The sequence below is a fragment of the Chamaea fasciata genome, unplaced genomic scaffold, assembly GCF_029207755.1.
Source record: "Chamaea fasciata isolate MVZ Bird 193981 ecotype frontalis unplaced genomic scaffold, bChaFas1.0.hap1 SCAF_9, whole genome shotgun sequence".
In the NCBI taxonomy this organism is placed as follows: Eukaryota; Metazoa; Chordata; class Aves; order Passeriformes; family Sylviidae; genus Chamaea; species Chamaea fasciata.
In genome coordinates, this window is record NW_027094094.1 from 34,705,056 (window position 1) to 34,843,511 (window position 138,456).

The window sequence follows — 138,456 nt, forward strand, 5'->3', positions numbered from 1 at the left end:
GAGCCTGTCAGCCCCTGGAATGAAGCGGGGCAGGCTGCGTAGCAACTGCATAGAGAGGTGGTAACAATTCCCAAGTGGGGCAGTAACAAAATCGATTTTTCTCCCCTTCAGCTTGGCAGCTCTCCAGGTGCCTGTTCTGGCACAATGAAGTGTGTGCTGGGGAGGGAGGGACTTTGGGTTGATGGGGGGGGGGGGGTTGATACAAAGAGGCTGAAATTTAATCACTGGATGGATTTATTTCTGGACTCAATTTCCCAGGAACTTCACTATTCCACACTGGGGAAAATGCCTCTGCTGAAGTTTCTCTAGCTCCAGCTTCGTGAATAAAGATCTGTCGCTTTGGAGTACTCACAGCAGCTTTGTCACTACTGACTCATCCATCTGCTTCAAGAAAATGTTTGCTGTCCACTTGTTAGCTTTCCATTTCACAAAGCTAAAAGAGGATCAAATAAAAAAGGTAAGATGCAGCGTTAGCTGATGGCTATTTTAAGAACCGTGTTACCCAGATACAGAGGGGTCTGCAGTACTTAATGCAGACCATATGATGGCATTATCCATGAAAACCATTCAGCCAAATGGAGTAGGAGGTGTTTGGACCTTAAACCACCTGAGGAGTATGAAAATAGGTCTGGTTAGTGGTTTTCCCTTCACAATTGGAAGTGCTCTCCTAGTAATGGAGCAAATTCTCCTCAGTAAGGCAAAGTGCTTAAGCTTTATCTGGCATGGTAGAGCCCAGAGGACAGAAAGGACGACTCTTGCTGAGTTGCTTTGCAAGTGTAGCGTGAATGATGGGATTTTTCAATCTGAGTAGGAATCAGGAGTCAGTCACATAGCAGGGACAGGGAAAACCCCTGTGGTCTTTGGTCTGGGTCTGCTGAGATTCGGGAGGTATTTCCAACTAGTATTGGAGTTCTTGTGCCTCCTCTCTGGTCATCCAAAGCTGGCTAATCACTCTGATGTTTATAGGTGTGACCTTTAATTACAGTTGAAAAAGCTCAAGATAGCTCAGACCTGAACTATCAGTACTGGGAGTGAGCTGCCTATATGGTTGCTCTTCCCTAATCTACTTTCATGCCCATGCTGAAATGGGTTTTTGGACTTATATCCATTATAAGACCATGTGAGAGCTGTAAGCTTCATTGGTCAGAGGTCCTCTGGTTTGTGGACGTGTCCCCTGCGGGCCCCCCTGCATTCCTGGTGTCTTCACTGAGTGCTGTCAGGTGGCCATTGCTGCCGGGCTCTGTCTTCGGGTTTTCCAGCCAGCAGGAGGTGGGGCTGTCTGCAGATGCATGGTGGGAGATCCAGGGTTCTGGTGCACAGATCTGCTTGCTTCACCGAGCTCATCAGCAAAGTGAGCCACTCTGGATTCTCCTGTGTGTGCCCAAAACATGGAGTGGCTTGTTCCAAGGAGGAGTTCTTCCATTCATTCTGTTTTGGAGAGAGGCATTCCAACAGAGGTACTGGTGTCTCAACAATCAGATGTCGCTGACTCAGTCGTAGCCCTTTCATCCCTAGGATTTAATGTGAGCAGAAAAAGGCATTGCTGCCCCTCCCCTCTGTGAGGAGCTGATCTCTTACCTAGACAGTACTATTTCTTCTTTATTTTTACTAAGAAAAAGACCTTGTGGAGCAGTGTTTGGGTGTAGTGGGCTTTGCAGAGGAAGAGCCAGCTTGTAGTTGAGTGAGGACAGTGAAGATGAGGGAGCAGAGGAATTCTGGCAAATCCACTTTCTGCAAGGTGTAAATCAGCCCTTCCTGAAGGCAAGAAACCACGTGCTCCTCAGACTTCTCTTTTAAGTAGCCTAGGGTAGGCTTTACAGAACAGAATTGATTTCTCCCTTATTAGAAAGAAGGAATGTCTTCCCACCGCTCCCTCCTCTGGTTTATTTACTCTGGTGGCAAAATCAAGAGCCTGCCTGCCATGAAAACAGTGCTACCATAAAAGGAGAAAAGGCACTGTTCCTGTGCCATGGGAGGGGGGCAACCAGTTTGGTTTAGCACAGCCCGGCCATTCCTGTGTTTATGAGTAAATGGTTATGAGAGCAGGGCCTTGCTCTGGTTGTAAATCAGGCTGGAGAAGGCAGCAGTCTTTCCTGGGCTCTGCCTTATCTAATTCCTTGGGGAGGACTGTCTGTTCCTATGGTTGTAGGTAAACAGGGTGGGGAATGCAATATCTGTGGGCAGCAGGGAGCCTAGTGCATGTTCTTTGCAAACAGACATGGTAATTTTTATTACTCTTGAGGGTTTTCCTTCCCCCACAGGGATTTCTGTCATGGGGCTATTTGGGTCTGTGTCAGAGTGCAGTGAGTGCTGGATATCTCCAGTCACTGTATTTGCTCCAAAAAATCAGTACGGGTGTGTGGGCTAAGATGATGGATCCTACACAGTGGCGGGGCCTCAAAACACCCTTGGAGGGAATCAAGAGAATCAAACAAGGGCTACAAAGACGAATCTGAATAATGGCCTTTTCAAGGCACAGCTGTATCCAAAGGCAGCTGCTGCTCTACGACAATTGTATGTTGTAGTTTAACACTTTCTCCTGTGTGTGCATTAAGTCCTGGAGTGACTTTCAGGATCCTGGCTCTTTCAGGTGGGTCATTGCTGACCATCAGTTCAAAATGGGACTGTGAATAGGTAATTAGTTTGTGCCTCATTAAAATAGGTGGCCAGTCCAAATTGCAGCAGAGACCAATTTACCTACAGCCTGCACTGCCCTCTGTATAAACAATACAACCTTTTAAATCCTGCCATATTGCTAGTGGGACTTGGTTTGTGTCCTTCCAAGCCTCCAGACCTCCCTATGTAAATGGGACTGATGAAATGCTCTGAACAGATAAAGCACCATAACATCATAGCCCATGGTGCAAGAGCTGAGTGTCTGTGGAAGCAAAGCACTGGCAACTGTCCCACCTCTCTCCCCTGCCCACCTCCTCTGGCCCTGAGTCTCATGTGGTGGGGAGTGGGATGCAAACAAAAATTACCGTTCAGGGGACATCTAGCTCTTGGGAGCACACAATTACTGTGCCTGCATCATGTTCATACAGCACCAAAATCTGGCTCCCCAGTGGAAAAGCTTCTGGGCGTTGACAGATGCTTTTCTTTCCCCTCCTGTGTTAATCCTTTGTTGTATCCAGCTATGTAGTTTCTAGGCCACACTACTTATAGCCCTGCAGGTATGTGTCAGTCCCAGCAGTGCGTGGTCCTTAAGGAAAAAACCTTTCTCTTTGCCCTGACGAAGCTGTTCATAAACACTGATTAGCTTCTCTGCCAGTTTATCTGAATGAGCTGCTTCATAGAAACTTCTGAATTCTTTTATATTCAACTGACATCTATTTTGATGTATTCTGTGAGTTACAGACCTTTAACAAAGGGTATTGATTGCACTCAAAAATGTGTTTTAGATGTAATCCTAGAATCACAAGAGAATGGAGAGCAGAGCTGGAGTGAGAAAAGGGCTTTGAGTTCCATCCTGGCATGCCAACAAAGTTAATTGTCTGTGGAGTGAAGCAGTAGCTGAATAGATGTTTTTGGGTTGTGGCTGCCACGCTTGGGTACTGATGGCATTTTCTGGACCTGCCTCAGTGAGGTCAAATTCTCACCAGATTGAAATACTTTGCAGTTCTAGTTCACTGCATCTATAGCAGGAGAGGATGGTGTGAAAACAGCTTGTCAGGGTTTCAAGCAAATCTCATGGACTTATGCAGATTGTCATGTTACTGAGCCATCAGAAAAGATGGCCAGCTTTTGGGCACTAGATCACCAAGGCGGCATTAAACATATTCAAAACGAAGTATTTTTAGAAGACTGAATGTCCTGATGATGACCTGGAGCTTACTTGCACTGACAGTCACGAGAACTTCGGTGCTGAGGTCGAAAACGCAATGAACCGTCAGCAGCTGCCGAGCACCAAGGAGCATGCATGCCTCTGGGTAACACCTTCCATCTTGCAGGTTGACAGGTACCTGTACCACCTGCGCCTCTCCGACGATGTCCTGCTGGATGTGATGGCTCGGTTCCAGGCCGAGATGGTGAAGGGCCTGGGCAGAGACACCAACCCCACAGCGACAGTGAAAATGCTGCCGTCGTTTGTGCGCTCGCTGCCCGACGGCTCCGGTGAGTGCCCCTGCTCCATCACACCAAAATGAGCCAGTACTGCCGGTACTCCAGCACAGCACAGCAGAGACACAGGGCAGCCAGTCCCTCTGGGGTACTGCCTGTCTCACTGAGAAATCACCTTGTGTGTGTATTGAGCCTGTGGGGAAGCTGGCAGTGTGGGGTTTTTTTCCTTGCACCAGGTGGATTTTGACCTAGTGCTGCTCGTTTGAGGAAAGGACCTATTAAGTGCTCAGGAACAGCCTGTCCCATCTGTTCCTAGTGCAGGCCTTGCTGTAGGAGCTGTGGCTGGACATGGCAAGGGCAGCCTCTACAGCTCAGAGCCTGCAGTGCAGTGTGTGGTGGCTGTGCGATGTGTGGCCTGGCCTTCTTGGCCAGGGAGGGCAGGATGCTGCAGTGGAACCCCTCAAATTGCCAAGTGAGAGCAACACGGCCCCCTCAGAGCTGTGATCCCCGAATTCTGCTCTGCTTTTCCTAATTCCCCAAAATATGATCCCTTCTGCCGTTCCTTGCCTTCTGCATTGGGAAAATCTGCCTCTGGCTGGGGTCTATGAGGAAACTGCTCTGCTTCTTCAGCTGAGACTTGAAGAGAGAGAGAGACAAAGTGCAGTAGTGTCCTCTGGGAGGATGTGACATGAGATAGGAACTAAAAGCCCATCTTGTTTGGAGAAGTATGCACATCCAAAATAACTCCTCAGCTGGCTCCCAGCAGTGCAGCCTGACAGAAAATTGCACTTTTCCCAGGTTTAACCAAGTCAATTTGTGCAGGACTCTGTCTCGCCTAGGTCAGGACTCGGTGTAAACTAGCTGTGCAGAAAACTGAAATGTTAGCTTTTTACCTTATTTCCACGTGACTTTATTCCTTCTGAAGGTGTTTTCCCTGCAGTTAAATGAGGAATAACAGCTTTAATGGCATCAAGAAGACATTTGAAGGCAAGTCTCTTGAAATGAGGCGTCTGACAGGAATTATACACAAGCTGCCTGGATGGAAGGGGGAACTTTTCTTTTGCTGCTAGCTTCGTGGAAGAGAAAGAAGTACTTTCTTAACCCTTGCAGTCTCAGTGTCAGTCACTGGTCCTGAGGTCTCATGGGTCTCTGATGCTGTCCTTGAACACCAGGGGAGCCCCTGAGGCCAGGAGACTTGGAAGATCACATGTAGTGTCATCAGTGTTGCAAGAGTTGTTGTTCCTCAAGGTCAAGGCTGCACAGTGCTCTCCTGGCCCTGTGTGGCCTTTCCTATGTGTTAAGGACATGCTGATGCATCAAGCTGGGCTATATCTTACTGACACGCTGCCTACTCCAAGTATCACGTTGGTTTTTCTGGTTTTGCTATCTTGAAAAACCCTTGTTGGTTACTTTGCTTCCAGACAGGTTAAAACTTCCAGCAGGTTTAAACAGCTCCGATTTGGATGATTATTCCCCATTTGCAATAGCAATTAACTTTGAGAATTTTTTTTTTTTTTTTGTGCCCTCAGTGTTGCTGCCAGAAGTGACTCACATAGAGCATCTTCAGTTTTTCATTGTTTAGGGATTAATGGTCTGACTAATGTCACAGTGTACTGAGTAGCCCAATTTGCCACTTCACCTTTGATTGCTGGCCATGGTAGAATTTCCTGCTTCCTTCCCTGTCAGGACCAGATTTAATAAAATTTAATCACATGTTTGGACTGTGGAGCAAAGATCACGCAAGGCTAGGCACATACCACTGTGTTTTCCTTTTGGGAAAGTCATTTTCCTGTGTGTGGGATAAACACTTGTTTTATTGTAGCAGTGAGGCCAAACTGTCCTTTCATCTGAGGTTTGCTACTGGAGATGTATGTGTCTGCGCAAGCCTGTGGAACAAAATGGTACTTTCACAGAAACACCAAAAGATATTTGAAAAGGACTGTGTTGGTTGACTTTGGGTAGAAAATTAGCTTTGCCCCACTTGGAATTTGACTTCTGCACTGGAGCTGAGTCTTAACATATGCCTCCAAATCCTGCATCCTCTACTGGATACGGGTAATGGTCTCACATTCTGACTATCCCACATTTCAGGTGGTGGTTTCACAGCCTCTGTATGCTCTGGTTGGCTTTGCAGTTGCTTTGGGCCTTTCTTGCTGAAAAGCTCATCCTTCTGCAGCTTGAAAATATGCTGCTGTGGAACGAGCAGGGCTGGCAAACCCAAACTGCCAAATAAAAATTGAATTAGCTATTACATAGCAAGCCAAAAGGAGAGACCTGGTAGCCTTGCTTAGGGTTTCTAGCTCTCAGTTTCCAGGCCCATAGGATAAGGATCTGCCGTGATGGGGCAGGAGAGCCTGTGGCTGTGCCGGGGGAGGGCCCTGGGCTGTGGCCATCAGCGTGGCACCTGAGCCACCCCCAGTGATGGTTGCCCGCTTGTGTTGCAGAGAAGGGCGACTTCCTTGCTGTGGACCTGGGTGGCTCCCAGTTTCGTGCCCACCAGGTGAAGGTGTTTGCTGACGGGAAGCAGAGCAGCCAGCTGGAGAGCAAGTTTTACCCCACACCCAAGGAGGTCACACAGGGGAACGGAGCCGAGGTAGGGCACTGCTGCCCTGCTGCTGCTGTGCTGCAGCGCCTGCCTGTGGGACACAGCCCAACTGCCCTCTCTTTTTGTGCAGCTCTTCGATTACATTGCTGACTGCCTGTCAGACTTCATGGAGACCAAAAACCTGAAGCATAAGAAGTTACCTCTTGGCTTTACTTTTTCTTTTCCTTGCAAACAGACCAAATTGGAAGAGGTAAGACGCATGAAGAATATACTCTTGAAGAATAATACTCTTGTCAAGTTGAACTCCTTGCAGAATCTGGAGAAGCTGTTGAATGTGGGCGTTATCCTGTGACTTTTGTGTGGGGTAATGTTTACATAGCTCTCTGAAGAAAGCGTGGATGACTTTTAGCATTTAACTGGACTTGATTCAACTATTCATTTCTCATCTCAAGGCAGCATGATCTTTAAGCTAAAGCTATTCTATCCTGCTTTATCAGTACCCAACTCCACAGGAACCATGTGCCCCTGTATTAACACTGTTAGAAATAGACATGTACTTTTGTGTCTTGAAGCATCTTTATTTTTTTAATCACTCTCAGTGACTTTTTTTATTTACAGTTGATTCTGAATAGGAAATACCTGTAGCTGAGCTGCTTGAGACACCTCTTGGGGAAATGAAGGGCTGGTTGCAATTATTTTGTGCTCTCTCATTCTAGCCTCTCTTATTTCCAGGGGTCTGTGCTTTGGGTTCCAGTCCTGCAAATACTTTTTTGCTTAATGCTGTTAGACTGTGATCAGCATAGAAAAGCCTCACGTGCTTTAAATGAAGCACAGGGAGAAACATTTACAGAATCAGGACTTTATGACTGTACCCTTTTGGTAGTATTGGTACTGACAGGCACCCCAAGGTAAGATGTTCTGCTCTGACTTATTTTGGCTCAGTTTTAATGTGTGGAGAGACATAGAGGACTTCTCCACAACCCTTTAGTCTTGACTGGCTCTGTGGTTTGTGTGCTAAACTTTGTGTGCTTTTGAGTCACCGCACGGTTACTTTTCAGGGCGTTCTTCTTGCATGGACAAAACACTTCAGGGTCCGAGGAGTTCAGGACACAGACGTGGTCAGCTCTCTGCGCAAGGCCCTCCAGAAGCACAAGGCAAGTTTTGCACCTGCAGGAGCTGAACCTGAGCGGCCTCAGAACGTTCTCCTGGGAGATCAGCTCTTGGTGTGCGGGTTCTTTTGGGAGTTATCAGACTTCCTTCAGGGATAGTCAGTAGCAAGTGCCCAGCGTGCCTGTGCATCCGGTAGATCTGAATCTCAGACTGCCCCAGCAGCAAGGGCAGCTGCACGCTGATAACCCAGGCTGGCTGTGGCAGCTCACCAGTGTGGCCTCACTGTCTCTGCCCAAGGGCTGAGAAACTTGTGAAACTACTGGGTGAGATATAAAACACTCAATAATTTCACGTGCTCTGTTTTACAGCCTGGCTCATGGGATGAAGGTTGGTAGGGGGAAACTCTCATCCCAAATTGGCACACCTAACTCTACCAGGGCTTGCCTGTCCACTTCAGTCTGTAGGATGGAGCCATTGATTGCAATTTTTAAGGTCAGCAGTAAGACATAGTTAAATCTGCCCTTGAACTAGCATATGGCCTTTGAATAACACTGTGTTTTAGTACTTTGGAAAGCCTTGCTTTTCATGTTTGATGCTATTGGTAGCACCAGCTAAGAAATAAAAGGCATCTTTCCGTATCTTGATGACTTCATAGGAAAGAGGAAATTCTGTTTTCTCACATGGTAAAAATCCAGATTTTGGTTCACTTATTTTTCTGCATCAGCCTTGTAGTTATTAGTAACAAAAGATCTGAAGCTTTCTGGGTGAAGTGTGGCCTCCTCCTGGTGCTGGCATCTGAGTTACAACAATCCTTTGATAAGAGTGAAAGGAAAACTGCACAGCCTTGATGGAAGGACTTTCTACTTGAGTGTGGTATTGCTGCACAGCCATAGCTCCATTTATGAGTGTTTTCTGTCCCATTTGGTGGGCTCTGCTCAGGTGGTAGGATGTTATCCTTTTCACACAGCCTGTAAGCGCAGTATCACAACATTCACACCAATAACATGTCACTTTTCTGGCAAATGAGGTAGGATTGGGGAAAAACAAATCCTTCAAGCAAAGAGGCTGGTGAAACACTTGAGAATTCAGAGATGCTTGTAATCTTACAGGGTTGTGGGAAGAGTGTTGTAGAAGGAAGTAGTGTCTTTCAACCAAGTTTTCCTGAATGAGGCCTTCAAAGTGCAACCCAGGGAATATGTCTGCATGCTAGTGCTTTATGACACAGGAGCTTTTCTGAGCTTTTTTTCCCCGTTAATCACTCATCTTTATGCTATTAGGACATGGATGTTGATGTTTTGGCACTGGTCAACGACACAGTGGGAACCATGATGACTTGTGGATATGATGACCAGCGCTGTGAAGTTGGACTCATAATTGGTAATTTTTTCTGTTCACCATGAAGAGTTTTTTTCCCCCTCTCATTTGTTGAATTACTACAAATCTGGAGTAGTAGGAGGGAGTTTCACAATACAGGAAAGAGCAGAAAGAAAGTGGAAAAAACAATGGTTGGATTTTCAAGCCTGGCTGCCTTCTGTAAAGCAGCTGTTTTTATGCTGATCACATTGCCATCAAATACCACAGTCCCCATTTTGTCTGGGCTCAGTTGTGACCAGCATACTAAACTTCTCTGCTGACTGTATAGAAAATTACTGTGTCTGTCCAGAGAAAGCTGAATTCCCTTCACGTCTGGTAGTTAGTACTAGCTATGCTTTCCACAGTTTCTCCATTTCATGCACCATGATGCCTTTTATTAGGCACACAGAAATACATTTGAAAAAGAAAAAAACAATGTTTTTGAACAAGTCAAGCCTTAGAATAATTTCAGGTTTTTTTCATTCACTGTGAAATGATGATTTCACAGGTGCAGGTGGTCTGTATTAGCATCCCGTGCCACAGGGTTATATATTTGTATTTTCTTCCAAAGACAACGTACTGACTTATTCCCAAACATGTGGACTTAAACAAAAAGCACACATGGAACAAACAGTAGTTTATCCAATACCCACAGGGACTGGCACCAATGCATGCTACATGGAGGAGATGAGGCACATCAGCCTGGTGGAAGGGGACGAAGGGAGGATGTGCATTAACACGGAGTGGGGGGCCTTTGGAGATGACGGCGCTTTGGATGACCTCCGCACAGAGTTTGATCGGGAGCTGGATCTGGGATCTCTCAATCCTGGAAAACAGTTGTAAGTGATTCCCTGACTGACCTGCAGTCTGAGCTCTCAGAGTGCTTTTCCAGTGTTTGCCAAGAGCCCCTTTGGAACAGGAATTGTCTTAAGTGAACCTGAGATGACTCGGTGCTGGTTCTGTCTAACCCAGATCTTTCCCTTCTGGGAAGGGTGAGTACCTTTCACACCTCCCTGCTCCAGGCCAAGGGGTTGCTGCTACAGTTGCTCATGTGTTGTTAAAAGCAGGTGGTTGCTCTGGTATGATGCTGTGGAGGGCTAAAGAGAGGAGCTGGTGAATAGCTGAAATCCTTCCTGTGCTCCATTCCAGGTTTGAGAAGATGATCAGCAGCCTGTATCTGGGGGAACTTGTAAGACTCATTCTCCTCAAAATGACAAAGGAAGGTTTGCTCTTCAATGGGAAAGTGTCAACAGCTCTGCTTACTAAGGGCAAGATTGAAATGAAACACATGTCTGCAATGGAAAAGTAAGATCTTGTAGTACGCTCTTTGGGAGTAGCCACACTCGAAGTTAGTCTTTCACAAGCACAGCAGTGACAGTGAAAGTGTAGTTAAAATTTGTCAGTGCTGGGAACAATCCTGAACTGTTCAACCTGATTTTGCTTTTGCCGAGGAGAGAAGGTGAACTTTATGGAGGCAGGAATTGGTGTAAGATAGTTTTAACAAAGTACCACAGTAGTAAGTGTATTGGTAAACATACTAGATGCAGGTTGTTTAAATAACCTCTCTGGAGACGTAAGTGTGTGGGATGATTGCTGTAGTTTTCAGCCTCTCTGATGTGGGAATATTTGGGCTGTAGAGATGTAGTGCACATTATAGATCAGTTAATGGATGACTACATGGAAAACTTGGATTCTGGTGTTTTGAAGGGGAATCCTGGTCCTCATTGTCACTCCAGGAATTATTTTCTTTGTTGTACTGAGTGAAGCTGTATATCAGTTCTTGTGTTTTCCTTCTTTGAACTGTTTTATCCCATTCTCTTCTTGACTAGCTGATTGGTCTCACCACATGCTGAACCCCAGGAAGCAGCCTCTCTCCCCTGGGTACTTTTGGGAATGCTGTGGGAAACACATTACTGGTTTATGGGAACCAATTATGATGCTGTCTGACGGGTTGTGTCGTGGTCTCCTCTCATTTCTTTTTGAGCCAAGGTGTTGATTTATGTGTTTTTGCATTTGGTGATGTGTTCTTTTGTTTTGGGGGTTAGGGACAAGGAAGGTCTGAGCAACACAAAAGAGATCCTTACAGACCTGAACCTGTTTCCCTCTGAGGAGGACTGTGTTGCTGTTCAGCATGTCTGCACCATCGTTTCCTTCCGCTCGGCCAACCTCTGTGCCGCTGCCTTGGCAGCCATCCTGACCCGGCTCAGGGAGAATAAAAAGCTGCTGAGGATGCGAACCACTGTTGGGATTGATGGGGGACTCTATAAAACCCACCCCAAGTGAGTAACCAAAGAGGATTTGATAATTGCTGGCCCCACGTTGTTGCTAAGAGCCTCCATCTGCCTGTGTGTGTGGCTTTTCAGAGAACCACTGGTTTTACTTCAGCTTTGGGGTGAGATCTAACTGGCTTAGTTATTGCAAAGCTGTCCCAGGAGCTTTAGAATTTGGAGTGGGGTGGGAAAAACACGACACCTGGAATAATGGTGTCGGAGGAAATGCAGTTGATTTCTCAAGCGACTCCTGGGCCTCTAGGACTCTTGCAGTTCACCGTGGCTTGCTTGCTTTCTTGCTTGCTTTCTTTCTCCCTCCACTGCTTCCCTGTTTTTGAACCTGTGCTTTCCCAAACTGGAAACTTTCTCCAACCATTGTCCCCAACCGGCTGGAGGCCCGATCGCAGACAGAGATGAAGTCAGCCGTGGCTGAAGGGCCTGTGAGAGCCTGAGGAAACGCTCTGTCCCTGCCAGGTACGCCAAGCGGCTGCACAAGGTGGTGCGGAGGCTGGTGCCCACGTGCGACGTGCGGTTCCTGCTGTCGGAGGGCGGCAGCGGCCGCGGGGCCGCCGTGGTCACGGCGGTGGCGCACAGGCTGGCCGCCCGGCGCCGCCGCATCGACGCCGCGCTCGCGCCCTTCCTGCTGCCCCCGGCCGTCCTCCGGGAAGTGAAGGACAGGATGAGGGCTGAGCTGGAGTACGGGCTGAAGAGAGAGACCCAAGCCAAGGCCACGGTGAAGATGCTGCCCACGTACGTCTGTGGGACACCAGATGGAACAGGTGAAGTTAGTTCCTGGTCACCTCTGGAGGCGGTTCGGGAAAGTTGCTTGCCTGTTTTTGCGGGGGGGAGGGAGGATGCTAATTAATCTGGCACACGCCAGGGGAATTTATGTTGTCAAACCAGTGCTTCCTGCTACGTTATCTGTTATCTTCAGCCCCATGCTGGTAGACTTGATGGGATAAATGCCCAGGAAACAGTGTGGTATCATCGGTATTCTGACTGGTAAACGTGCTAGTGGAGAAGTACCAAAATGAAATACCTTTCTTCTCCTTCAGAGAAAGGGAAGTTCCTCGCCCTTGATCTTGGTGGCACAAATTTCAGGGTTCTGCTGGTCAAAATCAAAAGTGGGAGAAGAAGATCAGTGCAAATGTATAACAAAATCTTTGCCATTCCTTTGGAGATCATGCAAGGGACAGGAGAAGAGGTAATCTTAAATGAATGTCTAACTGGTCCAGCCAAGGCCTGTTGTATGGGATCACTTGTGAGATTTATGCGTTTCTTCTTTCCTTCCAGCTCTTTGACCACATTGTCCAGTGCATAGCAGACTTTCTGGAGTATATGGGGATTAAAGGTGCTCGGCTTCCTTTGGGCTTCACCTTCTCCTTCCCCTGCAGGCAAGCCAGCATTGACAAGGTAAGAACTGCGGCTCAGAACGGGTTCAGATGGCAGCTCTGCATCTTCTTGGTGAATGACATAATTTTGGGCAAGGGTGACTTGTTGGTTTGGAGAATTTATTACTTTCCTTTGCAAATTAGTTGTGTTTCATGAGAAAGTTATCATCCCATGTTATCCATCTGCCTGTGGGAGGCAGAACTTTCACTTTTTGTCACTGGTAAGTGGAGGGCATGACTTGCTTTTGTTCTATAAAGATTAAGCCCTCATGCCAGCAAAATGAAGTGCATATTTTTAATAACGCAGGAATTTCCTTATGCTGCCTTAACTCTTCAATGGCAAGAGATAACAAATGGCTCCTACTGCTTGCTCAACAATCCCAGGATGTTTTCTAAGCTATGCTGCACACCTCTGACTGTGTAACTTCTGCACTACATTAGCTTCTTCTTGTTGAGTGTCAGTGGACAGATCTGAACTTACTTGCTCAGCTTGGAAGAGTTGGCTTTTTGACAGATATCGTTTCTTTTATCTTTTCAGATCTTATGTAAGAAAAGATTGTGCTTATGAATTTCCAAGAGGAGCAGGGGATGCTGTGCTGCTTAGTTCCAGTCAGATATGTAGGATATTGGGGAAATGAAAGACTGCTACTTCACTGAAAGTTTTTATGTCCTGGTGGGGTTCACAATAGCTTCTAAGCCTGGAAGCTAGTCTGCTCTGTCTCAGTTTTCAGCTCATAGTTGAGAGTATAGCAATAGGACTTGGCCTTTTGTGGAGACATGAATTCATATGCCTTCTGAACCCACAGCATAGTATTTAGGTCTTGACAAATGATTAGGAAGGAAATTCCACAGTATCGGTGGCAAACTGAGTGAGACACATCTGTATCCGGGTCCCATAATGCGTTGCTCTGTGTGTTTGGTCTTTCACTGTTGCTAGAACTTGAGGGTGTTTCTTAATAGCAGCTTTTTCTCCCAGTTGTCTTCTATTTTCTTTTTTATTTTTCTTATTTGGACAGACAGTCCAGAGACACTTAGGAAGGGTAAAGCTGATTTACTTCATGTAATCTGGAAATCAACTTCTGTCAGGCCAGGTCATTTTCTGAAAAGAAACAAATTAGTGTTGCCTGGAGTTGTGGGATCATACCAAATGTCCTTCAGTAAACGACCCAAAAATTAACAGTAGACGTTCATTAATGTTTGGTGGGTGTTTAATGATTTGCGGCAAAAGGATTTTTTGCAGTCTTTCCCTCTCACAGGTAATACAATGGCTGTGTGCACAAGAGGTGAGATGAGGTTTTCCAAATGAGATTTAGAAGGTACTGAGTGCAGTGCCTTGATAAATAGCGGAGTAAACTTGGAGCCACTACCATCAGCAATTGAGTAACAAAGATACACGTGCACAGCCTGCGCTAGACACCCACAGTAACCTGTCCAGGGAAATATGTGATTTGGAAAAAAAAAAAGAAAAGAAAAGAAAAAAAAAGCATTGGGGTGGGAGGCAAGAAAAAGCTGATGCTTGCAATGTACAAGTCTGCTCTTTGTCTTCACTTACGACTTTCTGTTTCAGGGAACACTTGTGGGATGGACAAAAGGATTCAAGGCAACAGACTGTGAGGGGGAAGATGTTGTTGATATGCTAAGAGAGGCCATCAGGAGAAGAAATGTGAGCTGGGTTTTTTTCTGCTCATTTTGGTGTATTTAATGCACCCTCACTCTTCCTCTGGCATTGCACTGCTGACCTTGACTTGTGTTTTAGGAGTTTGACTTGGACATTGTAGCAGTGGTGAATGACACTGTTGGCACCATGATGACTTGTGGGTATGAGGATCCAAACTGTGAGATTGGCCTGATTGCAGGTACAGTGATTGTCCAGTGACCACCGTGAGAAGGAAGCACCTATACAGACCTGGGCTTTGGGATCTGTAAACCAGCACCTTTTATTTGAGTTTGATATAAGGTGTTATTAGTTGCTTGGGGTTCTTGGCAGATTTGTGTGGTATTCAGCAGGAAACTTAACAACATCTGTAACAGATAAGTTCCTGAACCTGTTGGCCTTTTGATCTGATGGTGCCTAACAAAAGTGTATGCAGGGTAAAAGAATACAAGCAGATAGAGCGTGAATTCTTGTTTTGACAAGTGTATCCATAGTTACTGTGTAGCCAGGTCATATACCAGGGAACAAGCAAATATTTTTAAAAATCTGAATGAGTTATTGTTGGGCTTTTTTAGATGATTCGTCCAATAGGTTCCTCCAAATTTTGATCCAGAAATATATCTAAGCATAGAATCATAGAATGGCCTGTGTTAAAATGGACCTTGACATTTGAGACATGGCAAAGAGAACTTTAAGATGAACACTGCAATCATCTTTAGTAAGTTTCTGGTGCTGTATCACTTTTCCAGCTGAAGTCTTGTCAATTCTTTCCTTCTAGGAACAGGCAGCAATGTTTGCTACATGGAGGACATGAAAAACATAGAAATATTGGAAGGGAATGAAGGAAAAATGTGCATTAATACAGAATGGGGAGCATTTGGTGACAATGGCTGCATTGACCATATCAGGACAAAATACGATAGAGAAGTAGATGAAGGCTCACTAAACCCAGGGAAACAGAGGTAAACGTGATGGTCCTGATGCCAAGAGCCTGATGAAGTCAGTCTTTGAGAGACACTGGCTGCTTTTTAAAATGTGCTTAATGAATGAATAATCAGAAGGGAAATTTTAATATTGCATTTCTTTTGTTGCTTGGTAAGTAACCTAGATATCAAAAAAAACCCCAAAAAAACCCCAACCAAACCACAAAAAACCCAAAAACAAATGAAAGAAAAAAACACAAAGACGTACATTGTTACCACAGCACTGTTTTCATCTTTTGAAGTGTTACCAAACACTGCAGCTTTTAACATTTCCCTGCAAAGTCTAGGCCATGCTTTGTTCCTCCTCTTAGGGTGATTTTTCAAAGGCAAAATACAACTCCAGCAAGACCCTAGGCTGAACTTGACTGTTCTTTGTTAGGTAAAGACAGTATTGATTAGGTGTGACTGACGCACTGGTGAATGCATGCGGGGACAGGGAGGAGTTTTGCTTCAGTGTGGACTCTGGCTTTAACACTACGTTCTGTTTAATATTGCAATGGTTTTGTTCTACTTCTGTTGCCATTTGGCATAGGTAAACGTATTGCAAATAATGTTTGCACTTGAAGTCGTTGCAACAGATTTTTGATGATTGAAAAATGGAGTTTAATGGCTATTGCTTTGCAAGCTTGGACTGCTTTTTTTGGAGTTCATGGGACATGTACATACCACTGATATTAAACAGAGCCATCTCTTTAAATGAACATTTTTATCCCTCTTTTGACGCAACAGGTATGAAAAAATGACCAGTGGAATGTACCTAGGTGAAATAGTAAGGCAAATTTTGATTGACTTAACCAAACAAGGGCTGCTGTTCAGAGGACACATTTCGGAATCACTCAGGAAAAGAGGCATATTTGAAACAAAATTCCTGTCTCAGATTGAAAGGTAAAGTTGTTAGATTTACATGATTTAAATCCTTATAGTCTTATGGGACACCTAGAAAACAGTCTTTTGAAAGTGTGTGGAGCCCTTTCCTTCAAGAAGTCAATTAAGTCAGTTACAGTTTTCTTCTTTGTGCATCCCCCACCTCCAGAATAAAAGTTAAAAACGAGAAACTGGGGGAGTTACAGAATTATTTTTGTAATTATAGGAATTATCATTTTCTGTCCACACAACTGGGTTATCTCAGATACCTTAGCCATCAAGCTAAGCGTTCCTTGTGGGACTTAAAATAGTACTTATTTAAGAAAGTAAGAAGTCAGTGATATGTGAATATGTGCTTTCTTATGTATCTGTGCATGATTGCAATGGTGTCTAGGCTATTTGAAACTCATTCTGCTGTGGAAAGCCTTGAAAGGCGAGTCTCAGCATTGAGATCTAAAGTAACAGTCAGGTGGCTGATGTGGCTTTGCTCCCTCGTGACTTTGGGAGTTAGATGAATGACTGCTGTTCATGCCTTCTGGAGATGCAGCCTAACACAGCAGAGGGCACGGCAGGAGCAGCTTCTCAATCTGAATTCAGACAGAAAGCTGCCTTAAAAGAACTGGAGAGTGTTAGAGCTGAAGTGGTCCCGTTTCCTTTGAACCACCCCTGTGTGAGCTGCTGGAGCTCTCCCTAACGCCTGGCTGCTCCGTGTGCTTCCCTGTGCGCAGTGACCGGCTGGCCCTCCTCCAAGTGCGGCGCATCCTGCAGCAGCTGGGCCTGGACAGCACGTGTGACGACAGCATCATCGTCAAGGAGGTGTGTGGGGTCGTTTCAACAAGAGCTGCCCGGCTCTGTGGGGCAGGGCTGGCTGCTGTCCTGGAGAAGAAGAGGGAGAACCAAGGTGTGGAGCGCTTGCAAATCACTGTTGGTGTCGATGGGACTCTGTACAAGCTCCACCCACAGTGAGTACCTTGGTGCCGCTTCCCTTTGCTGTTTGCTGGTTTGCATTGTGAAAACATACCGAGCTGTACCAGCTGAGATGATTAAAAACCTGAGAGAGGGAAAGGATCTACTGCATTTCCCTGCATTTCCCTTTCCTAGCCATAGGATCAAAAATTCTAAAGTCAACTCCAGTTACCACTGGGAGGCTTTTTTCTCTGGGAGGTTGAGTGAACCTCATACTTATTTTCCAGTGTTTGGCAGATTCCTACAATATCTGAGCCTCCCAGACAGAAAGCTGTCTTGAGTTTTTGGAGCTGGGTCAGTATTCTGTAAGCAAGGCCTAGAAATAGATTAGCTTTTGAGCATTAGCTTTTGAGCTGGGAGAAGAGAACCTCCTTCATGATCTCTGAAGATGTGGGCAGTGTGTGACATCATGTTGAACAAAATTCAAGTGGAGAAATACAAATTAGAATCTGACTGTGTACAGGAATTTGTATCTTTCAGGAATATGAGAAAAAGCACAATAAAGCAGTGGCTGAGGTTTCTTGCTTTTAGATAAATACAAAGATCTCAGCTCAGAAAGCAGCCGCTAAAATGTTCTGTTCTTCTCTGCCTTCTCTTTCAGTTTTTCTAGGGTCCTGCGAGAAACCGTGAAGGAGCTGGCACCTCAGTGTGATGTGACTTTCATGCTTTCTGAAGATGGGAGTGGGAAGGGAGCTGCCCTCATTACTGCAGTTGCAAAAAGATTGCATAACGTTGGACAGAAGTAGAAATGAGCGGTCATGTAATTTCAGCACTGCCAGGCGTGTGCAGTAGGGGTTTGCTGAGGGGTGATTCAAGATAGCTTTGCCAGACACCAGTACAAAGGTACCTTTTTTCAGGGAGCAGCTGGTTTTGACCAACCAGGATTGTGGATTTTTGTCCTTTGGTAACTCGGATTGGGTATTTCTGCTCCCTACTGGCATTATGTCTTGGCATAACACAGTCTACTCAGTTCTGTACTTCCTGCAATGCAACTCTAATGCACATGGGAGAGTGAAAACGAAACAAAATCAACCCAAATGTGTCTTTTTACAGCATCTTAATTAAGCTACTGCACCACAACTGAGTTTCCCGGTTTCTTGGGATTCGTGTGCTTAGTTTTGTCTTGGCCTGGCTCAAAGAATATTGAGATCCTGGTGTTGCATCTTATCTAGTGGACATCTTTGTTCAGTGCTTCACAAGTTTTCCAATAAATTTGCAGGTGAAATCAATTAATGGGCTTTGGTCAGTGATGCTCCCCCTGCTGCTGCACTGGTTGCAAGTGTAATGTAATATTTCCCTGAGCACAGGAGGCACGTTTAACAGACAAATGTAAAGGAAAAAAAGTGATTCCACAGAATATCATTTTGTGACAAAAAATGTCAGTGCACCTGAGTCACATAAAGCTAAAGCAATGCTGGATGGATTCTGACTGTGACTGAACCTTTTGATACTGAAGGAAAGAGAGAATGGAGAAGGAGCTACAGAGTGCAATGTCTGTGTCAGGGCTACATAGAGGGTATCAAACAGGCCACCAAAATAGCTGTGTAGAAGGGAAAAAAAAAATCAACTGAATTTCTGAGCATCTCCTTTTTGTTTTCCCTCTGTTATCTTCTTGCATGTTCCTGAGAGAACTGTTTCCATTTTGTGCAAAGGAGTTTGTCCTTGGTTTTCATTTTCTGTTGCCTGCTGCTCCGCCTGTTTGTAGTCTGTTTGTAAATAAATTTGTGTTGTTGTGAGCCTTTGCTTCTCTGTCCAGTGCATCTTCTGAGCTGTGGGAAGAAGGTGCCAGGTAAGTGGGAGCTTTATTAAAACCTAAATCTTTAAGCCTAAACCTTTCTTTGAATCTAAATCTGCAAGAGAACTCAGCAGCACTTCAGTGACGGTGAAGGTGGTTTGTGGATAGAGTTCATGGCCTTGTGTGACCAAATGTCTCTCACCTGATTTACCCAGAACAAACCAGAACAATAATATGGTAGAGAGAAGCAGCAAATCTGTGTCCTGCCTGTTCCCTGTTCTCAAGTATTCCTGTATCTCTTTTAATCCTCTCTTTGTGGGTATTTGCTTCCTTGTGGGCTGACAGCAGGAAGTGGGGCCAAGAAATGGGCTTTAAGCCTAGTTAGGTCAAAAAGTAACTGTGGTGCAGGGGGATAAGCAGTTGGGTTTATGTAATAATCTGTAACAAGGCCGCCGCTGGGTTTAAATTTAGCAATCACAAATTCAAAATTGAAAGCCACAGACTCTTTCTGTTTTGTTGTTTTTTTAAAAAAACAAAATGTGTCAACAGCGCTATGTCTATGCGTTGGAGTTACTGGATGGGTAGCAGATACTTGCAAATAATTCTCACTTCTGAAGGAATTCCTTGTGGTGCTGAGCTCACTGTATCGAGCAGTTGGGAAGAGACAAGTTGTGAACTCATACTACATTTAATATTTTTCTCCTTTTATCGAGAAACTTGGTGTTTTACTTTTTCTTTATATTTCAGAATCCACAGAGCTGCAGAAACCAAACCTTCCTATGTAGTAAGGGCAGTTAACTGGAATGGAAGTTTGTTGCTGGTGACCAGCAGGTCAAATTTGGAGGGGCTGCGTGTAGAAGAAAAAAAAAATCAGATATTGAGTCTATGGGGGACCTAGAATAGCTCTTCTAGGCTGTTTTAGGCCCCAAAGGGAGAAACATGGATCTTGGCTAATGAAATCTTGTACTATCTGTGTGGTTTGGGGCCTTTTTGGGGGAGGTTGGATTTTGCTAATCTGCAAACGTGCACCTGTGAATGAAGTATGTCCCTGCACATCTGGAATGAGGAGATGCAGACTTGCCCCGGGACGGCCAGGTGAGTGTGGTGCAGAACACCTTTTGTACTTTTCTTCTAAAGCCTGTTCTGCACAATTGGAATGCAAATCAGTAACAAAACAAGGTACACCTCTCCCATTTAAAAAGAAATCCTATCTTGCTTTGACTTTTCTTTTTAGTCCTTTTGGGAAACGAAATACTCACACCAAGTCAGTTCACACCTCAGGTGCAGTTATTCCTTTTCCTGCAGCAGATTAGACCCACACAATAATATTTTTTTGCACGTGCAGGTTTTTTTTCCCCCCTGTGAGTCTGTGGGTGTCGTGGAACCCGATCCCATGGACCTGAAGCTGCTCATGAAGTGCTCTGCAGCTCTTGCTGAGGTCCCTGAGGCCCAGGCCACGTGTGCTCCTGCCTTTCCTGCAGGCAGCTGCCTTGCTCTGGAGGCAGGCAGCTCCCACACGGCTCGATACACATCTTCTGGGCAAGGAGATGGCATCTGAGCTGGGAGGGTGGCTGCTCTCTGAAAGGGAATGAGCAAAGCTTCACTGGGCAGCCCTGGAGAAGGGCAGGATTGGCCACTGTGGGATTTAACCAGGGATACAAACTTCACTCGTGGTTTTGCAGACATCCCATAGACACACAATGCTTTCTCTAAACCAGAACGTTCTCCATCTGGGTAATAATGCAGCATCAAGTTCCTGATTACGTCAACATGTGGAAACTCAGCGACTGGTGCAAACTTGCCATCTCCCTTGTACAGATATTAAACTGCTGAAGCAAAACACTTCTTCACCATCTGTACCATCATATGTGGTGGTTCAGTTTAAAGCCCCAGCTCACAATAAAAGTAGAGGCCTTCTAACAGCATCTCCTATGCTGAACAATATGTGCTGCGCTTCATCACCTGACATTCTTAGTCAATATAAAATAAAAAGGAATTGTTCCAGTTTCACATCTTAGATTTTTATTTTTCTGTTTTTACTTTTCTACTGCTTCTTGGATGGCTTTGTGATGCTTCATTTCTGCCTGCTTTCCCTCTAGTTAATACATTTAGTGCTTGAATTTATCAATTTTGTTTTGATAGACATGAACACTTTTTTTCACATCTAGGTCACACATGTAATTTGGGAAGTTGAAAGATCTTTAAATCACAGGCGTGACAGAAGTATTACTGAGAGAAGGAATTAAGGGTTGTCCCTTTCAGAAATTCTCAGTACATGGTTGCAGTTAGCTTTTCATCCATGGCAAAAAAAATAATCCTAAATACATTGTTTTGCCAGCTAGAGACACATTTTGGTGGCTGTAGATTTGGACAGCGCTGGCCCTTGACTCATAACCCAGAGAAAATGCAGTAGCAGCTCCGTGGTGACACATTCCCTTTGTCACTCTGACAAAGTTCCAAAGTAAATATGGGATCATGTGGAAATCCTGATTAGCATGATCTTCCTTCTTGAGAAGTCCATATTATATAGGATTAGCAGAGCAGTGTAAAGGAGTTTGAGGCTGAAACGCAGGTAATACCAAAATGAAGGTATTGTTTCATCAGTCTTTCTTGATTTGTTTCTTTGTGCTTGGTGAAATGAGCTGGCCTGGGTTTTGAGGTCACCATGGGAATTAGGTGGAGGGGAGAGCAGGAGACTTGGTGAATATTGCCCTGTTCTAGGTAAACTTACTCTTTCTCTAGGAAGGACCACCACTGCCTTGAACTGTCAGTGTGGGCTTATCCAGAGCATTTCTCAGACTTGTAAAGTCAGTAGCTTGTCAAGTGATAAATACATATAGAGATATAAAATAATAATGTAAGGGACCTATTCCTATACACAGATGGCCTGCTGAGGTGAGAGAAGGAGGGGAAATAAGGCAGATATCTTCTTTGTCCCAGCACTGAATCTACTTTGTAAAGCTGATGTGGAAAGCAAGATATAAAACCACCAAAATTTTAATTAATGTTTTCCTTTCTCTCATTGATACTATCACCTTGCAGGTGCACACTGAAGGTGTTGTAAATGTGCTGGGTCATGTCTGTCTGAGAGGGGAATGCCAAAATCATTTTGATCTTGTGTACTTTTTTTAACACCCTCCAGATGCCAGCCCCATCCCTGCTCAGCATTACACCTCCTGTGCACTCTGTGGCTGGGGGCCTCGCCTTGCACAGGCACCTCTAAAGTCAATAATAAAAGCTGTGTTCTGTGAAGAGAGAACAGGTTTGGTAAGAAACCTGGTAAACGTGCTCCTGCAGAAAGCCCTTCCCACTGGCACAAGGAATTGGCTACAGGAAAATGGACAAAGGGCTCCATTTGTGGGAGGATTCCTGTGCAGGAGTTGAAGAACCAAATGTTGGGGAAACTCAGCAAGCAGGAGCTTGCTGGGAGGAGTGGAAGAAGGTCCTTTCAGTCTTGATCTTTCTTGACTTAAAAATCCCAAATCTAAAACAACCCAACCCTCCCAAAACTACCCAAATTCTTATTTTCATCTAGAAAAGTCTAAGTTAAAAACCAAACAAAAACTATATTTAAAAAAAAAAGAGACAAGGCAGAGACTGAGTCTGTTTCACTGCCACTATATTTATTTTCTTCTTTTGCTGGAAAGGAGAAGGGCTGTTTGGAGAAGAGGGGAGAGATGTGTGAAGAGTATGGCACATCAACAGTTAAAGCTTCCCCATAGATTTGTTACTGCACATCAGAACAACTTTAAAGTAAGTCTTAATAGCAGAGAAAAGGGATGACAGCAATGCAAGGTGTGAAACGTTAAGAGCTGTTAACTACACGGACTGCTCAAGGGAATTAACTGAGTTAAGTGGTTAGTGTGCCTATTGTTAATGGGGGGAGGCAGTGGGGTTGTTACCTTCCCGACATCCATTTTATTTGGACTTGGAGGTGAGACGTAGCTCCCAGCGTCAGGCATTTCAGAATAGGGTTCTGTTCTCAAACCCACCAGTGTTATTGATTCCATTTACCTTTCTGAGGGCTGTTTTTCGTTGTTCTCAATTTGCTGCTTGGATGCTCAGCTTGGCAAAGGTCTCTGTGCACCTGGGAAGTCCCCGTTCCCATAGGGCTGGCTCGGCCGGGGCTGCTGGGCCATCTGTTCAGCCGTGGGATTGGGAACAGGCCATTGGAGAGGACTGTCCTCATCGTGTCAGGCTTGGCCCCTACCGGGAGCTAAAAAAGCCTGTTCTGTGCTGCCACAGGAGTGGAGGGGATGAGACCCGTGAGGCTGAGCTTAGCCCAGGCATTCCCCTCCGTGCTCACCTGCGGCGTGAGCTGAGATCCTGCGCCAGCAGCAGCCGCCTCTGGCCGTGGCTGCACGGAAGCGTAAAGAAAGCACGACTAGGATTGGGATGCAATGGTTAATGGAGCAGACCGGCTGGTGATGGACAACTTGGTCTCGGAGGGGAGCTCTCAGCAGGAGGAGATGGTGGAAAGGCGTGGAGGGGAAAGTCTGTGAGGGTCTGAGCAGGTAAACAAGGAAGGTGCTTTCCCAGCAGACACGTCCCGAATACTTCAAAGCGGAAAGTTACGGACGCTGATTTGGGAGCTGCAGCTGATTCTGGAAACAAATGGGATAAATACTGGCATGAGAAAAAAAAAAAAAAAAGTTAAAATGCCTGAAGGGCACATCTGCTGCGGCCAGTGATTCTGCAGGAAAAGCAGTGAAACCAGAGAGTCGAGGAAACTGGACATGAACACAGTTCCCAGTGAAGCCAATGAAAGCCAAGGGCCTGGGAAGTGCCTGTGATAGCGTGCTGAGAATTTGGCTTTGTTTCCCGGGCTCTCCAGTGAAATAGCTGTGTTTAACGTGGGCCCGAGCCTGGCTGTGCTGGAGGAATTGTAAAGGTGTTTTGTGCTCTGAACCCAGAAACTCTGCTCCAGAGCCTTTTCTGTTGCTTTCAAGTGCGTGTTTTCAGAGCAAGGTCTAAAAAGGGTTTTCAGAGCTGTAAGTCTAAAGCTCAGTCTGTTAGTCTGAAATTTGAATAATTGCATGGTCATTAAATTTCGCACAAAAAGGAATTGACTCTAAAAGCAGCTGATATGTTATCATGATTAGAGCAATAGCAATGCCTTCTTTCATCACAATGAAGTTACATTGTTAGAGAGCATAATTGACATTTTTTATTGAAAGATTAAGAAGAATTTGTTTACAGCTTGCAAACAAAGAGGTTTTAATTCAACAAACTGCAGCAGGAATAAGCAGTAAGTGGCATTTTCATCTGCTGGCCGGCTAGAGCTTTAGCTGCAGAATGCTGTGGATAGAGAAGTATGAAGGAATTTGCAGCTCAATATCTGCCCAGTAAAGCGTGCACCACTCTGGCAAATGCCAGAAAGCTGACGGGGAGAAACCTTGAGTGCAAAGAAACAAAGGGCTATAGTTAATATTAGCACTTTTTGGGAAGACACCACAGCTTTTGGGGACCAGCTTCATGCCACCCGCTGTGCAAAGGTCAAGGTATGGCATTTCTGAGGATGCTTTTGCCATGGAGCCCTCGGGATAACACCTGTCTACTCAACTGGCTGCTGAAGTAGGTATGTGGGTTATTTTTGTTTCCCTGGGTTTATTGCTTCATGGTCTAATAGGCTCAGGAGCTAAGTGGTGCTGGCATTTCAAAGTGGCATGTTGTGATTGGAAGGGGGTGCTGTGGAAGTGTTTGGAAAGCAGATCCCAATGAAGCACCGTTGTAACTCGACTGAAGAGAGGCTCTTTTGCTTTTCAAATGTATTTGGGATCCTGTTTGTGCTGGTGGTTGTGTCTTACTGTCCAGACTGCTCTCCAGATAAAGCCAAGGGTATGTGAAAAATTCGGGGTTTTTTTAAAGCAAATTCCTCTCGTGCAGTTGGAAGTCGTTTGGATTTATTGTTCCAGCTCTGGTCAAAGTTTAAGAGCCCAAGTCAAACCCTGCTGTGTTCTGAATATGCAGTGCAGCAGAGTGAGGGAAAAGTCCCCTTGGGACACTTGGGGTGCTGACAAATCTCTGCAAGGAGGGTGCTCATCCCACCAGCCAGGGGATCTCTGTTGAGCCGCGTGCAATGACACTGCTGCGAGTGTCACTTGCATATCCCTCCACTGAGGGGAGGGAAGGGGCTGACCAGGCTGATACTGGAAAGCATGAGAGCTCCTCACCTGTGCCACACCTGCAGCCCAGCAGCTTCGTGCTGGCAACCTGAACGTGCAGCACCTGATACGGAGGGCAGGTGATAAAACAGCTGAGGGTATTTTCTGGGTCTGAATGTTGACTGATAGCCACAGGCTGTTGTTGCTGTTATCCGTCCAAAACAAGGTTATAGATAAAACTTGTGATGAAAACATTTGTTTGTGTCAATGTCAAATGTCAGAGTAGAAATATCCTGCTGGCAGACAGGGATGCCCACGGGTCCGTCAATGCGGGGTCAGGTCCCAGACAAGACTGGTGAACTCAGCAGCTGTCAAAGGAGCCAGCAGGGATGAGTTGCGGTGGCCTAAGATATATAGGCTCTTGTGAGGAAACTTCTGCTTTCCTAAAAATTGTATCTCCTTCAAGAAAGGAAGGAAAAGACAAGCAGGATGGGCTTATCTCTTGCTGCAGTGAGTACTGGGGCTGCAGCTGAAATCTGGGGGCAGGGCTGTTGACCAGGAAGTCAGTAGAGCTGGGTTGCCCATTTAAAGCTCTGAGATGACAAGAAAAGCTTATTTGTTATATTACAAAAAAGGAAGTCTCCATTGCCCATCTTTTGTAGCTATGCGGAGAAGCCAGACTCTCAGGTTTCCTACCAGGAATGGGTCAGGGGGATGAAGAAACCTGTTCAATTAAAACAAGAACTCACTTTCTGACACCTACACGAGATTTTGTTTATTGAAAAATGTTTATTCCACCTCTACTTTTCTTTTTTGTGCCTGAAAAATCTGAGAATGAAGACAGGGATCCAGAATCTCTTCTGGATTTGTATTTGACCTGGTGTGGCTACCTGATACCCACCCAGCCTGCCTGCAGTCCCTTCCTGAGAGAGACGGGGGACAAAATAGGGGGAAGAAGCTCGTGGGTGGATATAAGGATGGGAGATGGGTCACCAATCTTCACCATGGGAAAAACTGATTCCACTTGGGGAATACTAATTAAAGTGGATTCGGATGGTGAGAAACAAAGATAAAATTAATGCAACACCTTCCCCAGTGTAGAATTGTTATTAGTGTGCATCAGTATCCCCCAGTATGGACGCCTATGCCACCGCAGTCTTCCCATGGAACTCCAGCAGTGGAAGAGTACAACTTGGAGCAGTTCCCACTTTTACTCAGAGAGAGCCTTCAGTTCCACTGCCACCCCAAAAAACCTGAGAGAACCAGAGTGGCTTGAAGGAAGAAATGTTGGGGTGAGGAGAGAGGACAACCCCAAACACACCACGTAGATGCCCAAGGACCTGGATGGGGCTGACCCCACTGGGTTTCTGATTCCACTCTAAAATGTTTCATGACAAAAGCCTGTAAAGTTGAAGAAGACAAAATTTTGCTCAGCGGTGCTGTTTGCATCTGCTTCCAGCCTCTGTTAAGACAGCTCTGGATTTTAACAACAACAACAAGAAAGTATCACAAGATTATCACAAAGCAGCTCAAAGTCTGCGGTTGCTCCTGCATGATGCTTAGCTGCAAGCCTAGCATCTGTGACTGTCTTACTGTACTGTTTATAAATGTGAACATTTTGGTTTTTTCAAGGCTTTGTGGGTTCTTTTCATCAGAATAACAAACTGTTAACAGGACTCAGGTGTTTCATTGTTCATTTGCTTGCTAAGCCCTCCTCTGCGTGCGGCAGGAATTTCAGGGCACCACTGTATCTTCAGGCTAGGTGAGGGCCAGTGCCTAGCCGATATGTTCCCTATTTCCACCATTCTTCTGGGTCACACTTGTGATCCATAGCCCGTAGGTCGCACTTTCCCCTCTCTCTCGGGGTGATGTTAGCCGCGCGTGTGCATCTGCTGTATCCCAGCTGCTGGAGCGGTTTTTAAGAGAGCACCTGTCTGTGGCGTGTACGGCTTTCAGAGACATCTTGAGGCCGTGGAGGGAGATGTGAAAACCCACAATTCCGCCTCTTTTTTTGTTGACAGTGCCCTGTGCTGACCATGTGATGTAGCAAGTGGTGCTCCTGCTATGGCCACATGGAAGGAGCCCAATGCTGTGGACGTACCTGGCTCCTGCTGCTCCCCATTGTGTCCAGTAAGTACCTGCTTTACACCCCTTCAGGGCTAAAGGGTGGAGGGTCTTGACATGCTGGGGAGAGCCCCATGTTGTGAGAATATTGACTGGCTTTGGAGGAGAGTCCCTTACACTGGCTCTTGCTGGAAAAGGAGCACAAACCTGAGGCCTCGGCATTTAAGGCTGGCACCTCTGTGGGTCTGTGATACAAACTGATTTTTGCTAGCATCAAATGCTGGATCAAGGAGAAATGTGTATCCCTAGTGGAAGCTGTCCTCTTAGCCTGGGTTGAGAGGTGTCACCTTGTTTGGTGCTAGTGGAAAGCCAAACCAGAGGGGCAGGTTGTGTTTCCTATGCTGAAAGTACGAGCTCTTGGTTATGGATTTACTGCCCACATAACAAAGGTGCACTGTCGTTAAAGGGCACGGGTTTGCACTCTGACGTTCAAACCTTCTGGGGGCAGTGCACAGAAACTAGCCTTCTGCTGAGGTTAACTGCTTTTTGCAGGGCTGAAGGACTGGCTTTGTTTTCGGAAGTCTTCCCACACAGTGGGGTGTGTTAGAGCTAAACTTTGACAAACGAGCTCAATGATCTGTGAGGAGCTGAAAGCAGATTTAGGAAAACTGTCTCCATATAGCACAGTAAATTAGGTTATATTTTCCTTTGTTTAAATTATTGTAACTGCCTTAAGTGAGTTGCTGCTTACGCAGCCGTCCTTTAACTGGCGTTGAACTGGTGCCTCTTCTGAAGATAACAGTTGAATCAAACAACTGAAAATACTTTAAACTTACCCCTTTTGAAATTTCAAACCAGTTTGCACTCTGTATTTTGCTCTTTTCCGGCATAATTTCTTTTAACACTGTTTACTAGCACTGGACATCTAGTGGATAGAAGAGATCTGCACTTGCGCTCGTTTCAGTTTGCTGTAGTCAAGAGATGTTTTACGAAATGAAACTAATGTTTCACCTTCTGGTCTGGAAAGGCCCTTCATTGGCATTGCCTTCCTCCCCCTAACACCAAGGCCCTTGCAATGCCTTCCAAACAGAGTTTGTTGATACATTTCTGTGTCCATACAAACATGTGTGTGTATGGTCTGCTTTATAGGTATATGAGCTGCGATAATGACTTGCTACCAATGCACTGTGAAAACGCTTGCTTGATGCAGCAGTTGTCACCTTAACGGAAAACAATGTTTAACTAGTGCAGGGCCCAAATTGAGCCGGAAAACTGGAATTGTTAATCTTCTCCTTTGCAGAGATGTAAAATCAGTTGTATTTCTGACACTGGAGAGTAAGAAGGTGCAGTGGTGAATACCTAGGACAGGAAGGGAAAAAAGAAAGAGATGAGTTTGCTTGGATTGCACTTGTGTTTCACTTTTGGTGCGTAAGGGAAGAGCAAAGTGAGTGGACTTGTGTGCAAAGTGCCAAGGGATGTCAGCAGGTTGGACCTGTGTTGGAGAACCTCAGCGGGTTGGAAAGCAGCATAGAGCAGCTCTGCTGAGCTAGAGGTTAAGTTTTGTGGTGGTGTGACTCCAGGGAGCAGTTTCCTCTTTGCCCCACATATGCGCGGAGTCCTTCGCAGGATTGCTCTCGCAGCCCATCGCTTTTGGAAGTAGCAGTTAACTAAAGATGGAGTAATTTAGTTTATCACCAGATTAATGAACCTTGCAATCACTAAGAGGCTGAGAAAGAAATCATCATCCAGGCCTTCCAAAGAATGGGGCTTAATTGTAAGCCATGAGTTTGGGGCTTGTGTTTATCTGCTTTCTGGTTTTCTTAGTTTTGTGGGGGTCATGTTCTTTGCATCCCTTTGATGCTGAAGAACAGCAACTGATTTAAAGAAATAAAAGCCAACACAGCTGACTGGTGCTCGGGTATGGGGAGTGAGGCACAGAGCATCTCCATCTGCCCCAGGAGTGTCTGCTCCCATGTGAATCAGTAGACAACACCCCTCCTTTTCTGGATGTGCTTCCTTCTCCACTGTCCTCTCATCATGGCCAGAGTCTGGAGTCCAGACATGGCCGTTTGTGATCCTCAGTCGCTTAGTTCACACCTTACAAAAATACTGCCTTGTCTTTGAAGGGATTCAAGTCTTGAAACCCACAGGCCTGTGGAGTGTCTTTAGCCCTCAAATGCTCAGAGTGGTGAGCAGCGCTAAAACCTTTCCAAAGGGACTTCATTAAAAAGTAGCTCACCCTGCCCCTGGAGCATCTCCAGAAGAACGGGCCAACCCCCATGTTGCTCTTCGTGCCTTAAACATCTTTTGGAAACACGGAATGCTGTACCAGGAGCATAAAAACCACTTTCTAAGTGTACAGTGCTCTGTCCGAACATGGAACATGGAGCGGCCTTTCCCGCGCATGGAAGGAGCTCCCCTCAAGGCATTCCTGCCTAATTTGGTTTTTTTCACAGGGAAAACATGAGAGAAAGTATCCTGGCTGGCTGTGTGGTAGTGCCTGCTTGCTGTGCCCCCTGGCAAGGTGAAATTGCATAGAATGTGGTTAAACTTGTTCGACTGTGAATTGCTCATCAAACTGATTTATCTGCTGCTTTTAGATTTCCTTACTAGATTTTCTGACTAGCCCGCACTAAGTTCAGCACAAAGGAATGGTGATGTCTTCTGTGCAAGCACTGGGTTTCCTACCCTAGAATGGGAGCTTTCCCTCATTAGTCAGAACTGCTGTCACGAACTGGGAACTTAGTGTTTATTAGAGAGACTGCTTCCTTTCACTTTGCTTCGAGAACTGTGAAAGGAAAATGCAATGTGGGAGAAAAGGGGATCGAGCATTTTCCAGACACCTAAAAAAAACCCCAACAAACACAACCACAAGTTTATTATTTTTCTTACAAAACTAGGAAGTATCTATCAGCTGTGTACATCAAAACTATGCGATAAGATTTAAACAAAAAAATCCCCCCGTTGTATAGTTCAATTGGAATGCAGACTTGCATAGAGCAGTGAACATTTAATAAAGAAATAGGCAAAGGAGGGGGAAAAAAAAAATCTTACCCACAGCCAGGAGAGCTGATTCCCAGAATTACTTCAGTCAGCTGAAACACTTGGGTAGCGTTAAACGGGGCCAATAAGATTAGAGTTCAATCAAAATAGCTGCAAGTCATCAGGTGTCACGTTCAGCCTCCACTAATTTGTCTTAAAGGACAGTGGCTTTCAAAATAGCCTGCTGGATGCCTGGCAGAGTACGTGAGGTGCCGGTAATTAATTGGCCGCTGAACTGATCTCTTCCAGAAGGGAAAACCCAGGGCACGATGCTACGGCAGTACGAGGCTGATGGAGGCACAGGTGAAGAGCTGCTTGCTTCTACCTGGCAGCCTGGGCACAACTCCTCCCGGGCCCCCCAAAAATTAACCTGTGCCTCACTGCTGGCCTGAGAGTGCAAGCAGGGCTTGCCAAGGGTTGGGGTGTCCGTGGGGAGATTTGGCTCCCCAAATATCCAGCTCTCTGGCAGGGGGGAAGCTCATTCATCCCAGTGCTGCTCACAGCATCAAAGCTGGTCGTGCGCTCTCATCCTTGCACGGAGCGGTTTAAAAATACCACACTTTTAAATATTGCAGCTGTTTTGCCTCGGATGGACTGTTGGATTTTCTCTAGTGGCTTTGACTCTGTCAAGTCCATTTTTCCTGAATGCCATGCTCGACAACTGAAGACAAACCCGATTATTTGCAATACTTGTTTTAACCATCCCTTAATTGCTTTAGACTTTGTCACGTGAACCTCCTCCTGGTCCAGTGTGGACTTAATTCTTTAATTTGTTTGGGGGGTTGTGATGTGTGCAGGTTTTATTTTCATTGCAAGAGGGCTTGTCTAGCGATGTTTTGAACTTACTTTTTGCTTGCTGCAGCTTAAAGGAAACCTGAGACTGTTGTTTCTGAGTTTGGAAATATATTACAATACAAATGATCAGGGAGCCAAAGGCCGCTTTAGTGATCTATGACATTCTCAATTCACCTCCAAGTCACAATTTTGGCAGACAAAGAAAAAAAAGGTCCTCCTCTTGCATGTTCTTACAACAGGTGTGTAATCTTAAAGAGAAGACCACTGTGAGTATTTTAGCTGTCTGATTCAAATTCCTTGAGAGCCGGAGGGGATGCTTTGAATTCTTTTCATTTGGTCAAAGATTAGTTGAAAACAACCCGAGCTTGTGTCCAAGCGTTTTAAATGAATAAGCATTCCTGCAGCAAGGTAACTGAGGGGAGGATTGTGTATGTAGGTGGTGTTTGGGGTGTCTGAGCTGGAGGAGGTAGATAGTAGCGCTTGTAAACCTCACGCAGAGGCAGCTTCACTCACATAAAACCTGTGGGAATTGAGCAGTATCAGGCAGCATTCAGACCAAAAAGAGTAACAGACTTAGTTCTTACCTAGTGAAGCAAAAGCTGTGAACATGTAGGCTTACTTTCCTAGTATTTATAGAAAGTGAACACCCGAGAGCGAGGAGAGTGATTTCAGATGAAAGACAAGGCTTAGCAGATGACAGATGGATTGGAAACAGGAGCAAGCCTGGCTGGGAATTAAAGATAGTTTCTGACCAGCAGAAGAGGAGGAGCGTGACTGAGCAGTGAATTACATCTGAGGGAGAGCTTGGTCAGTCTGTGCGAGGGATTGGGTGACGTTGCTGGACTCTGGGATGATTCAGCTCAGCCCCACGTCCCTGTGCCACCCGTGAGCTCCAGCTGTTGCTGGTGGCAGGGCGCTGTCCCTGTGCCCGCAGCGAGGCAGCCTGGCTGCACCAGGGAGCACAGCCGGGTTTGTCCTCAGCTTGCCAAGGAAATGAGCAGGAGTAACTCGTGCGGAGCAATGAAACTCCTGATGAAAACCTCCCTGAGCTTGGAGCCAGAGAAGGAAATCCTGCCCACCCTGCCTGCAGTGACTAGGGCAGTCTGAAGGAGGATGTGTCTGCCAAAGTAGCTCTTGATTTTGGCCAGTGAAGCCATTTAATTAAAGCAGCACTGAAAAGGAAGCCGGAAATTCAAGGAGCAGATTTTTAATCATTTAGACTGTGGTAGACAATCTGTATGCAAATCACACCTCCACCTCCACCACCACCCTTTGCATGGGTGTGTGTTCCTGTCCCTGTGCATGGACAGGGTGCAGGCAGGAGCCCCACGGGCTGCTGACATGTGTCACTTGACCTCTGTATTGGGCCTTTAGCTTCTGGAGGGGCCCCGTGTATCTTTGCTTACGTGTGTGTGGTCCCTCAGAGCACTCACGGTGGTGGATGTCTCCTTGGGGTGCTGGGGAATGAGCTCCAACGTGGCAAAATTGTGGGGAGGAGAAGCCCTCTCCAGCAGTGTATCATCTCAGAATCATAGGATATCCTGAGCTGGAAGGGACCCACAAGGATCATTAAGTCTGATTCCTGGCCCTGCACAGGATCACTGGAGGAATCACAGCATGTGCCTGGAAGCACCAAGGCCTAACACCACCATGTCAACTAAACCACGGCATGAAGTGCCACATCCAGCCCTTCCTTAGACATCTCCAGGGAAGGGACTGCACCACCTCCCTGGGCAGCCCATTCCGATGTCTAATCTCCCTCACCTTAAAGAAGTTCCTCCTAATGCCCAACCTAAAGCTCTCCTGGCACAGCTGAAAGCTATGTCCTCTCGTCCTGACGCCTGATCCCCACGTGGCCAGTGTCCCCAGTCAGGGAGTTGCAGAGAGTGAGAAGGTACCCGAGTCCCCTTTTCTCCAGGCTCAACACCCCAACTCCCGCAGCAGATTTGTGCTCCAGACCCTTCCCCGGCTCCGCTGCCTTTCTCTGCACTCGGTCCAGCACCTCAATGTCCTTCCTGAATTCAGGGGCCCAGAACTGGACGCAGCGCTTGAGGCGCAGCCCCACCACTACTGAGTACCGGGGGAAGAACCACCTTCCTGGTCCTGCCACCCACACTGTCCCCGGCAGAGGCCAGGATGCCACCGGCCTTGGCCACCAGGAAGGGTGGGTTTTCTTTTTTTCCTTTCCTTCCCCCCCAACTCCCAGGGAATCCTTCAGCAGCCGGTCCCCAGGGGTGCCGCAGAGCCCCTCCGGGCTACGGCGGGGCGCTGCCCTTCTCCTCCTCCTCCTCCTCCTCCTCTTCCTCCTCCAGGCCAGCACAGCGCCGAGCCACTCCTGCCGCGCACCCAGCACGTCCCGCCGGGCGGGGCCGGGCCGGGACAGCAGCAGCAGGAGGAGGAGGAGGAGGAGGAGGAAGGGGCGGCGCTCGGCTCGGCTCGGCTCGGCTCGGCTCGGCGCGGCCATCCCCGGGCCCCGCATCGCTGCGTGCGCGGAGCCGCCGCTGCAGCCGGCAGGATGATCGCCGCCCAGCTCCTGGCCTACTACTTCACGGAGCTGAAGGAGGACCAGGTCAAAAAGGTTAGATGGACATCCCCCCCTCCCCCCGCCCACACCGCTTGGGGTTTTTTTTTTTTAATTGTTTTTTAAAGAAATATTTTAAATCTTTTTTCTCCGCACGTTCGTTTCGTTGCTTTGTCCCCAGAGCCATCCAGCTGCGGGAGAAAGGAGGGATAACCCCGCGTTTAAGCCCTCCAGAGCATCGCCGCTGGAGATGGGAGTGGGGCGTGGGTGATGGATGCACAGCGGCCGGTCAGGCAGGACCTGGGGGGGCTTTGGCTCTAAGGGGTGGCGGTGACGGCTTTTCCTGGTTTTCGTTGGCACCAGCATCCTCCGGGAAAGGGGCTCACCCCATCTTTCCACGGATGCCTGTGAGCATCCCCACTCCAGCAGGCGAGGAGCAGGTAGTTTTTGAATTATGTGCCGCTGCAGGATCGGAATTTACAGGAAATGGTTGTCAGTTGTGCTTAAAAAGAAGCATTTCTATAGGCTTCTCTTCCGTCAGCATGAGGTGGTTGCTGCTGTGTGGTTGGTACAGCCCTGGGATCGAGCACTGCCACAAGGAAAAGGGTGCGGAGCGCAGGATAAATAAAAACATGGCAGTTGGGTCCTGGCTGAGCATATTGCAGAGCTGTAGGGAGCGGGGAGCCTGGGGCTAGGATGTGGGGGACGCAAATGGGGAAAAGAATTGCAAATGTCGATGAGTCGGGCTGACGTCAGGACACGGAGGCTTCCCCTCTGCCACCTCCTCAGGCGGTGCCGTGTGACCCCCCTGGGTGCGTGGCTGAAGGCATCCCTAAAATATTTCGGGAAAGCCTCAATGACAGCATTAGTAGTAGTGATTTGTAGCGTTCTTGGGGCTTGAGACCTCTCCTCAAGCAGGAGAAGAGCAACCTCATCCCTTTGGGATTCTGACTGTGCCTCGGGAGACCTCAGCTCCAGTGGGTGGGGGACCCACTCGAGACACGCTCGCTCATGCCCACTCCTCCCTCGGAGAAAACCCGAGACAGCTTCCCGTGGTTTCCACGTCTCCTTCCGTGCTTTTGGGTCTTTGGCTGTTCCGCCCGGCGCCTCTCGGGAGGAGCCCGAGGCTGCGCTCAGCCTTCTGCACCTCCCGGCGCCACGAACGTGGCCAGGATTTTGGCCCTCCGTGCTCCTTTGCCTGCGGGATTTGTGAGTGCTGCTGCTGGTGCCAGGCGTGCATGCCTGGCTAAGGCCGCCTCTCTCTCGCTGTGTGTGTTATATTTAGAAGGCCAAGATTAGCACGAGTGTGTGTGGTGGCCAAGGAGCGGCAGAAAGGCTCTGGGGACGGCACAGGGGGAGCATGCAGGCACAGGGAAACCGCCGTGTTCTGGGGGTTATTTATTGCAGGCCCGTTCGGCACCATGGGGCTGCTATTGTCTGACAGCATGGGAAACCGTTTGGCTAGGGAGCTGTAAAGCGTTCTTATGGATCAGTCTGGTTTTGTCTGGAAAAGTGGAGAGGAAAAAAATAAAGCCCATTCGAAAAGTCGAAAAAGCAGGCTACTGTTTTTAGAGGATGTAAGACATCTTTTCCTGTTTGTATCCTTTTGGAACGGATATCGACCCTCCTCGGTTTCGGCTGTCCCGGAGGGAAGATGTGTGTGGCAGCCAGAGGCTTTGCTGCCCCGCAGCTGCTGAGAGCTGGTGGGCTCCATTCCCTGCATCCCCGTGGGGCAAAAGTGCTCTTGCTCCATCTCCGCCTGCTGCTTGTGAGCTTTGCGCTCCATCCGCGTACAGCTTCTGGGGATACGTGCCTGCACGGCTTCCTTTCAGGTCCCTCCCTCTCGGCTTCCGGAAGAGCAGCACTTTCTGCTGGTACGTGCCTGTGGCTGAGGGCTGCCAACCGAGGCGTTGTCCCTACTCTCCGTGCTGCCTCGTGGGGCTCCTGGATGCTGTGCCTGCCCCTCTGCCTCCCTGGCCTGTCAGAGCCATCAGCTCAGCATTTGGTGGCACAGCTGGCAGGTCACCTTCAGGATGCTGCTGTGGGTCACACTGGGGGTGTAAACGGGTTAAAAGTACCGACAAGCCATGGCTGAAGATTCTTCGTCTCTTGTGACCTTCTTTTCCTTATTTTTTTTTTTAATTCCCATCTCTGTGTAGCACTAATGCTCTGCAGCAGCCTTTCTACGTGGGAAGCCTTTCGAGGGGCATGGATGGGGCTGGTGGTTTCAGGCCTTGGGGATAACCTGCATCTAAGAACCACTGCTTCTGTATTGGTTCTGCTGGATTTGTGTGTATCCCCTTAAGTTTCAGTGTGGTGCTCTTCAAATTTGTCACTTTTGGACTGTGTTTCAAGAGGAGTCGTGGCGAGCAGGAGGAGTAGGCAGGGTGGAGGTGTAGCGTTGAAGACAGGGGTCGTTCAGGGCGTGAACTCTGTGGCCCCTGCAAGGGAGCATTTTCCAGTGAAACCACTTGTAATGGCAGTTCCACGTCACCTTCGTGTGCAGCGGCAAGCTGGCAGTGTGTGATGCCCTGTACTGTGTGAGCACACGTGTGGTCCAAGCAGTTTAAATTATCCAGATGTTTTTTGCCGGTGTCCGTTCCCTGAATGTCTGCGACGTTCCGGGGACAGCAGCAGGAGCTCAGCATCCCCCCCCCAGCTCAGACAGGGGACTTGGCACAAACTCAGCTGTGGCCCCGATTTCTCTAAAGAGCTGATTCCCATCCTGAGGGGTAAGGGAGTCACGGAGTGTCCCTGGCACGTGTGCCACTGGCCTGTGTGGGGAGAGCTTTGTAAAACTGCCTTTTGTTTCCAACAGGCTCGTACCTGCCGTAGCTGGCCCCAGCAAAGGGAGCCTCTAGGTGTTGCCTGGTTTCTGTCTGTCAGGGGAACAATATGTTTTTGTTGCCTTACCTGAGTGAAGAAAAAGGTCTTGCAATCCAGGAGTGACATGTAGATGTTTAACCTTGAAAAAACACATGATGGAATGGAGTATAAAATACAACAGCTGGTATCAAGAAGAGCCCTGTGTTGGTGACCCGCCCCTGTAAAAGGCTTTTTAGGAACCAATCTGATAAGTCATAAGTAAGCAAAACAATTTCAAAATGTCTAAACTACTTGTTTTAACATGCTTTGGCTCCTGCTGAATCTTCCTCGTGCTGAAAGGAGTATGATTAGCTCTGCAGAAAAAATGTTTTCGTGGTGAAGGGTTTTGGTAGGAAGGCTGTGTCAGTGAAATAGGTGCTAATGATTTCTGAAGTTCTTGTGGGAGAGCTCTCTTCTTGGATACCACTGGCTGTCGTCAGTGTCCGGGGAATGAGGCATGTGTTTAAGGAGTGGCCTTTAGGTTTGAGCCTTTAGTTAGTTTAGCTGCTTGTTTAATTTATAATTATTTGCAATTGCTGCCGTGGCTGGATTTTCAGAAACTTCTTTTCCCCAAGTGCAAACTGCGTCTTTCCTATGTGACCAGGAAAAAATACGTGAACGGGGTTCACATGATGAAATCCTATTTTTAAAAAAATTGCTCACAGATTCTGTCTAGTTTGTTTTGATTTGCTTTCTTTCAAGAAAAAGAGAGGAAAAGAAAGTGACTGAGCTCTTGGAGGACTCCCACAGTGGCAGACTGGGAAGATGCCCTTCCTCGGGGAGTGACTCTGAGGTGGCAGCTAAATAAAGGAGTGTTTTCTGCTCCTTGCCCACACAACTGTGTGTCCGAAATTGTTCCTGCCCTCTGCCATCCCCTGGGAAGGGCTGGCACCTGTCTCCCATGGGAGCCTCAGTGGGGCTGAGCTCCTGTCTGTCCTGGGCAGTCTTTTCCACAGCTTCTCTGTGCATACGCCTGAGATTTGCTTTGTGATCGGCTTTTATTGCCGGCAGGGAGTTATTAAACGTCCATCCCGTAATCCAGCCTCCGGCTCCCCCCGCCTCAAGTTATTTATGGCCATTTCCTGGGAGTTTTCCCTTGGAGGGCTGCACCTACTCCCTTGCTGCCACACTGCTGGAATGACTAACCCTCTTCCCGCCTGGGAGAAAAAACCAAAAAACCAAAAAAAAAAAACCCCCAAAACAAACAAACAAACAAAAACCAAACAAAAAACCCTGCCTCCTTTTTTTTTTTTTTTTTTTTTTTTTTTTTTTTTTTTTTTCCCCCCCCTCTCTATTTTTTTCCCCTAGTGTTTTGTGGTTTTGGAAGCTGTCACACATCGGAGTGACTTTTTTCCTCCCACCAGAGGCTCAGTGTCCCCGCCCCGGGAATCTCGGCGGTGGGGATGGATGGCCTCGGTGCCGTGAATCGCGATGCTCCCTGCGTGCAGGAGGGTCCAGCCCAATTATGTAAGGGCGCTGGCAGCGCTCATTGGTCTTTCACGGCAGCAAAAAGAGCCCTCCCTCCCGTTTTCCCTCGCTGCTGAGGGCAGCACAGGGGCAGAGGTGGGGAGAATGGGCTCGTCAGTCCTGACTGTGCAAACGCCACAACCTGCGCTCACAACAGGGCTTTCGGTGAGCGGGAATCCCTCCGCCCTGGTTTTGGGAGGAGGAGGCAGCAGTGGGGCTTTTGTAGAGGGGTGTGTTGATTGCACGGTGAGGTCTGACTGTGATTGATGTTTACTGTAGCTTTCACTGGGAGATCTGGGGAATCATCCCTCTGAGCGCCAGCGTGGGCTGCTGAAAGCTCAGCCTAGAAAAGAGGTTGGTCCCCCCCCCCCCCCCCGCCCCTTTTAAAAGGAGTATTCTCATGCTCTGACATCATGGCTTTAGACACTCTGCTGAAAAAAAAAAACCATGGCAGGGTTTGCCATGAGGGAGAGGCCTTGCTTAGCCAGACTCCAGCCTCTGCATCCATCCCCAAAGCGTTTGGGGCTGCAGAGAGGGCACATGCCATCCAGGTTTTTATTCTTGGAGTGAAGTGATGCCAGTGGCTGGCTGTGGTTGTTGGTGTGAAGGGGCTGTCAGCCCAGGAGGGCGGCACAGGACACAGCAGGGATGTGGGGATGCTGCCCCGGGGTCTTGCATTTGGCCTCTGTTGTAAGAGAACCTGAGCTCAGCTCTTCTACCCTTCAGCTGTACGCCTGCACCGTCACGTCACCGGTTCGTGGGGAAAATGCATGGTCTCATTTCATCGTGGTGTTATCAATCATGGTATTGTTCCTCTGCAAGCAATGACATTGAAAAGTTCACAGCTTGTGCAGCCTCTGGCTGTGTCCCCTGTGGTCCAGCCCTGTGGTTCAGGATCAGGCTGGCTAGCTGTGCCCAGCAGCACTCTCCATGCCTTCCACCTTGTCTGTGTAAATAAGTGCTGGCTCATGGCAGGAGGGTGTCTGGCTCAGGGAGATGCTGTCTTTGGGGAGACCTTGAGTAGGCTGGGCAGGAGCACTTTCTGTACAAGCAATTAAACTGCTGCAGGTTTTATGGTCAGTTTAGGGTTTAATGATGTTTTGATTGCATTTCCTTTGTGAAGGGCATTATTCATCGCTTCGCATCTCAAAGCCCTCAGTGTATGGAGCACTTGTGTACGTATGTTTCATGTAAAGTGTTTTATTGTGGCCTTGTTCTTGTAAGACATAATGCTGACTTGGAGATGAGCTGCTCTCAAGGCTTCTGGAGCAGCCAAGGAGACACACGGAGCCTTGGCACAGAGCTGGCCTAGGGTTTAAAATGAGGTGGCTTTTCCAGTTTTGCTGAGGACAGAAAACATGGGAAGGGCTTTATTTTTTCAGTCTGGCTAAGCTGCAAGCAAAAGTGATCCCAAAGGTGTGGCTTCGATCTGAGCCCTTTGTGGAACCAAATTTCCAAGGCAGGTAAAGAAACAGGGCAAGAATAGACTGGCAGCTGAGGAAAAAGGGTGGGAACTGTGTTTGGCAAGAACCCCTCAAGGCCACGTTGTGTTTTTCAGGCTTCAAAGCATCTCTCAGTCTTCCTGACAGCGAGGGTGGTTGTAATATTATGGAAAGCAATATTGCTGGAAAACTGCCTCCTTTTTCCAAGGAGGTAAAGCAAGTTCCTGTCTTTGGAAGCCACAAGGGAGAAGTCAACAATTTTCATTTGATGCTTGGTCTTGAGAAGGAAGGTGCCACCTGCCCACAGTCAAGTTGTGTCTTTCCAGACCCTCTGGTGGCTATAGCTTTGGAGTGTTATTGGGAAAATGATCTGCTACACGAAAAGAATTTCTCAGCCTGTGATGTAGCCCCAAAACTACTGTGGCAAGTCCTTCCCAACGTAAGGCTTTAAACACAAAGCGCCTCTGACACCCACATCACCCCGGCTGGGACAAGGTGCCAAAAGAGGGATTTTAAGCTCCTGCTGTTTAGCTCATGGACAGTCAGGAGAGCTGAGAAGTGGGGCAAGGGCTGGAGGTGGTGGTCTGAGGCCGTGGGCAGATGGTTTTGTGTGGAAGAGAGAAGGCAAAGTGATGTGGGACTGGGTTGTGCCTTGGGAAGACAGCAGGATGGAGCTCACCTCAGTAGGCCCTAGGCTTGTACGTTTTCCATGATTTTGAGTCAGAAGATGAGGCATGAAGTGTGTGTGGCTGTGTTGTCATCTCGGCCAGAGCCCTGGGGCCATGCTGGGGCTGTACTCTGCCCTTGCAACTAAAGAGAGGTGTAGCCCCAGTGGGGCCCCTCAGGGCAGCCGTTCACCCCGGGGTGGTGTGTGTGTGTCTTCCCCAGATTGATAAATACCTGTACGCCATGCGGCTCTCCGACGAAACGCTGCTGGACGTCATGGCTCGCTTCAGGAGGGAGATGAAGAATGGCCTCTCCAGGGATTTTAACCCAACAGCTGCAGTAAAGATGCTGCCCACATTTGTGAGGTCCATTCCTGACGGTTCAGGTAAGGAGCCGAGTGTTTGTTTTCTATTTTAGACGTGGTGTGTTTTGTGGAAACCCGTTAGAAATATACAGTGTGCTCCCGAGAACAAGAGGGATTTACTTTCTGGCAAGCCCAGACATTTCGAAGGCAGCTTCCCCTCTGTGTGCAAGTTTGTTCCCAGAGCTGCTGGAAGATTTTGTGATTCTTTTGTCGAAGCCATTTTGATGCCAATGGAAGGGCCCTTTCTAGCAGACAGTTCACTGTGAGTCAGTGCATTTACTCTGAGACCTGTCTGCCAACAGTCAATGCTTCACACAGAATGATTTTTGATTCATGCAGTTCACACTCATGTGACCTGGAGTCTTAAATACAGTGGCTTTTAGTAATTTGCTGTTTCCTTTAACATCTCTTCTCCTTACTTTTTCCCCAGTGGAAGTGTGAACCATTACAGGCTGAATTTGAGTTTCCTGGCATTCATTTAGCATTTTGTGGCTTCGTCTTCCAGACTGTCTTGGGGGAAAACTCACAGAACTCGAGGAGGATGTCACGTGTGGCTCCAAAGCTGCCTCTCTGGTGTGCTAAGTTTTTTCCATCTAGATGCAGGACTCGTTTTTTCCATGCCTGCTGTACCAGATCAAAGTGGCACAAACTGCTATCAGACCCCAAAAAGGTGTTATGTTGGTAATTAAGACTGAGATTGCCTCTATTATTGTTACTTAAAAATTACCATGTGTTTGTAAAAAACACCATAAATAGAGCATATAAATATATTTATAAACATTATATGTTTATAAATATATTTTTATATATTTATAAATGTGTTTAGTAGTAACACTGCGTTTTTCTCTCATGTAGCATGAGCTGGTTAACCAGTGCGGTGCCTGCCACAAATTAACGGTTTGGTGCCTACCTGTGTTCAGAAATTGCAAGAACTGCATGACAGAACTATTACCTATTTTGAGGCTTTCTTTTTTTTTTTTTTTGAGTTAAAATCGAGAATTTATTGGTGAGAGAACATGAGGCCAGGTCCTTTGTGTAACTTGGTGCTGGTGCCTGGCAGGTGGAATTCTTTGATGGCTTTGCTTTGCTCTTGCTTTCTGCCATCTCAAACTTTTTAGTTGGGGTGTGATTTGCTGTCCGAAAAAAAACCGAAGGGAGAATGTATTTGAGTCCTGTGTTTCCCTTAATTTAGCACTGCTGACTGTTATGTTGAAATGCTGTGTTGAAATTTGCAGCCGATTGAGAAAGCCAGGAGCTGCCACACACAGCTGGTCACGGGCAGAGGTTGCACTAAGGGTTTGTACGCGAGGTGACTTGAGGGCTTTTGTGTGGAATCCCAGCATTTTTACTGGCTCCAAAATCCCTATTTTTTCATTCATGTTTGTTTTGAGTTCATTGGAGTAGTGGCTTGTCCCCAGTTCCCTGCTTTGTCGGCGGCTGCACTGTGGCAAATCTGAGCTGCTTGCAGTGAGTCAAATAATTTTGAAAATTGTTCCATCATACAAACTGGGAAGTCTTAGGGATGGCCCAGGGAAAAGGGGACCTGCACATGGCCAGGAGAGGCATGAGAGATTGCTGGGACCGAGGATGAGCCAGAGCAGTGAGTAGCCCTGGTTGTGCATAGGCGTGGCTGTGTGTCAGGGCATTAATTTCAGATCATTCATTACACACCTATTTAGAAAAGAACCTCGCGTATTGTGTACCGGCTGCTCAGTTCTTGATGCTGTGCCTGCCTGGCTCCTGCCCGCCTCTGCAGGTTGGGCACACTGCTGGCAGTGCTTTGCAGCGTGGATTAGAGCAGGGCAGTGCTTTGCCCTGGACAGTTTCTATAGAACTCAGTGGGGATCCGTATGCGTAGGTGGCGAGAGCCTCTTGGGATAGGTGTTAGAAAAGCAGGCAGTGCCATTCCATTCTTTCCCTGAAAGGGCATGTTCTGACCCCAGGTATGAGCAATATTTGCTGTGAGGGGGTGTTGTGGCAGTTCTTTCCTTGACTCACCTGTGTGTGCCTGTCACGAGTGGCCTGGCTGTCTGTCACCTGGGTGCAGCCAGGACAGCGCAGAACCCCCTTTCCTCTTCCTCCCAAAGGTTCCTGGAGCCCCTCGCAGATGGGGCTGTGTTGATGTGCCCAAAGATGGCAATTTCTGCCTTCAGCTGTCCCTCCGTAAAAGCCAGAGGCTGAAAGCCTGCCCTTTTCTCTGGCCTGTCTCTGATTACTGCCTTGTAAGCTCTTTCCTCTGAGTCCGATTATTATTATGGGAGCTGACTATTCAGAAAAAATACTGTTGTTTAGTTTCAGATCAGTGCTTGTGTTCTTTTTCAACAAGGAGTTTGTGAGCAATAATTCTAGAGACTCGGGAGGTGTTGATGTTAGCAGTTTTTCCCCCCTTCATTGAGAGTTGTTTAATTTACAAAAGCCGTGCGGTTTTTCTGTCCACGGTGCCCAGAATGGTACCTCAGGCTAATTCAAAATGCTTTCAAAGGCCAAATAAATTCACAGCAGGTTTGATTGCACCTTGGTCTTGCAAAGCACAGATTAAATGCTGCTGCTTGGGTTTAATTCCTCAAGTACACAAAAAAAAAACCAAACCCAACAACAACTCTGGTTGCATGCAGAAAGCTTTACACTCTAGTTCCGAGATTTTTTAAAGGGTGAAGGATGATTTGTAATAATTTTTTACCTCGTGATGAGCTTGATGCTGCTGGAAATCAAACACCCTAACCTGTTAATTTATTTGCAGGAAAGGTATTTCTGAAGTGTACTGTTTGTTTGAGGTATGCACTTAGGCTTGAAAAAGGGCCATCTGCTCCAGTGTTGATTTTCCCATTAGTTATTGGAAGTAATGGCTTGCGCTCAACAGATGATACCCATAAGATAAAGCTTATTTGGGTATTTGGCTTAATGAGAAACTCTTGGTCAGTGTTTGACTTCCGGACTTGCTGTGGTGAAGTGGGTTATAAATTTTTTATGCTGAGCCAAATAAAGGGACCTGCATCTCTGCAGTTTGCATATGGTCGTGTTTGAAATGGCATTTGTACTGGTGCAAAGCAGTGTTTAAAGCCACGCTGCTCAGAAGTGGGTAGGGAAGCACTGCAAGATCTGTGTTTGGGCAAACTGAGTTTGCCCATGTCGTGAGCAGCAAGAAGAAGTTGCATTGCAGTGCAGTAAAATTAGGAGGTGTATTAGAAGTTGTGGGCTCCCACTGTGATTTTGCCATGTTTGTCTGTACGGAGTTTATTGTTCTTTGTGGTTTCTCACATGACAGTGTTTTGTTTCTGTATTACACTGGCACAACCTTGGAAAACCAAAAGGACATTTGCAGTGTGTTTGTGCCTCTCTCGGTCTGTTTCTGTTAAAGATCCTGTCCTGAGGGACGCCTTGTCCAGTTCATCAGCTTTTCTGGGTGGGATGAGGCTCCCAGAGGTGCATGGGGTGATGAGGAGGAACAGCTCACTAGGTCAGATTTTAGGAGTTTTGATATGAGATTGGACAGAGTAATCTCAGAGGCAAGTATGGCTCTGGAAATCCCCGTGGATAAATTGCATACCTGGAATTTAGGTGACAGTCTGGGATCAGAAGGCTCTGGGAGCTGAGTGTGTTTGAGGTAACACGTCAAAACAATCTTCCCAGCTGCTGGAGGTTTTTCCACTTCGAATTTCGGTAGAAGTGGAAAAACGGCGATGTTAGGAATGGCTCTGAAAGTCACAGCTAGTGAGGAGGCAGGATGAGGAAACACCGCCTGCCTTTGCTCTGCTGCCCTCTGAGCAGCCTCGGTGGGCCCGGGCACAAACACAAATACTTGCAGAGAGCCCTGGTGATTATCTGCAGCCTGGATGCAGGCTCCCGTGAGAGAAAGTTGTGCACACTGCTTCCCAAAATACTTTTTTTTTTTTTTGCAGACTTTGACAATCGCTGTCTTTGCTCCCTCTTTGATAAGGCGTGAGATAGCATGAGCAGGTCAGCCAAATATGTTTGCCTTGCTCTCCAGGGGTGCCGAAGGGGTTGTTCCTCAGATAGCCAGGCCACGTGCCTGGAGTCTGTGGAGATTGGAGGGTACTGGACTGGCTTCAGCTCTCTCCAGCACAGAGGGAAGTGGAGGTACCCCAACCCTTTCCCTGGCTCTTGGGCAGATATTAGGAGCCCTGTGCAGGGCATCACCACTTCTGAGTAACTCCTGCAGCAGTACAGGACTGCTTTCTGGGCTGTTGTTTCTCTGACTTCTCTTATCTGTCTGCAGTTTGCAGTGAACCTCTGCCTTTCTGGACACGAGATGAGGGATGGCTTCTACTTTAATTACATCTGAGTGTAATTTCTTGATTTTAGAGCAGCCACAATTCACTGTTATTTGCCAAAATGACACAGGTTTATTTACAGCAAAAGGCTGCTTGTCAGTGGTCTGGCACCCCTTCATTCTACTGTCTCTATTTTCAACATCTCTTTGGCTTTCTCCTGGGATCCTTGGTCTGCCAGCTTCATCGTGACATCAGGATACAGACTGTCTGCTGTTTTGGATTCTTTATGGGTAAACCCTCATTGCAGTTGCCTGTGTATCAATGGTGGTTTGCGTTGCCATTGCACCAGCTTCATGTTAAATTGCAGGGAATCAGATCAATGGAATCAGGTTCACGTGGCTGCCCCGTGGCTGGGACTTCCTTGCTGTAGGGGCTGGACATTTGCTTCAGTGCTGCACTTCACCAAGCTTGATGTTTCCCCGATTTGTACTGCATGCGATTTTTAATCGCTCGTGTCTTGTTTTCCACATAGAGAAAGGAGATTTCATTGCACTGGATCTTGGTGGCTCTTACTTCCGAATTCTTCGGGTCAAGGTGTCGCATGAAAAAAAGCAGACGGTGCAGATGGAAAGTGAAATTTATAATACCCCAGAAGACATCATGCACGGGAGTGGAACACGGGTAAGCACCTCTTCCTTGGCGCCTCTCTCTGAAGATTAGCTGCTTAGATTTTAGAGAACCCCCACATAAATGATACTAAATGTTAACGTCTTAGGAGTTGTACCTACAGCATGCAGACTGCACTTCAGTGTCAGTACTGAAAATGAATAAGCGGTACTTAGTGTAACAGAGCATGCACGGGTGCCGCAAACCTGCTGTCATCATGTGGGAGACTTCTGGATAAGTTAGAGGAAAAATGGCCCAGAAATAAAAATTCTGGCTTTTATAGTGGACTTGCTTTCCATGAGCACGGATGGAGAGCAGGAAAACAACTTAGTCTTTGTAAGCAATGAACATGACCAGCCCTGCAATTGTAGTGTTAGATGAGGGATAGAAATCCCCATGACAGCCACATCTCTGTGCTGGCAGTCTGAGCAACTCAGCATTCATGAAAAGTACAAGTACATTAGAAAAATTACAGGAAGCTGATAGAAGGTTTTGGCACAGCTTCAACTCAAGTTTTGCTGAGTAATTGAAAGGTGGGTTTTTTTTTTTTATCTTCCCTTTTCCAAGAGTATAAAATATTTGTATCCATTCATTTGGATTTCAGATGGAGTTCTTTGAAAGATTTTTTTTAATGATCAGGAAGTGGATTACCCTGGCAGATTTGTCTCCGTGTCAGCATAAGGCAAAACAAGTAATTCTCATTGTTGGAAACAGCAAGGTTTTTACACTTTTTATTAGAATGAGGTGCTGTTCAGGAGTGTAAGACCTGCAGGAAACTTCAAGTTTGTTTCAGAAGAATAAGCAAAAGAGGAGAAAAAGAAAAATTATGGGAACAGCATTTCTACCTTTAATACGTTTTCTGTAGTCACCTTAATACCTTTATTGTCTGTATGTAATAAATGCTTCTGCGTTCTCATGCAGCAGGGAGTGTAAGATGGCAATCGTGGCTTGTCAGTCGAACTGATGAAAGCACTGCTGTGGTATCTGAGCCACAGCAGCAAAACAACCTTCTTGTAAAGACTGTTCCTAAGCTTCTTGCTCTGTTTTTGGGCCAAAAGGTCATGCAGGGGCTTTCCCACCGAGTGCTTTTGGAGGGGAGCTGAGCTGAGCTGCCTGTGGCTGGCGGAGGCAGGGAGGTTAGGTGGGCTGCTCGCAGGCAGGTTGGCAGCAGGGGGTTGCTTGTCCGTGGATGGGTGTCGGGAGCTGGAGGCTAACAGGCAGCAGGGCTGTCTGCACACCCAAGTCTCTCTCCTGGGGAGGCAAGACAGGCTGGCTTGAGGGGATTCTAGATGCAGACATGATTAGGGTGGTAAGGAGAAGCCAGGAAGGGAGACGTCAGGTCTGCTTTCTTTCCATGTCTTTGTCATATCTGGGCTTTAATTTTTCAGCATCCAAGGGCCATTTGGCTGTCGGGAAGCAGCAGTGTGGAGCTCAGGCTGATAGGCTTCGTCATGGCTTTTAAGCTGAAAGAAAGGCGAGCAAGGCTTCCGCTGACCCCATGGGCACGGTATTTGTGTCCCAGGAAAATAAGAGCAGAACTTGGAAGCATGATCAGAATAGCACCCGGGTTTGAAGTTGTTCCATGACAATATCCAGTGCTTGCTGTGTGCCCTCCAAGGGAAGCAGGGGGAGTGCCCAGGAGGCAGACAGGCAGCCGATGATTTGGTGCTTATGACTGATGTCTACACTTGAGGTTTTCTGAAATGTCCAAGCCAGATTTGTGGAATACTTGGACTGAACTGCCTGAGTAGGGTAGGCTACTAATAATTTCCAGCAAGCCTGTGTCATTAACTTTGCTGAGTTACACTCCTAAAGCTTAGCGCATAATCAGCTTATTGAAGGATTGTGATTTATGGCTTCATGTCGCACTACCATGGTTCGTTTTGATATTTCCTACTTTGTGACATTCAAGCTTCCATTTCTGTCCATCTGTCAGGCATGGGCTGACAGCTTTGCCAGTCAGAGACAGTTCCCTGTCGAAGTGAAGGGCAAAACTCTCATTGACATAGCAGTGTAATAGCAAGTATAAAATTTGTCAGAGGCCTGCTTCCTGTGTCAGCTCAGCGAAGGGGAATGTGCCTGAGACTTGATTTTGATGTTGCTTTTTGTGTTCTTCCACCACTGAGGTAGGTTATGGATTTGTGGCTGTTCTCTCAAGCTGAAACTGTGGTTTTCTTGCTCCTTAAATCATCCCCACTGTGGGGCTTGAGCCTGAGCTGGGATTTTCAGTTGCTTGTCCAAGTCTTCTGTCTGCCGGCCAAATGCATCGTTGTGGAGGACCTCTTGGAGCCCAGCTTGAGCAGGCAACTTCATGCTCAGGGGAATTAAGCCTGATCTGTTGCTCAGGGTCCCAGGCTGTATTGCTTCAGGTCTATAAATCAGACTGCTCCTTTCCTCTTGGCTGTGGCATTCGCTCTGTCCATCTCTTTGACACGTGATAAAATATTTGGCTCACACTGTTCCCTACTGTAAATCTGTGGGTAAAAGAAGATTTTGATTTTTCTTACGAGCCTCAATGGTAGCAAAACTAATAAATGCCTGTCTTTTTTCTGCTTTTGATCCATGCCTTCCCTCTGTGGTTTATGAAGAACAGTAGCACAGCCAGACAGCACTAGACACAGCTCCTGCAGTGTCCACATTATGGCTGATAGTTAACTGCATTTGCCTGCCCTCCCAGTGTACTGCTAGCTCACATGGGTGGGCTGCAGCAGGTCCTGCCAGGACTGCGTGGGCAAACACAACAGGTGCACGGACTTTTTGGAGACTATTGGGAATGCCCAGGAATTTTTTGCATTTAGACTTACAAAGCAGATCCCGTCTTTTCTCTATGCATTCGTAGGTTGTTGCATGAGAGGGGTTTCTGTAACAACATACACAGTCAACATTTCTGCTTCCTGCTCTCTGAACTCCCGAGGGGTTTGAGGTTGGCCCCTGGTTTTTGTTTGTAATCCTGGAAGCAGCTGAAAGTTTAGTAGGATTGAGTATTCAGCGAGATACTTTTAGATGGAAAGCGTAATCAAAACGCACACTCCTGCTGTTTCTGCGTTCCTCCTGGAGAAATTTCCATGTTTTATTACGTAACTGTAGTTCTTTTCATAACTCCTCTGCCCCTCATCTGGACAGCTGAAAATTGTCTCCCAGAAGCGCAGCAGTGTGTGTTGGATTCCCATGCTGTTTCTCTGTGTGGGCTCAGAAAAATGTCCTTGATTTGCCCAGGGCAGTGAATGGCAACATTCTCCCCGGGAAACCACTGTACTTTTCCTTAATCAAATCTGACCTCATTTAAGGCATGAATTTAAGGTGTTCAGTTTAATTGTAACATTACGCACACTGCTTCTTGACCTGCATTGAAGGACGAAGTATTCCTGTTCATCATTTGTAATTGCTGCAGTCCGTCTGTAGTACATTCCTGTCTCTCCAGGACTCTAAATTGCTCTTAATAAAGCTGTGTGGGCTAATTGGAACCAACAGATGTCTTTGTGTACTCCCTCCCAGTTATCCCCAGTCTTCTAGGCAGATTACCTGTTCTCATCCCACCAGTGCTGCGGATAGGATTGGGTTTGTTTGGGTTTTTGTTTTTCAGGGAGTTAAAGCATGAGGCCCCTGGGGCAGGCAGTGACTTGTTAATACCTTGCCATCCATTTGTGGTTTGGGTCAGTTGAAGGCACATCTGGCTTTCTGGTGCTGGTAAATACAAACGTGTGTTCTTGTTGCTTCGGTTGCTCAGGCTTGATTGCAGCTTCCAGCATTGCAGTCTAACTGAGGGGCTTTCCAAATGGCTCAGTGTGAGAGGCCTTTGTGCCTCCCTGGTTCCTGGCCTGGCTGACAGGGGCACGTAGTGCCATGGTCACAGGTGCCATCAAGGCATCTGGGTGGGAGCTGGTACCCACAAGCCTGGTGCAGGCTGCCTGCATAGTTCAACCTTTCCAAAAATGCAGAAAATATCCCCATTTGGGGTTGTTTCTCAGAACATGGAAAATATTCACATGAATCCTTTGGGTTTCCTTTTTGTTTGTTTGTTGTGTGCTTTAGGAATAGATTTGAGATGATGTTCTGTTGGGTGGCTCCTGCAAAGTGCTGGGTTCTCTGGTCTCAGCAATCCTTGAGTGAAGCAGATGTTGTCTTCTCTACGTCACTGTAAAAGCGCTCAACCTCCTGTGGGACTGGATTCCAAATGTTCTTTTGATTTGCTCCTTCCTGTTATAGAAAGGTTAAAAGAACATTTTTTTTTTTTCTCATCAAACGTGAAGTGGAAGGGTTGCAGCAGGCTCGAGAGCCATGAGCCTCTTGTTTCAGGAAGTGTTTTTCTATGGGTGCAAAAGATGCCTGCAGAATGAGGTGTGTAAAAGGACAGTGCATTTCATAATGCATTAGTTATTGAGGTGTTGATATACCCTGCTTTAGAGTATTTTCACAGCTGTGCCATTTATACGTATTTTAAAATCTGTGGAGCTATTTTCTCCCTTCCCCTCACTCAGAGCAGTTTTCATACGGAGTTTTCTCCCTGAAGCTATATTCTCTAATCACGGTGGTTTTATATTTTTCTTACAGCTTTTTGATCATGTTGCTGAATGCCTGGGAGACTTTATGGAGAAACAACAAATCAAAGACAAGAAACTGCCAGTTGGGTTTACGTTTTCCTTCCCCTGTCGACAGTCCAAGCTAGATGAGGTAAGAAGGTTTCACTATTTTCTTAACACACAGAAGAGCTGCCGTGTTATTAAAGCACTGCCATGAAAGCAGTATCCCAGACAGGTCTCATTTTGGGGATCAATGAGTATTTTATTTCACTGTCAGACTGTGTTTGTGTTTATGTTTCTGCCTGAAAGAGCTGGGCAACAAAAGGGGAGGCGACAGCTGATGTTTTGTGCTGAGCTCCTCAGTGTTATGGTTTACCCTGTAAACATGGCAGTGGTTTTCCCTGCCTCCTGTGCAGCCTTTTTCACCTCTCCACGGGTGTGTTGGGGAAGCACCTAGCCCAGCAGGGTTTGCTGGGGTTCTGCTGCCCCTCCCAAGTACGCAGGGATCCGGTTCCGGGTGTCCCTGCCGAGCAGAGATCCTGAGCCGTGCCGCCGGAGGGGTTGCCTGGAACCAGGCTGCTTTACAAAGGGATGGGAATAACCATGTGCAGTGGCTGATGGGATTCCCACGGCAAGGATGCTGTGGCGTTTTCCTCCTTTTGCTCCTTGTACCACGAATGACTCAGCAGCCGCCCGGTTCGGCATTGCCATGGCAGCAGTGTAGCAGATGAATGCAGGAAAGTTAAATCTACGGGAGGGAAGCACGCAGAGGTTGCCCTGTTAAAGCACGACCTGCTTTTCCAGCTTGCAGGTCTCTAGGTTAGCCTGGTGCAGCAGCCCCTCAGATGCTGGTGCTGAGGAGGGCCAGGTGAGGCATGATTTTTGTTACATTTCGTACTTTTTGGGCAGTGCTGAGAGCTGAACCCAAGGGTGCTGACTAACTCAGGGTCTGAAAGCAGCTCAGAGCAGAGAGCTGCCTTTACCTGCATCAGATCAGAAGAGACGAGTTGTGCTGGGGCAGCTCTCCCATCTGGCCGAGGTGCATGGTAAGGCTCAGGCTCCTGACCACGGCAGAGCTGTGCTGGGGATGTGGTTGTGAAGTTGAGTTGCCCTTGGGAAGGTTTGCTTAGCTGCATGATGAAAGGTGCTCGCTTGTGGGCTGGTTTGCTCCAACCAGCTGGGATGGAATTGTGCTCGTGGGGCAGGCAGCATGTGGGGTGCCATGGGGACACCTGTGCAGTGGCAGAGTTGAGTGGCGATAGTAAAGAGACAAGGGAGGGTGTCTCTTAAAGAGAAAAACTGGCAACAAAAAAAAAAATATTGACAGTTTCGCCGATGTGTTTTGAGTATTTGAAGAATACGGTTTTTCTGGATTCTGTGGGCCAGGTTTGTTCTTGGGTTGCTGCTTCCGTGAGGCTGTGCTTGCCTGGGTGCTGTTTTCTTGTGCTTGGTGAGCAGAAGGAGGCAAGGTGGTCCCTGTTTGCTCCAAGGGTTATAAGATGGGCACCACATAGTTGGGCCCCACTCAACCCTGCTGCATTCCAAGGGCTCCTTTCTGCTGCCAAGGCCTTGCTGGTGGAGGAAAAATTCCTTCCAGCACAGTGGCTAGTCACGCTGAGAGGAGCTGCTCTTTGCCAGTGTGGTTTGACCAGTTTCTTGTAAAAGTTTTGTGAAACAAGGCGCCCTTTCTGCCTGTGAAAGCTGTGCCAGCAGATCGGGCTTTGCCCACAGTTTCCCTGCACAGCGGCACGGGGCTTTGCTGGGTTTCTGAATGACACCCATGAGGGCAGCACATTGGCAAACTTACACAAACTGATTTGTGGTCTAGGGGTGGGAGAGTATCTCCTGGTCTGGAAGGAGCTGCCCTGATCCTCTGTCCCCTGTAGCTATCTCAGTTTGGAGGGAAAATTTGATTTTTAAGCTGAGATATGGGCAAACAGACACCTGGGCAATGGCTGCTTGTGCCTACAGGCTTCAGCTTTTCTGGTTTTTAGCTTCTTGGACTCCTGTTGTGACAGATGTGAATATTGTGGTGGGTGTGGAAAGCTGAGCTGGTTAGAGCTGTCTTTCTGTCAGTTGATTACTGTCAATGTTCTTTTCTTTCTTTTATTACTGTTTACCTGTACACTGAATGCTCTGATTTAGCCAGGCTTTATGTAAACAGCGAAAACTTAGTGTAGTCATTACCTTGGGGGATTTTCAGGCTCTTCATGATGGTTTGCAGACAAGGAATTCAATACCAGGATTTCCTTTTTGGTCTGTGCTGTAAAATAGGGACATGCCTTGTTACATCTCCAGTATTTTCATTTGCCTCAACCCATAAACACGGTCCCACAGTTCAACAAGGCCAGACAGATGGGGCTCCAGGCAGTAAATGTGCAGCAGCCTGCTCCCCACTGCAGCCGAATCCTGGCCATGCCAACATCATATCCCTGCTCTGTAGTCAGTCCTGTACAGTCAGCTTTTTCTGAAAGCAGTCTATTTCCGTGGCCCAAAAGGATTAAATGGTTTTCCAAGAAAAACTGTCGAGGAGTAGCAGGGAGGAGAGTAGGCTGAAAATACAAAATGCAAACACACCATTTTCTAGCAAGGGAGGGGAAAAGAATTTTCCATCTTTCAGCTCACTGTAATTAAGACCACCAGTTGTCTCAGGTTGGGTTGTTAGAGGTCATGTGAGAAAAGAGACCTGAAGATTCATTTAAAGTATAAAATCTTGTTTTTAAGGAAAAAAAAGAAGAATCAGTGTGTGTCATATGGTTTCATCCTGTTGAATGTTGCTGTCTTGTTACATCAGGGTTTTCTGATAACCTGGACAAAGCGCTTCAAGGCGAGCGGAGTGGAGGGAGCAGATGTCGTGAGGCTGCTTAACAAGGCCATCAAGAAACGTGGGGTAAGTTGGATTTCTTCCTCTTTTTTAGCCGTGTCTCAGCTTTGTCAGGGACCACTCTTCCTGTGGTTCCCTAGAGCAGGTGGTCTGAATGGTGGTGGAGCTCTGCTTTCCTGCATGAAGATGGGTGGGTTTGCTGGGAAAATGAAGCGGCGTCAGAGTGGCTGTGTGGAAGCTGTGATTTTCCTCACAGCACAGAACTGAGCTGCTGTGTTGTGGCTTTTCGCTGGCAGCCTCCAGTGATTTTGTCACTGTTCAAAAACTGAAGAAGTGCTGTGTGGCAGTGCTGTGGATTTTCAGTGATACCAACACGTGCCATTCCTGAGAAACTTGTTTCTCGTGGACTGGACTCAGCTCAGCTGTGCACCTGCTGTGCGTGGGAGCAGGAGAGGAGCTAAGTAGAAGAGAAGGGGAATTCAGGCTCAGCGAGCTGTTGCTCCTTGCAGTTTCTCAGTGTTGACTTTACAGAGAGTGAAGGTGACCAGGTTGCTGATTTAAACAAATAAAAAGGCAATGAGCGTGAGAGGGAATGAATTTGGGTTTGCTTAATGCTTGCAGCCAGGTCATATGTTGATTACTCAGCATCCAAAAATTCATTGGTATCTGTAAAGTATTTGCTTTCTTTGGGCAGTTGTGGACTCAAGCAAACCTGAATTTTGCCACGACCAAACAGCTTTACTGGAGTCAGTTACTATCATTAGGCTTGGTAGAATCACACACTGAAGAACACGGAAAGGAATGGCTGCATGTCATTTACTTAATTGCATTATTTTTGTATTAAATTCTTCACTTGAAATAAAACACAGTGATGGTTTAAGTGAATCTATAAGAAATATTTTCCAGATTGACTCCTCAAGCAACTGCTTCAAATCATACTGTGACATTTCAGCGCAAAGTTCCTCCTCCCTCGTGTATAGGAGGCCTTTTCTTTCCTACCTAAGTGCTTATGTGGCAGCAGGCCTGTGCTCTCTAGAGTGATCCTCGTGCTGTTTCATTGCTTGCATTAGTCTGCTCTCACTGCCTTCTTGGGTACGTGGGATGGGGAACTGGCAGACAGAACAGGGAATATTTTAAAAGATGAGCTGTGGTATTCAGACAGATTATTTGTCTCCTGTTCCTTGTGAAACTGTTTGCTGAAAGCAAGCCGGCGAGGAACAGGAGCAGCGTTTTGCAGAGGAGCCCTGTGGCCCAAGTGATGATTTGTTGCTCCCCAGGACTACGATGCGGATATCATGGCCGTGGTGAACGACACTGTGGGGACCATGATGACCTGTGGCTTTGACGACCAGCGCTGCGAAGTCGGCCTGATCATTGGTAACTGCGGGGGGCACGGGCTGCTCTGCCTCTGCCTCTGCCTCTGCCTCTGCCTCTGCCTCTGCCTCTGCCTCTGCCTCTGCCTCTGCCTCTGCCTCTGCCTCTGCCTCTGCCTCTGCCTCTGCCTCTGCCTGGCCAGCCTGGTCAGCACCTTCTGCTGTCCTTTCCTCCAGGCACGGGCACCAACGCCTGCTACATGGAGGAGATGCGGCACATCGACCTGGTGGAGGGCGACGAGGGCAGGATGTGCATTAACACGGAGTGGGGCGCCTTCGGGGACGACGGCTCGCTGGAAGACATCAGGACCGAGTTCGATCGAGAGATCGACCGTGGGTCCCTTAATCCCGGGAAGCAGCTGTGAGTGAGGCCGTGAACATTTGTTCTGCTGTTTTCTGTTCTGTGCCCCGTTGCCCACCTGAGCCAGGAATTCTGCAGTTCAGTAAAGCTTTGCCTGTGGCGAGGCAAACCTCTGGCTGGGCCAAGTCTGACAGTTGCACAGCTGGGCTCTGCTTCCCAGTGTTGCCCGTGAACTCCTGGGTGACTGCTGTCCTCTCCTGCAGGTTTGAGAAGATGGTCAGCGGGCTGTACATGGGGGAGCTGGTAAGGCTCATCCTGGTGAAGATGGCCAAGGAGGGGCTGCTCTTTGAGGGGAGAATCACCCCTGAGCTTCTCACCAAAGGGAAGTTTGAGACAAAGCACGTTTCTGCCATCGAAAAGTGAGTAATCTATCCGTTTTCACTCCTTGGGCTTCACAGTGACTCTGAATGTTAATTTTCCTGCTATTTGTGCTTTGTGGGGAAGTGTGCTGCATTGAGGGTGGCTGCCATTCTCTGCTGCCTGCACAGAGCTGGCATGTGGGGATCCCCAGCAGACAGTCTGTGCCCTCCTCCCCAAGATTTCTCCCTTCTTCTGTGTTGGGAGGAGCTATAAAGTCTGCCAGTCTGGGCAGCGTTCAAGGGTACGAGCTGTAGTACCTCTTTCACTGCTCACAGAGCTGCTACCCTGCAGCTAAACATGGGAGTGAGTTGGCTTAGTGCCTCCTAGCAAATACTTGTGTTGCTCCTTGCTGTATCCCTGGGATTGCTGGGCAGAAAGAAAACGAGTGTGACAAGGCAGAGCATTCAGTCTCGTAGGCAGGGCCGGGTGCTGCACAGTGACCTCTGAGCTATGTGCCAGTTGGTTTCTTTGAGTGTCATCACCCCTTGGGTCAGTACTTACAGGCTCTTCTCCTCTGTTTTTAAAATTCACATCGCCGGGATAGTTTGCACCATAGTCATTGAGCTGGATTTTCTTTTCGAAATGGCAAGTATGACACCAAGGGAACAGCCAGTAACTTCTGTAATGCCTGTTCCTCCTGCCACAGTTCACTTTTGTCACTGCAGGCCACGTTATCTGAACAACTTTCCATTAAATGTGTGCATTCATTTGTCTTAACCACGGAGGTCTGTGTTGTGGACCGAGGTAACGTTGAGCAGCGGTGCGAAAAATGCAATTATTGAGAAATGCAGTTACTAAGAGGAAACATTTGCCCTGAAATCCCACCTTACTTCCAGAAGAGACACTTTGGGTATAAGTAGGGGGCACATCCCTGTCCAGCTTCAAATTTCTAGCTGGTGCTAGCAACATGCAAGAGTCCTTAAAAATATGTATGGAGTGCAGTTAGGGATGACAAGATATGTACCCCTTGTATTTTTGTCTGGAAAATGACCGAGCTGCACAAGGAGAAGTTTTTCCAGAAGATTTGCTCTCAGGCTGGATGCTAATGAGGGAAAAAACAATGCAAGAGGCAGAGACTCAGTGGGGTTGTAAAAGCCTGAAAAGAGACCCATTAGGATGAAATTGCTTAGGCAACCTTTGCTCAGGGTTTTGTCTTTTGCACAGGGCTTTAATTTATCAAGACATGTGAGGGAATGAGTGTGGGATTGGGTGTGTGCTCAGGCCTGTGCTGAATTGTGGGGCTGGTGCTTCATGCTCGAGAGAAGCCGTCTGCAGGTTAAAGCATCACTGTAATGAAAAGGCATTTTAATTCCTCCAGGCCCTCCCCACAGTGCAGCTGCTGTAGTACCTGGAATTGCGCTGTTTGTAGGTGGCATGTTTGCACCAGGCTTTAATGGAAAGTTTTCCATCTGTGAGTGAATGAATGAATGAATGAGAGCATTTTATTTCGAGCCTCATGGAGCTTTCTAGTCCAGATCTCTAAGAAACATTCTAACTTTCTCAAAGCCGAGGCAGCGACACCCATGTTCGGTTGTGCCTCAGTCCTGCAGTCCAGTACGTGCCCACTCAGGAGTGCCCTTCACTTTGCAGGAGCAAAGAAGGTTTGAACAAAGCCAAAGAGATCCTGACCCGGCTGGGGGTGGAGCCGTCCCACGAGGACTGCATCGCTGTCCAGCACGTCTGCACCATCGTGTCCTTCCGCTCGGCCAACCTGGTGGCCTCCACCCTGGGCGCCATCCTCAACCAGCTGCGGGACAACAAGGGCGTCGGCCGCCTCCGCACCACCGTGGGCGTGGATGGCTCCCTCTACAAGATGCATCCACAGTGAGTCCCCCTGCTCCTGCCACTAACACTTCACCTGCCACGGCTTGGCAGAGGGGTGAGCATGGTGAGCGTGTCATCCCAGGACATCGCCCGGGCAGGCTGGGAGATGATGAACCCAAAGCGTGGGCATGTGGGGGTTTAGGTCTGAGCTGGGGAGCTTGGGGGCAAGGAGAGATGTCTTTTAAGTGAAGAAAGGAATCAAAGCCCTGAGTAACTGGATGTGTCAGGGAAAACTGTGGTGCTCTGAGTAGGTACCTTAAGATATCATCAAGAGACCTCTTGGAAGGAGGGTTTCTTTGCACAAAGTACTGCTTTGTGCCCTTTGTTTGGGCTGTGAGGAGATCTGCCATTAATTGACCTTCATCTCCATTTCCAGTTTAATACCCGTGCCTAACCCTATTTTTGCCAGTCTTTTCTGAAGATACACTTGGAAACCGGGCAGGGTGGGAGACAGTGCTTGGATTTCTGTGGCCTTTAAAAAACCTTTGTCTTGTTTTTCCCCCATCTTGAAAGTTACATTTTTAGCGAAACAGCCGTATAGATTTATGGAGAAATCGGAAAATTATGTTTATGGGGGAACTTCTGAAAGGAGAAGTAGGCTTAATGTTTCATTTTCAGTTTCTCATTATCTGCTGAAAAAGATACTTTCCTCTGGTAAAGAAAACCATAGAATTTCAGTGAACAAAAAAGTTTCCAAGAATGCTGTTCTGATTAGCTTTTCCAGATTGGGCAAGGTCTGGGGATTGTTAAGATAATAAACATGGGCAATTTTGGTTTCTTAACTGTTTCCCAAACCATCTAAACCAGCAAGTTCAGGAGAGGACCCCAGGAGAGGGAATCGGGGCAGCACTGCAGCCAGGGAGTTTCTCCCATCCACAGTCAGGTTCAGGGCACGAGACTCTCCTGCTTTTTACCGGCTTTGCTTAGAAATTCAGCAGGAAGGAGGCTGTGGGGAAGAACCGCTCTTCCCTGGCAGTTTTCCTGCTTGGGAGGCTGTAGCTAGTTTGAGCATGGTGAGTTTGCTTGCTGCCCTTGTGCTGGGTTGCTGTCGGCAGTGCAGATTTTTGGGGGGATGCAGTGCAGATTTGGGGGGGATGCAGTGCAGATTTTGAGGGGAAGGGCAGCGCAGATTTTGGGGGGGATGCAGTGCAGATTTTGGGGCGTGGGCAGTGCAGAGGCCGGGCTTGCATGCTCCCCTCCCCGCAGGTACGCCCGGCGCTTGCACAAGACCACGCGGCGCCTGGTGCCCGACTCGGAGGTGCGGTTCCTGCTGTCGGAGAGCGGCAGCGGCAAGGGGGCGGCCATGGTGACGGCCGTGGCGTACCGGCTGTCGGAGCAGCACCGCCTCATCGACGAGACCCTGGCCGAGTTCAAGCTCACCCACGAGCAGCTGCTGCAGGTGAAGAAGAGGATGAGGGCGGAGATGGAGGCGGGGCTGAAGAAGAAGACTCATGAAACGGCCAAAGTGAAAATGCTGCCCACCTTCGTCCGCAGCACGCCGGATGGGACAGGTAGAGCGTGGCCTCGCTGCAGCGGGGATGCTGGCTCGGCTCTACAGGGCGCCCAAAACGGGCTCCCAGTGTGGGGTTTGGTGAGGCTGAGCAAATCTGGTGCAACCAAAGAGGAACCTGAGATCTCAGCATTGGCCCTGTGCTGGTTGCTGCAGCCTGGTCCTGTGTCCTTGCCTCAGGGTGCAATCAAAGTCACAGCTTGAGGGGAGAAAACCCCAGCTGGGATCATAAAACCGCAACTGGGACCATAAACCCAAACCCATACGAAGCCTGTTCGCATTACTTGGGTGCTTTGTGTTTCAGTGTGGCTGGCCAAATTTCAGCTTGCTCTCTCAGGGAACGGCTGTGTGGGTCCTTTTTCCCTTGTTGATTTTTTGAAGGAAAACAAAATAATCAGAGCAACAGCTGAAATCTTCCTTTGATGAAGATCTTCTCAGCTGGGTTTTTAGGAGATTTTTCTATCAAAATACTTTGAGAGAAGCATTTATTCAGATTTTACTTACAGTTCTTCAAAGCTACATACGTCTTCTTTTACAGAGAATGGAGACTTTCTGGCACTTGACCTTGGAGGGACAAACTTTAGAGTTTTGCTGGTGAAAATCCGCAGTGGTAAAAGGAGAACGGTTGAGATGCACAACAAAATCTATGCCATTCCCATAGAGGTGATGCAGGGAACAGGAGAAGAGGTATTTGTGTTTCTCTTTGGCTGCACTGCTGCTTTTTAAATAACTCCTTAAGAGCACATAACATGTACAACTTCAAATATCATGACTTTTCTCTTTAAAGCTCTTTGATCACATCGTTACCTGCATTTCTGACTTCCTGGATTATATGGGGATAAAAGGCGCACGTCTTCCTCTTGGCTTCACCTTTTCCTTCCCTTGCAAGCAGACCAGTCTGGATGCTGTAAGTTCCTTAGTATCTTTTGAGTCTGCTTCTGTGCTTATGCCAGGCCTGGTTTCCCTGCCTTCATGTCATCCATGTGACACTTACAGGAAGGTCGTACAAGGGGAAGGTTCGTGCGCTGACCCTGACTAGAGCAGCTGCTCCTATAAATAGTTCCTTTAAGGGTAGTAATGCAAATGCTGCTCAGCCCAAGGCTGTGGCAGATAAGAGCATTTAAAGTTTCCATGGTGGTCATATCCCTTTTTTAAGGCATTGTGTTTTTTTCCCAGCTGTGTAAACCTGCTGGTCTGTGACACTTCCCTGGTTTTGCAAGCAGTAAGCTAAAGTCCATACCTGCTGCCAGTGCCTATTCCCAGCTGATCTTGTCTCACTGGGTGGAGTGGTTGCACCAGAGTCTATGGGCTGTGTCACCCTAAGGGTGACAGTGTGGCCTGCAGCACATCCCTGAAAAATGGACTTGTGTTCTTTGGACTTACGTGTTTAACTTCTTCCCTGCCACACATTTACACCAACCTCTGCAGCTGTTAATAGTTTCCTGTGTACTTAGTTGGGGTTTCTCTTAAGAAAGGCATATTTTCTATAACACTCTCTTGGGGTTTTTGAGTTTGTTGTTCCTGACACTTTTTTTTTTTTTAGTTTGTTGCATTGTTCTGGAAATTTAGAGCCCAGTCACAATTAGTTGTTCTAGATGCAAATTCAACATACTGAGGACATGTTCCTTTTCACAGAAACTCTTCTGTAAAACATCACACTAGGATGTTTGAAATGTTAAGTGTACAGAGTAGCATCTGAGTCCTGGCAACTTCATAACCTATTTTCTTTCTTTATAGGGTATCCTTCTCAATTGGACAAAAGGCTTCAAAGCTACAGACTGTGAGGGAGAAGATGTGGTATATTTACTTAGAGAAGGAATTAAAAGAAGAGAGGTGATTTCTCTCTTTTTTTTTCCCCTCGTTCTACTTCTCTCCACCCTAAAGGACAGCGTTCTCCTCCTCTTCTTGATCTTGAGAAAGCCTCAACCAGTTTAGCCAAAACTCTCTAGGAAGGGAAGAAAAATAGCCTGAGAAGGGTGTTAATTTTGCGCAGTTTTTATCAGCCAGTGAAAAGGAAGTCTTAAAAACTTTGTTACTGGAATTGCTACACAATTGCTGTGATACTGAGTGTTTATACCGTGTGCCTATGTAAAAGAGAAGTGCTTAAACATCCCTAGGCCAAGGAGAACAGCCAGGCATACGCTTCATTCTGAAGACAGTCTCTCATGGAGCATATACCTTTGCTGCCTGCTGGTAGATTAGGTTCCTGTTTTTCCATGTGTGAAATCAGGCTGGTGACTTCAGTTGTTTGTTTCCAGTGTGTTTCTACAGCATCCCCTTTGGTGTGAGGGACTGCCCCTAGCCCAGAGTTCTCACTACTGTTTTCTCTCTCCCAAAGGAATTTGACTTGGATGTGGTGGCTGTGGTGAATGATACAGTGGGCACAATGATGACTTGTGCTTATGAAGATCCAAACTGTGAAATTGGGCTCATTGTGGGTACGTGTTAGAGCTGCTTTTTATTAAACAGCACATCCACACATCTGTCTGTATTCTCATGGAGGCATTCCTGTGGTTTGCTGAAAATAAGGCTGAGATATCCAGGAGTAAAAGAAAGCAAAATCCAACAGCCAGCGCTTAGTTCTGTCCACAGTCAGTCGAGATAAGCAGAGGCTGTGATGCACAATAAATCCTGCCTGTTTTATATGGTAAAAGCATTGCTGCTTGGGAGGGAGAGCAGATGTGGGCTCAGGGAGCCTCACCAACTCCTGGAGTTCCTGTTGCTTTAACCTGTAGGAGTTTCCCTGCTGGGGTGTTCAGGTGCCCACAGCTTTCCTCAAGCGTGTGGTCTCTCAGAATAAAGTTGCAAAGTGCAGCCACAATTGCCAAATGGCGTGTGGTGGAGAGCTCCGCTAGGCTGAGTGCAGTGACACACAGCTCCCTTCCCAGCAGTGAGACAGCTGAAGTAATTCCACAGGATGCCTTTGCAAATGCCACGCTTGGGGAGCCTGGGTCACAGGGGCAGTGTGAATTCCCGGAGCTCTCCAGAGAAATGGGGTTTCCATGAGAGAGAAGGGGACAAGGCACCTGCAAGCTTTAAGAATGCTTTCAGTTGCGAGGTGGCTTGTAGGGAAATGAAACGCCACCAATTTCTCCTCCAGACAGTTGGAAAATGTCCAGGATGAGTCAGCACAGTGCAGTGTGGGTAGGAAGCCGTGTCTGCGCAGCTCCATCAGTGGCATGTTTTCAGGAACCAGAGCTCCCTGCAGGAAGGACGGTGTGTCCTTGGGGTGCTGAGAACATCCCCTGGGGACCATCCACTGCAGCCCTGCCAGATCTGCTGTGCAGCCAGCGTTGTCTGTGTGCAGAGCAAGGGGGTCAGAAGTGGCCCGAGTACTTCTGGGATAATGGGAATGAAAGCCCCAGGGCTCTGACAGCTCCCTCTGCCCTGCCTGGATTGCCTGGCACCTGAGGGAGGTTGGGCACTGCTGGCGATCCACAGTTGGATTTGGTCTGGTTTGGTCCTGCAAGCTTGGCTCTCAGCCTGCAGACCCAGACATTGCCCCCACCAAACCCTGTGCTGTGACTCAGCTCTCCTGCAGCAGGGGAGTACTGTGGGAGGATCTATTTTAGCTCAGACTGTGTTGATATGATGGCCTAGAAAAATGGCAAAGGAAAACAGACCTGCTGTAGCAACTGGTGCATAATCTGGGATGCAGGATTAAATGAGAGTTTGCTAAGTAACTTCAAGAGAACTTTTGCCCTGGTAGCAGCTAAAGCTGCCTGTCTTTGCTAATAAAGCTTTACTCCCTAAAGACCTCTGTGTACATGGAGCACTTTGCCACACTCCTTAGGATCCTCTTTAAGAAATATCAGATATGGCCTCATCTCAACATGGAAGTAACCTTCCTGCTGGAGAAAAGAAGCAATTAAAATCAGAACCCCCCCCCAAGCAATCAGCTGGTAAAAGCCCTGCTGCCTCAGAACTTGCTGAGGCTTTCAGTTCAGCGCTTTTTCCCCGGAATTCTGTGGGTCTGTGGGCTTTGTGGAAGGTGGTTCCCAACTACAATATCCAGCTGTCCGCTTCCCGCAGTTTTGGGGTCAGAAGCCTGTGAGGTTTTGTGCGCTGAAAATGCTGTCCTGCTCTTCCCCTCTGCAGCGTGGGACCCTCAGCCTAGCTGGCCTGGGTGAGCTTGCTCTCTGAGCCACCCTGAGCAATGCACCACAGGAGTGATGTTCTCCCTCGGTTTAAGACTGTTGAAGAGTCGGGGTTTGGGGTTTTTTTTTTTTCATGACGTTTCAAATGATGATTCAACTACTTCTTTCAGAAAAAAACCCACATTCGAGAATCCCCCAGAGGGTTTGTCAGGGCTGTGGTGCTGGCTTTAGTGTCGTTTTGTTCCAGCCCAAGAGTGACATTGGTGTTTGTTTCTTTCAGGAACGGGCAGCAATGCCTGTTACATGGAGGAGATGAGGAACATAGAGATGGTGGATGGTGAGCAGGGGCGGATGTGTGTGAACACGGAGTGGGGGGCATTCGGGGACAACGGATGCCTGGACGACATCAGGACAATATATGACAAAGCAGTCGATGACTTCTCGCTGAATGCTGGAAAGCAAAGGTACTGCAGGATAAATGCTGTGCTGTGCATGTAAGCCAGGCTGCCTCAAGTGCTTTAAAGAGAAAACTGGATTTCTCCCAGTTGAGAAAGGAGAGGTTAAGAGTGGAAAATGACTGCAGATCTGCTATTCTATGGGATCTCCCCTTTCTGTGCTTTTCCTGGATGCTGCTTTTTTTGTGACTTATTTGCTGTCATGGGACTCCACAGCAGCGCTTTTGGTGAGGACTTAAAAAGTGTTGAAATTACGAAGAAACCCTTTTTCTCATCCCGTGCTGTACTGAGGGGGATAAGATGGCTAGCCATTCTTCTGCTCTGTGTCTCAGGTTAATCTCTTTTAGCTGAACTCTTTGTAGAGTGGAAATCTGTGGAAATCCTGAACTTAGACCAGCTGGCATGGTTAAAGCTTGGAGCTGCTCACTGTAAAGCAGTCAGGAGCTCTCTAGCAGTTGCAGCCAGCGCTTATTTCAGACAGTTTTCTGGATGGGATAGGTCGTGTTAGAGGACCTGCCTTCCTTGCTCCTGGAGTTTGGTCCCCTTTTTGGGGCTCAGCTTTGGGCAAGTGCTTCCCTCTCCCCTTCAAGAAAAAGTTGACGAGGACGTGTGTACTGGGCTGAGACTATTCCTTGCTAGGACTACAGCTTTTCATCATTTCTTTTCAGCAGTGCTTTGATGCCAGGAGCTTTTAAAAAGATTTTGTGGCTAGAGTAAATCTGCCCAGAAAAACCTGAGGAAAACAGACAAGTTGGCAAGTCCCATGGGAAGCTCTTTAGAAACTGAGGCTCAAAGAGACCCAGAGGGGCAGACGTGGAGCGAGCCTGATGCAGCAGCAGAGTTGGCATGGAGTAAGCAGCCAAAGGCAGTAGTAGAGGCTGCCAGGGGAATAATTTATTCCAGAGATAGTTAGGCACTCAGGAGGGAGGACACTTGCTGGGTACAGGCTTGAGAGAGTTCATGGTATTAAATGGACTGCGTGGCCTGCTTCCAGCAGGATGGCTTGCTGGGCTCTGCTCAATCCAGGGCACCAACCCTGCTGCAGAGCTTCAGAAGGTGAAATAAAGGATGCATCACTGAATGCCCTTCTCAAAAAATGGAACTGTTCAGATCTTGTTGGTAAGGACACAACTCAGACCCCAAAATGCTCCATTCAAACCCTAATGATGCTGGAAGGGAGGGAGTGCAAAACATGGCCGAGACCTCCAAACTGAAAAAGCTCAGTGGCTCCATGCAGCAAAATTACGGGGAAAACACAAAGTACAGTCACTGCAAATGCAGTGCTTTTAAGGGAGACCTGTGCTTCAAAACCAACCCTGTGCAAGACAAAGGATGGGGAAACCCATGTCCAGCCTGTTCACGGGACCACTGACCTGCGAGTTGGCAAGCTGGTAGTCTAGGCTTGGTTTATGCTTTTCAGTTGGAAGAATGCTTTCCACTAGGAAACCAGTTTCCCAAAACCCCAGGGAGGAACCAAGCTGTCTTGAACCCCTCTCAGCCCCCAACTGTGCACACAGGACCCAAGTTTCCCATTTGCAGTCTTCTTGCCTCAACCTAGAGAGAGGAAATATCTTCCACCTGCAGACCACTGTCTAGCACAGGATACGGAGTGTCCCAGGAGTGATGCTTGGCACCTGGTACCTGCAGCCCTGTGTGGGTAGGACACCTGGCTGATAGCACGACCTTTGCCGACATGGGCAGGTTCCCTCTGAGTTGCACGATTGTCTTTCCTTGCAGGTATGAGAAAATGATCAGCGGGATGTACCTGGGGGAAATAGTCCGCAATATTTTGATCGACTTCACCAAACGGGGTTTCCTGTTCCGAGGCCAGATTTCAGAGACATTGAAGACCAGACATATCTTTGAAACCAAGTTCCTTTCTCAGATTGAGAGGTAAGAGCACTGCAGGGGAGGCTGCTTAGAGTGGAAGAGTGTAGTAGTGTTCGTCTGGTGACTCTGCAGGACGGGAGGGACAGCTGGAGAGCATTGCTTGCTTCTCTGGAGAGAATTTGGGTTTCGATCTGTGTCTGTGCAGGAGGGTTCTTTACAGTATCAACTGAATTTCTAGCAATGCTCACTTCTAAACCCTGGGAAGGGCTGTCAAGGATTCCCTCGCTCTTATCATTTTATTTCCTTGTTTGGAAATCAAGCCATTTTCCTGGGCCCCTTGTGTGTGTTCAGCTGCAATTGTGGAATTGAATGAACACTAGCTGAGTGAGCACTGCTTACTGGGTGTTTTTGCGCTTTTATTGCTCGGACCCTGTATTTTAAAGCAATCTCTGAGGCTTCACGGGGGAAAAAAAACCCAAGGTCATCGTTAAAAATATTTTCCTGGAATGCCCCATGGTAAGGAAAGAGAAGGGGAGGCAATGCAGAGCTGCACTTAGAGCTCTGTTGCTGCTTGCACACCTCTCCTGCGCTGCAGCGCAGCGCAGGGGTGACTGAATTTGCATTTCCCGAGGTCACTTGTGCTGTCAGCCGAGGCTGCTGCCTGGCGTGGGTGCATGGCTGCAGCCACCAGTGCAGTGGGGCTTATGGCTTGACCGAGGGAGACCTGCAACACCGTGTTTTCCTCCTACAGTGACAGGTTAGCCTTGCTGCAGGTGAGAACCATCCTCCAGCAGCTGGGGCTCAACAGCACCTGCGACGACAGTATCATTGTCAAGACAGTCTGCGGGGCGGTGTCGAGGAGAGCAGCGCAGCTGTGTGGCGCTGGAATGGCTGCCATTGTAGATAAAATTAGGGAGAACAGAGGCTTAGAGCGCCTGGAGATCACGGTCGGTGTGGATGGCACTCTCTACAAACTCCACCCGCAGTGAGTATTTGCCTTCTCAGCATCTGTCTGTGCGTTGGCGCGTACGTCCTTCCTCTTGATGCTCCCAACTGGACTCTCTCACTTGCTGGGATAAGGGCCAGGACAAGAAAAGCCTTAATCAGGGGGCTCAGGGCTTTCTGAAAGGGAATGAGAGGATCAAGAATGACTTGTGAAAGATTCTTGGGGTGGTGACAAACTGAAGGGGACGCAGCTTGCCGAGTGAGTTGGAAGCTGTCTAGCAAGGGAAGGATCTCTTGGTTCTGGGCAGGCAATGACAGAGCAGTGCTGAAATGCCTGGTGCCTCTTTGGAGGATGTGTCTGTTCAGTGTCCAGTGGAGGAGAGCTGCTGCAGAACCATGGAGGGGGCAGGAGGAGAAGAGAACCAGTGCCTACTTCTAGTGTGCACGGAGGGAGATGGGTGGGAAGGGGAGGACTTATGTGGTCTGTTCTTTTCCCTTTGCTGTGGATTCGTGATCCCAGCGAACCTCACACAGACAGACGGGGCTGGGATGCAAAGTGGTTTTTTCCTTTAACTCCTACTGCTCCTGGGCTTCAAATCCACCCTGGTTTCCAGCATTTTACTTCTGACCCAGATGAAAGGGGATACAGTGCATATGCCCATAGCAGTGCTCCACTCCACAGTTGCTGCGGGACCTTCCTCACCCTTGTTTCCTTTCACAGCTTCTCGAGGATCATGCACCAAACAGTCAAAGACCTGGCACCCAACTGTGACGTGACCTTCCTGCTGTCGGAGGACGGCAGCGGGAAAGGGGCAGCGCTCATCACAGCGGTGGGATGCAGGCTTCGTGAGGCTGAGCAGAACTGAACTCCACAATCTTGGCCTCAATTCTGTCTTGTGTTTCTCATAAAGCAGCGACTGCATAGTCAGAACTGGTAAAAACCCAGAACTCACTGCTTTATCGGGGGAAAAAAAAAATTACAACTAATGACATAAAAAAATAGGATACAAGATAGAATGTGTGCTGTTAATAATATCTCCTGTTTCTGGACCCCAATCTGCATGTTTCTTACTCACCTTGTTGGTACCTTCCCCATCTGTAGGTCATGGAAAAAACCAGTCTATAATTTCTGCAGTTGTCAAAAATCAGGTGTTGTCTGAGACAAAATTGCCCCCAAGTGATGTGCGTTGAGAGCTCCCGTTGCATCGTACCAAACGTGTTCTTTGCAGCATCCCTGTTCAGCGCACTGCCAGCACACTGACCACCAGACCTGGGTGTTGATGCTTTTAAGTGAAGGGGAAGCAACAGTTCCCTCCTGCATTATCTACCTGCTGTTGTTTCGTCTAAAAGCGGTTGTGAAAACATTACGGTGTGTCAGCACTGTGCGCGCACGTAACTCTATAGTGGGACTCGACACCGCGACTTACTCGCTTCCTTGATGCCTCTTGTCATGGTGAAAGTAAACACTCTTGTCCCACAGATCTGGTTCCACTGGTATTCCCCGTTGCTTCTGTGAGTAGTGTTGTGTTACTGGGCGAAATCTGTCATGTTTCAACGAGAAATCCCTAAAGGGTGAAGCCAAGTGGTTGGTGATTGGGGTAATCCAAATCTCCAGACTTGAGAAATCGGTAGATCTATGGTCGCTACGCGGCTGTGCTGCTGTGTTCTTCTGTCTAAGGGTTCCTATAGAAAACAGTTCCTATCTCTTTTGTTAGTCTGGGTCAGGGCACTGCAGCTGCCCTTCCACCAAACCTGCAGCTCAGCCGCGTCCCCTGGATGCGCCTCCTTCCGTCTCTCGCCTTAAATGGGTATTTGCTTCCACACAGAGCTTTAATCTTCAATGCTGTTCAGCAGTCACTCAGAACACAAACACTCGGCCACAGTTAGTGTGCAGAAAGAGAAGGGTTGCGTTTTGATCTTGCCTCTGAGGACCCCGGGTGCGTAAACAACCCACAAAGCCAAAATTGGGTGCAGCTTATTCCAAGGATGAAAGCAACAGCAGATCATTTACACGTGGTGTACCCTGTCCTCTGTCCAGTCGATGCCATTATTATATTTGCATAACAGTTGCATCACTCAAATTGAGAAGCAGTCAGGAAGGTACATGTCAAGTAACATTTGTAAGTCACACCACTTTCTGCAAAGAGAGAGACCACACAGTACTCCTTAATTCCCACTCTTCTACCAAAAATGAATTTGAGATGTCCGCATGGTTTTCCCTGATGCCTTTTCTGGCAGAAAGGAGATGGAAATTTGCAGGCTACTCTTCTCTGTTCTCATTCCACTGCCTAAGATTTGGATTGCCCTACCTATCGATAACATTTCAATATGCATTATGGTGCACTGTGAGTGAATGTTGTAAAGTAACCTGTAAGTCACAAACGGTCATTGCAGCTTTAAGTGTGTGTCTACCTGAAAAATTGCATGCCTAAATGGTTTTGCAAAGGTAGAGGGTCTTTTTACTTTGCACACTAGTAGCTCTGGCACTAGTGTTACGTGATACTTGTGAAAATATTAAACTTTTTTGATGTGCGTTAACTGGTGTTTAGTGGTTCTTTCTGGAAGAGGTGCTGTTGGCTGGTGGCTTAGTGCTTTGGGAAGAGCTATTGTGTAGGGAGAGCTGCAACCTAATCCCAGTGGTGCCTGTGTTTTGTGTGTGTTTTTATTCCCGGGCATTCGGGGTGAGATTCACACAGGTCCCCGTGCCTCGTGTTTCCTAATGTAGTTCAGCAGAGGCACAGCGCTGACAGCGCCCAAATCTTAGGGGCTGTGTGGCTTGTCGGGGTGCACCTGGTGGTGCCCTGTCTTGTGCAGGGGGATCTGCGCTGCAGGAAAACCTCGGGGCGCTGCGCCGAGGGCGGCGTGGCTGCTTTAGGCTTGTGATGGATACAGCGTGTCCGTGAGCTCCCTGTGTGCCTAGGGCGGATGTCTGCGGAGTCCCGGTGTCAGGTGGTCCTACACCACTGGCTGGCACAGCCTGTGTTGGAGCTGTGGTAGATGAAAGCCCCTTTTGCGGACACTAAAGCTGTGCTTCTCCAATAATCCGTTTTATGTTACAGCTTGAATAGTCTCTGACAGCCTTGATGTGCAGCTATGACCCCAAACAGGAGACAGAAGAAGGTGAGAAACTTTTTGGGCGCAGGGGACACGTTGCATTTGAATTGCTTGAAGGTTTGCAAATCTTGTGCCTGCCATCGGCAGTGCTGTAGGGGTGGTGTGAGCCGTGCCTGGGGACTTGGGTTTGGAGCTCTTGGGCGTCTGTGGGCCAGGCTCAGTGCAGGATAGAGGGTGAACGAGAAGTGGAAGTTAAACTTGGTCTCAGGGTGACTGTGAGCTTTGGAGATGCTGGCATAGGTCGTTTTGTTTATTGGATCCAGCTCTTAACAAATAGGGAGTGAGTTTGTGTTTCTAACTTTTCCTACCGTGGACCATAGTTGATGTACCTGATAAGACACGGCAGTTCTTTTCCAAAGGGAGACATGGTGGAATTTTCATTTCCAGACTACTTCTTACCCCTAGGAAACTGTTCCAAGTCAATCACAAGCTATGACTGTCTGAAGAAATGTCTCCAATGTTACCCAAGCAATGACTGAGATGTCTTTCTTAAAGCTTTTAGGCTTGGTGAATAAAATCACAGTCCTCTTAACTGTTAAGCTGTAATTACTGCAATATGAACACAAAAAAATCTTATATTTCCTGGGGAAAAGATCATTTGCATACCACTGTTGTAATGTCATCTGCTCCTTACTCCTCTGGGGTTCTCTCAGAAACCTTTTGAATGGGTTTTAAAACAAGCAGACCTTGTTTTGTTTTGTTTTCTTAAGAAAATAGCAGAAGGCAAAATAAAGTGTTTCTGAACTTCTGAACCCCGTTCTGTGCTTTTTGTTCATTCCTTTACCATAAAAATGAGATTCTTCTTCAAGTGTTTTTCTTTACCGACTGCAGGGACTGCTTTGCTACTTAGAGCACAAATAAACATGCAGGGGAGGGATTTACTGCCGACCTGGATGTCTTTACTGCTGTGTGGTATTTAATCCTGGCTGTATTTATATGAAGAATTGCATGTACTCACCATGGAGTATGGTGTTCCTGTCGCCTCATGTATCACAGGAATAATGTAGCCTGCCTTGGGCTGCCTTCCATATAACAAGGGCTCGGAGCATCTCTGTTTCCTTAACTATTGCTGTTTCTGTGGGATGAAACCTCAGGATCTGCACTGTGAGTCTGCCGGGGCGTGGAGAATCCCTTTTGCAACGTGAAGAAATCATCCTCTGCTTGCTGCTCCCAACAAGAGAAAGAAAAGCCTCGAGCTGTCGGAAGATGTCGGTGCCAGTCAGGGACTGCACAGGGGATGCACTGGTGGCATGTGTGTGACACTGGGGCATCTGGAATAGGCTCTGGCTGGCTGTTCAGGTGTGATGGAAGAGGGAGGGGGAAGGTGGGATGCTCAAGATAGGCCTGTTTAGTCTAAAAAGCTCTGTATTAGAAAGCTGCAGAGTTTAAAGGACTTAGACTCACGCCAGCTGGGCAGGGGGAGTACAGCCCACGTATTTGGAATACTGAACTCTGTGAGTAGGAATCCTTCAGTTCCTCAGGGCAGGAGTCTCTGCCGTGTATAGCTCGGTCCCAGCAATGTGTGTCCGGCAGAGTATCCCTCCCAAATGATTTTCAGTCCCTCTGGCAGAATGACTTGGTGGTGGCTGGCTGTAAATGCTTCTCACTGCTCTCCCCCTGCCCAGCACACACCCCAGCAGTGCAGTGGTGGGAAGAGCAGGCTGGCCTGGGGAGAGGGCTGGCCAGGGAACATCTGGACTAGAAACCATCTGCTGGAATGATTTAAAATCGTGAACTTTTTCAGAGGGGCCTGGGCGCTCTTGTCCCAACAGGGGGAGAGGTTTGTTGCATAATGTAATTGTTCTCCAGAGAGCCAGGGAGGTGGAGAAGTGGAGAAGGAACGTGTATCTCGTTCCTGAATTGAAAATTGTATCCCTGGGTACTGTTCAAGCCATGAATGTTTTCTCTGGATTTACTGCAGAATTTAAGCCTGGCAGCACTTCGTGGTTTGGCTTTGACAGAGCAAAGGAGAATATTTCAAATAACTGGCTCTTGTCAACATTACAGGAGCTTTTTAATTGATAAGCTATGGCTCTGTGATATTATTTACAAACGTGCCATGAGAGGTGAAGGTGATTGTGAGGTGCTAGTTTATCACACCACCAATGAATGCTGTATTACTTTTACATAATGTTTATATTTCAGCTTCTCCCATTTTGTGTGCCTGCACATAATGCCTCAGGCTGGGAAGATGACGTTTTCCAGCCTTTATTTTCATATCTGGGCAGAGCAGTGAAGATAAGTCTGGAAAGGGAAGGTGAAGGGACTATCTGGGAAAAGACAGTGGTGGGCCACTGCTGTTAGGACTAAAAGGATGTAAAGAAGGTGGATTCGGATTGGATCTGTGAGCCCTGACCAAGCCAGTGGGCATCCCTGGCTACTGACTCTTCTGAGAGCCTCGCTTTCCAAATTAGGCACCGCAATTAACGTGAAGGAGAAATCGCTTGAGCACGCTTTAACAGGAAAACAACAACGTATTTTGGGACAAGGTTATAGAAATCCATGCAATGACAACATCTTAAGAAACTGCTGCTGCTGCTGGTGAAATTGCAGGCATGAAAATTCCAGAGTTCAGAAAATTTTGAGGGCAGGCTGGATTTTTCAGTCTGGATGTGTTAGTATTTGCCTTCGTTGTGAACAGGCTTTGGTCCACAGTGTTGCCTGCCTGGGGGCTGCTGAACCGTGGGACTCAGCTGCCCGCACAGCCCCAGGGATCCATCCCAGCTGGGCCACGAGCCCCAGCCTTTCTGCTCATCGAGTCTTTTCTGGACTTAAATGTCTCGGTGGAACAGAAGTCAGGAGATCACAATGTAGAATAAAATCATTTATATTCTGCTGATGGGCACTGCCTCAGATCTGCTCCACTGATTTCTTGACCTTCTGGGCCTGATGTCTGTTCTGTATTGCAGTTGTTGACGTAAGGAAGGGCTAAACTCGCATCCATAGCTGGGTGATATTTGGACCTACATGGATATAAGTGTTACCAACACACTGCCTTCAATGCGGATGGCATCTGAAGAAGTCCTGTAGGAAGCAGTTGCTCCAGAGAAAAAGACCCGCCTCAGGCTTCTACAGATCTGCTGCCTTGTCATGGCGTATGGGGATGGAGCCAGAACCAGGAGCAGGAAATCAAAGTGTTAATCGGGTGAGGATAAATGCTGTCTTCTCTTTCTCATTTAGCTGAGTTTCTGTGTTGAAACTTGCTGTTCTTGACTTCCTGTAGGTCGCCTGGTAAGAGGATGGGTACGTAAGTTTAAGTTTGTCTTTTTCTGTTGCTTTTATGCATGGACACCACCGGAAGGCTAGCTTGAAGCCAGAACGAAACCTGCACAAGTGAGAAAAGCAATTAAATGGTGAAATGGTCTTTCTAATTGCCCAGAGAATGAACAAACTCATGGCTTGGTTCTACCTGTGAATGACTACGGAAACAAATATTTCTACTGAAATCAATGAGATGGAAACAAGATGGAACGAGACGAAAAGCTAAATGCACAAAACCATGGAGGGAGGTGCATTAGGAGTTTTTGATCTGATTTCCTTGTATTTTAAGTAAACATACAAGATCAGTGAAGTGGCAGGGTGTTTGGTGTGCTCAGGAGATGGTGCTGACCATGCTGGTAACCGCATTTGTGAGACGCAGAACATCTGAGGAAAATACACGCGTTCACCCACTGGGAGCTTTTTAAAGAAACTGAATAATTAAATGAGGAAGCTGTCTGCTTTCTGAGAGAGGAGGGGGAGGACACACGTTTGTGTGTTTCAAGTTAAACGCAGTTTGGGTGAATGGGCTGCAAAACTCTTGTGAGCTCACGGGCAGGATGCTGCTTGAAACGCTCAAAGGAGCGAGCGAGCCTCGCGGCTCCGCACCGTGCAGCCCTCCCAGCGCAGAGCAAGAGGGACACCTCTTGGCATGCTGCGGTTGTGCTCCCCCAGCTGCTGCCTTGTCGGTGGCACGTCCCCATGGGACCTTCACGGGTCACCCGTGGGCTGCTCCTGCTTCCCAGCCGTGGGGGTGAGCCCAGGACTGCGAGGGAGGCTCAGGACTGTGCTGGGGGGGGGGGGGGAGCGGCCTGGGGAGAGCAGGCGGCTGAGCCAGCCCAGCATTAGCTCAGCAGATGCAATGCAGGGATTACAGATCCCTCCCTTGGAAATAGGATGGCCTGCATGTGGAAATAGCTGCAAATGTGGCTGTGCTGTGATCCCATGCCTGCTGCCTGCACTTTATTCAAGACAGGAAATACTAAGGGCTGAGTTAAAATCGCAGAGCGTATCCCATCTCACATTATTAGCACAGGGTAAGTTAAATTGTCTAGTTGGCCTAGGGACTGCAGTTGGAAATCACAGCTGCTCTCACCTCCAGAGATTTACGTTTTTTCAGGCTGAGAGTTTTCTTTGTGCACGTGTGTTCACACTACTCACCTCTGGTTCAGGCAGCAGTATATGATGGGGTTGTACATTGTCGAGCTCATGGCAAGGAGGAAGACTGCGAGATACACCTGCTGAATGTACTTCTGCTGGTAGATGTCTTCCTTGAAGCTCCCCAGGATGAAGTATATGTGATAGGGCAGCCAGCAGACAGCAAAAATGATCACCACTACCACCATTGTCTTCACAAACTAGGAAAACAAAACCAAGGGGTTATTTCTGGGCTTGCTGGGGCAGTGAGAAGTGCTGGTTTCACTTTGGGGCTGGTTTGACCTCCCTGAGTGCAGCGTACGGAATGAAACCATACATACCATGTGCAGCTATGGCAAAGAAACCAGCCCTGGTGATGAAAACTGGGAACGGGGAGGGAGTGCCCTGGCAATGGAAACTGGAACAGGGAGAGAGTGCCCTGGTGATGGGAACAGGGTGGGGGTTAAAGCAAACGTTCCCCAGTGCACTGAGTGGACTCTGCAGAGGAACTGCTTGTAGCTACACCAGAGAGATACGCAGGGAAACGAGATCACTGCTGTTACGCTGAGACCGCTCCACTCTGCCCAGAGTTTTATCCTGTGGGTATAAACATGTGGATGCTCTGGACATGAGCCTTTACTCTCATGTCTCACTTTACTGCTGGCAGCTGGCCTGCTGCTGTGAGTCTTTCTTCCTTGAAGGCTGGCTGGTGCACACAATCACCATTTTTTATAAACCTGCAGGCTCATGCCCTTTACCCCAGACCCAAACTATTTTGTTAACCTTTCGAGCCCAGTCCCAAAAGATTTTGTACCAAACACAAGCTCCATTTTGGAACTGGAGGCAGCAGGGCTGGTGTGCTGGGGTAATTATAGTTAAGTTTCACTTCTGACCTTTTTTTTGGCATTAACTTGGTGTTCATAGCGGACTCTGTTTAGGTGGTTGCCCGGAGCCGTGCTGTTCCACAGAGTAACTCCTATAATGCTGTATGCAACAAACATCACCATTAAAGGCAGTAAATAAATCAACACAATCACGGCAATGTGATACCTGAAAGAGAAGAACAAGCAGTTTTTCACAGTCAGTATGGCTCTTGGAGAGCTCTTTCAGAAACTGTCTTTTGGATATGTACACTGGCTCCTATTAGCAAAACCACAAAGAAGAATTTTTGCCTATAATTATTGTTACAGGGACTTCTGTAAGCAGCGAAATCTCATCTCTCTTGTGGTGTGATGAGGGGTCCTTGGGCTGGATTCCCTGCTCATTCAAGACAGAGTAACATCATTTATCTTTTAACAGACAGTTGCAGTCCAGGGCCACCTGCACTGAGCTTTGCTATCCCACTGCAGCGAGAGAGAGAGAGAGACCGTGGTAAAAGTACAAGTCCTTAAATCACAGGTATGGGAAAGGAATAGTCCAAAAAACTATAGAGTAACTTGATGAATGCAGTAGTGGCAACAGTGGAAAAAAGTCAGATCAGGGACTGCAAAAGGTATCTGGCTGCTAACAGGCTGCCCAAAGATGCAGATAGTGAGGAAGGGATGTTGCCTGTATTTGTGTAGCTCGCTGTTTTTATTTGTGTGAGCACACACAATTAAAGTATCACCAAGAGGCTACTTGGTTACTGCTCCAGCTGAAAGCACTGGCCTCCCCTTAGCTGTATTTTAACCTCAGCCCTTTCTAGTTTTTCGTGTCACCCCACAAACTTCTGCGGGTTCCCTCATGCTGGGGGCGGACTAGTTTAAGCAACCACCATTTATGGGAAGGGAACAACCTGCTCACTCCATTACAGCAGCTGTCAAAATAACATAAACAGTGTGAAAAGTAGAAGGCAGGAGGGCTCCGGCACACACTCAGGCTGGCACCGACCCCAAAAGGCTGGGAGGGTGCAAATGGTCTTTCTCAGTCTGACAAGGCTCTGGGGCTACTCCTCACATTAGCGCTTTGCAGAGCTCTGTTGAAATGGGTGTTGGACTCTCGGTGGTGTTTGTTCCTTGGGGTGGTTGCAAATACCAGACTGGTGGCTACATAAAGAAAAATACAATATTTGTGAAATGTGGCGAGTTTGTCCCTGCCTGTCTTGCACTTTTTTCCTATTGTGCTGAGAGCGGTTCCTCTTTTGAAGGTCTTATACTCTGTGTGGAGTGCAGCAAAGCCCTTTTAGGGCTCCCATCCTGGGAGGAGGAAAGGAGGATGGGAGCCTGAGTTTGAGCGCACGTAAAAAGAAGCTTTTAGTCTTGTAGCTTTACTACTTTGCTGCAAAGTTAACCTGTCACCAGAAGAAAAAGCCTCTGGGGTTAGGGTTCTTTACTCTGGTTAAACTTCTGTATCCTTTACATCCAGTATTCTTCAGGCACTGGCAGTCAGTAGTGCATTGCTTGGGGTTTTTAAAATTTGGGTTTTTAAAAATTTCTTTCTGTCATAATTCTGCACATCTTTCCTGCAGAAAAGGATTTTCCTTCTTTCTGAAGTCTAGAAGTCTTGAAAGATGGGTTTACTCAACTGCAAAGGATCCAGAGGACACACAGACAACACAGAAACCCCATTCTCCTTTTTTTTTTCGTTGTTGTTTTCCTTTAGGTTTCTTAGTATTTCTTTCCCTTGTTATTTGGACTAGTACACAAATGGCTGCACGTGGCTTTTTCTCCACGGTCTGAGTTGCAGGCATCTGTCCCAACAAATCCATCCCTCAGTGTGATTTCTGGGGGGCAGTGTTTCCAACTTCTTTTCTAAGAGAGATACCAGAACCTGTGGATCTGACGCTGCCCAGGAAGACAGAGCTGGTGAGTAATGTATTGTGGTCAGGAGCTGCTGCTCTTCCGCTGGAGATCCCAGAAAGGATCTGCCCTGCTATTTGCCACGTTCAGGACCAGCCCTTCCAGCCCACAGGGATTTTGTCAGCATGCTGGGGAGCTCCTGTGAATCCTTTCCATGCCATGGATGTGGGAGAAATAAACCTCACTCTTTTCATCTGAACGAAATGGTCATCAGTGACTCACATATTAGCAGCTATCTATTGTCCCTCCTCCATAACTGACAGGAGCCTGGCACTCTCTGTTCCCCAGCACGTACCAAAGGGTACAAAAAAGGAGCCCCCAGGAGGAACATCACCCAGCATGAGAGGTTTGAGCCTGATTTTACTCTCTGCTCAACTGGGAACAACTGGCTACCACTGTATGAATACGCTGCAGCTTGGCCAAAATTACTTGGCACATGTTCGTGTGAAAATCAGTTAGTTTGGTAATGGCTAAGCTGAGGAGGCATCCAGCTGTCTGCCAGAGATGAAGAATGAGCAGGGAAAATGTCCCACGTGCATGGAGCCGGGCAAAAGCCTTCACAGTGGGTTTTGGTTTGAAAAATTGGTTGCACTTTGCGAATCGATTTGTTCCTTCTCCTCAGTTCTTCCATTGCTACTTTGTATGTTTTGCTTGATTAATTTCTCAAAAGTGCATCACCTGCTTTGAATGATGAGTAATCACAGCAGATACCCCAAGTGCAGCGTACGGCTTGTTTCATCTGTTTGAACAATCTTGCTTTCAAGCAGGAGGAAATCGCTGTGAGGCTTAGGGAGTTTCGGGAGCGCAGATGTGTGCCCAGATAAAGATGTCTATAAAACCATAGGGTGTTTGAAACATGCTGCTCTCGGGTTTTACTTTCTTTTTACCCCCCCCGAAGAGCAGCATAATTTTTAACTAATTACGTGGCTTCTCAGCATTAAAGATATCCAGTTTCCTCCTGCCTGATGGAGGAAGAAAATCCAGGATCTTTGAAACCAGGATTTATTGGTTAGAGCTTTATAACTAGAGCTGTATATTTATAAGCCTAAAGACTTTTTGTACTGGTTTCTCTTAAATTCCCCAAGCCCTGTATGTAGGGTTAGACATTATAACCAGTTTTCAAAGCAGGGGAGGATGGCAGGTTCAGGATTACCCTGATCACCTGGCAGCTTTTTCCACAGCTGGCTTCAATTGAGTTTAGACCCAGCCCCACATTCTCCTGCTCTCTCTCTCCCAGCACTCTCCATAGCCAGCAGTTTGGAGATGGAATTATTTTCCCGGTTAACTTTTGCCTGAACTGGGAGTTTAATGGTGTCTCTTACGTCAGCTGGTGCTTAGATCCAACGTCATCAGGCCAGACCACGATGCATTTCACGGTCCCGTTGTCCATCGTGATCTCGGCGTAGAAGCACTGCGGGAAGGCGAGCCCGAACGCCACCAGCCAGATTATCCCAATGATGGCTCTGGTGCTTCCAGCAGAGAGCCTGGGCTTGAAGGGGTGAATTATGGCCACATACCTGCAAGAAACAGGCAGTGCTTTTACAGAGAAACAAAGGTAGTGCTTTTACGGTGAGATTGGCAATCTACGCAACAAATGCAGAAAGTGTAAGAACTCACCAGGACAGTGTTGTGGGCTTTATTAATATAGACATTTTGACAGGTTCCAGGCCATAAATAATAAGGAACTAAATCCTTTCCGAAGAGAATGATTGCAACTCTTAGCGCAGGATATATTAAACCCACCTTGGACGGATGCTTCTGGTGTGAGCAGGAAGCAGTCCTTTATATCTTCTGCATATAGTCTTTGCAAGCATTCCCCTTATGGAGTTTTTCATAGAATCCCGGAATGGTTTGGGTTGGAAGGGACCTTAAAGTCTACCTAGTTCCAATCCCCAGCCATGGGCAGGGACACCTTCCACTGTCTCAGGTTGCTCCAAGGCCCATGCAACCTGGCCTTGGACACTGCCAGGGATCCAGGGGCAGGCACAGCTGCTCTGGGCATCCTGTGCCAGGGCCTCACCTCCCTCACAGGGGAAAAATTTCTTCCCAGCCTCCCATCTAACCCTGCACTCCATCAGTGTGAAGCCATTCCCCCTTGTCCTGTCATTCCAGGCCCTTGTAAAAAGTATTCTTGCTGTTTTTATTTTTTTAAAGTTACTTTCGCAAGTGCCTTACCAAAAAAAAAAAGCCCAGCCAAGCACGCTTTTCCCTTCTCATTATGTCAATCTCTGATGCTTCATATTAGCACAAGAGCAGACCGAGCTCTTGCGTATCCTTTACCCCGATTTTTTCCCCACTGATTTTTAGCTGTGGAAAACTCAGTGCTGTCTACCTCTGTCTCTGACTGCCTGAGCACTTGTGCTTGCAGCGAAGGGAAGGGCTGACCCTTTCATCCCACACCTGCTCTGGGCCCTCACAGCACATCTGACTATTGGATTACTCATGAGCCTGGGGCACTCTCTGGTTTTAAGTTCCCTGTGTGGAAATACACGGTGTTGTAATGAGTACCTAATCAATTATGCATTTCTTGTCATGCTTTCCCTATTCTTTGTCATGGTCGTTACAAAGGCAAAACGGAGTGGAAAATGCCCATTGCCTCCTAGTTTTCATAGCAAAAATCTGACAAACTGTGCCGTCTCTTGGCCAGGCTGTTTGTAGGGAGCTCTGCCCAGCTGCTGCTGCAGGACAGGCAGCACAGTGAGCAATCCAGGGCTGCACAGCAGCAGGGCCTTATTTAGCTATAAAATTTTCATGTCACCTCGCTTTTCTTTAGCTTGCCTTAGGCAGTGTTATATAGTGCTCGAGTCTCTGGTCAGGGAGGAATCCACCAGTGGATATTCTCCAGAGTATTTGCTCACAGAAGTGCCTGAAACGATGATCTGTGGCCCTCAGTGAATGACAAGTCCTGGGAATAAACAATGCCAGCCACTGTGCTGGCACTGGAGCCTGTGTTGCAGACATCAGCGGTGTTACAGGGCTGGCTGGAGGCTCTCCCACTCTGCCAGCGGTGCGCCCCTGAGGCAAGCTGCGATTTTAGGCGAGCTCCTGCAAACTGGGAGATTCACCAAACTCGCTGAGATCTCCTCGCTCCCCTGCTGCTCGTGCTCCTTGTGCCCTCTCTCAATGCCCCTGTGACATGCCAGGATGCTGGGACTCTAATCTCGGCACCCTTCCTCTGGTCCTCAGACATGTAGACAAAACAAGCTGAATTTTGGACCCTCTTGTGCACTTTCCAAACCGGTCGCAGGAGACTTTGCTAACCGGAGTGTGAAACTCGAGCTGATCCATGGGACTGCATTTCTGCCTCAAGCGCTGCAGTGGAAACAACTGCTCTGGTACTGGGGAAACTGAGGGATCCTAAACTCAAGGCGGAGCAATATCACCCGGGACTTTCCCGTGGCAGACAAAAATGACTTAGAGCCATCACTTCTTAGCCTCCTTCCTTAAAATAAACCACTTTGGAAGATGTTGTTTTTATGGAAGTTAAACATTGGAGCTGGAGTGGACACGAGTTCTCTTAACAATAAATGGAAGCGTCGAGTTTCCAGGAGACCGTGTCAGGATCTATTTTAAGGCTAAGCAAAGAATAGCTAAATATGGTTTGCAGTGAGGTGCCAAGTTTTCTTCCTGATCTTTGCCATGTGACTGCAGAGATTCTGGCTATATAGGTGCTTTCACCAAAAATCCCCAAGGAGCAAGAGTAGGAAGACATGACAACAGGCTGAAACGGCTTTTCAAAAATATTCTTTGGCAGACAACACGGATAAAATAGCAGTTACCAAGAACCCTTGATTTACAGCCAGGGGCAGCAAAAGAGTATTTGAGTCTAAAACTGAGCTGCCATTGATTCTAAATAGGGATTTGCTTTCATCCGGACAACTGCAGCCTGACAAACAGGTCCCTCCAGCCCTGTCCTCGTGAGCTGCCCCGTACTGTGCCCTGTCCCCGGCTCCTGCCCAGGTTGCAGCGGGCATTAAAAGCACTCTTCCCTCTTCCAGCCCGTTTATCTGGTATGATTGGTCTGTGATTGCTTCCTGAGGCTGGGTGTGCCGGGGCGATCGGAGCTGCGAGCTGGGGAGGGGAGTCGGGGGAGCGACCCCTGAGACTCAGGCAACAAAGCTTTTCGCTTTTTGATGGCTCCAGAGGGATGCTGGCTCCCCTCCCGAGGGAGCTGCGAGGGTCCTTGTGGATACAGGCCCCTGATAAGGAAAGCAGGAAACCTGAAGGAAACTGCAAAGTCAACAGCGGGGCACTGATAGGGAGTGCCGGTATTTCTGGACGCCGGGTCAGGCTGCCCCAGGGAAGTCCTTCACCGCCGGGCTTCAGCAGGGAGAGTGGAGGTAGGGGAGGGAAGACAGGAAGGATGGAAGAACGGAGGGTAGAGAGCCTGAAGGGAAATCACCTCCTCTGCTTCTTGCACGCAGCGCTGCCTTTAAGAGGGGAAATTCGCACAGACTTTTGGCCGCTTTCTAGTAAAAAAAGGAAACCAGCTTCATGCTATTTAACAATGAGCTGTAAACACAGTCAGACTCCAGAAATTAAAGCTTAAGTAAAAGTGACTTGGCAGTTGGCAGTGGATTTCATGAAAATACCAAATTTCCCCAGAAGTCAAGCAGAATCACTGTAATTACTTCCCTCCCTCTTGGAATAAGTCATTCTAGCGAACCAGGGGAGCATAATCTGCCATTTCTAATCTAATTCCCATTATTTCTGGTGGTTTGCTGGACTCACAGCAGGATTAGGGCTGCTGATGGTTTCAGCAGTCTGCAGCATGTTCTCCTTTTTCTGGATATATCCATCTCATGGTTTAAAAAAAGCCCAACAAAGCCACAAAAGAGTTTTCAGGATGACTGAGAAACAATTTATGATCAATAATGTGGGAACAACAAAATATCAGCCAGTTCCACTCGTTACAGATTTGGGTGTGATTCAGACCAGGGATAAAAAGCAGAAGATCCCACCATAATTAGCATCACACCCCACAGTCTGGCACTCCTTCCACTTGGCTGGTAAGGCCACACCTGACAGAGTGGGGGCCAATTGCACAAACTATCACAACGACATTTTTATGACTTACAGGGGATCTTTTCAGACCTTATCTTCTCCATCCACCTCTTACCTCTCTGCAGCCACGGCTGTCATGGAGTAAATGCTCACAAACACTGCAGTGATGGGGAACCAGTTCTGAAACCTGCAGAATTCCTCCCCAAAATACCAGACATTGTGACTGGCATAGATAAAATTGAAGATGGTGTTGAAGGCAGACATCAACAGGTCCGAAAGAGCCAAGTTAACGATGAAGTAGTTGGTAGCGGTCCTCATCTTCCTGTGCGCCAGAATAATCCAGATGATGGTGGCGTTGCCAACGATGGATGTGATAACAATGAAGGAGTAGGTGATGGCCCACAGAGCAATTCTCCATCCTGGCTGCGTGAACTGGGTTGCTGCCGTCCAGTTGTCGCCGTCCTCGAGGGAGCCAGCCTGCGAAACATTGCTTGCATTAAAAACGGAAAACATGCCCGTGGCTTTTTCACTTCTTGTAAGTGTAAAAGAAAATCTTCTGGCATCTGCTCATTTCCTTGCAGTAGACGCTGGTGGTATGAATTTCCATGCATTTAACCAAGTGCTGTTAAAAAGACGTCGGAATGAGCTATCTCATGTCCTCCCGTCCCGTTTTCTGAGTGATGCAATGCAGTTCCAGGAGGAGATGAGCGATGCCAAGGGCCTCCTCCTTCTTCCCTGGCATTTTAACCTACGCTTGAAGAGCAAAAACTAAAGAACAACTCTCTTCTTCAAGTTTCTTTTTCCTCTAAAAAAGGAAGAAAGGAAGGTGTTTTCCAGGTCAATGGCAAGTGATGTCTTCCTTTAGATTAATTTTAGGGACAAGAAAACATACATGGAAGCCAAAACCCACTCCAATCCAAGTAGAAATTCTCTGTCAGGGCAGCAGTTTTCTAAAGCACCAGGTGTCTGAATCCCCTGCAGCGGGACTGAGGACATTTGCTCTCCTTTCCCTGTATAACTACGAAGCGCGAGGCAGGAGTTGCGCTGGGATAAAATCTCAACAGGTTTTAAGGGGACTTTGAAAGGAGGTGGAGTCTCTTGCAGGGGAAAACTAAACAACCAATTTGACATCACATGGAATGTGGCAAAGTGGTACGTGAAGCTTCCCTCCCTGGCTCCACTCAGCTAGTTTTGAATAACCTCTGCAATGGCCACGTTGCTCTACCAGGATTTTACAGGCTTACATGCAAGGGCAGTTATTTGGCCAGGTTTACCAGTCCCGCAATCTTCGTGTTTCCAGGACTTTGCCTGACTTCCTGTGAACTCTCAAAGCAAGAGAGAAACTAGATTCGATGCAATTCAGCAAGATCCTCCCTTTTGGATGGCTGCATCCCCTTTCCCGGTGTGTGCTGTAGGAACTTTGTGACCTCATGGACGCAGAAACTTTGGGTTCTTGTAGGAAAGAGGAACCCCTGAGTCTGCTCGGAGCACAGCGCTCTTGCTGCTGCCAGCTTTAAAGCAAAGGCCGTAAACGTAAGCGACACGCTGAGGCTGAGACTTCCAAGAGTACTTGGCACTGATTTGTGCCTGCTCGAGTGGAAGCTGAAGGTGTTTCAGGTATGAAAACCTGCCTTCAGGATTCAGAAGTGCCTGTAGCGCTTCTGTAGTTTTCCAGCTCCTGTAGCTGCTGGAGCTGCAGCTTGTGCTAGGCTCTCCTGTGACAGGGCAGTGTTTATCACTTAAGGATCCCTTGCACCAGCTCAGCCTGGAATCCTTCCTTGCTTCATTAATTTCTGGAGGCAGCCTGGAGTTAACCCATCACCTAACCAACTCTTCCAAGCAGGTTTCCTCCGTTACAATATTGCCCAAGTGTTGCTTTTAAGGAAATCAATACCTGTGATCCGGAACGTAATGTCTCCTTCTCTTCACAACAGACTTCCCTGCAGGTTATCCCTCTCACTTCCCTACTCAGAAACTGAAAAGGTACACTTGTACATATCTTCTAATGTGCATTGTAAAGCTCTTTCCGGGTGCTTCTTTAAAATCTTATGCTGACACCTCATTAAACACCTTAGGGACCTTCCACTTTCTGTACACAGCTCAGGAGGGCTGTTCATGACTCGCCATACAAACTCAATAGCTAATAGTGTTCCTCAAATTTGTTTTGATACGCCGTCTCAAATCCCTGCAAATTTAAAGGAGAATAGGAGCAAAAACCTCCATACAGTTCACTGGAAATGTGCATTAAAGTGCTTTATCAGTTATGGAAAGTAGAACGGAAGCAAGTGCTTAGAAAAAGGGCTGCACTTATTGACTCTCTAGTAGTGAAGCTGTAACCTCTCTCGGCTGACTTTGAAGATGGTCAAGGTGCTCAGGTTTCTTAGGAACCTTCTTGTGAACCATCTGCCCCGGTCCCTGATCTGTTACTCAGGTGATAATCGAAGAGCAGCCACCCTTTGGTCAACATTTCATCACATGAGTCAGGAGGGATTTGCCTTCCTGTATCCACACCCACACCTTTTATTCGTTTGCTGGTTGTGCATTGACAAGGTTATTTATTGTCCTGGAGACTGGCCAGCAATTGACTGTGTGCTATCAGCCTTTTGACCGGAAAGCTGGAGCAATTTTTGACACAGGCCAGCTCCAGATTCCTAAGGGAAGTTGCATTTCCCTGACACAGTGGGTAAAACCTTCCTCGCCAGTGTTTTTGGAGTTATCCCAGAGAAAGGGACTACCTGAGAGCAGGGGGTTTGGGTTTGGCTGGTTTCACTAGTTGTTTTTATTACAGGTAGGATAGTCAAAGGCCAAGCGTTACCATGCTGAGTCACCAGTCCCAGGTCTGAGCAAAGGGTGAGATGCAAACAAAAGGTGTGGGTCTGCAAGGTCAGGAAGGGTGATTGAGGGGTGTTTTGTGTTTTGGAAACACAATGCATGGTAAGTTGGACTCTGCTTTTGGAGGAAGAACCTTTGTCCAGGGAACAGCTCTAAGAGGAGGGCATGAGGATCACGAGCATCCACCTCGGGTGGGGCAAAGCGCAGCTGGCCTGCAGCTTCATTGGCCAGATGTGGGCTGGAAGGAAGCAGCAAAAAGGCCTCTGGTAGCACTGAAAAAGTTTGGGACTCTCTGACACGGTTTGGTGCAAGGGCAAGCTGTAGTTCACTTCTTTCTGCAGAGCTCCTAAAACCCTGGGGCAAATGCTCCAAAGTCTATGGCTTTTGGTGTCTTTAGGACAACCCCCAGCGATGAGGGAGGAAATGTGGAAGTTACTGATCCTTAATACAAACGAAACCACTGCTAGTTGTGCTGTTGGATGGTCCCAGGAGCAGACGCTGTAATGAACAATCTGCCAGGCTCTTCACTGGAAAACTGCAATCCTGTGATGCACTGGCCTGAGGGGGAGAGAACACGATCACGATGGACCCTCAGGCAGCTCATAACATCTTACTTTAATCACCATACGCTGCTAAACTACAATTTTGTCCAGAAAGCTTGCCATTTGTATAGGCAAAGTCTGGGATTAAAGAAAAGAAAGGGATTACTCAGTCATTGTCATGCAGTTTCATAACAGGAACTGTTATGTTCGTAACTGTTTAGATATATTGACTCAGTCCTGAGGGAAAACAACAGGCAAATGGACACTCCTTTACTCAGCTTCCCTCTCCAGCAGGATGTGCCCCGAAATTTTATGTGCAGGAATCGGCACAAAGGACGATGTAAGGTATTTAAAAAGTCGAACCAGAACAACAAATTCAGTTAAATACTCAAACAAGGAAGATGCCTAAGTGACAAGAACATGCCTGGATGTGAACGACACCCAGGAGACATGGAGACCATGTGACAGACACTAACTCCCAGCAACTATATGTGATGGGATTTCCAGCCTGCATGCCATTGCTAAGTGTCAGGGATATTTGCAAATCTCTCTGGAAATTGAAATTGTTGATATTTTAGAGGATGAATGCTCTAGGACATTGTATTACTGTCAGAAACATTAGAGGTGAAGAGCTATTCCGCTGCTGGGAGTGTCCTGGGCTGGATTGTTTTCCAGAAGCAGAGTGTAGCAGCACTGCAGGTGATAGCAACGGTACTTTTTATAATAGAATTACCCAAGGATATTTCTTAGCCTTTAGGAAGGAGATTTTGACGTATTGTATGATCTGAAGAAATGATGTGTGCCTGAATGTTTACACAGTTCTCGTACGCAGCTCAGAGGTTTTCCAGTCTCTTTGCTAGGTAACTTAAGGATAAATGCCACCCGACTTCATCTCCTCTGACACCAGACACTGATATTCAGTGCCATCTGTCTCTGCTCCGGGCCAGGATGCAACAACCAACTCTGTGACTGTTGTCTGCCACTTTGAATGAGACTTTTTTTCCCCGGGGGAAAATAGCCCTTTGTGGGACAGGAGTGCAGCACCGCGGGCTTGAAAGGGCTCATTTCATCTCGGAGGCGTGAATGGCGTTCGCAGTTCATGATCGCAGTGTCAGACCCAACACGGACTCACTGGCACAGCAGCGGGACGGGGATGAACGTCGGTGTACACACAAACCGTGGCCGGTGCAATATGCCCTGTAGCAGTTGTTATTGGCAGGACGAGACCCTCTTTGTATGTGCAATGGCGTGGGTGACAGAAAGAGAGGCAAATGGCCTAGGAACGCTTCCTCCTGCTGGCGTAGGGATTCTGCTTTGCCATGGTTTTTAGATGCTCGACCAAAAAAAAAATCTGAGCGCCCATGCAGCGGCTTCCCACGGCCGTATTTTTGTCCCCGCTGTTTTAATGGCGATGGCAGAGGTCTGGGGGATGCGCGCAGGGCTCCCGGCAGCTCTGCCAGATTCCTGCTGGAGCAGCCAGATCTATTTCTCCCGCCGCCTCCAGCCGCGGGACTAATCCCGACCGAGCGGCCGGGCATTTGCCGAGGGAATTTAAAAAAAAAAAAAAAAAAAGAAAGAAAGGCGAGGAGAAGAAAAGACGAAGGGCGAAGCCGGAGCCGGGCAGTCGCTCCCGAGGTCTCCCCGCGCGGTCCGAGTGCCGCCCCCGGTGCCGGAAGCGGCGGCGGCCCCGGGCCCGCCCGGCGGGGCGGCCGCTCCCGGGCGCCGGGAAGGGGCGGAGGGCCCGGCGGGCGGCGGCAGGTGCCGCGGGAGGGAGGGAGGGAGGGAGGGAGGGAGGGAGGATGGCGGCGGGCGACCCGGAGCAGGCGCGCTACTGCGGGCGGCTCTCCTACCTGTGCCTCAAGCTCACCCTCATCACCTACTCCACCACGTTCTGGGTGAGCGGCGCTCCGGGGGCGGGGGGCGCGGCTCGGAGCGGGGGTCCCGCAGCCGGGCCCTGCGGGGCTCCGCGGTTAGCAATCGGTGGATGTTTCCGCGGCCGAGGTGGCGGCTGTCACGCTTTTTTTTGGTCGCGGCCGCAGCGCCCCGTGCTTGCCGAGGGATTGACAGACTGGTTTTGGCGGATGGGGGCTAGCAGGGGTTGGAAGTTCGGCAGGTGAAAATCCTTCACGTGGGTATTAAATGCAGCTCTGTCCTGCAGGGGAGGTGGGCAAACAGAGCCTTTGCCCTACAGCGTCACTCCCCGGCGCGTTGGGTATGTGCTCTGCTGAGCCTCGGCAGGGCGAGGCTGCCGGGCTTTAGAGTTTACAGGGGCGTGGCACTTGCTGTCCTCATCCAGGTGTTTGGTAAAACCAAGAGAGAGTCCCAGCTGATGAGTCCGGACCACTGACTTCTGACATGTGGTAAATCCACACCGGGCACCCCCTGGGCTGGAAGGAGACCCTGAGGCCCTTTGCAAGTGCTCTTTGTAAGCACTGTGATTTTTAGAGTTGCTTTTTTCAGGCTCTGGGATACTGGGAGGATGCTGGCTTCCAAGTGGTACCGATGCCAGAGGTGCTCAGGCAGGGTTTTTTCTATCTGGCTTTTTCACTTTAAACGCTGCTTAAGTTCTAGTTTGGCTGGTCTGTTTTTGTCTGACAGGGTATTTACCAGTTGGGAGCATAAGGCTTTTGCTCTGCTCCGTGGGAGAAGAGGCTTAGATCCACCAGCTTTGCTAGCGAGTGTCAGATTCAACCCATGATTTAATGATCAAAGATTGACACGCAGAGTGTTTGGGTGTAATTCAGACTTTTTGGGATCTCGGATATCTTACGTCTGTCTTAGCAGACAAACCAACCCTTGGATTTAGGCTCCTGATGATCCCTGTGCTCCTCCACGGCTATTCTGCACTCGTGAGTCTCAGGAAGGGGACATTCCAATTCGTTGTGGTGTTTTTCAGACCCCTTTCTTGCCGCGCGTCCTTCGCGAAGGGCCGCGCGCGTTGGTCTGCTCCGCGTTTTCTGTCGGCAGCGAGGGCCCGTGCTGGTGGGACGTAAACATTCATCTGGTGGCAGAGAAAGAGCCCTCCTGAAACCATCCTCGGAGCGCCCACGGGAGGACAAAGCCTCTTTCAGGCAGCCTGAGCATTTTATTGACTCTTTGTAGTCGCTCGCTCTGGGTTTTCAATGCTCTGCCCTCGTTTATAAGCAAGAGCTTCCATTTGTTGGCCGTGCCGGGGAGATGCTTTGCTCCGGGAGGGGGAGGATGGGGGCTGTGAGAGGGGAAGAAGGACAGGGGGAATGGCAGGGGGTTGTTTTGGGAGCGCTGGCGCTGGGCAGCATCCTGCTGGCGCTGGGGCCGAGCACGCGCCGGGTTGTGTGAGGCGTGTGGGCTTCGCTCGCGGAATTCTCTTTTATTCCAGCCTAGCGAAGCAGATCTCATCAGCTGTAAATGTCAGTCTCCTGGCTCTCTTTTCAGCACTGTTGTTCTTGCTGAGTTTGTTGTTTTGGATTTTTGTTGTTTTTTTTTTTTTTTCCCTTTAATCAATGTAAATGGAAGTAAAGCTTGGCTGGGGGAGTGTTGGCTTCATTGAGTATTGGGTGGTTTGTGATGTTCTGCTGCTGTTTGGGGCTTTGACCTGCTGGATGCTGAGTTCATTCCATTCCCTCCCTGCTGTCACAGTTCCTCTGGTACATTACGAGAGATGAAGGCCCAGATTTGAATCCCCAGGATGGCTTTAAACCACCAGGAACTAAATACCAGCCTTATCCAAAGCAGAAAGGAAATTAAAGCGTTGCTGGGAGTGTCGGAGGGGATATTTGCTGCAGGCCTTGTGACCTTCCCCTGTCACCCAGGGCTTTTTTGAAAACTAGCTGTCACTGTAACTTTTCCAGACAACTCTTTTGGCTGGTCAGTGGGGCTGTAATGTAATTTTCCTGCCCAGCTGAAACAAAATCCAGCATTTTAAACAGAAGGTGCTGTCATTGAGCTTTATTTAAGAAAAAAGAACTGCAAATACAGGGTTAAAGCTTCTGCTTATAAACAAATAAATAAATGCTTCTCCTTTCTCTTGGGAAAGCAGCTTCTGTGTGTGCAAAAGCCCCAGAGAAATCCCCTGGTATTTGCTGGTGGATGCTCATTTAATGTGAGTCAGGCCAGTTAATTCTTCCTGTGCACACAGCTGGAATTGCCAAACTGGGAGCTGTTGTGAAGGAGGCAGGATGTAAACAGTCCGTGACGTAAGGGTTGTGTCTCCCACCCCCCAGGCACAGGAAGGGAGAGCACAGATGGGAGAAGAGACTCGGGTGGGATGGCTGCTGGCTCAGCACATCTGCTTGCCGTTGTTTTTAAAGGTTTAAAAGGTTTTTATGAAATGCTTAAGAAAATAGAAGATAATGAAAGCATAAATCTTGGAGGGTGCGCGGTGAAGATACGTGCATATGAAGATGCCACATGTATTTATAGATCTTATTCTTAAAGTAGGCAGTATCTTGTATTTTACTTACAGGCACCTTTTAGCCGAAACCTCCTGAAATTTAGTGCTTTGATGAGAAAACTATGGTTAAGAAAGCGACATTTGAGTAAAAAGTTCTAGTCTTGAAACAACACTCTTCTGAAATTCTGGTAGTCCCTTTCAAGCTTTAATACCTGTGGTACATGTTACTGTTGTTAGTGCCACTTCAGTGTTTGCAGGAGAATCTGGTTATTCTCCATTTGGTCAAATTTTAAGTTGCTTTTTAAATAGCTGCAGTGTATTTACTTTTTTTGGGTGAACCCTTCTGAGAATTTTCTCTCTTTAAATGACAAACCGGTGGCATTCCCTACATATTGTCCTTTGGTGTCATTATTCATTTCCATAGAGAATCAAGAATTTCCACTAAGTTGCTATTTATATTAAGCTATCCCTTATTTAAAAAAAAGTATTTCATCCGTTTGGCTCATGAGCTCGTAACTCGCATCGTGTGTCCCTCTGTGCCCTTTGTGTCACATCCAAAATTAAGAAGTGAAATTAAAAATTTTAGAAGTACAGTTAAGAAGCGCTGGTGTGCAGAGAGCAGACTGGTGTTTCCTGTGGACATGGCAGGTCAGGAAAGGGGAGTGTTGTTTATCAGATTGCCAGAATGATTGATTTGTGTCTGGTCTCTTCCCTGACGATGTGTCCGGCTGTTGGAGTCAGCAGCAAAGTTTTTCCACTGGAATTTTTGCAAATTAAGTATTGTGACCTATTTTTTATTTTAATCAATTCAGCATAATTCAAAGTGATTTGCTGCACACCATAATTTTAATACCAAATGATTCGACTTAACTAATAATTTTGATTGAAATATCTTTACCTTGTTAAATGAAATATGTCCCTTCCTATTCCACTTGTCAGCTTTATCTGGTAGTTGCTCAAGTTGACATAATTTCAAACTTAGGTTTTTGTTTTTTTTTTTTTTTCAGTTTTTAATCTGGTGCCTTTCTCCTGATGGCAGGAGGAATGGAGGTACAGGAAATATCTGACTGTCTTCACTGAGCCTAAATACAGTAGGAGTTAATATGAAGGGACAGATAGGCTGTTTGCAGACCAGCTTAGAAACTGTGTTATGTGAGAAGCATATTTATATTTCTATATATTTATACACACAGAGAGAAGGACAGACAGACATGCAAAAAGAAAACCAAAACCTGCCGTGGCCGTTGCTCATATATGTAATATATGTGATCTCAGATGGGGAATAAATTACATTTCAACCATTGATGTATATTTTGATTAGTTTAACGTCCAGAATGTTAAAACATGATTAAATATATTTTTGAAATGAACAAGTTTCATTTTTTTTCCAACTCAGCTCTTTTTCCACTTCAGTCTTTGAGAGTTTTAAGTTTGTTTTTTTTTTCTAATCCAAACTTCTGCTTTGGGTGTTTCATTGTTTATAATGAATCCTGAAGTGAGCAGTGACAGGTTCCTGTGTACTCAACCTGTCATCTCTGTGTTTACTGGGAGAAGGAGTAACATCTGTGCTCTCCTCTGTTTCTCTTCCAGGTGATCGGAGCCCTCGTCCTTGCCGTTGGGATTTATGCAGAAATTGAAAGACAGAAGTACAAAACTTTAGAAAGTGCCTTTCTAGCCCCAGCAATTATTTTAATACTTTTGGGCATTGTAATGTTCCTGGTATCCTTTGTGGGTGTACTGGCTTCTCTAAGAGACAATTTATGCCTTCTGCAAGCAGTAAGTGTTGGAATTTTTATTCCTATTTCTAAGGCTTGTTGCTTTTGCTTTTTACTGTCCTCTGAATTCACATCCAGAACTATGTCGGCACTGAAAAACATTTTAACGCAGTTGCTTTTTTAAACCTTTAAATTAAATCTGAATTTAGTGGCTGTGGTCCCTCCCTCAGGGAGCAGCAGCATTGGGTCTTGCCCGCGACAGGACCGGCGAGGGTCTGAGCCCAGCGCTGGGGAAAGGAGCTTCCCCAGCAGTTCAGGTGCTGTGGAAAATAACCAGGAATTGAGTTATTATCAGTGGCTGCGTATCTTGTGCAAACGCAGCTGCTGACGTACCAGTTGATGCTGGCTGCTGGTTTCAACCCAGAGGAAGAAAGAGAGGAACCCTGGCTCAGGCTGACGTCCGGCACGGCTGGAGTCTGTCTGTCCTCCCCTGGGAAGTGGAATGTAGAGGGGAGATGGAGAAACGTGTGTTCACAGTTAGACATGGAGCTCGGGCCTTGGAGAGAAGGGCCCTGAGGGTGAAATGAAAGGGACAAGGTTTTTTTCTTTCCCCAGTGCCTCTGAAAGGGTGAATTTTAGGGAAATTCCTGGGTAATGTTACGGTTGCAGATGGAAGCTGCGCATGTGACTAATTAAAATTAAAGTGTGCAAACTTCATTTTCACCTGCAGAGAATCACACAGAGTTTGGGTTGGAAGCGACCTAGTCCAACTCCCTTGCGATGAGCGGGGACACCTTCCACTTAGACCAGGCTGCTCAAAAACCCAACCCAACCTGGCCTTGTCATGTCAGTTCAGTCTAACACAATGCTAAAGATGTGGTTTGTTATGGAAGGCAAAGCCAGAAATAACCGTGGATTTTGAAGTTGTACTGGAATTTTACTGAGAGCCCCTCCTTAGGCTTCTTCCCCACTGAGCGTGGTGGCGTGTCAGGTGCCAGGAACATTTTCTGTTCCTGTCCTGGTAGCAAACCCAGCTGGGTGTTCAACAAAGCCAGTCCCTGATGCCAGCTTCCCAGGCTGATTCCAGATTTAGCAGGAGAAAAGATACCTGTCTGGTGAATTCCTGACACTGACACTGAGCGCACAGAAGTTAAAGCAGCTTTCAGAGGAGAGTATTAGGGATTATTTTCAGACGAGGGATCATGAAACTTCACTCCTGATGAAGTTCACTGTTACACAGCAGACCTAAATTTGATTAACGCCTGTCTTTTTAGGCCAGAAGGGTTGAAAAAGCATTTCAAGTACTGGCATGCTGCAGCTCTCTCACAGTGCAATAGATTTCTTCTTATTTTTCACATTTTGCCTATGCTTTGATGGGCAGTCATGGATGCGCACGTGGCGGTGTGTGAGCACGTCTGTATGCACAGGCAAATGAATGTGGCAGGCAACACACTAAAAGGTACCAAGGCTGGAATTTGGCTTTGATTTATCACAGGCAGTGTAGTGGAAGGTGGTTTGGATTATCTTAAGGTGTGCTGCTTTATCCACTAATTGAAAGGTAAGCACTGGTTTTGTAGGAAGCATAAAAGCATGAAGTGTGGTGTGGTTTGTAGCAGTCCATCAGTGTGCTGCTCTGGGATGCTGTTGTGGAAGGGAGTTTCTTGGCAGGATAATAACACCTCATGGTTTTGAGTCCGTTCAGGGCAGAAAAATAATGTGCTTGCCAATTGGGCAAAATCCAGAGTAATTTAAGTGAGGAAAAAAGGCTTTCTGGTGACATTGACAGTTTTATAAGAACAAACCCATAATTTTATATATTTTCCTTTAAAATGCCATGCTGAAAGCCAAGTGTATTGGCAATTGAATGCTAGACTTAAGGGCACTAATTGGAAAAGCAATTGGAGTTCTGTCTAATGACTCACTTGCACTTGTTTTCCTGCAGTTCATGTACATCCTTGGTATCTGCTTGCTGATTGAGCTGACCGGTGGAGTGGTGGCCCTGATCTTCAGGAACCAGGTGAGCTGCTCGCTTCAGATTTTGATATGATTCAGCTCTGCTAAATAACAGCTGTTGTCACCTGAGCACTCGTTGGTAGAGGTCTGGAGACAGGTCCAGGTTTTTTGGGGTCTTCAGGGTTCAGCAGTGGTGGCGTTTGCCACCATTCCAGAGACAAATTCCAGGTTTGGAGAAAATCTGGTGACTACAAATGTGCAATAGAGGCAAAATGAGTTTCCAGCTCTTCGTGTATGACAAAATGATTTCTTCTGTTTTGCCATCTGTGTCTGACTGCTAATTTGGGAAGTTTCCAGATGGATTTGGAGACTGTTGTTTTTTAGTGGCCCAAATGTTTTGCCTCAGTTAAAGGACAGCTCTTCCCTGCTCACATCCGTAAGCAACATAAAAAATTTATACAGGAGACTCCATCATTGACAAGCATGCTCCAACTGTATTCAACCCTTGATTTTTCTGCACAGAAAGCAGCAGACTGTTTTTTCAGTTAGAAATGCTTTGAAACATTAACAATGGCAAGTCCTAGATGTCTGTGCTTCGATTTATAGCGGGACAGCTACGCTTAGGGACAGATTTCTTCCCTTGTTTTTCAAGGTTAGTGGAGAAGTTTGGGTTAGTAGGGGGAGAACAAGAAAGTATTTACAGAAGCTTAGGGTAGTAGCCTCTCTTTAAGTCTGTTTTGCACATTATGTGCATTTTCCCCATTTCTTTCCCTGCTTCCTCTTCAAATCTGTAGAGTCTAAATGAGGTTCTTGACCAGTTAGGAGGGTCCTGTAATAATTCTCAGCACTGCTGTGATAACCCTTTTCATTCTTGTTAGTTTGTAAGTGTTGCAGTTTGTAATGCTGAGAAGATGAGTGAGTGTATTTCAGGTTTTCTGACCTGTAAGGCTTTAACTTTGTCCATTTCAGCAGCTGGATTGAAAGGAAAGTTGTTACATTCTGGTCGTGATTAGTCCCTGGTTCTGCTGTGCTGAGATTGTGCTGGATCTTGAAAACTAAACACTGTTTTTCTTTTTTTCTTTTTTTTTTTTTTCCCTCTCATCTTCTGAACTTTGAAAACACTTTGGTGATTTAATTTAATTTAATTTAATTTAATTTAATTTAATTTTGGTGATTTAAATTTATGCTGCGCTGAGGAGATGCCATTTTATATCTGCCATTGCCTCACTGCCATATTTCTCAAAACAACCACTGTAAAACATACAGATACACCTTTTATTCCGCTCCATGTGGAATGAAGCTCTCTATCTGGCAATTACGGACTCTTTGGAAAATCAAATTAGTGGAAGAATTCCCGGAAAATGAAATTCACGAATGGTGGTGACACAGTCAAGTCTTGTTGCTCGGGGCGTGGTGCAGACCACGGTGCCAAGGTCCACCACTCAAACCCACTGCTCTGGCATCCAGAAGATGATGAGGGTCCCCAGGGACAGGAATCCTGCCTGGGGATAATGGGACCATCTCTGGGAGATGCTTGGAGAATTCCAGCAGTGAGAGGTGTTGCCCTTCCCAGCCCACACCCAGCAGTGAGGCTGCTTCCACAGAGGAGAACAGATGGTTGGTCCCTGCAGGGCTGTGCTAAAATTTGTTTTTAATGAGTGTTTTGGTTTTTTCTCTAAAAAAAAGAAAAAGCCTTTTCTTTCGTGCTCATTGGTTACACTTGTCACTTTAACCTGCTCTTCTAATTCTGTTCAAGCCCGTGTGCCCATTGTGCAACCCATGAATCTTGTTTTCCTTTTGCTTTCTAGACAATCAAATTTTTGAATGATAACATTAGAAGAGGAATTGAGAATTACTATGATGATTTAGACTTCAAGAACATCATGGATTCTGTTCAAAAGCAGGTTTGTTGGTTCCCCCCCCCCCCCCCCCCCTTGGACTAACTCAGCAACAGCTTTGAGTTTTTCCAGTGATGTGACAATCAAGTTGTTATGGATGAGGGGGATGAGATCTCGTGTGTCATCTTTTACGGTGTTCCTGCTGAGGTCAGGGCTCATCCAGCATTCCAGCTGGCATTTAAAACCCTCTTACATCACTGCAAAAAGAGAGGGCCAAAATGCAGCTTTTGCCTTGGCAGGTGCAATTGAAATGATCCTACAAACCTGTAGGCTTAGAGTGGCCCAACAGCCGGATTCAGACGAATTCAGTCTGAATTCCACCCGTGGCCTTGCACTCAACATTTCTGCTAGCTGGTCCAAGAGATTGAGATGCATCTGGTTAGCAGGAGGCATTGGTTAAAGGAAAATGAGGTGGCATTTAGTCTGCTACAACCTGGGCCGTTGTGTGGCTGCTCCAGGGCATGCACAGAGCTCTTTAACAAGGTGATTATTGGAAGGAAATACCAGTGGGAGAGTATCTACCTGTAATTAAAATTCAGAAACTGTGGTGAGCCCAGCTGAGCATTACTTAATGGCACGAGGAATTGACTCACAGCCTCTTTTTTTTTTGTTTTGTTTTTTTTAATAAGGCTGATCCGTGGAAGTGTTTATTGGGTTATTGAAGAGTTCTGCCATGCAGTTCAGAGACTGTAGAAGAAGCAAAAAGGGTTCAGAAATGTGATGTCAGGGCCCATGTGATGTCCGTGACCATGCCAAGTAATGCTTATTAAAAAAATTGACTTAGGAAGTGATACATATATTCTAGGACATCGTTATGGAGATGGCAGCCTGCTTTGAAAAACAAAGTTAGCATGGAAAGTCTGTCAAAAGCAGACCATCCTGAGGAAATTTTGTCATTAGACTTCATAACGCCTTAAAGTTTCCATGCACTGCCCAAAATTATGGATACGTACACGTTAGTGATTAAATGAACTCCTCCTTTTCCCTTCGTTTAAATTATAAAGTGAATGTTTATATTAAGTCAGTGTAAACTTACAGTATTTGTTTGCCAGCTTTCAGTTCTTCTAAATGACACCCACAGTGTTTTGGTGAGATTAATTTATGCCTTAGAGCAACACTTCTGTCTTTTAGATCCAGTTGGGAAGGCAGTCGTAATCCTTAAAACAACTGCGGAGGTAAATTACAGGTCAAGATAGAGTCAATGTAAAAACACTGCTTAATGATGTTCAGAGCTGGAAGGATAATTTTTCTACTCAGAAAAGGTGGGAGGTGGAACTTTGCACCAAGTTCTTTGCTCTGGCACCCTGGTTCAATGAGTGACAGAGGAGTGTTACCTGCATCTTTAATTCTTTTAAGCTGTATTTGCCATATACATTCATATATGCCTTGCTGATAAAATGACAGAATTTTTTGGTAGCTCAGGGCTTTTAAAATAGTTTTATTCTTACTTTGCATTCTACTTGTTCAAAGAGTTTAGGGTACCATTTTTTTTTTCCTTTTCTTTTTCGAATTGTAGAACCATTTAGGTTGGAGAAGACCTTTAAGATCATTGAGTTATTGAGTGGTTGTTGTTTTTTGTTTTGTTTTGTTTTGTTTTTTTTTTTCTCCAGTTTAAGTGCTGTGGTGGGGAAGATTATAAAGATTGGTCCCAAAATGTGTACCACAACTGTGAAGCTCCAGGCCCACTGGCTTGTGGGGTGCCCTACACTTGCTGCATCAGAAATAAGGTGAGTCCTGGCATCTCAGCATCACTGGTGTTCGCTTAAAAAGGTGCCTGACTTTGGGAAATCTGGGTAAGAAGTGAAGGAAAATGGGTCTTTTCCTCGCCCAGTGGATCTGTTGGTCTTGACAGCTTGAAAGGGAGAAAGTAATGGATTAGATGTGTTTGCTATGGTGCATTTTACTGACCCATTTCCCAGCCCCAGAAGGGGTGCTGGGAGCTCCACTAATCTCATGGCTCACCTGAACCAGAGCTGCTTAAAATTCAGTTTTGCTGGTGCTTTCCCCAGGGTCTGCTGCTCCAGCTTTGCCAGGAAAGCTGGGACCCGGTGGCTTCTGTGGGTGGGGGTCAGAGGGATGTGCTCCAGCTGCTGTGGGAATTAAAAACCAAACAGGATGACCTTGTCATCTCCAGAATAATCCAAAAATGTGGGCAGCTGACCTCAGGGTCAGGGCATGCTTGTGGCCACAGGTCTGCCCCAGCCTATCCTTGAAAACTAAAATCCTGGAAGGACTGAAGTGTGAACCAGTTTCTCAGCCTGTGATGAACTGGTACTAGCTGGTGCTGACAGCACTAGGAGCAGGCATTGATTTCCATGCAAATGTGTTTTAATTAATTCTGTAATCCACTGCTCTTCATTTGAGGGATACCTGCAATGCCGAATTTGGTGAAGAACTATTCCTCAATTACTCCAGTACAGGCAGTCCCTGCCTCACTGGGTTTTGGTCTCTAGTCTGAACACAAGACAGAGAAATTGGGTGTGTGTAAGAGCAGAGCACAGGATGGATGTCCTGCTGCTGCCTGGTTTGGGCTGGCCTTTAACATCTGCCTTGAGCATGGCTGTTTAATTAAAAGAAAGGAAAAATAGATGCAATGGTTGTGTCAGGAATCCTGCTAGGTGTTGCTGAGAAATGTGTATCATAGGAAGGTGTTTATTACGTGTGCTCACACTTTCTTGGTGTGTGGGAAGGGGCCTGTTCAAATCTGCGATGAGCTTTGATTTATTCTCAGAAACCAAAGCTGAACAGTTATGCTCTGAGTCCTCGGTGTTTTTGAGAAAGAATCTGCAGCTGGATGGAGCAGAACAACTAAGGATTTTGCCTTCAGGAAAGGGAAAGCACTGAAATAAAAACTTCTCCAGGGAAAAATGGGGAGTATATTCTCTGTATGCTTCACTGACAACTGGGGAGGGAAGGATTAGGCTGCTTGTGGCCCATTAAGTGTTAAGCTCAGGGAAGTTAATTGGAAGGCAGGGAGAAGCCCCAGCGGGAAATGTGGTCCCTCCAGGTGCTGCAGCAGGTGAGGGCTCATGGCCCTGCAGCAGGGAGATGCTGTTGCTGTGCTCTGTGCAGTCCAGGCACGGTAACACCAGCACCAGGGCTGTGCATGGCTGCCTCGGGGAGGAAACAACCCTAAAATGCATCAATCTTGTGTGTTTGACAAATCCTTCCAAATACAGGCTGGTTTCTGTTCTGGAAAGCTGCAGATATGGTTTGTGATTACTCATTGGCTTTGTAGTCATGGAAAACTCCCGCTAATGTTGGTGCCTGGATTCTGATCCTCTGTAAAAGCTTTCTGCTAACACCAGCCAGCTCATACTGGGGGGGGCCCTAAAGGAACTATGTTTAAGTCAAATTATTTATTAGAGACTTACACCAGTGTAGCAGATAGAAATTAGTCCCAAATGCCTTTAATCCTCTGTTTCCAATGTGTTTATCTCCTCTGCATACATTTGCTTATGCCACGACGTCCTGTCAGCAAATTCTGTGTTTATAAAGTTATATGAGGGGACTGCCTTCCTTGTGGTCACGTATTTTGGGAGTCACCACATGTGGGTCAGTCGGTTTGGGGACATGAAATCACTCACAGCCAGAGCAACACACTGGTGCCTAATATTGATGTTGACTTCCAAGTGTGTTTATTACCTGTGGATGGCACCGTTTCCCAACAGCCCTGTGGAATGGTCCGAGCTTTTCCTTCTAGGAATGTGCTGAGCCCTGTTTGTCCGACAGCTGTGTGTTCAAAGTGAGAGCCCAGATTTTTGGGGGGCTTACAAACTCTCCTCCATGTCTTTGTTCACTGCTTCCTTTGACGCCAGGGGTTTTTTACATTGGACGATTTTTAAGTGAAGGACGGTATTTTCCGGTCGGCTTTTCCAGGCTTTCCAGGTAGAACCTTGGAACACACAGAAGGCATGACATAGCTACAGAAAATGCGTTAGTGATCTGTGGTGAATGCAAGCACTCAGTCTCTCTTAAGTATATGGGGTTTATATTTATGTATATAATGGTATTGTATGAATATTGTAATGAATTTAGCCTTGCAAAAAGCATTCGTAGTATTGGAGGTTATTCGAAACCGAAGATATTTCTGAGCTTAAATCTGTCATCATGTTGGCATGAAGGCTGTGTTAACCCCTGGTTTTAGTAATAAGGTGTGTTAAATTATTAAGGCTTTAAAAGGAAATCCAGCTGTTCATTCTGTGGGTGCAGCTGTGTCACACAGCTCTGTCACAGCTCACGTTGGTTGCTGGTGCCACCCTGGTTTTGTTGGATAGAAATGGTTCAAATATCTTGTGACACGCTGACAATACTCATTCCTCTAAAATCACGTAGAGTTCTAACTAAATCTGACACTGGGGTGCTGGGATAAGCTGGTGTTGGACTGGGAAATAACCTTGTCATTGCTTCTGTATGAGCTGGGTGAACACAGAGTAAAAATAATATTTCTGTGATTTTTAGTGTCCTGCTGCATTCATATTTGTTGTTTTATTTTCAGACAGACATTATCAACACCATGTGTGGATACAAAACCATTGACCAAGAGGTAACGCAGCCAGTGCCCACCCTGTCATGGCAGGGGGTGCTGCTTCTCTGCATTTTTTTTTTTGGTCTGTTATAAAAGTGTTTTCTGTGTGCTTTAATCTGTTAAAAGTTAAATCGGCAATTAAAACAGTTCTTTTTTCCTGGAATAATTTCCATATATGAGAAGAAACTTGTTTGATGCTGCTTCTATCTTCCCTTCTTTGAGTTGTCCGTGATTCCTCGTTTGTTGACTTCCCCAAGCTAATTGCACAATTAATGCACAAAAAGCTGCTTTCAAAATTTGAAGCAGTGATTTGAGTTGGGGAAAGCTTTTAGTACTTAAAAGCCGAAGTTTCTCAGTAACACTGGCATTGATAAAAGCCAACATAGCTGTTTCTCAAGTATTTTATATCCCAGGGATGTGTGTTTTATTTTCGAGCCTGTGATAGTATTCCTGGAAGAGCCGTGGGACTTCCCTGGTTGTGTTGGCTGCCTTCTCCTCCCTCCAAGGAGTGGAATGGGGCCTCCTCCTACAGCCTTCCCTTTTGGGAACAGCCCCAGTGACTCCAGAGGAGAGACTGCCGGCTCAAGGCAGTAATTGCAGAGTGATTAAGAAGGGAAATCGGTAATTGGATCTGCCCTGAGTTCTTCACTCCTGACTTTGGAGCGCTGGGGCGAGGCAGGGCAGGGGGCGGGGGGGGGAGCTGGTCTGCAAAAAGCTCCTCTCCCCAGCTCATTTGAGGCACTTGGAGCACAATGCCAGCCTCGGTTGTTGGTTTTGGGGATTACCAGTTATCTTTAAACACAACTTGTCTTCGTTTAGATTCATTGATTTGTGGCTTAATCACCCGAACGCTCCAGCCGGGCTCTAACACGGAGCACTTCAGCATATGCTTAACTTTACCGCATTCATCTGCTTAGGACCCTCTGCAGCCTCAAGTGCTTTCTGTATTATGGGTTGGGGGTCACGGAGCACCACAGCTTGCAGGACTGAATCCAAAATCCCCTTGTTCCTGTCCTCTTTAGGGTCTTTCTGCAAAGCACTTGGTCCACAATTTATGTTTTTCCGCTGCTGCATTTTCAACTTGGAAGCGGAGGTGAAGGCTAAAGAGAGGCTTCTCTGCTTTCCAAGTGGCCTTAAATGAGAATTGAGTTCTTGTTGAAAAATGGCTGCAACAAACAGGTTTCAGGCACTGAAATAACATACTCAGGTGTGGGATAACTTTTAAAAAACAGAGTGATTTGTTAAGGTGTGGAGCAGCTTAACAACAGAAGGAAGAGTTATCGATGAGGTCTTTGGTAATCTCAGTGGGTTTAAAGAGATGGGAAGGCAAACCAAGTATGCCTCGCTGAGTTACGAGTTGCCACGTGTGTCACACACCAGTGGAACTGCCTGCTGAACCCTTACTCTGATATTTTGCAGCGCTTGAGTGTTCAGCACGTCATCTACGTCCGAGGGTGCACGAACGCTGTGCTCATTTGGTTTTTGGACAACTACAGCATCATGGCTGGTGTGCTGCTGGGCATATTGCTGCCCCAGGTAAGAGAGGGCTGCCGTGTGAAATGTGAGAGGGAACATCTGATCTGCCGCCGTGTGAAACCTCGTTTGACTGTAATCATAATTTCCTTTTGTAATTTAATGTAATTGATAAGCTGAGGCGGCATTCTGGTAATTTAGTAGCATCACTGTGATACGTTGCAGGGTTTGGTGAGGTTATTCGCTTTTGCTCGGGGTTGGTTGTGGGTTTTTTTGAGTCCTCCCCTAGCTGTGACAACTTTGCAATGCTCCAGTGAGATAAGCTGCATGTGCTGTCTGACTGAGTCTGCCCTTCCTCTGGCAGTTCCTGGGGGTGCTGCTGTCCCTGCTGTACATCACCCGGGTGGAGGACATCATCACGGAGCACAAGCTGAGCGAGACCTTCTTTGGGGACAGAGCTGCCCCCGAGTTCGCTGGAGCCGGCTGCTGCATGTGTTACCCGGGGTGACTCGGAGAGCCCAGAACACAGCGAAAGCAGGCAAACCCAGCGGCTTTGGTTGGTGCTGGCTGTTCCAGACTCTGTGCGGGTGGTGAAGCAGCCAGCAGCCGGCGCTGGGTGCGATCAGGACACACCAGAGGAGGACCGCCGGAGGGTTGGGTCTGTGGATCATTAAATCTCCTTCTGAGTGATTGTTGAGTGATAACCCGGCCAGAAAAAAACCGGAGAAGATTTGAACGTCGATTTCTAGAAAGTGTCTTTGCGTCTCGGAGTGTTGTATTACAGTGTTTGTCCTTTTCCGAGTTTATTTTCTTACTCCTTCCAGAGAGATTTCTTACTGATCGACATGGTGGATATTAAACGTGTGTTTAATAATGGGGTTTTAGGCTAATGATGGGGAATTTACTGACAATAATGGACGTGATGCTGATCGCTTTCATTGCTCAGTCTTCTGTGCCTTTTAATAATGGGGCAAATGCCAATGTCAAATCAGTCAGGTAATGCTTGATCTATTTTTTAATGCAGTTTGTTGCTGTCTGGCTTTTGTATAAACTTACAGGATGTTTGAGTCTTGGATGTACTGTATTTTCCCCCTTTAGTAAATTAACTAGGTGATTTATTACTTCATATTTTTTGGAGTTCTGTATGTCAACATGTTTCTAAAATTTACGGTCGAAATTAAAACAATGAGTCGTTTTTCTTAAAAAAAAAAAAGCACACGGGTTCTGTTTAAAATGATGTTTGTTTTTCTTATGTAAGTTAAGCCTGTCCCTCAAATGCTGAATCAAAAAGCAGAAGTAGCAGGAGCTGTGGTTCTGGCTTGGGTGCTGCCTGCCTGGGGTTTTGGAGAGTTGCTGAACATCTGTGCCTCCCTTGCTTCTCCACCACGAGCCCTGAGGTTTTTGTTGGTGTTCCTTTGTCCTGAGCATTTCTCCGCAGTCTCTCCAGCCCCAGCCAGCCCTGCAGGCAAAATGCAAAACCTAATTATCATAATATTTCAATTAAACCAAAGTCAGGATGAGAATAAAGCAGGTTTATATCCTGAATGTAAATCTCTGCTTTTCCGAACACTCCACTAAGAAAAACATGGCAACATCTGATACTATTCTTTCCTTGCTGCTTTTTGTAGCTGTGTTTTAAAAAAAATTTTCTTGTCCTGGACATTTTTTTCTGCTTTCTTCAAAACTCAGCATTTGCTGCTTAACTCTCTGCCTTCACCAAGAATTTCTGAGCCAACTTTGTGCGTTTCCAGGAGCCAGAAGAGGACTCATCCAGTTCTTTGGAGTTCCCGATGGTTTTTAGGGAGGGAGATCCCCGTCCAGCAGGGGCAGTGTGAGGTCCTTTCCTACACAGCACGCTCTAGCGTGTTGGGCCCTGCGCATGGCTACTACTTATTTAATTGCTCCTTGTCAGCCAATTTTTTTCCTGTTCTCTGTCTTGAATAATGTGTTCTGGTAAGTTAAGAAGCAAGGTGTGTTTCAAGGGTGGATTTGTGTACAAAGAGAGGAAGGAGGAGCAGTTTGGGAGGATGGAGCTGACTGCTGGGAAAATTTAAGCTGAAGCTTAAGCAGAGACTGGGCTGGGAAGGTAGGAATGCTGCCTTGGGAAGGCTGACCTGAAACAGAGACTGGACAGAGCTAGAGGATAAAGTAGATCTTTAGTAGGGTACACCTTGGACAGGACAGGACGTGAGCAGGGTCACACCCAAGGTGGACTAAGAATGGTCACAAAACGGCTGACCGGTCACGAGGTCTCACACTTTTATAAGTTTTGGTCCATTTGAATATTGGGGTTTAATTGTCCAATTACAGCTTCAGGTTGTGAGGTCCCATCCTTCTTGTTCCTCCCTCCAGCCCACCCTTGAGTGTGCTTTTGGGCCTGAAAGTTGTCCTTGGTCTTCAGCAGGAAAAGGATTTTTGTCTGCCTACTCTGTGAAGAGAGCTCACTGGCACTTGATATGAGGCTCAGAACTGCACCCCTGGGCAGCACAGAATCTGAAAAACGTGAATGCTAAAACTTAAGGCATCAGGAGTGACAAAGAGAGTTTTCTCCTTTGATGACAAAAGTAATTTCTTTTTTTCTACTAGTGTTTTTTAAATGTGGGGCTGGTGTGAAATATGAGCCCAGAAACCAGGAGGTGGCAGAAGCGTGGTTAAACTTTGGGTGGTTTAAATGAAACGGGGAGAGCATTTTGGGATACGAGAGAGCAATTATCCCTTAAGAAGAAAATTTGTGGGCTGTACCGAATTTTCAGCCAATCCCCGGTGTTTTTCACGGTGTTTGGGTGGGAGTGATGTCAACTTGACAATCACAAAGTAAACCGTGTGTGATTTTGTTTAATAAATGATTGATTCAAAAACTATTGACCCTTCCCATTCCCTAGGACCCGGGGAAATTAACTCTTGGCTCCACAGGCCGTGGTGACTGGAGGGAGGGATGAGGCCTATTGGGAGGTGGCTGGAGGAGAGAGATGCAGCAATTCTCTGCTCAGCTGCCTTCTCCAGAGAGCTGATGAGAAAATTGTCTTCAGATGGGTGAGGAATGCTGATGTAATTTAATCCCTGTCCTCCTGGCAGCAACAGCAGCAGCCCCAGCTGGGTTGCTCCTCACAGATGCCTCCTTAACCTGATTTAAGAAAATGCTCCTTCAAAGACGGAGACAACTCCACAAAATCCCAGAACTACGGATTATTCTGTGTGTGTATTTTTAAAGTGCTCTGACGACTGTGAGCTGCCAGTGGTTCATGCTCTGGAAAGTGTTCCTGCTTTCCATCACCACTGAGATAAAGAGATTTACCTCTCTACTTCATGAGGCCACAGAGGCACAGACTTGGCACAGCACTTGGGCGATGCATGCTGGCGAGCTGGAGCATCGTGCACAGTACCTGCTGTATATGCTGCCGCTGAGACTTGATAAAAATCTTTAATTAGCGCAGATCCGGAGCAGAAATGCCGAGCAGGTCTCCCTCTGGTGGTATGGATACGCCGAACCGCAGGCCGCTAATTACATCTCTGCTCGCTGGGAATTAAATCTCTGCATCCGTACAGCACCAGGGTTTCTTCAGTGGCCCTTTTCCCTGCTCTGCTTCAAGAAGCTCCTTTGTGCAGGCACAGTTTCCGAGGAAATCCCTCGATAGCGCCGTACCTCTGCAGGGGTTATCATCTGTTCCTGAGGCAGGGAGGGACACTCGGCAAGGGAAGTTGTAGCTGCTGCCTACAACTTCACCTTCATTCCTCGGAGGTGGGATGAGCTAAGTTCCCGCGATGGGAAAAAATATCAGCGTTTAAGATGTAAAAACTATTTAGCTAAAAGTTGTTTTGTAGATTTGTGTTCCTAAAGCGCTTTTCTTCACTAGGACTTCCCAGCATTCGCGACTTTTTGGCACCAGCTGATTATTCAAAGGTTCTTGAGTGGGTTCAGAAATTGATTTTTGGTAAGAAGGAATGTGCAGAGGGCCGGGACCCACGTGCCGGGGTTCTGTGGGCTGTGCTGGGCCAGGGAGATCACCTCCACCACAGGAACACCAGTGGCATGGAAGCTGCTTTGGGTTTGCATCCTCATTTAATGCCTGTGCCTTCTGGGGGAGCGGGGAGAGGGGGCAGCATCTTCATCGGTGGTGGGAGGGCGGTGCTGCTCGTTTGTCATGTCGCAATTACATTCAGTGCATCGTGCTGCTTAAAACCGACACAGCTCCATCTGTTTGTGCGCTTGGGATGAGAGCACTGCTTGGGTTTGTATTCAGTTCCTGGCCTGATCTGTCTCTGCAGCGCTAAGGGATAAAATTTTGCCCTGCAGCAGAGTCCCGAGCCCCCGGCAAAGGCAGCTGTTGGATGCCCTCAGGAAAGTGGGAGTCCCGTGCGTTTCCAGCGTGCTCCTTTGAGCGAGGTGCTTTTTTTTTTTTTCTGCGGGAAGTTTTGTCCTTGATGAAGAGCTGGAAGCTGCCGTCCTGGAAAGGAGAAGAGAGGAGCTGCCTGGGATGTGCACACCAGGACAAAGCCACCTCATCCTTCTGAGCACTGGGTACTGGTTTGCTGATCATCACAGTGCTCAGCCCTGCTTGGAGATTCCTTGTGGGTGAGCAGCAGGTTCTGGGGTGGAAGGTTTTGCCCGGAGAAGCACAAGGAGCTCCCGGCACCAGGCGAGCATTGCTTTGCTGCAGTGTTCCCAGGACGCTCAGGGACTCTGCAGTGGGACCTGTTCAGGGCAGACCTGTTCCATCCCTTGGCTGGAGCAAAGCAGAGCAGCACCATGTCCTCCAGCTTGAGGCCACACTTTCCGGGGTTAAAATAAACGTAGCACCCTGAGGAGTTTGGAGGGTGCCAGGGAAAACCTGCTGGCTGAAGGGCAAGAACCAGGGGGAATGAAGCCCTCTGGGGTCCCTGGAGCTCCATGCAGGCCGTGGCAAAGCTGTTGAGCTGCTGTGGAATATTGGTTCTTGGAGAAATCTGTGTGCGGGGCTTTGAAGTTTCTGTGGCTTTTTCAAGCGTAACTGGGTTTTGCTGATTGGGACAGTTGCCTCTCCCCCTCTTTCCCAGTGAGGGTGTTGTGCTCTCTCTGATCCCATGCAGCACACTCCTTTGCTGAGATGGGGAAGTGCAAATTCACAGGGCCTCATGCTGGTTGCTGGGAAGGGTGGAGCAGAGGTGCAAACCGTGCCTGGAACATGATCCTCTGGAGAAATGGCCAAATCCGTGGCAGAAGGGGAGAAGATAAGGAACGGGTAAGGAACTTCTGTGTGAGCTCCAAAAGCCCTGTCCCTCCTGATCACAAGAGCACAGAGCCTGCAGGAAGTGTCCCTCAACCCAAGGCTGTTGCTCAGGCAGAAGCAGTCCACCCCCTGATGGTCTCCAGCTTCCCATCATTTGGTATCTCCTAAAATAGTGTTAGTTCTCCAGGAAAGGGAGGTGAAATATCCAAGCCCCCGAAAGAGCTCCATCTCTGGGCTTAGCTCACTTCCCAGCCAGCTGTTAGCTTATTTCCATATAAAATGTATTTGTGCTGCTGAAAGCACCCGATGCACCTGAAGGAACGAGGTCTCTAAGGAATGCTCCCTGTCTTAGCCCAGTACACGTGTGTGTCATGGGGTCATCCCACAGCCCCATCCCAGGAACAGGGACAGCACCAGGCTGGCTGGGATGTGCTGTGTGAGCCTCCCATGACAAGCAGTCCCCTTGCCCAGCAATGGAAGGAGAGGTTGTCAGCAGCACCCCTGTCATCCCTCATCCTGCTATCCCAACCCCGGCACCTTGGGAACGGGGCAGGATGTGGCCCTGCCACCCCCAGCCCGGTGACAGCAGCAGCAGCACGCCAGCCCCCCACCCCAATTAATGTTGGGTGTCGCAAAAGACATTGAAAAGCAAGGAGGAGAGCTGTGAAGAGGGTCATTTTAGTGGCTCTTTCTCTCTTCTTTCCTCCCCCCCCCCGAGAAGGAAGTTAGAAAAGCAGAGCCCTCAAAGCCGCATTGAAAGGGTGACAGAGACGGGATAATGCGTAAGACTGAGGGAAGGAATCTCAGAGCACTCGCCACGGTGTTTTAATGATCTGTTAACAATTGCCCCTTTCAGGGGAGAACATATGGTAGATGGTTTGCTTTAAAAAAAAAAAAAAAAAAGGACAAAAAAAAAAAAGAAAAAAGAAATTGCTTCAGAAACGTAAATGATGGTGGAAAATGGTGGGGATTTCGGTGAAGAGCTGGGGGAGGGAGGTGTAGCCCCCGGACTGAGGGGATGTCAGATGATGAGAGGATGTCAGATAATGTATCCCTGAGCACGAGGGCTTTGCTGGGGCCAGAGACCCCGAAAAACGGCGGTATCCGGGGTCCGCTGGGGGGAACTGGGGCTGGTTGCCTGACAATGAAGGAAAATGATGAGAGTGCTGATAAAACCCAGGAAGCTGCTGGGACCCTTTAGGACACGGGCTGGAGCATCCACCCCCAGGTCGTGCTCTAGCCCAGCTGCGCGGGCAGGGCTGCTCCTGCTCCCCTCCCTGCAGCTGGGGCAGATGGTGACAATGCTCTGGCTGCGCGCAGGTGGTGAGTGCTTCGAGGTTCCCCTGCTGTTACCTGCCTTGACATCATTGCCTTTCTCCCACTTCAACCTGTTGGCGTGAGTTTAAATCGTGGCTCATCAAAATCACACACGCAGGCAGGTGGTGACTTGTCTCGCAGAGCCGGGCTGCAGCTGAACTACTGGATTAGTACTGCAGTTTGTGTGAAAATGCACTGATTTTCTTTTTAATTGTTGCAAATACATGACTTTTAATTGAGATACGGGAGTCAGCCTGGGTGCTCAGCTTTACAGAGGTCCTGGCGCGGGCTAGCAGGAAGGGCTGCGCTGCTTGTGGGCTCCCCAGGTTTGTTATACACCTGGACTCTTGGAAGCAGATGGTCCCATCTGGATATAAAATCGTCTCCTACTCAGCACTGCGATAGTGCAGGGCAGGAGAAGGCTCCAATCCAAAGGTTAGGAGATTGGCAGATGTAGCCCAGTGCTGGATGAAGGGTTGGGAGAGGGGAACAGGCACGGGGTGTGGCAGATGGGCAGGAAAGGCTGGGGAAAGCTGGCGTGGGGCACCGTGCCTGCCTGGCAGGGACGCCAGTGCAGGATGTACCAGGAGAGGGGCATCAAGATGTGGGGAAGGGAGCAAAGGAATGGCAAAGCTAGAGCAGAGGAAGGGATGATCCTTCCTGAGACTGAAAGACGGGAGAAGATGGGAAGAGACCAGGCTGGCACACGGCTGGTCAGGGAGGGGATGGGGTCGTGCATCGAGAGTGTGGGTGCTGCTGGGACTGGTGTGGGGGCTACGAGGGCATTAAAACCCTGTGGGCCAGTCATCACAGCGCTGTAGGGTGTCAGATGTGGGTGGCACAGCTGAGAATGGCGATGGGAGGATCACGAACCTGTTACCAGCAGGTGCGTGAGGCCAGTGGGAAAATATCCACACCACAAGTTTGAGTCACATCCCTCCTGGCAGCGGGGGTTTGGCTTGAGCAGGGACTCCTGAGCCACACTGGGCACATCTCTCTCTGGTGGCAGCTTCCTGGCAGCAAATTCAGTTGGCAAAGAAAGGGTTAAAAAGCCCCCATCTTGCTCTGTCTCATGTTGAGGGCTTTGATGAAGATCTGTAGAGGGGTGAGCGGTATGTGAATCTATCAGGGCACCTCTGCCCTTTTTTTTCCGGATTGGACAGAGTATTTCCTTCCAAACTCCTGGGTTTTAGCAACTTTTTTTTGCTTCTCAAAAGCCAGCTCAGGTGTGTTCAAAGTCTGACCGGTGGAGCCTCGAAATCAAGAGAGGAAAGCACATCTTTAATTATTTTTGGAGGCCATTAAGGACCATCTGTCTGTTTGAGGGGCAGCTGGGGAGTGAGGAGTTACAGAGAGGCTAAATGACCGGTTTGCTGTGGTTCTAACCCCATCGTGCATCAAAATGCCAAAGTTACACTTTATCCTTACAGGAATGAAGGGCTGGTCAGGAAGGCGGCAGTCTGAGCTCAGCATATCCACGGTCTGTAATCATTCACTGACGGCCAAAGGAGAGTTGATGCAAACCAGTACTGAAGACTCAAGGCTGTGTTGCCCAACTGGTCGCTGGTAAATTGACCACTGCCAGCCGGTGAAGCCTGAGTGCTGCTGCTGGATTCTGCCAGAGCTCACCAGAAACTTGGTGTAAAGTTTGAAGAACTTGGAAAACCTAAGTGAAGGAGACGTGTAACCCACCCTGTTGTCTGCCCAGGCTGGCAATAGGGTGGAGGGGAAACCCTTTTGTCCTGGCAGGTGAGACAGGCTGGGGCAAGGAGCCACTTGCCATAAAAGGGGAGAGGAGCAAACCTGGCAGAGCTGGGAATGACAGGAGGAGACTGCCTCCCAGAGAAGGGAGGACCATCCTTCTCTGCCTGGGTGGATGCTTGGACGGTTGAATAAATACTTTAAGGTAACAGGTTTCACAGGACCCACCTGTAGGCATCACACACCACTATCCAACTGATCCTTTTGCACTTGGCATTTGTTCTCTGCCTTTCCTCTCCATGGTATTTCTTTTCCTTTCCTCTCTCCTATCCAGAGATAATCCAGGTTTTTTCTATGCTAAAGACTGTTGCATTCTGATCCAGAATGTCTCAGAACAGCTATCTGCTCTTGCAGCCTTCTGTAGCTGTCTCCTGCCTGGTTCTTTTGAGGGTACATGAGCATGGAGAGAGGTTTATTGTAGAGTGGGATGGCACACTGAAAGTTCTCGGGCTTTCTTTCAGGGTTTCTCCTCTTCTGGTGAAGTGACACAACTCTTATCCCAGGGCTTATTTCTCCTTGCACAGAATCATAGAATTATAGAATGGTTTGGATGGAAGGAATATTAAAGATCATCTAGCTCCACTCCCTGCCGCCATGGGCAGGGATGCCACCCACTATCCCAGGTTGCTCCAAGCCCTGTCCAGCCTGGCCTTGGACACTTCCAGGGATCCAGGGGCAGCCCCAGCTTCTCTGGGCACCCTGTGCCAGGGCCTCATCACCCTCACGGTGAAAAATTCCTTCCCAATATCCCATCTAACCCTGCCCTTTGTCAGTGTGAAGTCGTTCCCCCTTGTCCTGTCACTCCATGCCCTTGTCCCAAATTTCTCTCCAGTTCTCCTGGAGCCCCTTTAGGCACTGGAAGGGGCTTTAAGGTCTCCCTAGAGCCTTCTCTCTTTTCCAGGCTGAACACCCCCAGCTCTCCCAGGCTGTCTCACGGCAGAGGTTCTCCCAGCCCTCGGAGCATTTTCGTGGCCCCAGGAGACACTTTGATGCATGATAACAGGCGCTGAGGACTGGTCCTATCGGCCCGCTCTGGAATTTCCACCCCTCAGCTGCCCATTGAACAGACGGACCGTGCTCTGTAGTGTCCAGGTCAGCGTTCAGGAGGTACTGAACGACTTCCCGAGGCGGCTCCTTTCGTCCCGGCGGGCATTCCTGGCCCCTGCCTGTGGCCGACTCCCTCCCCGGGGCCGCGCCGCTGCGCCCGCCCGTGCGCTCCGTCGGGAGGCTCCGGGGCCGCGCTCCAGCCGTCTCTTGCCGGGGCTCGCCTTTCCTCTCCAGTTTGGATTATATATATAAAAATTTCTTTTTGCGCCCCTTCTTCTCCCACTTCTGTAGGAAAAGGAGGGCGGGGGGGAGGAAGGGAGAAATATTGTTTGAATTCACAAAGCGGGGCATCTGGTGCACCTTGCGCCTGGCATCTGTGCTCCTTGTGTCCCGAGCAGCGCGCTCGCACCGGGGCGAGGGGCAGGAGGGGCCGGCGTGCATCTGTTGGGTGCCACAATAAAGTCACAAAACAGCGGCACGGGCCGGCCCCGCCGCGCTGCCTTCTCAAAGGGGGACGCGGGGCTGCGGCTCCCAGGTATTATGCGCCGGGTAGGTAGGGCCGGGGCAGCAGCTGCTCCGCCGACCCGCCCGACATATGGCAGCGCAAATCACGGTACCTCCTGAGCAGCCCGGCCGGAGGGAGCTGGGGAAGGACGGGGCGGCCCCCGGGGCAGGTGCCTCCGCCGTGCGCCCGCCGCTGCCGCCGCCGCATCGCCGGCCCCGCCGGCGCGCACCGGTGGCCCCGGGGTGGGTGGCGGGAGCGGAGCGGCCGGCGGCCCCCGGCCCCTGGGGTCACCCCCAGGATCGAGAGCGGGCCCAGCCTTATCTGCCCTCCCCTCTCCCGAGCAAACAGCCCCCGGCGGGCGGGCGGACGGGCTGCGGCCGAGCCCCGGCTCGCCAAACGTTCCCGACGCCTGGCAGGCGAGGGATGCGCCGGGGCCGCTCTGGTTACCATATGTTTTCAATAAAATAAGACAAATAGGGCCGGGAGATAGGGATTGCAGTAAACCTGTTATAAAGCAGCGTAAACCAGGCCAATGTAAACGGCAGCAGGGCCCCTCCTGGAAGGGCCGTTGGGTGCCAGCTCCGCACCGGGCGGCCCGGCCAGGTGTGAGCGGGAGCCCGCAGCGGTGCCCCCGCAGGTTTTTTATCACTTTCGTGGTAATATGGTGCTTGTTATGCTAACTATGAGTAAACATCCCCGGCCGGGCTTTGTGGCGACGGGAGGGAGTTATCGGAAAGTGGCAGTGGGAAGGTGATTTAACAATAAAGTTGTCTTGTTTGCCAGCAGGTGATGTCTGCCCCCAGCCCCATGATTAATGCTTCCCAAAGTACTCCACTTTACAATCTCTTGTAATTATTTATTAAACGAAATCTATTTATTATTATTTTAGCAAACAGCGGTACCAGGTGGGGCTTTCTTTTCCTCTTCAGCTTTTGTTTGAAGGACGTTTGAAGTGGGCAGTCTGAGGCTTGGAAACTCGCTCGCCAGATTTTTTTGTCATCCAATTGCACAGGCACAAAAAAAACCAACAAAAACCCCCCCCAACCCCGCCGGGCCCTTCCTATTCATCCTCTGCTGCCCTCCGAGCCGCCCCTCGAGAAGGGGCGCCCGAGCCGCCGCGGTGGCCGGCCCCCCTCGGCACCCTCCCCCGCCCTCCCAGCGGGGCTGTCCGCCCGCCGCACCGCGCTCCTGGACAGGCAGCGCCCACAGCCCCACACCACCGCGCATCGCGCCGGCCAAGGCCACCCCGTGGGGCCTGGGACCAGGCCGAGCAGGGGGGAGCTGTGCCCCGCCCCGCCGCAGCCCAACGGGGCCTCTCCGGCCGCTCCCGGCACAGGGATCCCCGACCGGGATCCGCCGCGCCGCTTTGGTGAAGGAGAGGGGGGACTCCCGCCCCGCCAGGGCTGCGCCCTCCCGGCGGCCCTGTCCGCACCCCCGGGGGCGTCGTGCCGTGCAGGGGGAGCCCGGCCCCACCACTCCCGGTCCCTCGCCCTCCGCCGGTGAAAGATGCCCCGGGGCCGGGCCGCTCCCCGCCGCCCGCCGAAGCCGGTGCGCAAAAGTCCCCGGCACGTTTTGCGCACCGAGCTCCGGCGGCGGCGCGGCTGCCCCCGGGCCCAGTGCGGGGCCGACGGGGCGGGGGTGGCCTCGGGCCTTGGAAGGGCCCCTTCCCCGCGGGATCCAGCCTCTGTTTCCCTCGTGGGAGCAAAGCCACTACGCGTGTGGGGGCTGGAGAACGGCGTTCCGTCCCCTCCGGCGCTGGCGCTCGCCGCCCGCAGCGCAGCGCCCACAAGCTCCGCCGGTCGATGTGCGAGGGGCGCGGGGATGTTACCGGCGCTGCAGGGGCGAGGAGAAGGGTGACCGGAGGCGGCGGGGTCCCCTCGCTCCCCTCCGCGATGGGAGTGAATGTGCCGAGAGTGCCCCGGGGCGCCGGAGCAGTGGGAAGTGGTTGTGGCCGCGCCGAGAGGAGCGAAGCCGGTACCGTGCCGGCTGGACCCTCACGTCTGGCCCCGGAGGAGACAGTTACGCAGCCGAGTGCTGGGGAGCCCTCTGGCACCGCTGTGCCCCTGTAGCCCGCCGCGACCCCCACGGCACCCCGGCGGAGCCCCGGAGAACGCGGCCGCGGTGCAGCCCTCCGCGCGGGGTCGGCGGCTCGGCCCGGGGGTCCCATCCCAGGGAGGGCTGGCGGGCAGGGGTGGGGGGTCCCGGCGCAGCACGACGCGGCGTGGGAGCCGGCGGGGTCTCGCGTGGCGGGACCGGGGCAGCGGGCGGTGCCGAGGCCGGCACGCTCCCGTCGGGCTGATAAGATAAAAGCGTGCCAAGGGGTGGGTGCGGGCGGGGGGGCGCACACGCCGCCCGGCCGGGAAATCCCCATTGTCTGCCGGCCGTATATATAGGGGCTTAACAGCAGTCGTGTGCCGGCGGCACAACCTCTCCTGCCCGCGCCCGAGGGACCGCGGGGAGCGGCGCGGAGCGCGCAGCCAGAGCCGCTCTTCTGCCCCGCAGCCTCGGCCGGGCTCAGCCGACACCGCCGCGGGGGACAGGGCTCTCCCGGGCCGGCCGACGCGGGGTTGGCTTTTCAGGATGGCCCCGCAGAGCGACCGCTCGCCGGACGAAGGGCAGCCCTATTTCGGCGGCGCCGAGGACCCCTCCTCGGCGGCAGGCGGGGGCTCCGCGGGCAGCCGGGGCGCCTCGCCGGCCCGCACCGCCCTGGCCCCGCGGGACACGGCGGCCCGCAGGAAGGGGAAGGCGCGGCGGGGCCGCGGCAAGGCGCGGAACGAGGGCTTGCTCAGCAAGCAGAAGAGGAGCCGGCGCATGAAGGCAAACGACCGGGAGAGAAACCGCATGCACCACCTCAACTCCGCCCTGGACGCGCTCCGTAGCGTCCTGCCCACCTTCCCCGACGACGCCAAGCTCACCAAGATCGAGACGCTCCGCTTCGCCCACAACTACATTTGGGCGCTCACGCAGAGCCTCCGCCTGGCCGAGCAGAACCTGCCCGAGCCCCCCGCGCCGCCGCCACCCCCCGCCACCGCCTCTCCCGGGCCCTGGGACTCGCCCTGCCCTGCGGCCCCGCCGCCCGCCGCCCTGCGCCGCGGCCCCGCCGCCTTCCCCGCCTTCCTCTGAGCCCGCCGCCCGGCCGATGTCCCCCCGCTTGTGGCCTTCAAAGAGCCGGCGGGGCGGAGCGGGGGCTCCCCGCGCTGAGCGCCGGGGGGCGGCGGGAGCCCCGCTCCCCCCCCGCGCCCGCCTCGTCCCGCCCGGCTGGAAAGCGCAGCCGGAGCGGGCGGACAAAAAACAAATCACAGTTTTGTACTCGTTGACGGTAAATTATATTAATTTGTCGCTATCGGTATTTATTGATTATATTTCGTAACAAATATGTATTTTGTATATAAGAGTATTTTTAGCAGCGGTGGTCCAGCTGTCTGTACCCGCAGCTATATCCTGGGTCTTCTGAAGAAAAAAGAAGAGGAAAAATAAAATGTATCGCGGCCAGACCCGTGAGACGCCGTGTTTTTATCACCGAGGGCTCTCCGGGGGTTTCAAAATCGCGCGCACCAGCGCCGGGAGGGCAGCGCCGGCCCCGCGGGGGCTTCCTCGGGGTCCCGGGCGGTGCGCCCGCTGCGAAGTCGCTCCCTCGGCGGGGAGGAGCGGCGATGGAGAGCGGCGCAGCGGGGTCCCGCGCCTGTGCGCACGCCGGCGTGTGCCCGTCGAGGCCCACGTTCGGATTTAAAACCGGCCTCTCTCTGCAGGTGCATTTTCGCGCAGAGCTGCGCCCCGTCCCGTCTCACCGTCTCCAGGTGAGGTGTGCCCGGCCGCGGGGCTGCTTTAAGGACGTCCCTGCGGCACAGCGCTCCAGCACCTGGAGTGGCGCTGGTGCCGGGGGCACCGTCGCCTCAGGCCGACCCCCATCCTCCCCGGGGGTGAGTTTAGCCGGGGCAGGGGCGGGACAGGGGGCAGCAGCCGGAACCTGAAGCCCTGAGCGGGGGAGGGGAGCGTCAGGCCAGCTAAAAGCGCAGGAGATGGGAAAGACATTACCCTCCCCTGCCACGGCGAGAAGAGAACCCGCACGAATTCCGCAAGCCCTTCCCGGCCCTCTCCTGCCGAGACTCAATTTGTAGCTGGTAGATTTACGGCCAGGCCGCCTCCCCGCTCCACGCTGCCCCGGCGGGGCGGCCGCCGCTAGACAAAGCGGCCCGCGAGGCCAAAAGCCTATTGTGATGCTAATTGTTCTCAGCTGAGCCCGTTTGCCCGCGGCAAAGAGACGCTATTGAGGCAATTTGTAGAACAAAAGAAATTTGGTTACTGGAAAAAAAAGCTGCACGCACAAACAACTCTCTCTCTCCCTACCCCCCCGCAACAACCTCCGCTTCCCGCACCGCAACGAAAGAGGCGAGAGTGGAACCTGACCGGGTACGGCATCCCGGGGTCCTGGTCTCGCCGCTTCGCCACCCCCCGTCCCGCAGATGGGGGGGCAACCACGGGGAGCCCCTTCTTTCCCCCGCGTCCCCTTCCTGCGCGCAGCTCCCGCTCCGGGGGGGCCGTGGGGCGGGCTGGAGCGGGGCAGAGCCCGCGGCGCGGCGCGGCGGGGGCCGGGTGCCGGTGGGAGCGAGGAGCGGCCCCGTCCCGCCCCGGCGCCGCGGGCTCTGGCCATGGTGCTGAAGGCGGCCCGGGGGCACGGCGCTGCTGTCCGTCCCCTCGATGGGGCTCAGCCCTAGGGATCTGCCCGAGCCGACACGGGGTGAGGCGGAGCCCCTCCCGGGGTGTGTCTCTCCCGGGAGTTGCTGGGGTGCTGTCCATTTAAGAGGGCTGCGAGGGACATGACCGAGTCCTGCGGTGAAGGGAGAGGCCGGCATGGCCCTGGTGTTAACCAGACACTCTGTAGATCAGAAAACAGCACGGGGTTTGGTGGATTTTGGAGAAGTAGTGATCTTTTAGTTGCGCACTTGATCCAGCCTCGGTCAACAAACTGTCCCACGGAGAGGAGCCGCGGGTGTCTCACAGACCTGGGAGGAGGGAGCAAGGGCATCGCAGTGCCAGTGTTGACAAGCAAGGTGAGCAGGTCTCACTTTCTACTTGAGCTTTTTTGGAGATCTGCACTTTCTGCTGCCTCCTGGGACCCGCCCACCTATGCAGAGCCCCCTGCTTTGCCTATTCACTGTTTTGAGAAGACACACTCACATTGCTGGAGAAGCACAGGCCGTGGGGCAAGGCTGAGGACTCGGAAAGGCCGTGTGTGCCTATCTCTGTGTGTACCCTTACAGTCCTGAACGTGATCTATCTGTGTCATAGATCAGATAGGCAGAATGAAAGACCTAATAGTATTCCTGCCCCTTCCCCCCCTTTCTGGCTGAATTGTGTATTGTTTCCCTACTCTAACAGTCGGCAAAGTGCTCCAAGGCCTCTGTGTGTGGCCACGGGTGAAACACCGTCATTATTTGGGTGATAAAATCATTTAATGTTTTCCCTGCTAGTCCAGCTCCACTCCGATATCTCCCTGCAGGAGGTATCATGTTGCCCTTGCTATCTGCACGAACCGTGGGACCAAGGAGGACCCCAACACACTCACTTCTTTGCAAAAGTAGCATTTTGCAAAAAAAAAAAAAGGCAAAAGAGAACTCAGGGTGGACACGGGCAAGAAAAGGATCAAGAAGAGCACGACAGTCCAGTGAAGTATTACAAAAGTTCACAAAGATGTCCATACTGCTGTATTTTCAGAAAGGGGTCACTATAGTGGGTTTTACTGCATTGACGAGTCTTTTTTCTGGAGACTTAGGATGCTTCTGGTCTTCCAGCCGTGGGGCTGTAGGTTGGGGGTGGAGGGGGGGTGGGGGTGGGGGGCAGATTTACTACCTCTAGAGAACTAGTGACTTCTTTAGGGGCTTGAATGCAGTTTTTTTTTTCTTTGCCTCCACATTATTAGGTTAATCATTGCTTGAACCGGTTGCTATGGTTTTGGCAAACCCATGGAAACTTGATAATGAAGACTGAAAGACTCCTTTTCCATTTATCTTTTCTCTATGTTCAGTGCACGATGGTCTCATTTCTCTTGACGGGGCCGTCCCAGTGCCAGTGCCCAGCTTTTATAACCAGGGCTGCTGTAATGGCCTCCGGACTTTTTGATGTGGGAGAAACAGGTGGCTGCTGGGACCGCGGCCGTTTCGGAGGCTCAGGCTTGTGCCCTCACACACTTGCAGGCGACAGGGTGAAAAACCAACTTAAACCTGGGCCCTGCCACGTTTGCTTGCTGAAATCCCATGCCAGGTGAGCTCGACTTTTATTTTTGCAGCCAGGGGAGGACGCTTCGCTACAACCCGATGTTTTCACGCCCTCAATATTTAGTTTTAGGTCTCCTTCTGTTTAGACAAGACAGTCTAAACATCAGTCTGACTTGATGATTTTGAAGGTATTTTCCAACCTTAACAATACCACAGTCCTAAGATTTTTTGAATATGTGACATTATCATTTATTTCAGAAATAAGGAGATTTTATACCTGTCTCACTCTGAATCTTCCCTCTCCTCTGTGGCTGCTGAACTCTGGCTTTACAGGTATTCAGCACACTCTGGCTGTGGAGTCTCTTGCAGCTCTCTCACCAATGCTCTGCTCTAGTCAAGGTTAAAATGGGGGTTTGAGGATAACAAACAGCTGAAAACAGAGGCTGTAAATTATTTGCATGGTTCAGAGAGGCCAGGCTCATTGTCAGGGCCAGAGAAGGGGAAACATCCAGGTCCTTTCCTCAGCAACAGACTCACCCCCCTCCTCCTTTCTCCTGGTCGGCTCCCTTGTGTCTGAAGACTGGCAAGAAAATGAAGGTGATTCCCATAATCCCAGGCCAATTCCTTTGACCTCAGGCCTCCACTCTGTGCTCTAAATAAGGCCTTAAGTGAGTTGCTTCCTGCCCTCTCACATTGTCTGCCTCTGACACTGCAGTCAGGTTTCTCGGAGGAGGAGGCTGCAAACTGCCGCCTGTCCCCTGCGCGTCACTGGGAACCAGCGGGGGCTCCTGCAAGGCGAAGCAGACTCTCTCACCTCTTCCAAAGTGCACGGGGGCACGCCAGTGTCCCCCAGAAGTGCTCCTGTGCCGGGCCATGGCAGGATGCTGGGCTGCGGTTGCACTGTCCGCACGTTTCGGTGTAGCTGTGCTTGCCGGCAGAGAAAAGGCAAAGAATCGGGATTCTTTCACATGATCAGCCTTCAAAGGTCTGCATTTTCCCCCCCTCCTCCCAGCTATAATGACAATCCAAAGAGTTCCTGATAGGGTTTTAAAAGATGCTTATTCATTCACCGTCCACCAAGCATGAAAATCCAGCTCATTTGTTCATTTGTAGCCATTCTTCACCCAAACGACCCCACAGGGGCTGAAGCCTGTTGCCGAAAACTTGTCACTCACACTTTTAACTTCTTTTTGTTGTACTTCTCTTTATTTCATTCTTCTGGGTCCCCACCTCCGCCACCACCCCACCCTCTCCTCCGGTCACAAAGGCAAGTCTGGGAAGCTCTTTAAAGCCACAGTGCCCCCTTTTAAAAATCAATACAAAAAAGAGCAGTGGCTGAAAGGAGATCCCAAGTTTGTGCAAGGAAGGGGGAAACTCCATCCTGTCTGCACAGCATAGACGGGAGCGCAGGAGGGGGTGTGGTACTGGGTGCCAGTACCCCGAAACCACCTTAAGCCTTGCCTGGGCTTCATGTGGTGCCCTCACCAAAAGAGCTGGGGCTCTCTGTGTCAAGGGAAACATAACCTGAGGGTTTAAGGGGCTTTTAATGAGGGCCCAAAGCATCGGCCAAAGCAGTGAGCTTCCTGAGGAGCAGGAACTGACACGGCCCCTCTGCCGCACTGCCCTCCACTCTGCTCAGAGGCTTTGCAGGCCAGGGCTGATGTGAGAGCTCTGCTTTCTAACAGGACTGCTTTCATTGCCCTTTGGGGACTGTGGGCTCCACAGTGCACGTGTAAAGGGTACATCAGGGTGCACTTGCATTTTGAACTGGGCTAGACTGTGCTGACTGATCTCTGAGCAGGTGCTACGTGCTTGTGAACCCAAGTCCTTGGCTGGCTAGTTGGACTCTTCTCAGCTTGGCCTATTTAGTGATGCTCTTCCTTCCTGTTGGAGGAGGTGTGTGATACCCTCAGCGTCTTTCTCCATCCCTGGACACACAGCGTCCTTGGGTGGCTTTTATGGTAAAAGCTCAGTGTTGCCTTTGCTCGGGTCATTGCCTCCCTAGTTATCCTCTTACTTGGAGTGCCCCTAGGAAACCCATGTTGGGACAGGCAGGAGTGTGAGATTTCCCACAAGGACTTTCCGCCCCTCTGAGCTCCATACACCCCCCGCAGCAGTGTTTGCTGGGCCACGGGTGAGAGCAGAATGCTGGGGATGAGACATTTGGAATCACCTCAGCTGCCCCATCGTGGCTGGGGATTCTGCCTGGTCAAAGCATGGGCTTCTCTCCCTTCTGTGTGAAGGACAAACAGAAGTTTTTCTTGCTTAATGGTCCCCACTGATATTTCTGACTGCTTTTAACCCTTGAAGCCAGGGGTTGTGCAGCTGCAGCCATGAAGAATCGCAGGCTTTTGTTTTCATTTCAGCCAGAGCTGTGAGGCTTTACCTCATTTTCCTGGGGCCTCAGATGTGATTTTGCCTGGACTTTGAGCAGCTCTGCCTGGAGCTGGCCCCAGCATGGGGAATCACATCTTCACCTTCAGCCTGAAGGCTGTGGATGAAATGTGGGCTGCTCGCCCAGGTTCAGCTTGTTATTTCAGATCAAAACTGCAGGGAAGTGATCTCTCCCCTCCTTCCCACCCTGTGTTCAAAGTGGAGCTCATTTCCTCTCTTCCTCAAGGCACCACATCCCCAGTCCGCATTACACAAATATCAGTGGAAAAAGTTGTCACCAATATGCCCTGGTATAAAGGGTGATCCCCTCTCCAGGGCAGGGGCAATAGCAGGAGCTGAAGGGGAAAACAGAAACCCTCTCCCTGTCATCTCCCAGGTATCAATCCATCATCCCCAGGTGCCAGGCACCAGGGCCCAAGCCCTGCTGCTCCCTCCCTGGGCAGGTTGTTTCAGGCACCAAGACCTCACGCCTGCGGGACAGGAGGAAGATTAATGGGGCAGGTGCTGGTGCCCAGAGCTGGCTCTTGCCCTGATAAGGTGGGAGCTGAGATAGCACTGGGTCAATACTCAGCGGTGGCCACCTGGAGCTGTGGCTGGAGCCACCTGAGGGGCTCCAGGGAGGAGAGGGCAGCGGGGGTCTTTCTCCCCCCCACCACAGCCCAGCTGTGCCGTGGGGCAGACGCAGCTGCTGTAACTCACCACAGCTCCTTGCGCTGTGCTGGTGGAGAGCCCCTGCTCCGGCTGGACCCCCGGGCCTCCCCCAGCCATCTGTTCCCCTGCCGGCTCCCACCCATCGGCTTTCTCCACACAGCCTGGCTCCTGGGGCAAAGCCAAGGTTTCAGCCTCCCCCACCGTTAATAATTCCCGAGGGATCGCAGCATTCCCATTTATCACCCTTCCTCCAAACCCCAGCTGTTATTTATGTGCGTGTCCCCCTCGCCTTCCCAGTGCTCTGCTATGCCCTCGCTGCGTCCCGTGATGCCCCAATGTCCCCACATTTTGGCAGGGGAGGGGTTCGCATGTGTGGGGATCCCACCATCAATCCTCCCCACCTGAGGCACCAGAGCTCGGAGATAAACGGCACTGCTGGCTGCACGCATTCAAACCGTGAAAAGGCACCTGTTGCTGGAAAAACTGCAACCCAGGTCATGTAAAACCTTTCGTGGTTTGAAAAAGCTGCTGTGGTAATAAAGCTTGATGTGGCTCATTCTCGCCTGCTCCTGGAACCTGGTTTTGTTGAACATTCGATGGTGGGTGGGTGCCACGGGAGGAGTCTGCCAAATTTTATTAATATTTTCTTTGTGAAGCAGCATGCCTCTGGCTGCAGGTTACCCCGCCCTTAGAATCCGTAGCTGGGAGATGTCCTTGCCTTGCCCAGCTCACTTTGGGACACTTTATCTCAGTGACTTGGGAGACTGACATACGGGACCCTGGGGGTGCAAATAGCAACGCTATAAATCTGGTTTTTGAGTGCACTTGCCATCCCGCAGTACGGCCTCTGCTCTATCACAAGAGGAATCTTTTGGAGCCTTTTCTTGTTTTCCCATGGTCTGTCCCTGCTCGCTTGTGGGATGCTGCGCTGTCCCGGCTGCCCCACGCCGGGCTGCACGGCCGATTAGGGACCTCCATTGTCCCCTAATTGGATTTTTCTCCCCTTGTTAGCCCGCAATGAAAATGTCACGGGCTGCAGGGAGGTGCCCATTCATCTCAAATTAAATTCGGTCCCCTCTCGGGCGAGCCGCGCCGCTATTCACCCCGCAGCAGGCAGCTGCCGCTCACCGGGGGACGCAAGCGGGGCTCCTGCGCCCGCAGCCACCCCGGGGCCGGCCGCGGTGCCGGGGAGAGGGGACCATGCCCATGCTTGGCCGGACACGGGAAACATCGCGGTGTGCGGCGCCCCGGCTTCTGTCTCCAGGCGGTCCCCAGGCTCGCAGGGGGATTTGCGGGCCGTGCATGGCGGTGCCTCACCAGGAGATGGTGCTGGGATCCTGCGCCCTTGGCTTTGGCCGGCCGCGGGCCAGGACGCCGGGCTTCGGGCACGCTGCCTTTTTTCAGGGGGACACCGGCTGTAGGGGGCTGCGAGGGGTCGGGAGAGGCGCTGCTGGGTCGCGGCGGGAGAGCAAGGAGCCCTCCACAAGGTCCGATGGAAAAGCAGGGAGCTATGGGGCTCCCCCAGGAGCAGTATGCCGGGGAAGCCTCAGAGACGGACAGGCCACGATTTCTGCCCGAGGAGCAGTATTTTGGGGAGGTTTTTGGTTCCCGGCTGCTCTGACATTGCCTAAGCTCGCTCACGAACCCTCAAACCCCAGGGTCAGGGGAAGGGACCCCAGGCAAACGACGCTGCAGGCAGCGGGCGTTAGAGACGGTTTCTGAGCTGAGCACTGAGAAGTTTCCCGCACTCCGGCTTGTGGAAGGGCGTTTCATAAACGGCGATTGCAGAGCTGTCAGGCCCCTAAACGCAGCCGCAGAGGGGCAGCTCGTCTGTAAAACCGCATCTCAGGTCAGGTGGTCTCGGCCACCAGGCTCCGGGGAGCAAGAAAGCAACGCGGAGGTGATGGGAAGCGGGCTCTGTGGTGGGGTGAGCCGGGCCGAGCCCCCGGGGCCGGCCGGGCTGAGCCCGGCTACGTAAGGGCTGCGCAATTGCCCCCGCTACGAGATGTTAAATAAGAAAGAGCAGGGCTTTTTTTTGGTTTTTTTTTTTTTTTTTTTTTGAACGCACCGTATGACTACAGAAGGTGAAATTATTTGTGGCAAACAATGGTGTTGATATCTTTTTCCGTTCCTCGCTTTCCTACGAGTAAACATCTATTCTTACTTTTATAAAAGCCTCCAGCAGCCAGGATTGTTTCTGTCCTGACTGGATGCCTCCCAGCCGGGGAAAGAGCTTTCCTGTTGCCTGCCCTAATTCCTCCTCGGTGATCTGCTAAAGCCCAAAGCTCCTGAACTGCACTTGCACCCGAAAACCTCTGTGACCGAAACTTAGCAAAAAGCAGATGAAAGAGCTCTGGGGCTCCCCGGGAAGACTTAATGATCTGCAAACAGACGGATACTCACAAAATGTTTTTTTTTTTTTCTTGCTCTCCTCCCCTTTCTGCTGCTGACACACATATTCGGAGAGACACTTGGAAAAATGTACCCCTGGGGGTACGGTCTCCAAGAGGCATTTGGGATTTTGCAAAGGTTCACCAGTGCTCAAAGCAGGCAATGGATGGGGGGGGGGGGGGGAGGAGGAGGAGGAGAAGGTGTCCGTGGGAGCATTGGGTAGGAAAGACCTTACTCATTAATTTCCTTACTCAAATGACTTCTGCTGATGCTGCCTGGGAACTGGGATCCTCAAAATCCACCCTATGGACAAACTAAGCCAAGCGATGGAGGTGATTTCTTTGCTGCCTTGGCTCACAGCACGATTGTGTCACTGGCCAAGCTGTGAAGCCAGAGCTCCTTCTCCAAGATATTTTTATTGCATGGGAACCAGGCTGAGGAAAGGCGTGGCTTGTTTTTAATTTTTTTTCCCTTCCCTATCTTTATTTGACCAAATCCAGGAAAACTCAGGGGATGGTTTACATTTTGGAGCAGCGCAATGGGCTCTGCTTTGCAGACAGCTCCGGACAGTTCACAGGCCAACAGAGATGCTGCTCACAGTCCTCTTTCCCTCAGACTGTCTTTTTCACATGCCTGGGTGGTGTCAAAAATGAATGGATCAGGTTCCCTGGAGCAGAGGGTGGGGGAACCCTGGGGAGCCCTGACTTCCCAGCTCCTGCAGGAAGGAGCGGCTGCTGGCTGCCTAAAACGGGCTGGTGCGTCACAGCCAGAGGTTTCTTGGCACACCCTGGGAACCCCTGAATATGCTGTAGGACAATACATCAAGAGGGTGAACAAAACCAACAATATCTCAGGAAGCAGCCCAGGACACCTCAGGGAAGAAGCCTGATTTAGACCGTTTCCTGGCCTGAAGGTCTGTGCCATGGCATGGCTCTGGCTGTCTTGGCCAGACTCGTTGCTAGAGCGGCTGAATGAGATGGTTTGCAGCTCCCCACATATTTCTTCCTCTACTTATCTGTCAGTCATTTATTATTTCATCAAACTGCTCAGTTATTGCATTTGCACTACTCCCAAGCAGGCTGGCCTAGGCAGAAATAAGATCTGCTAATGGTGTGTGGAGAAACCTGGGGGAGGTGTCTGAGGGGGGAAAATACACATTTCTTACAGCACTGGCCAGTTTTGCCTCCTGTGGCCTGAGTTTGTGCCCTGATAATGCTTGCCACCTCTCCTTTCCCCACTCCTGGCTTTGGTGGAGTTCCCATGGGAGGGCAGCGTGTCTGTCTCCTCGGGCACTGGCACTGCTCCTGCTCTGTGCTCTTCCCCATCCCACCTCCCCGCTGTCACATCCACACTGCTGGCCCTGGGGCGGCCACAGCAATGACCCAGCTTTGCAGCAGAAGCGGGGATTTGCAGAAAACAAATTAAAAACCCAAGCAGCTGGGAGAGGAAGGGGCTGCACTGCCTTTCCCGCTGCTCCCACTGTACTTTTCACCCCGGCAAGGTGAGCCCTGTAAAACACAGATGGGGGAACCCTGTGGCTTCCTTGGATTACTGTTGGCGTAACCCCTCCCAGGATAATCTCACCAGTGGAAAGAGAAGCAGGGTTGGGGAGCTGCGTTTTTCTTATAGGGCATTTTGGGGTAAAGCCCTGCTTTCACCCTCAGAGCCCTGTGCTGCTCCAAGACACCTCTGCCCTGTAGGACACCTTGGAAGGGCATCAGCCAGGTATGGACTGGCCCAGCATTTTCGTACTCCTAGAAGCCAGATATTTTTTCCCAATTCTTTTTTTATCTTTATATATACCGACAAGATTTTTAAAGAATTTCGTTTCACAAAAAAAGCCTTGGCCCTGAGGCTCACCTCTCCGGAGTCAAACTGCACGACCTCTGTCGGAACAACCTGATGGGTGTACTTCAACTACTAATGCACAGTAACGTACTTTTGAGTTTATATTTGTATCAAAATAGAAGTTAAAGAGCCCTTTCTCAACACTTATTACTCTTTATGCAGCTTTCATAACTTTATTAACTCCAGTCAGCATTGTGAGGTATTTTTTTTTTCTTTTCAGCTGAAAAACTTTCTTCACCTGGACTAAATGGCCATGCTCCTGCTCTGTGTGAGTCTGGGGGCTTATAAAGGCTCCAACAAGTCAGCCAGCTGGGTTTTGGGAGCAAGCAGCCCATGGCAGATGGTCCCAAGCCTCTGCTAAAGGCTCCCCACCTCACCTCTGCCTTGGGTCTGTGCAGAGGGGCTTCTCCGTGTCCCCAAAAGGCTGAGAAATGCTTATTGGACAGTCAGAGCTTTTCCTGCCACAGTGAGATGGGACTGAAGCTTCTTTCCCGTGGCAGGGATGCTTCTGGAGAGGCCTTGCACATTCCAGTAATTCCCCCCAATTACTTTAATTTCCCTCCCCTCCCATTTTCTGTAACTCTGCTCTGCTGTGCGTGATGATGAAAGGTATTTGACCTCCCAAAGAAAAAAGCAGACCATGGAAATCAAAGTCTCTTTTTAGAGCTTCTCGGAATCGGAGAGGCTGGGGGGTAATAAAATCCCGAGTTACGAAGCGCCGTGGAGGCTGAAACCTCCCCGCTGGTCCCGCAGCCAGGCCGGAACAGGGAGCCATTCATCGTGGAGCCGTGTCCCGTGGAAAAGCCCAGGGGCAGCCTGGTGATAGATGCTGGAAAGGCGAGGAACAGGCTGGGCTTTGTCAGAAGTTGGCTGGAGAGGTGGCTTTGATGATGCTGGCATGTGCCAGACCTGGCTGGCACCTGGACTGGTGGTGACTGGGGGAAGGTGCTGGGGCTTCCTGCAGCAGGGAGTGCAGCTAGAGCTTTCCCTGTGGAAAGGAAAAGTGTCTAAGTGTGTGTCACAGTCCTGGCAGGGCAAATAAAGAGGCTTTTTGCCCTGAGGCGCTGCCCTATAGACCACAGCAGGCTCAGCCAGTGAAGGCTCTGCAGAGCAAGGGTGACTTTGGCCTATGCTTCAGGGATGAGCAGAGAAAATCCGTGAGCACTAATCCTGCACAGGATCCAACTGTCCAGAGGGGCTGGGTGCAGGATTAAGCGGGGCACGGTGAAACAGTTGGAAGGGGTACGCACAGCTTAGGGTCAGACAGATCTGCAAGGCCCCCGAGGATGAGCCCCAGTAGGGACAGGACCCCCGGGACGGTTATTAGTTGTGTCAAGCCTTGAGGGCATTAATTTGCATTAATGACCCTGAGCAACCTCACCCGGAGCCTCCCCACATCCATGGTGTTGCTCGATTTCAGCCAGGTGTAGGTGTAGAAGGGTGTAAATCTGGGGAGAGAGTTGAGCTCCCTCTCCACGCAGGTGAGCCAGTTGCTACACTGAAGGTCTGTTTCACAGGTCCCCCTGCCTCCTACGCCCTGACTGTTTTGGAGATTAACACCCCTTCCTGGATTGTTGGTACACACCTGATGGAGGAACAGCTTTTTGGTAGGGAGCGGCTGGGTGGGGGAAAGTCCTCACGGCGTGGGGAAGGAGAGGGTTTCACCCAGCAGATGTGTTTTTTTGGGAAAGGTGAGCTGTGCCCCGCGTGAGGCCAGTGGTGTGGGGGTGTGAGCAGGTGGGACTGTTTGCCAGGATCTCAGTCTTCCCACTCCCAGCCGTGACTGTGCAGGCAAACCTTTGTGGTGAGGACACAAGGTCCAGGCTTGCAGGAGGATGGCTTTGTCTCTGCTGACCTGGCTCAGGGAGGGTGCAGTGTGGTGGTGTGGGGGGAAAGTGGTTCTTTTATCCACCCCCTGCCATCTGCGTAAATACCCAGGAGAGATTTCCAACTTCTCCTTTCATTTCCAGTCTGTTCCTGTGGGTCTTGCCGATGGATGAGGAGTTCTGCTTTGGAGGTTGAATGAAGAGGTAAACTAAGGTAACATGATGATTCTCAAGTTGCTAAATAACCGTGGGTTATGATATCCCACTTAATGCAGGAGATTTACAGCACATTGGTTCCTATAACTGCCTTTCCAGAGCCTACCCCATCCACCGCTGCTTCCCAAGCAAATCCATTCCTATATAGGCATGGCCACACCCCAGACAGCGCATATATGGGAATGGATTTGCTTGGGAAAAATGTTTTGTGCAGTTGAGAGCCCCATGGGGTATTTATTTCACTTCATTTTTTAATTTTAGGTCATGATATTTTTTAATATTCTGTTGTTGATTTTTTTGAAATTCGGCATCGGCCAGGGAACATTGCCTGGCCATGCTTTGCAAGGCTGAGCGTGCCTCTCCTGGCATGGGGCTGCTTTCTACACTGATGCTGGACAAATCTGTTGAGCAGAAGGTGGTAGAGGAGGAATTAACTTTTAAAACATACAGATGACGCATATGCAAAATTTTCCTCCCTAATGCAGCACCTGGGATTTGAGCAAATGACAATAACAGAGTGGTGGGGCTGTGTGGGATGCAGGGCTGGCCTAGGCTGAAGGCAACAAGGGTCCAGCCAAATGCAGGCAGGGCTGAGGAGCTCCTGGCAGCCACTGAGGAAATGTTGAGAGTTTTTAAACGTTGTTATTTTTGCCACTGTGTCTCTGTTTTCCTGATGGTTCTCCCTGCCTCTGGGTCTGTGCTCCCCTATGGCTGAACTGGATGTAAGGATTTCATGAGCAAAATGTTTGATTTACGGATTTTGAAAAAAATTTTCTCTCTCCATATTGCATTAAAAAAAAAAAATTTTTTTGGTAGCAGGTTGGGAGCCTTGCCTGGCTGAGCTGGGGCTGCTCTATGATACGTCCATTACCAGCAAAGCCTATCTGGTGAAGAGGGTTGGGGGCAAAATTGCCTGTTAACACATGGATGTGCAAACCCCCACCTTGCAGGCAGACTCAGCCCCTGCCACACTGGCAGCACCCACTGGGAACAGTGACTCCAGTGGCTTTTGGGTCCAGTGACAAGGACGGTAATCCAGGAGCTGCTCTAGTGAGGGGCAGGTGCAGGGAAGAAGCACCATATGTTAAATAGCCTGGAGGAAGCTTTCAAGCCTCCGTTGTAAAAATCCCCCATCTTTCTCCCCGTATTTAATGCATCTTTGTATGGACACTAATTCCTCAAGTATCCACGCCAGGGTTGACTTTTAGTATGTTTGTCCAGGCAGGCTGCCAGCGAGGGGTTCCTACAAGGCTCCCGAGCTCTGACATTTGTTAACGCAGCAGTAAATCACAGCGGCTCTTTGGGCAAGGTTTTTCCTGACAAAACTGTGGAGACGAGCAAAAGAGAGAAAAGGCCGCAACAAAATGCAAAGGGCTTATTTACACCAGAGAAGGGGAACTGTCCTGAATGAAGCAGATGGGGCACAATGAGGGAAAGCTCCATCTCCATTGCCTCTGCTCCCCCCATCTCCCCTATTCATTGTTGGGCAGTAACTGAAAGGGGAAACAGTCTGAGGTTGGTACTGTCGGCTGAGGAAGGTGATGAGGAAAGCCCAGCTGGCCAGGTCAGTCAGGGAGAAACTTACTGAGATGCCAAGGCTGAGTTGGAGCTTTGGTAATAGTGGGAGGATAACCCTAAAATCTCTTGTCCCGAGCCCTTTTGGTTACTTTTGTCCCCCTGCACTACATCCTGGGGGGAGGACATGTGACACAACCCCCTCACTTGGCAGCTGGCTGTGGTTTTGAGTGGTCTGGGGAGGAAACAACTCAGTGTTATCGAATGGGGAGATCTCACCCCAAAACAGCCGCTTCTGTGGCACCATCCCCATCCCAGTGTGGGCTGCAGCCCTTCCTCCTGTGCCTACCCCCAGCCCTGCTGCAGCATGAGTATTTATTTATCCCTGCCAGCTTTCTGTCTTCCCTCTTTTTCCTGGCTTATTTATGGCTGTTGCCTTTCAGCTCCCGGCCACTGCAGCCTGAACTTGGCCATTATGTGTGGCTCGTTGCAGAGGCCATCAATCTGCAGGGCCAGCACGCAGCCTGATGGACTTCCCTCATCATCATCAATTTTCCCCATCGTGCTGGTGCATCCCTTTGGATCTCGGGCAGCTGCACATGTGCCCCTGGTGGCCTCTGCACTCCCACCCCTGGACACCCGCTTCATCCTCACAGAAGCCTTTTGTCCTGGGATGCTCACAGGCATCAGGTGGGCCTGAAGAGTCCAGACATTCAAACGTGGCTTGAGGTGGCTTCAAAGAGGGGACAGGAATGCATTGCACAGAAAAAAGTACATTATTTTGCTCTCAACAAGCACCGTGGAGTTCTGCTTAGCCAGCCTGGCATTTAAGCTCTGTAAGTTTAAACTGTTAAATTCTCTGTATTAGTTGGGCAGCAAAGTTTTGCCTGTGCTATATCCTTGGTGCAGGCGGAGGTGGGCTCTGCTGCCTTTGCAGATGACCCCCTCCAAGAGGCTGCTGAGCTGCAGCTGTTGCTTTTCTTGGCCCTGGGAAGGCTCCCAAGGTGCTCTGTCCATCTTGCTGCGTGTGGGTGCTCTTGAAGCACTGCACCTTGATCTGTGAGGAGCTGGGGTGAGAGGGTGGCACTGCTTCAACGGCAAATGGCAAAGCTCCCCCCTGTTTCAGAGTGATGTCAGGAGAATTGTGTGAGTACCACCAGCTGCAGGGATCTGTTTTGGAGGGGAGGCAGGAGACACTGCTGAGCTCTGCCTGCTCAGTGCCAGCAATGCGATAGCCCTGGATTGTGCCAGTTTTCGAGAGGTGCAAATCTCCCAGAGGAACGGCTCAGGCTGCAGGGAGATGACACCCAGCTTAGCCCAGGTGTCTAATGTCTCCCAGAATTGTCCCAACCTTCCTGTTAGGGGCACGAAAGCAGCTGAAAATGAGAAAGTAACTCTTAGTGACTTGCATGGTTTCATCCTGATTTATCCAGAGTAAGTCAAAATTGGAAATGAGGCACTGTTCAGTTAAAAAAAAAAACAAAACAAAGATCGGGAGAGCTGTTCCAGCAAGGCTGTGGTCTACTGGGTGCACATGTCTGGGGCTGAGGAATGTTTTTTGTGGCTGGATGTTGATGCAAACAGAGCAGCTTTGCTCTGTGTGGGTGCCACTGCCCCATCTCTACTGGGGAGTAGAGGCTGTGGCTTTTGGGGAAGCCAGCGAGGTGCCTGGCAACTTCTGCCAGAGGGATGAAAATTTTTTGGGCTAAAGCAATGTAGGGCTGACCACTGGTCAGACAGGAGCGTTGCAGGAGCTTAATTTCATTAGAAGCACAGGTCCAAGGCCCTGGTGTGCCCCATGGATGCCAGGAGCAGCTTCTGGGATGTTGACTCCTGCCAGTTCGAGTGTGTTACTGTGGCTCTGCTGCTGCCTTGTGGTGGGTGATGCTGGCCTGTCACTGTCTGACCCGTGTAGGGAGGAGCAAAAGCCCAGTCTGGGTCTCGCTCAGCTGCTTCATGTTGCTGCCTCATTTGAAAATAACCGTGTAGCTGCAGTGGGTTGAGCGGCTGATGACATCTCTCCTTCCCGTGGGTATTTTTAGGGGTGGCACTTAGACTTGGCACATGTACAAGCAGCTGGAAAATGCGTGGCATTTCCTCTTCCTGACAGGCAATCCGGGGAGGCTGGATGATGCTTGCAGTCCCGCTGGGCTGGCTCCCTGCAGGTGACGACTGTGAGGAGCAGGGACACTGAAATAATGTCACCCCTGGCCCTGCTGCCCAAGGGGTTTGGCAAGGCCAGTGCTTGCAGGTCTGGCTGAAATAGAGGCAGGCTGTTCCACAGCGGAGTGCCTCTGTGCAACTAAAACACTGCTGATTCCCAGTGTGGGCTATTGCTTCAAAGCACCAAAAGCTTGCTGTGTGGGCAAGGAGCTTCTCCAGGGGGCAGCTCCAGCTGCTGGCTGCTGTGATGGGGATTTCTGCTGTTGGTCTGGTATGAGCTGGGCGTGCAGAGCCTGGGCTGGCTTTGTGCACTCTGCTGGGCCTGACAGCTGCTGCCATCGAGGCTTGAGAGGGAGTGGCAGGCAGCCTGGCCGCTTTCTGGTTCTTCTGCCCAATGGGCATGCTGTGAGAAGAAAAGTGTGGCCTGTGGTCTTGCCCTTACTCATCTCCCCACCTCTCCTTCCGTCTTCCTCTCTCCCTTCACCTGGAAAAAAAATCCATCACTGGAGACCCATCTGGAGAAGTCTTTTAGGAGGGGAAGTCCATAAATTTCCCTCTGGCTCCCCTGACCTTTGGTTTCCCAGGGGAGGTGTGTGGAAGGAGAGGAAGCATTTTCCCCATGGCAGTGACACAGAGGACTGGGGCTTCCCCTTGCTGAGCCAGATGTTATATAGATCTGCAAACCCGGGCTGTTGGGGTGGAAAGGTGCCCTGAGCTTCACCTTGAAGTCTAGGAGAATGATGCTGGTAGGTGGGCTACGAAAGCTTCGCTCTGTCCCGCTGGGGCTGGCACCAGGGGGTGGAAATGAACCCCCCAGCTTTGTCCAGCAACAGATACCCCCCACCACACGTGCAGGAGGTGAACTCGATCTCGGTGTTTCCATTTCATGCATTACGAAGTGCATCGTTGTTCTGAAGTGATGCAAAGCTCGGAAGCACAATTCTCTGGGGCCTGGCGGGGAGGAAACCTGCGGCCCTTTGTCAGCGCCGGCGGGGGCAGCAGCTCGGCCCGCAGCACACGCCCTCGGGTCTCGGCACAGACGCTCCCCGTGGCGTACCTGGGCTGAACAATACCCGCTTTCATCCCTGGGAGCGGAGTGGGGCTGCCTTGCTTTCCAGAGGGGAGATTTATGAGGTGCCCGGCTGCAGGGGACTCTGACATTGATCTCCCCTGCTTGCGAAGGGAAAGGGCTCGTTTTCAGCATAGTAGTTGTCACAGTGGCACGTAGATTTATCCTGCTCTGGAGTAATACAGTGTGGTGCAGCACTGGGTAATGTCTCTACCCATGAAAGCTGGGGTTCAAAGCTAAACTCAGCTTTGATTTCTAGCAGTGAAGTATTAATGCTGGATCGATTAGATCAAGGCTTCCTGTGTCCTTCCCGTGAAAACCAGGCAAGTTGAATCCAGGAATACACTGAATTCTGCCTCCCAGCTCACTACTGCCCCAGGCCAGGCAGGCTCGAGGGCACTGGGCTAATACACTATTAATCCTAGTACCACCCTTCACCTGTGCTAAGGAAAAGTGAGTGTTGGCCAGTCAGCTGTGAATCTGAAGGTATCACCTGGTGCTTTCCCTCAGTGTGTTTTTGGCTGGACAGGTCTGGGAGCTGTCCCCCAACACAACCCAAGTTGTGGCACTGCTGATCTGCTCAGTGAGGGCACTTGACTATTGTTTCAGCTGACTTCAGGCCAGAAACACTACTGGTGTCTTCCAGTTGTCCCTTAATTTTTCCTTGGGAAGGTCTGGGTCAGGTTTATTTCAGGTTAGATGGTGACACCCTGCCTGGGGTGAGGGCAATAACCTACCCACCCTGGGCCAGGCTTCTGTTCCGGTTCCCTGGAGGATGCTGTGGCTCCACTCTGGTTTGTAAAAACGTCTTTCCTTGGAAATTCCTCAAGGAAATGTGCCAACCCCCCTCCTTCTAAGGAAGAAGATGGGTAGCTTTCAGAGGATCTCAAACGGCCAGAGCCTGGTCTGTGTCCAGAAGAGTTGTTTTATTCTAAAGGAGACAACACTCTGCCTCTCTGCAGGGGAATAACAGATTCATCCCGGCAAGCCCCCCCTGGCACTGTCAGCTGAGGAACATGGTAGGAGGTACAGCCCAAGCCCTGTTTACACAACAAATGGCCTTTCCACCCTGTTCTGGGCATCTTTGAGAGAGCAGGTCCCCCTGAGACTGCGCTCCTGGTGTGGCAGTGGAAGGGCAGCAGTGATTTATTTGCTGAAGAAGCCAGAAAAGATTCCCTTAGGCACTTGGGGGTATCTCCAGCTGATTGTGACCCCTCTGAACCTCTGCATAGGTTGAAGCAGGGTGTCCTTGTCAGATTAATTGTGTTTAATCTGCTCATCAGATCTTTACTGTGGGTTGGCGTGTGTCCTCCTGGACTGATTTCATCCATGACTTTGGCACTCGGCAGGGATTTAAAAGGTCCAGCTCTGTCCTCCCTCATGCGTGTGTCTGTGCTGGTGTATGTAACAGCTCAGGGCTTGAGGGGGGATAGTTGCTGGCCACTTTTTCACAGGCAGCTCTGCACCTGTTTCTCCCCAATGGTTTGAAGCGTAATAAAAGGATATAAATACTGCAGTGACGCTTACTTGGGCCAGCTCAGAGCTCCTGGGCACAAGCAGCCCGGTGTTTACTCGGGCCATCAGCTGTGCCTTGGTGGGCGCTGCTCTTCGGGGAAGGCAATTTGAACTCCTCAAATGGTCTAGCAGCATCAGGAAGAGATGGCTTAGATTTTTTTTTTCTTTTTAGGGGGAAAAAAAAAAAAGGCACCTCAGCACTGTTTGCCAGATTCACTTATGAAAATGTGTATCAGTACCAAAGAGAGGTTTCTGGGACTGCCAGTTATCTCTGCGTGGAGCTGTGGAAGTGGCAGGTTATATTCTGGGCAGCTGTGCATAGCTCATGGGGCGCTGCAGAGGGAAGGAGACCCAATGATATCCCCCTCAGCCTTCTGGAGGTGATGGGGTCCTGGTGCCTGGAATGAGGGAATCAACTTGCGCTGTTTCCTTTCCTCAAAAGCTCTGATTTTTCACTCAGGAGGAGGCGAAGGAAACCCTTGTGCCTTGAGTCTTGTTTGTGCTGGCTAAATTTACTGGGAAGGAACATGTTCCTGAAGGCTATGCTGACATCATGGGTGGGCCCAGCCCTTGTCGCCACAGTCCTCGCCTGTTCTCTCTGTGGTACGAGCCTGTGATCCTGTTCTCTGGCATCACCCTCGGTCACGGGGCTGAGAGGTGTGACATCGTGCGGGAGGATCATGCCATCCCTGGAGCAGCAGGTGCTGGTGGCCGCCGGTCGCCTCTGGCAGGTGTCCTGGTGGTCCCAGAACGCTCTCGCCACTCTCCAGGGAAGGAGCCTCTTTCCAGGAGATGGCAGCAGCTTTTCGGAGCTGGGGCTGCGTTTCCAGCCTGTTTCTGAGGACCGGCAGCTGGGAGGCAGGATGAATGAATAGTCGGGAGAGAAGACCAGGCTGGGTGAAAGGAAGAGGCTGCTCAGGGAGTTGCAATAGTGACTCTTGTGACAGCGGAGGCTCCTGGGTTGATGGCAAGCCTGTCTCCCGTGATGCTCAGTGCTGCCTTTCAGTACTTAAAGGGGGCTTATAAAGGGAGAGAGAGTGACTTTTTACACAGGCAAATAGTGGTAGAACAAGGAGGAACGTTTTTAAACCAAGAAAGGAGAGATTTAGATTAGATGTTAGAAAGAAATTCCCTGTGGGAGTGGCAAGGCACTGGCCCAGGTTGCCGAGACAAACCGAGAATGCCCCATCCTGGACAGTGCTCGAGGTCAGGCTGGATGGGGCTGTGAGCTGATCTAGTGGAAGGTGTCCCTGCCCATGGCTGCGGAGTGGAACCAGATGATATTTAAGGTCCCTGCCAAGCCAGACCTTTTAGTGATGGTTCTCTGTTCCTGAGGCATGGTCACTCTTCCTGCGCATGTCCCTGCTGCTGTGGTTGGCTCATTCATCCCCGGCACCCTATTGCCTTCCTTTCACTTGGGCCACAGCACCCAGTTTTGCTTCGCTCCTACTCACTCCCTGTTCTGGCTGTTTTGCTCTTCTATGACAAGCAGGTACCAACAGCCCTGTTGCTTCCCACGGCTGCCCTCCTCATCCTCCTCGGTCCCCACCAGTTGACTGTGCAACAGGACCCGGCGAGGGAGGGCTCCCCCAGCCCCAGCTGACACTTTCTGGCCTTGTGGCTTTGCAAGCAGCTCCAGAGACAGCTGGAGGCTCCCTGGGGTGTGGAGACATGGGCTGCTCATAAAACTCCCTGTCTGTCAGTCCTGGTGCCTGGATGCCTGTCTGCTGCCTGACCTGGGGAAAAATGGGGATTAACAGAGAGCTGGGGGCTGGTTCTCAGCAGGCTGCACCACAATCCTTCCCTGGGACACATCCCCATGGAGTGCTGGGCTCCGGTGCCGCTGTGGGCCTCCTCTGTGCGGGAGATTGTGCCATGAGCCACTGCTGGAGAGATGGTTTAATAGGAAATTTCTCCGGGCTGGGTCAAATACTGTGTCATGGTTGGTGAACATGGTTTGGATTCTTTGGTAGTCCCTGCAGATGTGAGGAGAATAGGCCTCAAATGCTGACAGCAAGGGACATGAAGGGAGGTGGGTGCCATGTGGATCCACGGGTCAGTCACTGCTGACCTGCTGCTCTTGATGCCTTGCAAGCTCAAAGGCTTTGGGATCACAGCTTTTGAGTGTATACGTGCAGTCATTTGATTCCGTTGTGCCTGTTTTGCCTTCTATAAAATAATGATGATACAGAAATTCTTTTAAAAGGACTTTGAGGTCTAAGGCTTTGCATGCAGGAATGCCTGGAATTCGTAGGGATGAATTTTATTTAGTGCCCTGCCTTAGGGACCCACTTTTGCAGCAGGAGGCATCAACTTTTGCATGCCAAGAACGAGATGAAGGCAAAGGCTTGGATCTTGGGATCACTGGCAAATCCTTATGCCTTTGACAAAGAAAAGTAAAGCCCTGCCTTTTTTGCCTTTTAACCGAACAGTGCCTTGTGATGATCTCTTCTTTTTTTTTTATTTTTTACAAAAAACCAGTGAGTGGGAAGGAAGTAGCCTCCCAGGCAGTGGCAGGGGTGCTGGGGGCTGCCAGGAGACAGTTTGCAAAGTGAGGGGAGATAAGACACCGAGTGACAGCCGCTAGAGAGCTGTTTCCAGAGGGTAGGGTATAAATAGACAACAAAGAGATTTGGTGTCAGAGCAGCTCTCGCACCTTTCTGCTGCCCAGCCTGGCAGGCGTGAGCGGGGAAATGCAGCTGGGGAGCCAGTGAAATCTGCTCCGGGGTTTAAGTGCATATGGATAACGTAATGACAAGACAAGGCATTTATCAGCCTGTTATGGACCCCTGTCCATCTGCGGTGGGCTCGCTCTGCGGTGCTGACTGGCCACGGCAGGTGGCACTTGGATGGACCCCCCAGCCAGAGCCCAGAGCTGCTGGCTCCGGCCTTGACTGCCCAGACAGCTCCCACTCAAGGCTGTTGGCTGTCCTAAGAAGGTGCCCTGCTTGTCTCAGCTCCATCCCTTGTAATTTACGGTGATGCCTGCCATGTGCTCTCCCAGGTCGAGGCTTATCCAGCCTTACCCACTGCTCTTGCAGAGTGCCTGGGCTCTTTGTGGGGTCCTGGCTTGTCCTCCTCCCGCTGGTCCTTCTGGGCAGCCTCACCTAGGCTTTTCCTCCCCCGTTCCCCTCTCTGGATGGGCTGTGCTTCCCCCTCAGGTGCTGCTGTCCCCAGATTCTCCACTTCCCTGGATGTGTTTAAAAAAGACTGGATGTGGCACTCGGTGCCATGATCTGGTCGAGGTCTTAGGGCATGGGTTGGACTCGATGATCTTGAAGGTCTGTTCCAACCTAGAAATTCTGTGATTTCCTGCCTGCTCTCAGGGCAGGAAAAAACCCACCAACCTATCGATGCTATGGCTTTGATGAGGTGTTGCAATGCTTTGCCATAGCAGCACCGGCAGTCCAAGGGGACTTGAAACACCAAGAGTGGCGCACCCGCAGGCAGCAAGTCCTTTCCAAGCTTGCTGGCTATTTTCAAAACTACCGTAATGTTTCATAGTATTGATAAAATTCATAAAACTACCATAGCAACTTTTCCTAACGTTGCCTGTGGCACCACTTTGGTGCCTTTCAAGGCAGCTTTGTGCTGGTTGGGGTCTGAGTTTGGCTCCTAGCTCGCTGTCAGACTCGGCAGGCTTTGGCTCCTATGATGGGCATGTCCTCCCCTGAGTAGTTTTGCATGGATGCTGTAAAGTAGCACCATAAAGACTTCAGTGACTTGGTGAAAAGAACAGATTTAGGCTTTAGAAAAAAGAAAAGGAATGAAAAGACCTTTCCTATGGAAAATCAGCCTGGGTTGTAAGAAAAAGAAAAGCCCCAATTTTTATGTGCTGGTGTAAATCCGCGCCGGCTTTCCCGGCAGCGGGGTATGGGGAGAGGCATCTGCGGGGGTGTGTGGGGCTGCTGGGGCTTGCAGCGAGCTCAGCTGTGGGGATGCTGCAGTGCCGGGCGGGGACAGACAAAGGGCTGACAGCGGTATTCGGGGCACAAAGCAGGGCTGCTCCCCCCGTCTGTCAGCCATGTGGAATTCCTGGGATACGGAGGGCCCTTTGTGTGGGGATCAGCTGTCGAATGGCTGCCTATTTTTAGGGTGGCAGATCCCATGCTATGCGAGGAGAAGGCTGATGGTGAGAGAGGTGTGTGCTCCTGCACCCCAGGTAGTGTTTTCTACTGTAACTTATACCTCTCTGCATCTGGATGTAGGTGCAGAACTGAGAAGAGACTCAGTATTTACACAGAGCTCTGTCTGGTGGTGGGTTTGGTCAGCTTATTGCAGAAACGAAGCGAACTGCAATGGCAGCACTTCTGTGCACAGGCGTCTGATGTGTCTTCCCCACTGGCTGTCTTCAGCCTGAGCTACGGGCAGGGAGGAAGAAAACTCCAAGGCTTTTCACTTCTCTCAGGGTTTGAAAAAAATAGGCGACCTTATAAGAAGGTTAAAAAAGAAAAAAAAAAAAACAAACCACAATCTTTCCATGTGCTTGAGGGGAACGCTGTGTGAGTACAACTTGTATCAAACACCAGAGAGGCTAAGCCAGATGTCTGAGGACGTAGTGGAGGGGGTTTCATAAACTCCACTGCTCCACAGCTGTGTACAACAGCGTGTATCTTCCCGTGCCAGTGGCTCTGCTTTGCGTAGATGGCCTTGTTCTTTTCTCACCAGGTGAATGCAAGTGCATCCATTTGTACAAACACAGATTTTGGGGGTTTGGTCCCTCATCTCCAGACACGACCTGAAAGCTTCGCTTAGGTGTAGCTGAAGACAAGTCATTCATTGAGCAAAGCCAGTCTTTGAATAGTTTTTTTTTAGCTAATGTTTAGAATAATGAAGTTTTTTCCACTGACCCAGCTCATGGATTCATCATCCACACTGGTGATGCTGAGGGAGAGGAAAAGAGCCCAGAGCTGCTCTCTTTAATAAGAAACCCTTGCAACTGCTCTGACAGAAAAAACAACTTTGCCAACAGCCTGCACACTTTCTTTACATGTGCTAAACTGCTTGAGCTGCAGCTGAATTTCTTTAAACAAAAGGCATTTGTTTAAAAACATTCTGACAAAAGTGTTACAAATGTTTTATGTTTTTTTTTCCATGGGAATGAACTTATGCAAGTATCTTTACCTGAAGTAGGGTTTTCAGTTACGTGAAATTTATATGTATATGTTTCGTTCTTTGCTGTTTTTCTTACAAAAATTTTTGGTTTTCTTTTGTCATTTTAGAGAAATTAACATTTTCTCTATTTTTTTTGTCTACTTCCTAGTAGATAAGAAGAGAAAATGAGTACAAAGGAAAACCTTGCAGCAATTTTCTGGACAAGGGGGAATGGCTTCAAGCTGAAACAAAGTAGATTTAGGTTAGATATTGGAAATAAATCCTTTACTGTGAGGCACTTGTGCAAGTTGCTGGGAAAAGTTGTGGATACCACATTCCTGGAAGAGCTCAAGGCCAGGTGGAGCAACGTGGTCTAGTGGAAGGTGTCTCTGCCTGTGGCAGGGGTTTGGAACACAATGATTGTTAAAGTACCTTCCAACCCAGACCGTTCTAGGATTCTATGAACAATACACCTGCCTCCCAAACTTGCTGCTGAATGTGTTGGAAGCCTTTCTGAAGGCTCTTTCCTGTGGAAGGATCTTGTCTTCTGCACCCAGACCTGTTTAGTATCCTTTTGGGAAAGGACTTGCCCAAAAGGAAGACAATTGCCCTATTTTCTAAAGCTTTTCTAAAAATACACAATCAAAGGTCTGGGCTGATCAGGGGGTAAATGTACATCGACGTGCTAACTGAGGTGTGGTTTGGAGAGCTGCTCAGTGCCACTCAGAGTAAAGACAAGGAACACTGATTGCTTTCATTGGCTGATTGCATACCTTGCTTATCAAGGCTGGAAGACAGAGAAATCAGAAATCCTCTGCTCTCGGGCTGCAGTAATGCCTGCAGCAAGTGAGCCCTTGGCTTTTACCTGGTATAAAGGGAGGGTTGTTTATAAAAGGAACGACAAATGCCTGTACTGCTGGGATGCAGCAGTGTTTTCCTGATTGCTGGAGCTGGGTGGGATACAGCTCCCTGCACTTCTGCTCTGGGGGGCAGCGCTTGCTGTCAACACTCTGCTGTGTTTTGGCTCTTAGTGGAAATCCTCTGGATTTGTGGAATGGGAGAGGGGGTGTGCTCTCCAAAAGCTGCACAGTGAGGCTAATGTGTCTGTATGTGTCTCTGTTCCCAGCTTCTGGCAGAGCAGTGGTGACCGTGCAGTGTCTCAGAGGTTCTGAAGCCTCAACCTCCTGCCGGTTTTATTTTCTTACTGATTTCTGCCCCCATCCCGGAATAAACATCTGCATATGTACAAGCCTTGGAAAGGGAAGCAGAGTCTGTACCTAAACCCTCTCCTGCACTGAGCCAGGAGCTCCTGGCTGGCTCCCACAATTTTGGGGCACCTTCTACAAGAAACAAGACTGTCTGGGTGTCTCTTCCAAGCAGATGTAAGACAGCAGTAAAGCACAGAGCACTTTTTCAGCCTGCTGCTGAAATCTTGACATATGGGGATGTGATGGTCTTGGATCTTAGATCACCTCTGAATAATGTCAGCAATCAAAAACAATGATGGAGGAATGAGAAATTCAGGGCACCAACTGTTCCTCTTTGAAAAAAACCAAACAACCCAAGGAAAACAACAAAAAAACCCCACCCCCAAAACCAAACAAACTCAAACCTCAGCCTTGGTCTGGGCAAAGAAACAGTGAGGGCTTGCCAGCACCAGTGGCTTGCAGCAAAGTCTCAGTGTTTGCAGAGCGGTGGCCAAGGTGTTACGTTTTTGACTCTAAATGAGGTTAATGAAAGTTGCATGTTCTCAAATCCCTGAGCACCACTTTGAAAATGCAGGAGCTAACGGTGGTTATTTATTGATTTCATTTTGTCCCCACTGGCTCGTGTGGGAGGTTGGAAGAGAGAAAGCAGTGGCC

At 49.2% G+C, this 138,456-nt stretch overlaps 5 protein-coding genes and 1 long non-coding RNA gene across 11 annotated transcripts; 5 read left to right on the top strand and 1 right to left on the bottom strand.

Annotated features, from left to right (window-relative positions):
* Positions 1–288: 288 nt before the first annotated feature.
* LOC136294251 (hexokinase HKDC1-like) lies at positions 289–18,940 on the top strand. Of its 2 annotated transcripts, XM_066191877.1 has the most exons (18): positions 289–457; positions 3,951–4,113; positions 6,504–6,652; positions 6,735–6,854; positions 7,663–7,758; positions 8,992–9,091; positions 9,723–9,906; positions 10,217–10,372; positions 11,113–11,346; positions 11,812–12,116; positions 12,393–12,541; positions 12,631–12,750; positions 14,296–14,391; positions 14,485–14,584; positions 15,161–15,344; positions 16,095–16,250; positions 16,958–17,191; positions 17,797–18,940. In XM_066191877.1, the coding sequence occupies exons 1-18, from the start codon at positions 395–397 to the stop codon at positions 17,939–17,941; spliced, it is 2,754 nt and encodes a 917-aa protein (XP_066047974.1). In that variant the 5' UTR covers positions 289–394; the 3' UTR covers positions 17,942–18,940. The 2 variants fall into 2 exon arrangements, with proteins under 2 accessions (XP_066047974.1, XP_066047975.1); XM_066191878.1 differs by lacking the exons at positions 289–457; positions 3,951–4,113; positions 6,504–6,652; ... (4 more) ...; positions 10,217–10,372; positions 11,113–11,346 and having other exon boundaries at positions 12,094–12,116; positions 12,518–12,541.
* A 5,260-nt stretch (positions 18,941–24,200) lies between these two features.
* On the top strand, positions 24,201–69,123 carry HK1 (hexokinase 1). Of its 2 annotated transcripts, XM_066191875.1 has the most exons (19): positions 24,201–24,508; positions 27,056–27,164; positions 40,119–40,281; positions 45,025–45,173; positions 49,710–49,829; positions 52,473–52,568; positions 53,780–53,879; positions 54,053–54,236; positions 54,440–54,595; positions 56,187–56,420; positions 57,627–57,931; positions 58,469–58,617; positions 58,718–58,837; positions 59,668–59,763; positions 60,269–60,368; positions 62,308–62,491; positions 64,220–64,375; positions 65,064–65,297; positions 65,979–69,123. In XM_066191875.1, the coding sequence occupies exons 2-19, from the start codon at positions 27,099–27,101 to the stop codon at positions 66,121–66,123; spliced, it is 2,757 nt and encodes a 918-aa protein (XP_066047972.1). In that variant the 5' UTR covers positions 24,201–24,508; positions 27,056–27,098; the 3' UTR covers positions 66,124–69,123. The 2 variants fall into 2 exon arrangements, with proteins under 2 accessions (XP_066047972.1, XP_066047973.1); XM_066191876.1 differs by lacking the exons at positions 24,201–24,508; positions 27,056–27,164 and adding an exon at positions 33,369–33,513.
* Positions 69,124–70,563: 1,440 nt separating this feature from the next.
* TACR2 (tachykinin receptor 2) lies at positions 70,564–81,551 on the bottom strand. 3 transcript variants are annotated; one of them, XM_066191881.1, is made up of 5 exons: positions 80,663–81,551; positions 76,866–77,060; positions 73,660–73,816; positions 72,791–72,987; positions 70,564–71,599 (listed from the first exon to the last, which is right to left on the bottom strand). In XM_066191881.1, exons 1-5 carry the CDS (start codon positions 81,058–81,060, stop codon positions 71,548–71,550), a joined length of 999 nt encoding a protein of 332 aa, XP_066047978.1. In that variant the 5' UTR covers positions 81,061–81,551; the 3' UTR covers positions 70,564–71,547. The 3 variants fall into 3 exon arrangements, with proteins under 3 accessions (XP_066047978.1, XP_066047976.1, XP_066047979.1); XM_066191879.1 differs by having other exon boundaries at positions 70,564–71,696; XM_066191882.1 differs by lacking the exon at positions 70,564–71,599 and having other exon boundaries at positions 72,787–72,987.
* A 4,169-nt stretch (positions 81,552–85,720) lies between these two features.
* TSPAN15 (tetraspanin 15) lies at positions 85,721–100,988 on the top strand. Its single transcript, XM_066191883.1, has 8 exons — positions 85,721–85,816; positions 89,884–90,069; positions 91,951–92,025; positions 93,770–93,865; positions 95,470–95,586; positions 98,358–98,405; positions 99,807–99,923; positions 100,225–100,988. The coding sequence occupies exons 1-8, from the start codon at positions 85,721–85,723 to the stop codon at positions 100,366–100,368; spliced, it is 879 nt and encodes a 292-aa protein (XP_066047980.1). The 3' UTR covers positions 100,369–100,988.
* A 3,678-nt stretch (positions 100,989–104,666) lies between these two features.
* LOC136293729 (uncharacterized) lies at positions 104,667–109,310 on the top strand. Of its 2 annotated transcripts, none has more exons than XR_010722246.1 (3): positions 104,667–105,079; positions 107,815–108,290; positions 109,047–109,310. It is a non-coding gene; the product is annotated as an uncharacterized lncRNA (long non-coding RNA). The 2 variants fall into 2 exon arrangements; XR_010722247.1 differs by having other exon boundaries at positions 107,815–108,133.
* A 2,967-nt stretch (positions 109,311–112,277) lies between these two features.
* NEUROG3 (neurogenin 3) lies at positions 112,278–113,298 on the top strand. The gene has a single exon (XM_066190655.1). It carries the CDS (start codon positions 112,278–112,280, stop codon positions 112,818–112,820), a length of 543 nt encoding a protein of 180 aa, XP_066046752.1. The 3' UTR covers positions 112,821–113,298.
* Positions 113,299–138,456: the final 25,158 nt, after the last annotated feature.

Bases quoted from the DNA above. Each gene is read 5' to 3' on its own strand.
- LOC136294251 (XM_066191877.1), top strand. From the start codon at position 395: ATGTTTGCTGTCCACTTGTTAGCTTTCCATTTCACAAAGCTAAAAGAG. The intron at 6,855-7,662 runs GTAAGACGCATG...GTTACTTTTCAG, and splicing joins AACAGACCAAATTGGAAGAG to GGCGTTCTTCTTGCATGGAC. The intron at 12,117-12,392 runs GTGAAGTTAGTT...CTTCTCCTTCAG, and splicing joins TGGGACACCAGATGGAACAG to AGAAAGGGAAGTTCCTCGCC.
- NEUROG3 (XM_066190655.1), top strand. From the start codon at position 112,278: ATGGCCCCGCAGAGCGACCGCTCGCCGGACGAAGGGCAGCCCTATTTC.
- TACR2 (XM_066191879.1), bottom strand. From the start codon at position 81,060: ATGTTTTCCGTTTTTAATGCAAGCAATGTTTCGCAGGCTGGCTCCCTC. The intron at 77,061-80,662 runs GTAAGAGGTGGA...TGTTTCTTGCAG, and splicing joins ACAGCCGTGGCTGCAGAGAG to GTATGTGGCCATAATTCACC. The intron at 72,988-73,659 runs GTCAGAAGTGAA...TTGTTTTCCTAG, and splicing joins AAGTTAATGCCAAAAAAAAG to TTTGTGAAGACAATGGTGGT.
- TSPAN15 (XM_066191883.1), top strand. From the start codon at position 85,721: ATGGCGGCGGGCGACCCGGAGCAGGCGCGCTACTGCGGGCGGCTCTCC. The intron at 85,817-89,883 runs GTGAGCGGCGCT...TTTCTCTTCCAG, and splicing joins CCTACTCCACCACGTTCTGG to GTGATCGGAGCCCTCGTCCT. The intron at 93,866-95,469 runs GTTTGTTGGTTC...TTTTTTCTCCAG, and splicing joins TGGATTCTGTTCAAAAGCAG to TTTAAGTGCTGTGGTGGGGA.
- HK1 (XM_066191875.1), top strand. From the start codon at position 27,099: ATGGCCACATGGAAGGAGCCCAATGCTGTGGACGTACCTGGCTCCTGC. The intron at 27,165-40,118 runs GTAAGTACCTGC...TGTCTTCCCCAG, and splicing joins GCTGCTCCCCATTGTGTCCA to ATTGATAAATACCTGTACGC. The intron at 53,880-54,052 runs GTAACTGCGGGG...CCTTTCCTCCAG, and splicing joins CGAAGTCGGCCTGATCATTG to GCACGGGCACCAACGCCTGC.